This window comes from Salvelinus namaycush, chromosome 8 (genome assembly GCF_016432855.1).
Source record: "Salvelinus namaycush isolate Seneca chromosome 8, SaNama_1.0, whole genome shotgun sequence".
In the NCBI taxonomy this organism is placed as follows: domain Eukaryota; kingdom Metazoa; phylum Chordata; class Actinopteri; order Salmoniformes; family Salmonidae; genus Salvelinus; species Salvelinus namaycush.
The window spans coordinates 44,025,216-44,165,102 of record NC_052314.1 but is presented as its reverse complement, the minus strand read 5'-3'; the positions used below and the strand labels follow the sequence as shown (position 1 = coordinate 44,165,102).

General features: G+C 42.1%; 8 protein-coding genes and 1 pseudogene across 12 annotated transcripts in view; all 9 read right to left on the bottom strand.

The window, feature by feature from the left end:
* Positions 1 to 25,348: 25,348 nt before the first annotated feature.
* LOC120052700 (vitellogenin-like) lies at positions 25,349 to 35,785 on the bottom strand. Of its 2 annotated transcripts, none has more exons than XM_038999762.1 (34): positions 35,677 to 35,785; positions 35,491 to 35,511; positions 35,197 to 35,348; positions 34,854 to 35,105; positions 34,603 to 34,764; positions 34,364 to 34,512; positions 34,122 to 34,272; positions 33,857 to 34,014; positions 33,613 to 33,778; positions 31,823 to 31,948; positions 31,340 to 31,558; positions 31,028 to 31,245; positions 30,836 to 30,933; positions 30,580 to 30,704; positions 30,385 to 30,486; positions 30,156 to 30,275; positions 29,874 to 30,060; positions 29,685 to 29,778; positions 29,415 to 29,600; positions 29,134 to 29,293; positions 28,816 to 29,014; positions 28,466 to 28,731; positions 28,266 to 28,322; positions 28,083 to 28,157; positions 27,766 to 27,972; positions 27,473 to 27,624; positions 27,228 to 27,375; positions 26,993 to 27,119; positions 26,699 to 26,882; positions 26,476 to 26,606; positions 26,251 to 26,345; positions 25,953 to 26,118; positions 25,707 to 25,868; positions 25,349 to 25,598 (listed from the first exon to the last, which is right to left on the bottom strand). In XM_038999762.1, the coding sequence occupies exons 1-34, from the start codon at positions 35,714 to 35,716 to the stop codon at positions 25,486 to 25,488; spliced, it is 4,968 nt and encodes a 1,655-aa protein (XP_038855690.1). In that variant the 5' UTR covers positions 35,717 to 35,785; the 3' UTR covers positions 25,349 to 25,485. The 2 variants fall into 2 exon arrangements, with proteins under 2 accessions (XP_038855690.1, XP_038855691.1); XM_038999763.1 differs by having other exon boundaries at positions 28,466 to 28,728.
* An 8,418-nt stretch (positions 35,786 to 44,203) lies between these two features.
* Positions 44,204 to 56,048, bottom strand: LOC120052699 (vitellogenin-like). Of its 2 annotated transcripts, none has more exons than XM_038999760.1 (34): positions 56,009 to 56,048; positions 55,823 to 55,843; positions 55,537 to 55,688; positions 55,194 to 55,445; positions 54,943 to 55,104; positions 54,704 to 54,852; positions 54,462 to 54,612; positions 54,197 to 54,354; positions 53,952 to 54,117; positions 50,660 to 50,785; positions 50,177 to 50,395; positions 49,865 to 50,082; positions 49,673 to 49,770; positions 49,418 to 49,542; positions 49,223 to 49,324; positions 48,994 to 49,113; positions 48,712 to 48,898; positions 48,523 to 48,616; positions 48,252 to 48,437; positions 47,971 to 48,130; positions 47,653 to 47,851; positions 47,303 to 47,568; positions 47,103 to 47,159; positions 46,920 to 46,994; positions 46,603 to 46,809; positions 46,310 to 46,461; positions 46,065 to 46,212; positions 45,830 to 45,956; positions 45,536 to 45,719; positions 45,313 to 45,443; positions 45,088 to 45,182; positions 44,793 to 44,958; positions 44,547 to 44,708; positions 44,204 to 44,438 (listed from the first exon to the last, which is right to left on the bottom strand). In XM_038999760.1, the coding sequence occupies exons 1-34, from the start codon at positions 56,046 to 56,048 to the stop codon at positions 44,326 to 44,328; spliced, it is 4,968 nt and encodes a 1,655-aa protein (XP_038855688.1). In that variant the 3' UTR covers positions 44,204 to 44,325. The 2 variants fall into 2 exon arrangements, with proteins under 2 accessions (XP_038855688.1, XP_038855689.1); XM_038999761.1 differs by having other exon boundaries at positions 47,303 to 47,565.
* A 5,611-nt stretch (positions 56,049 to 61,659) lies between these two features.
* LOC120052141 (vitellogenin-like) lies at positions 61,660 to 70,200 on the bottom strand. The gene is made up of 27 exons (XM_038998980.1): positions 70,139 to 70,200; positions 69,895 to 70,078; positions 68,103 to 68,228; positions 67,620 to 67,838; positions 67,308 to 67,525; positions 67,116 to 67,213; positions 66,861 to 66,985; positions 66,666 to 66,767; positions 66,437 to 66,556; positions 66,155 to 66,341; positions 65,966 to 66,059; positions 65,696 to 65,881; positions 65,415 to 65,574; positions 65,097 to 65,295; positions 64,747 to 65,012; positions 64,547 to 64,603; positions 64,364 to 64,438; positions 64,047 to 64,253; positions 63,756 to 63,907; positions 63,511 to 63,658; positions 63,276 to 63,402; positions 62,982 to 63,165; positions 62,795 to 62,889; positions 62,557 to 62,651; positions 62,262 to 62,427; positions 62,016 to 62,177; positions 61,660 to 61,907 (listed from the first exon to the last, which is right to left on the bottom strand). Exons 1-27 carry the CDS (start codon positions 70,198 to 70,200, stop codon positions 61,795 to 61,797), a joined length of 3,927 nt encoding a protein of 1,308 aa, XP_038854908.1. The 3' UTR covers positions 61,660 to 61,794.
* Positions 70,201 to 71,972: 1,772 nt separating this feature from the next.
* LOC120052140 (vitellogenin-like) lies at positions 71,973 to 73,463 on the bottom strand. The gene is made up of 7 exons (XM_038998979.1): positions 73,459 to 73,463; positions 73,163 to 73,348; positions 72,974 to 73,072; positions 72,736 to 72,830; positions 72,438 to 72,606; positions 72,199 to 72,357; positions 71,973 to 72,085 (listed from the first exon to the last, which is right to left on the bottom strand). Exons 2-7 carry the CDS (start codon positions 73,335 to 73,337, stop codon positions 71,973 to 71,975), a joined length of 810 nt encoding a protein of 269 aa, XP_038854907.1. The 5' UTR covers positions 73,338 to 73,348; positions 73,459 to 73,463.
* A 258-nt stretch (positions 73,464 to 73,721) lies between these two features.
* On the bottom strand, positions 73,722 to 83,663 carry LOC120052698 (annotated as a pseudogene).
* Positions 83,664 to 89,272: 5,609 nt separating this feature from the next.
* Positions 89,273 to 97,813, bottom strand: LOC120052139 (vitellogenin-like). The gene is made up of 27 exons (XM_038998977.1): positions 97,752 to 97,813; positions 97,508 to 97,673; positions 95,716 to 95,841; positions 95,233 to 95,451; positions 94,921 to 95,138; positions 94,729 to 94,826; positions 94,474 to 94,598; positions 94,279 to 94,380; positions 94,050 to 94,169; positions 93,768 to 93,954; positions 93,579 to 93,672; positions 93,309 to 93,494; positions 93,028 to 93,187; positions 92,710 to 92,908; positions 92,360 to 92,625; positions 92,160 to 92,216; positions 91,977 to 92,051; positions 91,660 to 91,866; positions 91,369 to 91,520; positions 91,124 to 91,271; positions 90,889 to 91,015; positions 90,595 to 90,778; positions 90,408 to 90,502; positions 90,170 to 90,264; positions 89,875 to 90,040; positions 89,629 to 89,790; positions 89,273 to 89,520 (listed from the first exon to the last, which is right to left on the bottom strand). Exons 1-27 carry the CDS (start codon positions 97,811 to 97,813, stop codon positions 89,408 to 89,410), a joined length of 3,909 nt encoding a protein of 1,302 aa, XP_038854905.1. The 3' UTR covers positions 89,273 to 89,407.
* A 1,637-nt stretch (positions 97,814 to 99,450) lies between these two features.
* Positions 99,451 to 109,760, bottom strand: LOC120052697 (vitellogenin-like). The gene is made up of 34 exons (XM_038999759.1): positions 109,721 to 109,760; positions 109,535 to 109,555; positions 109,249 to 109,400; positions 108,906 to 109,157; positions 108,655 to 108,816; positions 108,416 to 108,564; positions 108,174 to 108,324; positions 107,909 to 108,066; positions 107,665 to 107,830; positions 105,903 to 106,028; positions 105,420 to 105,638; positions 105,108 to 105,325; positions 104,916 to 105,013; positions 104,661 to 104,785; positions 104,466 to 104,567; positions 104,237 to 104,356; positions 103,955 to 104,141; positions 103,765 to 103,858; positions 103,495 to 103,680; positions 103,214 to 103,373; positions 102,896 to 103,094; positions 102,531 to 102,811; positions 102,331 to 102,387; positions 102,148 to 102,222; positions 101,831 to 102,037; positions 101,537 to 101,688; positions 101,303 to 101,450; positions 101,068 to 101,194; positions 100,774 to 100,957; positions 100,587 to 100,681; positions 100,349 to 100,443; positions 100,054 to 100,219; positions 99,808 to 99,969; positions 99,451 to 99,699 (listed from the first exon to the last, which is right to left on the bottom strand). Exons 1-34 carry the CDS (start codon positions 109,758 to 109,760, stop codon positions 99,587 to 99,589), a joined length of 4,947 nt encoding a protein of 1,648 aa, XP_038855687.1. The 3' UTR covers positions 99,451 to 99,586.
* A 5,715-nt stretch (positions 109,761 to 115,475) lies between these two features.
* LOC120052696 (vitellogenin-like) lies at positions 115,476 to 125,878 on the bottom strand. Of its 2 annotated transcripts, none has more exons than XM_038999756.1 (34): positions 125,770 to 125,878; positions 125,584 to 125,604; positions 125,298 to 125,449; positions 124,955 to 125,206; positions 124,704 to 124,865; positions 124,465 to 124,613; positions 124,223 to 124,373; positions 123,958 to 124,115; positions 123,713 to 123,878; positions 121,923 to 122,048; positions 121,440 to 121,658; positions 121,128 to 121,345; positions 120,936 to 121,033; positions 120,680 to 120,804; positions 120,485 to 120,586; positions 120,256 to 120,375; positions 119,974 to 120,160; positions 119,785 to 119,878; positions 119,515 to 119,700; positions 119,234 to 119,393; positions 118,916 to 119,114; positions 118,566 to 118,831; positions 118,366 to 118,422; positions 118,183 to 118,257; positions 117,866 to 118,072; positions 117,573 to 117,724; positions 117,328 to 117,475; positions 117,093 to 117,219; positions 116,799 to 116,982; positions 116,612 to 116,706; positions 116,374 to 116,468; positions 116,079 to 116,244; positions 115,833 to 115,994; positions 115,476 to 115,724 (listed from the first exon to the last, which is right to left on the bottom strand). In XM_038999756.1, the coding sequence occupies exons 1-34, from the start codon at positions 125,807 to 125,809 to the stop codon at positions 115,612 to 115,614; spliced, it is 4,932 nt and encodes a 1,643-aa protein (XP_038855684.1). In that variant the 5' UTR covers positions 125,810 to 125,878; the 3' UTR covers positions 115,476 to 115,611. The 2 variants fall into 2 exon arrangements, with proteins under 2 accessions (XP_038855684.1, XP_038855685.1); XM_038999757.1 differs by having other exon boundaries at positions 118,566 to 118,828.
* Positions 125,879 to 130,168: 4,290 nt separating this feature from the next.
* The window catches only part of LOC120052694 (vitellogenin), a 10,354-nt gene continuing 635 nt past the window's right edge, over positions 130,169 to 139,887 (bottom strand). The window contains exons 4-34 of one of the 2 annotated variants that reach the window (XM_038999754.1): positions 139,660 to 139,887; positions 139,409 to 139,570; positions 139,170 to 139,318; positions 138,928 to 139,078; positions 138,663 to 138,820; positions 138,418 to 138,583; positions 136,628 to 136,753; positions 136,145 to 136,363; positions 135,833 to 136,050; positions 135,641 to 135,738; positions 135,386 to 135,510; positions 135,191 to 135,292; positions 134,962 to 135,081; positions 134,680 to 134,866; positions 134,490 to 134,583; positions 134,220 to 134,405; positions 133,939 to 134,098; positions 133,621 to 133,819; positions 133,256 to 133,536; positions 133,056 to 133,112; positions 132,873 to 132,947; positions 132,556 to 132,762; positions 132,263 to 132,414; positions 132,018 to 132,165; positions 131,783 to 131,909; positions 131,489 to 131,672; positions 131,296 to 131,390; positions 131,071 to 131,165; positions 130,773 to 130,938; positions 130,527 to 130,688; positions 130,169 to 130,418 (exon numbers count right to left, since the gene is read on the bottom strand). The exon at positions 139,660 to 139,887 is cut by the window's right edge and continues 24 nt beyond it. In XM_038999754.1, the coding sequence (XP_038855682.1) occupies positions 130,306 to 130,418; positions 130,527 to 130,688; positions 130,773 to 130,938; positions 131,071 to 131,165; positions 131,296 to 131,390; positions 131,489 to 131,672; positions 131,783 to 131,909; positions 132,018 to 132,165; positions 132,263 to 132,414; positions 132,556 to 132,762; positions 132,873 to 132,947; positions 133,056 to 133,112; positions 133,256 to 133,536; positions 133,621 to 133,819; positions 133,939 to 134,098; positions 134,220 to 134,405; positions 134,490 to 134,583; positions 134,680 to 134,866; positions 134,962 to 135,081; positions 135,191 to 135,292; positions 135,386 to 135,510; positions 135,641 to 135,738; positions 135,833 to 136,050; positions 136,145 to 136,363; positions 136,628 to 136,753; positions 138,418 to 138,583; positions 138,663 to 138,820; positions 138,928 to 139,078; positions 139,170 to 139,318; positions 139,409 to 139,570; positions 139,660 to 139,887 (4,710 nt within the window). In that variant the 3' untranslated portion in view covers positions 130,169 to 130,305. The remainder of the gene's footprint in view (positions 130,419 to 130,526; positions 130,689 to 130,772; positions 130,939 to 131,070; positions 131,166 to 131,295; positions 131,391 to 131,488; positions 131,673 to 131,782; positions 131,910 to 132,017; positions 132,166 to 132,262; positions 132,415 to 132,555; positions 132,763 to 132,872; positions 132,948 to 133,055; positions 133,113 to 133,255; positions 133,537 to 133,620; positions 133,820 to 133,938; positions 134,099 to 134,219; positions 134,406 to 134,489; positions 134,584 to 134,679; positions 134,867 to 134,961; positions 135,082 to 135,190; positions 135,293 to 135,385; positions 135,511 to 135,640; positions 135,739 to 135,832; positions 136,051 to 136,144; positions 136,364 to 136,627; positions 136,754 to 138,417; positions 138,584 to 138,662; positions 138,821 to 138,927; positions 139,079 to 139,169; positions 139,319 to 139,408; positions 139,571 to 139,659) is intronic. The other variant, XM_038999755.1, reaches the window with a different exon arrangement.

Sequence of the window (139,887 nt, the reverse complement as noted above, 5' to 3'; positions counted from 1 at the left end):
TTCGCTCTCTCGCTCGTTTGCTCTCTCGTTTGCTCTCTCGTTTGCTCTCTCGCTCGTTTGCTCTCTCGCTCGTTCGCTCTCTCGCTCTCTCTCTCGCTCGTTCGCTCTCTCGCTCGTTCGCTCTCTCGCTCGTTCGCTCTCTCGCTCGTTCGCTCTCTCGCTCGTTCGCTCTCTCGCTCTCTCGCTCGTTCGCTCTCTCGCTCGTTCGCTCTCTCGCTCGTTCTCTCGCTCGTTCGCTCTCTCGCTCTCTCGTTCGTTTGCTCTCTCGTTCGCTCTCTCGTTCGCTCTCTCTCTCGCTCGTTTCGCTCTCTCGTTCACTCTCTCTCTCGCTCGTTTGCTCTCTCTCTCGCTCGTTTGCTCTCGTTCGCTCTCTCTCGCTCGTTTGCTCTCTCGTTCGTTTGCTCTCTCGTTCGCTCTCTCGTTCGCTCTCTCTCTCGCTCGTTTCGCTCTCTCGTTCGCTCTCTCTCTCGCTCGTTTGCTCTCTCTCTCGCTCGTTTGCTCTCGTTCGCTCTCTCTCGCTCGTTTGCTCTCTCGTTCGTTTGCTCTCTCGTTCGCTCTCTCGTTCGCTCTCTCGTTCGCTCTCTCGTTCGCTCTCTCGTTCGCTCGTTTGCTCTCTCTCGCTCGTTTGCTCTCTCGTTCGCTCTCTCTCGCTCGTTTGCTCTCGTTCGCTCTCTCTCGCTCGTTTGCTCTCTCGTTTGCTCTCTCGTTTGCTCTCTCTCTCGCTCGCTCGCTCTCTCGTTCGTTCGCTCTCTTGTTCGCTCTCTCTCTCGCTCGCTCTCTTGTTCGCTCTCTCTCTCGCTCGTTCTCTCGCTCGTTCGCTCTCTCGTTCGCTCTCTCTCTCGCTCGTTCGCTCTCTCGCTCGTTCTCTCTCTCGCTCGTTCGCTCTCTCGCTCGTTCTCTCTCTCGCTCGTTCGCTCTCTCGCTCGTTCTCTCGCTCGTTCGCTCTCTCGCTCGTTCTCTCTCTCGCTCGTTCGCTCTCTCGCTCGTTCTCTCGCTCGTTCGCTCTCTCGCTCGTTCTCTCGCTCGTTCGCTCTCTCGCTCGTTCTCTCGCTCGTTCGCTCTCTCGTTCGCTCTCGCTCGTTCGCTCTCTCGTTCGCTCTCGCTCGTTCGCTCTCTCGTTCGCTCTCGCTCGTTCGCTCTCTCGTTCGCTCTCGCTCGTTCGCTCTCTCTCTCGCTCGTTTGCTCTCTCTCTCGCTCGTTTGCTCTCTCTCTCGCTCGTTCGCTCTCTCGCTCGTTCTCTCGCTCGTTCTCTCGCTCGTTCGCTCTCTCGCTCTCTCGCTCGTTCTCTCGCTCGTTCGCTCTCTCGTTCGCTCTCGCTCGTTCGCTCTCTCTCTCGCTCGTTTGCTCTCTCTCTCGCTCGTTTGCTCTCTCTCTCGCTCGTTTGCTCTCGTTCGCTCTCTCTCGCTCGTTTGCTCTCTCTCGCTCGTTTGCTCTCTCGTTCGTTTGCTCTCTCGTTCGCTCTCTCGTTCGCTCGTTTGCTCTCTCTCTCGCTCGTTTGCTCTCTCGTTCGCTCTCTCGTTCGCTCGTTTGCTCTCTCTCTCGCTCGTTTGCTCTCTCGTTCGCTCTCTCTCGCTCGTTTGCTCTCTCTCTCGCTCGTTTGCTCTCTCGTTCGCTCTCTCTCGCTCGTTTGCTCTCGTTCGCTCTCTCGCTCTCTCGTTCGCTCTCTCTCGCTCGTTTGCTCTCGTTCGCTCTCTCTCGCTCGTTTGCTCTCGTTCGCTCTCTCTCGCTCGTTTGCTCTCTCGTTCGCTCTCTCGTTTGCTCTCTCGTTTGCTCTCTCGTTTGCTCTCTCGTTTGCTCTCTCTCTCGCTCGCTCGCTCTCTCGTTCGCTCTCTTGTTCGCTCTCTCGCTCGTTTGCTCTCTCGTTCGCTCTCTCTCGTTCGCTCTCTCTCGTTCGCTCTCTCTCGTTCGCTCTCTCTCGTTCGCTCTCTCTCGTTCGCTCTCTCTCGTTCGCTCTCTCGTTCGCTCTCTCTCGTTCGCTCTCTCTCGTTCGCTCTCTCGTTCGCTCTCTCTCGTTCGCTCTCTCTCGTTCGCTCTCTCTCGTTCGCTCTCTCTCGCTCGCTCTCGTTCGCTCTCTCTCGCTCGCTCTCGTTCGCTCTCTCTCGCTCGCTCTCTCTCGCTCGCTCTCGTTCGCTCTCTCTCGCTCGCTCTCTCTCGTTCGCTCTCTCTCGCTCGTTTGCTCTCTCGTTCGCTCTCTCTCGCTCGTTTGCTCTCTCGTTCGCTCTCTCTCGCTCGTTTACTCTCTCGTTCGCTCTCTCGCTCGCTCGCTCTCTCGTTCGTTTGCTCTCTCGTTCACTCTCTCTCTCGCTCGTTCGCTCTCTCGTTCGTTTGCTCTCTCGTTCACTCTCTCTCTCGCTCGTTCGCTCTCTCGTTCGCTCTCTCGTTTGCTCTCTCTCTCGCTCGCTCGCTCTCTCGTTCGTTCGCTCTCTCGTTCGCTCTCTCTCTCGCTCGTTCGCTCTCTCGTTCGCTCTCTCTCTCGCTCGTTCGCTCTCTCGTTCGCTCTCTCTCTCGCTCGTTTGCTCTCTCGTTCGCTCTCTCTCTCGCTCGTTTGCTCTCTCGTTCGCTCTCTCTCGTTCGCTCTCTCTCGTTCGCTCTCTCTCGTTCGCTCTCTCTCGTTCGCTCTCTCTCGTTCGCTCTCTCTCGTTCGCTCTCTCTCGCTCGTTTGCTCTCTCGTTCGTTTGCTCTCTTGTTCGTTCGCTCTCTCGTTCGTTTGCTCTCTCGTTCGCTCTCTCGTTCGCTCTCTCGTTCGCTCTCTCGTTTGCTCTCTCGTTTGCTCTCTCTCTCGCTCGCTCTCTCTCTCGCTCGCTCTCTCGTTTGCTCTCTCTTGGCTGATTTCTTTTGATTTTCCCATGATGTCAAGCAAAGAGGCACTGAGTTTGAAGGTAGGCTTTGAAATAATTCCACAGGTACACCTCCAATTGACTCAAATGATGTCAATTAGCCTATCAGAAACTTCTAAAGTCATGAAATAATTTTCGGGAATTTTCCAAGCTATTTAAAGGCACAGTCAACTTAGTGTATGTACACTTCAGTGAGTAATTTGTCAATTGCTGGAAAAATGACTTGTGTCATGCACAAAGTAGATGTCCTAACTGACTTGCCAAAACTATAGTTTGTTAACAAGAAATGTGTGGAGTGGTTGAAAAATGAGTTTTAATTACTCCAACCTAAGTGTTTGTAAACTTCCGACTTCAACTGTACCAAAACTACTGACCACTACTACTGACCACAACTACTCACCACATCTACTCACTACAACCACACAACTATTGACACCACAACTACTGAACCAAACATCTTACAACCTAAACCACAAAACTACTGACCACAACTAATGACTTCTACTGAGCAAAACTACTAAACCACAACTACTGACCACAACCACAAAAAATACTGACCACAACTACTGACTGCAACCACACAACTACTAACCACAACTAATGAACCAAACAACTACTTACCAAAGCTACTGCCGAAAACAACTGATCACAACCACACAACTACTGACCACAACTTCTGACCAAAACCACACAACTACTGACAAAAACCACACAACTAATGACCACAACCACACATAATGACCACAACTACTACTAATAATAAAATGATGCTCTGCTTTTTTGACATCACACTCCAAAAAGCAAGTCCTGCAGGCTCTAGTTTTGTGTTATCTTGATTATTTTGTTGTGATGTGGTTAAGTGCTGCAAATAAATACCTGGTTAAGCTGCAGCTGGCCCAGAACAGAGCAGCACGTCTTGCTCTTCATTATAATCAAAGTGTCAGAGTCGTGTGTATAGGTGGCAGGGAAGTCAGGCGCAGGAGAGTCAAACGGAGTGTAAAATGGAGTCTTTTAATGAATGTCCAAGTAACATGCTCCATAACACTAATAAGAAAAGAACATAAACAAATATGGGTACGAAGACCTGTCGCGCACCTATACACATAAACACAACACTGACAATAAACAATCTCTGACAAAGACGTGAGGGGAAACAGAGGGTTAAATACACAATATTTAATGGATGGGATTGAAAACAGGTGTGTGGGAAGACAAGACAAAACCAATGGAAAATGGAAAATGGATCAATGATGGCTAGAAGACCGGTGACGTCGACCGCCGAGCACCGCCCGAACAAGGAGAGGCAACGACTTCGGCAGAAGTCGTTACACAAAGGGCTAATATAAATACTATGCATGCCAGCCTCTCTTGATTAAGAGTTGAGGAGAGACTGAATGCATCACTACTTTTTTTATAAGAAATATTAATGTGATGAAAATTCCAAATTGTTTGAATAGTCAATTTACACACAACTCTGACGCCACCAGACATGCCACCAGGGGTCTTCCCACATTCCCCAAATCCAGAAAAAAATCTAGAAAACGTACAGTATTATATTGAGTCATTATTGCATGGAACTCCCTTCCATCTCATATTGCTCAAATGAACAGCAAACCTGGTTGAAAAAAAACAGATAAAGCTACACCTCACGGCACAACGCCTCTCCCCTATTTGACCTAGATATTGTATGTGTATGTATTGATATGTAGGCTGTGTTTCTAAATGAATGTAGTTCTGTCCTTGATATGTAGGCTGTGTTTCTAAATTAATGTAGAGCTGTTCTTGTCTATTAATGTTCTGTATTATGTTATGTTTCATGTTTTATGAGGACCGTAGGAAGAGTAGCTGCTGCTTTCGCAACAGCTAATGAGGATCCTAATAAAACACCAGTACCAACTATTGAACCACACAACTTCTTAACAAAGCTACTGATCAAAACCACACAACTACTGACCAATACACCACAACTACTGACCAGAACTACTGACCACTACAACTGAACACCACTCCTGACCACAACCACACAACTACTGACCACATCTACTGAACCATACACATACTAAAAAACTACTGACCGCAACTACTGACCAAGACTACTGACCATAACACCACGACTATTGACCAAATAACTTCTGACCACAATTACTGAGCACTACAACGACTGACCACAACTACTGATCACATCCACAACTACTGACCACAAAACTACTGAACCACACACCTACTTAACAAAACTACTGACCACTACTACGCACCACCACCACACACCTACTAACCACAACTAATGACACCACAACTACTGACCAAAACCACACAACTACTGACCACAACTACTGACCACAACCACACATACTGACCACAACTACTGACCAGATCCACACAACTACTGACCTTAAACAACCAAATATTGACCACACATCTACTGATCAAAACTACTAACCCCAACCACACGACTACTGACCACAGCCACACAGCTACTGACCACAAGTACTGGCCAGACAACTACTGAACCACTACTGAACCACACAACGAATGACCACAACTAACCAACCAATTCCGTAAAGTCAGTGTGGAAGAGGTGAAAAGATTATTGTTGTCTATCAATGACAAGCCACCAGGGTCTGACAATATGGATGGAAAATGACTGAGGAAAATAGCGGATGATATTGCCACTCCTATCTGCCACATCCTCAATTTAAGCCTACTAAAAAGTGTGTGCCCTCAGTATCCCGACTCAGGATATGACCCAGATGCAGACACTGGAGGCGAATAGTACAGTTCTCAGATTATGTATTAGAAACACGGGGCAGGCAAAGGGCAGGTCGAGAGCAGGCAGAGGTTCGTGATCAGGTGAGAGTCAGGCAGGTACAGGACGGCAGGCAGGCTCTGGGTCAGGGCAGGCAGAGGTTTGTAATCAGATCAGAGTCAGGCAGGTACAGGACAGCAGGCAGGCTCGCGGGTTAGGGCAGGCAGTAGGGTCAGAACCGGGAAAAACTACAAAACAGACACAGAAAGGCACAGAAAAACAGACACAGAAAGGCAGGAAAGAATGCTGGTAAGACAAGGTGAACTGGCAACAGACAAACAGAGAACACAGGTATAAATACACCGGTGATAATGGGAAGATGGGCGACACCTGGAGGTGGGTAGAGACAAGGACAAAAACAGGTGAAACAGATCAGGGTGTGACACTCAGGCCTGGAGGGAAGCTAAAGTCATTCAGCTACCCAAGAATAGTAAAGCCCCCTTTACTGGCTCAAATAGCCGGCCAATCAGCCTGTTACCAACCCTTAGTAAACTTCTGGAAAAAATTGTATTTGACCAGATACAATGCTATTTCACAGTAAACAAATTGACAACAGACTTTTAGCACACTTATAGGGAAGGACACTCAACAATCACAGCACTTACACAAATGACTGAGATAAATTGATGATAAAATGATTCTGGGGCCTGTCTTGTTAGACTTCAGTGCAGATTTTGACATTATCGATCATAGTCTGCTGCTGGAAAAATATATGTGTTATGGCTTTACACCCCCTGCTATAATGTGGATAAAGAGTTACTTGTCCAATAGAACACAGAGGGTGTGGAAGCCTCTCAACATAATCCAGGTAGAATCAGGAATTCACAGGGTAGCTGTTTAGGCCCCTTGCGTTTTTCAATCTTTACTAACAACATGCCACTGGCTTTGAGTAAGGCCAGTGTGTCTATGTATGCGGGTGACTCAACGCTATACACATCAGATACTACAGCGACTACTAAAATGACTACAACACTTAACAAAGAGCTTCAGTTAGTTTCGGAATGGGTAGCAAGGAATAAGCTAGTCCTAAATATTTCCAAAACTAAAAGCATTGTATTTGGGACAAATCATTAAAAAAACTCTAAACCTCAACTATGTCTCGTAATGAATAATGTGGAAATTGAGCATGTTGTGGTGACTAAACTGCTTGGAGTAACCCTGGATTGTAAATTGTCATTGTCAAAACAAATTGATACAACAGTAGCTATAATGGGGAGAAGTCTGTCCATAATAAAGCGTCGCTCTACCTTCTTAATAACAATATCAACAAGGCAGGTCCTACAGGCCCTAGTTTTGTCACACCTAGACTACTGTTCAGTAGTATGGTCAGGTGCCACAAAGAGGGACTTGGGAAATTGCAGTTGGCTCAGAACAGGGCAGCACGGCTGGCCCTTAAAAGTACGCGGAGAGCTGACATTAATGACATGCATGTCAATCTCTCATGGCTCAAAGTGGAAGAGAGATTGACTTCATTATTACTTGTTTTTGTAAGTGGTGTTGACAAGCTGAATGTACCGAGCTGTGTGTTTAAAATACTTGTACACAGTTTGGACAATCATGTATATCCCACAAGACATGCCACCAGAGGTCTCTTCACAGTCCCCAAGTCTAGAACAGACTATGGGAGGTGCAAGGTACTACATAGAGCCATGACTACATGGAACTCTATTCCACATCAGGTAACTGATGCAAGCAGTTTTTTAAAAAACAGGTAAAAAATACACCTTATGGAACAACAGGGACTGTGAAGAGACACACACAATGGTACAGACACATTCATAAGCACACATTGTGATATTGTTGTATTCAACATTTTGTGTTGTGGATATGTGGTGGTGTAGGGATGTTATATGATGTACTGTTTTATCTTTAGCTCATTCAGTACCAACATAGTTTACTGTTTTATATTTTGTTTTATATGTAATGTGGATGCTTTGGGGTGTTTGGACCCCAGGAGGAGTAGCTGCTGCCTTGGCAGCAGCTAATGGGGATCCCTAATAAATACAAAATACAAATACGCTAAACTAACGTTCACATGTTACAGGCTATCCTATCCTATGAACCAACCAACCAATCAATCAATCAATATTTTAATCTACCTACTTTTTCAACTATAACCAGTCACCACCATTACTACTGCAGACACAACCACTACTATAATGTCACGCCCTGACCTTAGAGAGCGGTTTTATTTCTCTATTTGGTTAGGTCGGTGTGATGTGGGGTGGGCATTCTATGTTTTGTACTTCTATGTTTTCTGTTTCTTTGTGTTTGGCCCGAGTGTGGTTCCCAATCAGAGGCAGCTGTCGATCGTTGTCTCTGATTGAGAATCATACTTAGGCAGCCTGTTTTTTCACCTTAGTTGTGGGTAGTTGTTTTCTGTATAGTTTATGCACCTTACAGAACTGTTTCGGTTTCTTCACGTTGTTATTTTGTTCAAGTGTTTTGGTGAATAAAAAATCATGAAAACTTACCACCCTGCGTTTGGTCCGATCCTCATTACGACGAGAGCCGTGACATATAACTTGTTTCAAAACCATGCATAAATCAAGCTAGCTATGAAAAAACATGTTTACATTACCAAGCACATTAACGTGGTAAACTTACTCTAAAAGTATGTATTAGGCTGTTTGAGAGAAGGTTTGAATCCTAATCAACCCATCCAAAGTGATTGCATCTGTTGTTGAAGTACAGTAGATCAATAAAGCTACAGTACTCTAGCAATAGTCAAGCTGCTTATGCTGAAAAGCCTTGTTGGTGCAAAGGTCAAGCTGCTTATGTTGAAAAGCCTTGTTGGTGCTAAAGTCAAGCTGCTTATGTTGAAAAGCCTTGTTAGTGCAAAGGCCAAACTAGCTTTTGAAATTCCTGTCTTTTTAGGCATTAGACAAAATCGTTTTTTGGATTAATTTCCAGGGGGTTTTCCCGGAAGTTCTAATAATAGCTCAAGACTTGCCACCAAGCATTATTACTGTGCATTATTAACTATTTGAAATTGCATAAAACAACATGACTGTCAATGGTTGGTTTTCAAAATAGTACAGCTCTTTAACAGTTTAAGCTCCAGACACTAGATCAACTGAATAAGTGAGCTTATAATGTTTTTGCAGAATTTTTATTTTGCAAATTGATCTAATGGACTGAATGAAATGGTCTGATTTGGCCTCCTTTCTTGTATTCGACAACTGCCAACTTGCAAAGTGAGCCGATAATGAGCTGCTGTACAGCGCGGACCCCTTGACTTTTCCACATTTTGTGACGTTACAGCTTTATTCTAAAATGGATAAAATATATTTTTACCTCATCAATCTACACCCAATACTCCACAATGACAAAAAAATAACTGGTTTTTAGACGTTTTTGCTAATTTATTTTTAAAAAAAAACAGGCACAGATCTGTGGAAGGGTACCAGCATTGATGGTTCACAACAACACAGTGGCCTCCATCATTCTTAAATGAAAGAAGTTTGGAACCACCAAGACTCTTCCTAGAGCTGGCCACCTGGCCAAACTGAGCAATCGGGGGAAAAGGGCCTTGGTCAAAACGGTGACCAAGAACCCGATGGTCACTCCCACAGAGCTCCAGAGTTCCGCTGTAGAGATGGAAGAACCTTTCCAGAAGGACAACCATTTCCACAGCACTTCACCAATCAGGTCTTTATGGTAGAGTGGCCAGATGGAAGCAACTCCTCAGTAAAAGGCACATGACAGCCCGCTTGGAGTTTGCAAAAAGGCACCTAAAGGACTCTCAGACCATGAGAAACAAGATTCTCTCTTTGGCCTGAATGCCAAGCGTCAAGCCTGGAGGAAACCTGGCACCATCCCTAAGGTGAACCATGGTGGTGGCAGCATCATGCTGTGGGGATGTTTTTCAGCGGCAGGAACTTGGAGACTAGTCAGGATTGAGGGAAAGATGAACAGAGCAAAGTACAGAGAGATCCTTGATGAAAATCATCTCCAGAGCGCTCAGGATCTCAGCAAAAATGTCTAAAAACCTGTTTTTACTTTGTCATTATGGGGTATTGTGTGTAGATTGAATCCATTTTAGAATAAGGCTATAACGTAACAAAATGTGAAAAAGTCAATTTCTCTATTTTCTTTCACTCGATGTTCTTTTTTTTCATTTGTTTTGTTATGTGGCGAATTCCTAAAGAGGATGCTCCTCTCGTAGTCATGCCATAGGCTTATAGTGTGTTTGGCTGGGCGCTTGAGGGGTGGCAGCATTGAAACAGGTTCAAGGGACAGTCTCCATTTCTTACATGGGCCAAGCCAATCGCGTTTGAAGGTGTGTTTAACCTGGGCCACGGCAATCGGTGGTTGAAGGTGTATTTTAGAACACTTAAGGTGCATTACGGGTACGGAGGTGGTATGATAATATCAGGGAACCACCCCCTTCTGGGATGGTAGGAGGCTTTTGCGGGAAGGATATTGGAAGACAATTAGAGGTTTAGCAGTACATATATGGTACAGCTACATGGATAGATGTCAGACATTGATTCTGACAAGATGGTGCCAACAGACATGGCAGCTCTGCTTCTAGCTCCTAAGCAACTTTGCAGTAGTATTTTTTTTTGTGTGTGTTATTTCTTACATTATTAGCCCAGAAAGTTGTTTGTGTTATTACATACAGTGGGGAGAACAAGTATTTGATACACTGCCGATTTTGCAGGTTTTCCTACTTACCAAGCATGTAGAGCTCTGTAATTTTTTATCATAGGTACACTTCAACTGTGACAGACGGAATCTAAAACAAAAATCCAGAAAATCACATTGTACACTGCTCAAAAAAATAAAGGGAACACTTAAACAACACAATGTAACTCCAAGTCAATCACACTTCTGTGAAATCAAACTGTCCACTTAGGAAGCAACACTGATTGACAATACATTTCACATGCTGTTGTGCAAATGGAATAGACAAAAGGTGGAAATTATAGGCAATTAGCAAGACACCCCCAATAAAGGAGTGATTCTGCAGGTGGTGACCACAGACCACTTCTCAGTTCCTATGCTTCCTGGCTGGTGTTTTGGTCACTTTTGAATGCTGGCGGTGCTCTCACTCTAGTGGTAGCATGAGACGGAGTCTACAACCCACACAAGTGGCTCAGGTTGTGCAGCTCATCCAGGATGGCACATCAATGCGAGCTGTGGCAAGAAGGTTTGCTGTGTCTGTCAGCGTAGTGTCCAGAGCATGGAGGCGCTACCAGGAGACAGGCCAGAACATCAGGAGACGTGGAGGAGGCCGTAGGAGGGCAACAACCCAGCAGCAGGACCGCTACCTCCGCCTTTGTGCTAGGAGTAGCACTGCCAGAGCCCTGCAAAATGACCTCCAGCAGGCCACAAATGTGCATGTGTCAGCATATGGTCTCACAAGGGCTCTGAGGATCTCATCTCGGTACCTAATGGCAGTCAGGCTACCTCTGGCGAGCACATGGAGGGCTGTGCGGCCCCACAAAGAAATGCCACCCCACACCATGACTGACCCACCGCCAAACTGGTCATGCTGGAGGATGTTGCAGGCAGCAGAACGTTCTCCACGGCGTCTCCAGACTCTGTCACGTCTGTCACATGTGCTCATGTGCTCAGTGTGAACCTGCTTTCATCTGTGAAGAGCACAGGGCGCCAGTGGCGAATTTGCCAATCTTGGTGTTCTCTGGCAAATGCCAAACGTCCTGCACAGTGTTGGGCTGTAAGCACAACCCCCACCTGTGGACGTCGGGCCCTCATACCACCCTCATGGAGTCTGTTTCTGACCGTTTGAGCAGACACATGCACATTTGTGGCCTGCTGGAGGTCATTTTGCAGGGCTCTGGCAGTGCACCTCCTTGCACAAAGGTGGAGGTAGCGGTCCTGCTGCTGGCTTGTTGCCCTCCTACGGCCTCCTCCACGTCTCCTGATGTTCTGGCCTGTCTCCTGGTAGCGCCTCCATGCTCTGGACACTACGCTGACAGACACAGCAAACCTTCTTGCCACAGCTCGCATTGATGTGCCATCCTGGATGAGCTGCACAACCTGAGCCACTTGTGTGGGTTGTAGACTCCGTCTCATGCTACCACTAGAGTGAAAGCACCGCCAGCATTCAAAAGTGACCAAAACATCAGCCAGGAAGCATAGGAACTGAGAAGTGGTCTGTGGTCACCACCTGCAGAATCACTCCTTTATTGGGGGTGTCTTGCTAATTGCCTATAATTTCCACCTTTTGTCTATTCCATTTGCACAACAGCATGTGAAATGTATTGTCAATCAGTGTTGCTTCCTAAGTGGACAGTTTGATTTCACAGAAGTGTGATTGACTTGGAGTTACATTGTGTTGTTTAAGTGTTCCCTTTATTTTTTTGAGCAGTGTATGATTTTGAAGTAATTAATTTGCATTTTATTGCATGCCATAAGTATTTGATCACCTACCAACCAGTAAGAATTCCGGCTCTCACAGACCTGTTAATTTTTCTTTAACTTCTTCTTAATAGGGGGCGCCATTTTCACTTTGGGATAAAATAGTGCCCAAATTAAACGGCCTCGTACTCTGTTCTAGATCATATGATATGCATATTATTATTACTATTGGATAGAAAACACTCTGAAGTTTCTAAAACTGTTTGAATTATATCTGTGAGTAAAACAGAACTCATTTGGCAGGCAAACCTCCAAACAGGAAGTGAAAATTCTGAAATGGGTCTCTGTGAAAGGCATTGCCTATTCAATTGTCTTTTATTTATGGATCTGTATGCACTTCATACGCCTTACACTAGATGTCAACAGGCAGTAGAACGTGGAATGAAGTCTCTAGCTTTTTCTGGGACCGGATGGGACTCGTTGGAGTGAGAGGTCAGCCATATTGGTAGTACCTGGCTACGCACTAGGGTTTGTCACATCGTTTTCTGCAATGCGTTAGGTAGACACGAAGAAATGCTCCGTCTGGGACGTTATTGGATTGATTTCTGAAAAACATCCTAAAGATGGATTATCAACTGAGTTTGACCAGTTTATTCGACTATTATAATGACTTTTTGAATTTTTGGTTCATGCGTAAAATCTTCATGGACACGTGAGCTCCACTATGCTAGACAAAGTTGCAAATTCGACAGAAGAAATGGACATTCTAAAACAAAACAACGATTTATTGTGGAACTAGGACTCCTTGCATTGCATTCTGATGAAAGATCATCAAAGGTAAGGGAATATTTATGATGTTATTTCGTATTTTTGTGGACTCTTTGGACTCCAACATGGCGGAGAATGGCTGAGCGCTGTCTCAGATTATTGCATGCTGTGCTTTGTACTAAAGTTATTTTTTTAAATCTAACACAGCGGTTGCATTAAGAACCAGTGTATCTTTAATTATATATGCAACTTGTATTTTTCAGCAAAGTTTATGATGAGTTTTTCTGTTAGATTACGTGGCTGTCTAAAATTTCTCTGGACATTTTGGGGCTATTTGTGACCATAGCTGCGTTGTAAAACCCAGATTTGTAGCTATAAATATGCACATTTTCGAACAAAACATAAATGTATTGTATAACATGATGTCATAAGACTGTCATCTGATGAAGTTATTCATAGGTTAGTGATTAATTTTATCTCTATTTGTGGGTTTTGTGAAAGCTATCTTTGCGGTGAAAAAATGGCGTTGTGTGTTGCGCTATTGTGATGAGCTAACATAAATATATGTTGTGTTTTCGCTGTAAAACATTTTAAAAATCGGACATGTTGGCTGGATTCACAAGATGTTTATCTTTCATTTGCTGTATTGGACTTGTGATTTCATGAAATTATATTATATGATATTCCCTGTGGCGCTAGGCTAGGCTATGCTAGTCAGCGTTTCTGATGAGGAGGATCCCGGATCCGGGAGGGGGGGTCGGTAGAGGTTTTAAGAAGCCCTCCTGTTCTCCACTCATTACCTGTATTAACTGCACCTGTTTGAACTCGTTACCTGTATAAAAGACACCTGTCCACACACTCAATCAAACAGACTCCAACCTCTCCACAATGGCCAAGACCAGAGAGCTGTGTAAGGACATCAGTGATAAAATTGTAGACCTGCACAATGCTGGGATGGGCTACAGGACAATAGGCAAGCAGCTTGGTGATAAGTCAACAACTGTTGACGCAATTATTAGAAAATGGAAGAAGTTCAAGATTACGGTCAATCACCCTCGGTCTGGGGCTCCATGCAAGATCTCACCTCGTGGGGCATCAATGATCATGAGGAAGGTGAGGGATCAGCCCAGAACTACACGGCAGGACCTGGTCAATGGCCTGAAGAGAGCTGGGTCCACAGTCTCAAAGAAAACCATTAGTAACACACTACGCCGTCATGGATTAAAATCCTGCAGCGCACGCAAGGTCCCCCTGCTCAAGCCAGCGCAAATCCAGGCCTGTCTGAAGTTTGCCAATGACCATCTGGATGATCCAGAGGAGGAATGGGAGAAGGTCATGTGGTCTGATGAGACAAAAATAGAGCTTTTTGGTCTAAACTCCACTCGCAGTGTTTGGGGGAAGAAGAAGGATGAGTACAACCCCAAGAACACCATCCCAACCGTGAAGCGTGGAGGTGGAAACATCATTCTTTGGGGATGCTTTTCTGCAAAGGGGACAGGACGACTGCACCGTATTGAGGGGAGGATGGATGGGGCCATGTATCGCGAGATCTTGGCCAACAACCTCCTTCCCTCAGTAAGAGCATTGAGGATGGGTCGTGGCTGGGTCTTCCAGCATGACAACGACCCGAAACACACAGCCAGGGCAACTAAGGAGTGGCTCCGTAAGAAGCATCTCAAGGTCCTGGAGTGGCCTAGCCAGTCTCCAGACCTGAACCCAATAGAAAATCTTTGGAGGGAGCTGAAAGTCCGTATTGCCCAGCGACAGCCCCCCTGAAGGATCTGGAGAAGGTCTGTATGGAGGAGTGGGCCAAAATCCCTGCTGCAGTGTGTGCAAACCTGGTCAAGAACTACAGGAAACGTATGATCTCTGTAATTGCAAACAAAGGTTTCTGTACCAAATATTAAGTTCTACTTTTCTGATGTATCAAATACTTATGTCATGCAATAAAATGCAAATTAATTACTTAAAGATCATAAAATGTGATTTTCTGGATTTTGAAGTGTACCTATGATAAAAATTACAGACCTCTACATGCTTTGTAAGTAGGAAAACCTGCAAAATCGGCAGTGTATCAAATACTTGTTCTCCCCACTGTACATCCGGAAAGAACTTTAGGATATCAAAGCAGCGGTAACTCACCAGCATTATGACCAGCAATACGACTTTCCCAAATTGGATCCTTTGTTCCTATCCCCCAGAGCAAATGAACTTATCCCAGACGCTGCTCTAAGACGCCACCGCGTCTTAGAGAGGTATTCGGAGTGGACTTCTAGTCCGACTCAGGAGGCGTGCACACCATCCACCACTTCCTGAGTATATTACTCGCTAATGTTTAGTCTCTGGACAAAGTAGATAAGCTCAGGGACAAGATCTCCTTCCAGAGAGACATCAGGGACTGTAACATACTCTATTTCACAGAATCGGGGGTGTATGTTTCATGATTAACTACTCATGGTGTGATTGTGATAATGTACAGGAACTCAAGTCCTTTTGTTGACCCAACTTAGAATACCTCACAATCAAATGCCGACCATCTTACCTCCCAGTCTTACGTCCCAAGATTATTCTCTTCGGTTATAGTCACAGCCGTGTATAATCTAGAGAACTTCCAGGACCTAAGAAAAAACCTGACTTGGAAAAACAAGATATTTACAGGTTCGACACTACTTTTTAAAATAAATAAAAGTGATTGACCCTTGGGCACCCCAGAAATGGCATTGAGGAGTATACATCCTCAGTCATCGGCTTCATCAATATATGCATTGACGATGTCGTCCCCACAGTGAGCGTACGTACATATCCCAACCAGAAGCCATGGATTACAGGCAACATCCGCATTGAGCTAAAGGCTAGAGCTGCCACTTTCAAGGAGCGGGACACTAATCTGGATGCTTATAAGAAATCCCGCTATGCCCTCAGACAAACCATCAAACAAGCAAAGCGATTAAGATTGAATCCTACTACACTGTGTCTGACACTCGTCGGATGTGGCAGGGCTCGGAAACTATTACGGACTACAAAGGGAAACCCAGCCGTGAGCTAAATGCTTTGAGGCAAGCAACACTGAAGCATGCATGAGAGCACCAGCGGTTCTGGACGACTGCGTGATAACTCTCTCGGTAGCCGATGTGAGCAAGACATTTAAACATGTCAACATTCACAAAGCCGCAAGGCCAGATGGATTACCAGGACGTGTACCCAAAGCATGTGTGGACAAACTGGCAAGTGTCCTTACTGACATTTTCAACCTCTCCCTCACTCTGTAATACCTACATGTTTCAAGCAGACCACCATTGTCCCTGTGCCCAAGGAAGCGAAAGTAACCTGCCTAAATGATCACCGCCATCTAGCACTCACGTTGGTAGCCATGAAATGCTTTCAAAGGCTGGTCATGGCTCACATCAACAGCATCCTCCCGGATATCCTAGACCCACTCCAATTTGCATACCGCCCCAACATATCCACAGATGACGCAATCTCAATCGCACTCCACACTGCCCTTTCCCACCTCCCACAAAAGGAACACCTATGTGAGAATGCTGTTCATTGACTATAGCTCAGTGTTCAACACCATAGTGCCCACAAAGCTCATCACTAAGCTAAGGACCACGGGACTAAACACCTCCCTCTGCAACTGGATCCTGGACTTCCTGACGGGTCGCCCCCAGGTGGTAAGGGTAGGCAACAACATGTCTGCTACTCTGATCTTCAATACTGGGTCCCTCAGGGGTGTATGGTTAGCCCCCTCCTGTACTCCCTGTCCACCCATGACTGCATGGCCAAACACGACTCCAACACCACCGTTAAGTTTGCTGACAACACAACAATGGTTGGCCTGATCACCGACAATGATGAGACAGCCTATAGGGAGGAGGTCAGAGACCTGGCAGTGTTGTGCCTTGACAACAACCTCTACCTCAATGTGAGTTAGACAAAGGAGCTGATCGTGGAATACAGGAAAAGGCGGGCCGAACAGGCTCCCATTAACATTGATGGGGCTGTAGTGGAGCGGGTCGAGAGTTTCAAGTTCCTTGGTGTCCACATCACCAACAAACTATCATGGTCCAAACACACCAAGACAGTCGTGAAGAGTGCACGACAACACCTTTTCCTCCTCAGGAGACTGAAAAGATTTGGCATGGATCCCCAGATCCTCAAAAAGTTCTACAACTGCACCATTGAGAGTATCCTGAACGGTTGCATCACCGCCTGGTATGGTAACTCCTCGGCATCTGACTGTAAGGCGCTACAGAGAGTAGTGCATACGGCACAGTACATCACTGGGGTCAAGCTTCCTGCCATGCAGGTCCTATATACTAGGCGGTGTCAGAGGAAAGCCCAAAATATTCTCAAAGACTCCAGTCACCCAAGTCATAGACTGTTTTCTCTGCTACCGCACGGCCAGCGGTACCGAAGCAAAAAATCTAGGACCAAAAGGCTCCTTAATAGCTTCTACCCCCAAGCCATAAGACTGCTGAAAAATGTATCAAATGGCCACTATTTACATTGACACCCCCCCCCATTTGTTTTTACACTGCTGCTACTCGCTATGCATAGTCACTTCACCCCTACCTACATCTACAAATTACCTCAACTAACCTGTACCACCACACATTGACTTGGTACCAACCTCTGTATATAGCCTCATTGTTATTTTATTGTGTTACTTTTTTATTATTTTTTACTTTAGTGTAGTTGGTAAATATTTTCTTAACTCTTTCTTGAACTGCACTGTTGGTTAAGGGCTTGTAAGTAATCATTTCATGGTAAGGTCTACCCATGTGGTATCCGGTGCATGTGACAAATATAGTTTGATTTGATTTGATCAACAATGAAAGGTAGGCTGCACCTGCAGTCAGACTGTTACTAGTAGGGTGTGTGTGGATGTGGGTGGTCTCTCACTGATCATTTCTGTCATGCCCTGATCTCTCATCACCCCAGCCCTTTTCCCCTCCCCTTTCTATTTTTCTCTATCCCCCTTTTCCCCCTCTCTCCTTCTCTCTCCCAGTGTGAAGGCTGTGTATAACGAGATCTACAACATTCTCATGGCCATCAATGAGCAGGATAAACTTACATGGTGAAAGAACACCCACAGACCGGGCATTCCCACTGATTGACCTCAGTCACAGGTGCAACACACACACTCAGCGGGTTAATGGAAGTTAATGAGGCCTAATGGAGTGTACTGTAATATGGGATGATGTAGACTTCAGTCCCTTTGAAAACACTTTGAAGTTTGTAGAAATGTTAAGATAATGTATGAAACTATAACACAATTGATATGGTAGGAGAAACTCCAAAGAAAAACCAACCGGATTCTTTTTTGGGGGGAGATCCCATGCTCTTACAATGGAAAGCTATGGGGCATATGCAATTCCAGCTCCCAGATTGCAATTCCTATGGCTTCCACTAGATGTCAACAGTCTTTGTTCAAGGTTTCATTTAGTACTGGGAGTCAGAGTTGGAGATCCGTTTGTGCGCGCAACGAAAAGGACGCGCACCTGCTAAATTTTCTTTCCTATTAAACATACTTCGTTCTGTATGAAATATTATAGTTTAATTACATTTTAGGGTACCTGAGGATTAAATAGAAACGTATTTTGACTTGTTTTAATAAAGTTTAGCGGTAGCTTTTTGAATTCTTTTCTCTGCATGTTGAACGAGTGGATTACTCAAATCGATGGCGCCAACTAAACTGACGTATTGGGATATAAAGAAGGATTTTATCTAACAAAACAACCACGTATGTTTTAGCTGGGACACTTTGGATTGCAAATCATAGGAAGATTTTCAAAAAGTAAGTGAATATTTAATCGCTACTTGTGATTTTATGAAGCCTGTGCTGGTTGAAAAATATTTTGATGTGGGGCGCTGTCCTCAAACAATTGCATGGCATGCTTTCGCTGTAAAGCCTATTGTAAATCGGACAATGCAGTTAGATGAAAAACACTTTAAGCTTTTAACCAATATATATAACACACTTGTATGAACCTAAATGTTTAATATCCATAAAAATTGTAGAAACTCCACAAGTCTGGTTCATCCTTGGGAGCAATTTACAAATGCTGAAGGTACCAGGTTTATCTGTACAAACAATAGTACGCAAGTATAAATACCATGGGACTACGCAACCATCATACCGCTCAGGAAGGAGACGCGTTCTGTCTCCTAGAGATGAACGTACTTTGGTGCGAAAAGTGCAAATCAATCCCAGAACAACAGCAAAGGACCTTATGAAGATGCTGGAGGAACAGGTACAACATTATCTATACCCGCAGTAAAACGAGTCCTATTTCAACATAACCTGAAAGGCCGCTCAGCAAGGAAGAAGCCACTGCTCCAAAACCACCATAAAAAAGCCAGACTAAGGTTTCCAACTGCACATGGGGACAAAGATTGTACTTTTTGGAGAAATGTCCTCTGGTCTGATGAAATAAACATAGAACTGTTTGGTCATAATGACCATCGTTATGTTTGGAGGAAAAAGGGGGATGCTTGCAAGCCGAAGAACACCATCCCAACCATGAAGCACGGGGGTGGCAGCATCGTGCTGTGGTGGTGCTTTGCTGCAGGAGGGACTGGTGCACTTAAAAAATAGATGGCATCATGTGGCAGGAAAATGATGTGGATATATTGAAGCAACATCTCAAGACATCAGTCAGGAAGTTGAAGCATGGTCGCAAATGGGTCTTCCAAATGGACAATAACCCCAAGCATGCTTCCAAAGTTGTGGCAAACAAAGCCCTGACCTCAATCCTATAGAACATGTGTGGGCAGAACTGAAAAAGCGTGTGTGAGCAAGGAGGCCTACAAACCTGACTCAGTTACACCAGCTCTGTGAGGAGGAATTGGCCAAAATTCACCCAACTTATTGAGGGAAGCTTGTGGAAGGCTACCCAAAACATTTGACCCAAGTTAAACAATTTAAAGGCAATGCCAATCAAATACTAATTGAGGGTATGTAAACTTCTGACCCACTGGGAATGTGATGAAAGAAATAAAAGCTGAAATAAATCATTCTCTCTACTATTATTCTGACATTTCACATTCTTATAATAAAGTGGTGATCCTAACTGACCTAAGACAGGGAATTTGTACAATGATTAAATGTCAGGAATTGTGAAAACTGAGTTTAAATGTATTTGGCTAAGGTGTATGTAAATTTCCGACTTCAACTGTATCAAATCTGATTATTGTTTTGACACAGCCAGATCAACAGTCCGGACAGTAGTATACATAATAGTATAATTCGCATATAGTTGAACATTTTTAACAGATTGGCCAATGGTGTTTATAAGAATAGTGAAGAGAACAGGTCCCAAAATCAACCTTTATGTACTTCAAAAAATTCATACTTAACCCCATCAATCATGATGGCCTGAGTTCTGTCACTAAGATAATCATGAAACAGGCGTCAGAGCTCAGGACTATCAAGGACAATTTATTCAATAAATAACATAATCAACAGTATCAAATGCTTTTTACAGGTCCACAAAGAAAGCAACACATTTAATTTTAGTGTCTAAAGCATTGACAAGATCATTATCAACTAAAGTTTTAATTTAAAAAAAAAATATATATTTATTTCACCTTTATTTAACCAGGTAGGGTAGTTGAGAACAAGTTTTCATTTGCAACTGCGACCTGGCCAAGATAAAGCAAAGCAGTTCGACACATACAACAACACAGTTACACATAGAATAAACAAACATACAATCAATAATACAGTAGAAAAAGTCTATATACAGCATGTGCAAATGAGGTAGGATAAGGGAGGTAAGGCAATAAATAGGCCATGGTGGCGAAGTAATTACAATACACCAATTAAACACTGGAACGGTAGAATGTGCAGACGATGAATGTGCAAGAGGATTTACTGGGGTGCAAAGAAGCAAGATAAATATAGAAATACAGTGTGGGGATGAGGTAGTTGGATGGGCTATTTACAGATGGGCTATGTACAGGTGCAGTGATCTGTGAGCTGCTCTGACAGCTGGTGCTTAAAGCTAGTGAGGGTGATAAGAGTCTCCAGCTTTAGTGATTTTGGCAGTTTGTTCCAGTCATTGGCAGAAGAGAACTGGAAGGAAAGGCGGCCAATGGAAGAATTGGCTTTGGGGGTGACCAGTGAGATATACCTGCTGGAGCGTGTGAGTGTGGGAGTGGGTGCTGCTATGGTGACCAGTGGGCTGAGATAAGGCAGTGCTTTACCTAGCAAAGACTTGTAGAGGACCTGGAGCCAGTGGGTTTGGCGACGAGTATGAAGCAAGGGCCAGCCAACGAGAGCGTACAGGTCGCAGTGGTGGGTAGTATATGGGGCTTTGGTGACAAAACGGATGGCACTGTGATAGACTGCATCCAATTTGTTGAGTAGAGTGTTGGAGGCTATTTTGTAAATGACATCGCCGAAGTCGAGGATCGGTAGGATGGTCAATTTTACGAGGGTGTGTTTGGCAGCATGAGTGAAGGATGCTTAGTTGTGAAATAGGAAGCCGATTCTAGATTTAATTTTGGATTGGAGATGTTTAATGTGAGTCTGGAAGGAGAGTATTTGTAGTTGTCCACATATTCTAAGTCAGAACCGTCCAGAGTAGTGATGCTGGATGGGCGGGCGGGCTGGTGCGGGCAGTGATCGGTTGAAGAGCATGCATTTAGTTTTACTTGCGTTTAAGAGCAGTTGAAGGCCACGGAAGGAGAGTTGTATGGCATTGAAGCTCGTCTGGAGGTTAGTTAACACAGTGTCCAAAGAAGGGCCAGAGGTGTACAGAATGGTGTCGTCTGCGTAGAGGTGGATCAAAGAATCACCAGTTGCAAGAGCGACATCATTGATGTATAGAGAGAAGAGAGTCGGCCCGAGAATTGAACCCTGTGGCACCCCCATAGAGACTGCCAGAGGTCCGGACAACAAGCCCTCCAATTTGACACACTGAACTCTATCAGAGTTGAGAAACCAAGGCTGTTGAGTCTGCCAATAAGAATGTTGTGATTGACAGAGTCGAAAGCCTTAGCCAGGTCGATGAATACGGCTGCACAGTAATGTCTCTTAAGCAGCCCGGGATCCAAGTGGTTCCCCCCTGTGTTGTCTATTGCTAGCAAAGCATCCAGGACTTTTTTGTTGTTGTAAATAGCCATAAAGAAAAGCTTTGACTATAATTTCTCTGATCATTCAGCAAGTTTCCCCTATCAGCATTCAGCCTAATATCATTGTGAATAGGCTTAGAAGTTCTTTCAAAGAGAGCCCGCTGAAATAAAATGGTGATTAAATGCATCAATGAAGAAATTTTTATCCGTAATGAGGCCAGTGTCTAAATTAATTTGTTGTGGCAGACAGGAGGAAGTAGATCTCTTTAGGGATTTGACAGTTTTCCAAATTGATACACAATGATTCCTCAGTTGCTTAAAAGCTTGCCAGTCTGGGCCTAAGCCTCTGTTCCTGGCCTTGGCCCAAGCATCATCTCTTTTATGAATGACTTCTAATAATTTTGGAATGTACCAGGCATTCAATCTACCTTTAACCCTTTTTTTTTAAGGTAGCAGGATTGTCCACAATAGTAAGACACCTGCAAAAAGGCTCAAAGCTAAATCAGGTTCAGGGATAGCTGAAATGCAATAAAGGTCAATCATATAAAGATCACGTAAAAAAGCCTGTTCACTGAAACTTTTTAAGGCCCTCTTTGTGATGACACAAGTCTTAGTTTTGTATTCTCACATCTCTCACATAAACAACTGGGCAATGGTCACTGTCTTGACACCAGTTGAACTAAGTAACTCCTCGAGTTCAGAAAGGTTAGCCGAGGGAGGACGATAGACCCCTATAACAGTTATGGATACATTTTTCACCAGACAAAGGCTTAAAGACAGTAGCTCACATTTTTGGGCAAGGGAAATGGATTTCAGTAAAGAGACAGAGAAAATATTGTTTTATAAGAATGGCCACTCCACTACCTCAACCTGTCTGTCAGCTCTGAACACATTATAACCCTCAATATGTATATCAGAGTCCAGAATGTTTCAGTCAATACCAGCATGCCCATATTTGTCTGCATAGCCCATATCTTGATGTAATCCAGTTTAGGAAGTAAGCTCCTACTGTCCAGATGCATCAACCCAAGTCCTTTACAATTTTTACATTTTTAAAGTCACATGGAGTCTACAACTCAAACAAGCTATGCTCAATAGGCAGTTGCAGGTCCGGTCTGATGGTTGATGTTCATACAGTTGGTATGGCTATAAGCTTGGTATACCTGTATTTGAGGAGTTTCTCCCATTCTTCTCTGCAGATCCTCTCAAGCTCTGTCAGGTTGGCTGCACAGCTATTTTCAGCTTTCTCCAGAGATGTTTTATTGGGTTCAAGTCTGGGCTCTGGCTGGGCCACTCGAGGACATTAAGAAACTTGTCCCGAAGCCACTCCTGCGTTGTCTTGGCTGTGTGCTTAGGGTTGATGAACCTTCAACGCCAGTCTGAGGTCCTGAGTGCTCTGGAGCAGATTTTCATCAAGGATCTCTCTGTACTTTGCTCTGTTCATCTTTCCCTCAATCCTGAATAGTCTCCCATTCCCTACTGCTTAAAAACATTCCCACAGCATGATGCTTCCACCACCATGCTTCCCCGTAGGGATGGTGCCAGGTTTCCTCCAGATGTGACACTTGCCATTCAGGCCAAAAAGTTCAATGTTGGTTTCATCAGACACGATAATCTTGTTCTCATGGTCTGAGAGTCCTTTAGGTGCCTTTTGGCAAACTCCAAGTGGGCTGTCATGTGCCTGATTGGTGGAGTGCTGCAGAGATGGTTGTTCTCCTGGAAGGTTCTCCTATCTCCACAGAGGAACTCTGGAGCTCTTTCAGAGTGACCAACGGGTTCTTGGTCACATCCCTGAGCAAGGCCCTCCTCCCCCGATTGCTCGAATCTTGGTTGTTCCAAACTTCTTCCATTTAAGAATGATGGAGGCCACTTTGTTCTTGGGTACCTTCAATGCTGCAGAAATGTTTTGGTACCCTTCCCCATATCTGTGTTTTGACATAATCCTGTCTCGGAGCTCTACTGACAATTCCTTCAACCTCATGGCTTGTTTTTTGCTCTGACATACGCTGTCAACTGTGGGACCTTATATAGACAGGTATGTGCCTTTCCAAATCATGTCCAATCAATTGAATTTACCACAGGTGGACTACAATCAAGTTGTAGAAACATCTCAAGTATGATCAATGGAAACAGGACGCACCTGAGCTCAATTTTGAGTCTCATAACAAACCATCTGAATCCACATGTTTTGATTGGGGAAGCAGCGAACCTTCACTGTGGGGACAACGTCGTCGATGCATTTCCTAATGAAGCCGGTAACGGAGAAAGGTTAGCTCATCAATGCTATTGGCTTAGTCCCGGAATATATTCTAGTCAGCACTAGCAAAGCTGTCCTGTAGCATAGCCTCCGATTCAGAGGACCATTTCTCAATGCAACGCATCATGGGTACTTCCCCTTTGAGCTTCTGCTTGTAGACAGGAAGCAGGAGTATAGAGTCATGATCTGATTTGCCGAAAGGGTGATGAGGGAAGGCCTTGTATGCTTGCTTGTGGCTAGAGTAGCATTGGTCTTTATTGCCTCTTGTGGCGTAGGAGTTGTGTTGATGGAAGTTGGGCATTATGTGTCTTAATGACAAGGAACTAAAATCACCGGCAACAAGAAAAGCAGCCTCTGGGTGCCTGGTTTCCTGCCTGTTTTTCTTGTCCTGAGATTGAACATATACAGCAATCACGATAACAGCTGAAAACTCTCTCGGGGGTAGAAAGTTTGGCATTTGTCCATCAAGTATTCCAAGATGGGTGAGCAATGGGTAGAGACTTCCAATGGGTAGAGTCAGGACACCATTTAGTGTTGATGAAGAGGCAGACCCCTCCCCCTGTCAATTTTCCTGAATCCAATGTCCTGTCCGCTCGGTGAATGGAGAATCCATCGAGTTGGATTGCCATGGGGGCAAGGCCAAGTCTTTTTGGGACGGACAAGGCCCCTGACTGTGTTTTGATAGAGCCATTATATTTTGACTGATGAGTGACAGAGGGACAAATTAGTGTGGTTTTTAAGGTAATGTTTTTGTTTGTAGATGTCATTTGTATAGATTTCATGCCAAAAGTATTTTAATTGTATTACCTTTTTGTTAAGGTCATGTAGTTTTATACATTTGAATGTCAGACAGCGTAATGTATTTGTTATCATAGTCAACATAGTTTTTTCCTTAAATATTGGATATAATTTTAGAATGTACTTTTAGTGAAATGTTGCTGATACACCAACACCAAATGTGAAAAGAGATATAGTTTTTTACATTGATTTATGAAATTGACAAACTGTCTTTCACCTTCAATTGATTGTGATGACAACAAAAAAATATTGGTCTAAGCTATTGTATTTGTTGTAGATGCAGTGCAATGGAAATGGTATACTGAACAGTCATAGCAAGTTGGATGTGTTTACAATATAACTCCTCTGTCAAGCTGAAGGTTCTTTTTTTTTATATATCTTTTTTTATTTCATAATTCACCATGAAAAGTGATTGCCATTAAATTTCTCTTATTAGAGGGCTCTTTTTGCAAATGGAAAACGTGGAAAAATGTATCAGAGACCATCTTTGAATGCACAGTTGGATTTATTACAATTTGAGTGTTCAATAATGTTGTAGGTTACATCTCAGTGATGTGAAATGACATATTTTCTGTTATAAAAGTTACAGTATCTGCTCCACCAGAGCACTAAATGCACTGCTCAGAGCAGCGACAGGCCACATGGGCTTCTGTCTTCTCGCTCAGGTCCACACTCTTCTCATAGATGCTGCTCAGACCTTCAGAACGGTTCAGGTTGGAATCTGTAATAGGAAAGAAAGTAAGAAATTAGGAACTGCAGATCAGTATTTATTGTATACATCAGAACAGTATGGTGTCTTCAGTAAAACAGTTGTCCATTATAGACTCACCGACGGGCAGGCAGTGGAAACCGATGGTGATGGGGGTGGTTCTCACTGGGAGGCATCCAGGCAGACAGCGCAGCACAGGCTCAACAGAGTAGCATTTGGACTCCTCGGCATCAACAATCACCTGCTTCTCCAGCTTCACAGACTCGAACGTCATGAGGCATTCTGAGATAGAGAGGTACAGTAATAATATGTTAACTAAATGAACGGACATTTGTAATGCAGCATAAGCGGTAGACTAAGACTTACCAGACTCATCACGGCAGCTCTCAGAAGGAAGCACCCAGGAATGGGCAAAGCTGACTGAGCTCTTGGTCAGGCGGCCACTGGGTGTACGGTACTCCTGTCTGTCTTCGCCATCAGCCCTTCCACAGAGTCCACAGGTCTGTCCCTTCATCCAGTCCACAACTTTAATCTGAGTGCCAAAATCATACAACAACTTAGAACGACTGTAGCTTATGTTTCAGTACCCTTTAAACAAGTAATATGCTATTCATAAATTGAATGATACAGTATTATTGATATTATGACATAAGATTCCAAACACCTTCCATGAGTCCTTATCAAAGTAGACTTCTTGGAGACCGTGGCTTGGGGCATAGAGAGACACGCCTTCACCCTTCCGTTTGATCTTGATAGAACCTTAGGCAAGAAAATAAACAATGTTGTGGTTTATGGATGAGGCCATTTTCTATTATCTTATTACTGCAGTACATTAGATTATTCTAGTTATTGTGATGTTGATAAATAAAGTTGAAGGAGCATGAGAAACCTGAGGGGTCCTGGTATGGGAGGTTGTCGTTGGAAATTTCCATTCCATTGACCTTCACTATCACATCATTGTCCTCATCATTGTCCTCATCATTGTCCTCATCATTGTCCTCAGTGTACAGGTCGATATCACTGGAAGTGTCAAAGATAACATTTCATACATTATGTTATTGATGGAACTAAGAAATATATTTGTGTCAAAAGCAATTGTTTTCTATACTCACATGTCAGAGATTTTCACATTGATGTGGTTTTGTTCAGATGCGTGATCCTTCTTCAGCAGGACCATGAATTTGAGCTCTATGGTGCAATCCTGAGCCAAAACTTGGTAGCAAGAGAGAGGCATCTTGGTCTTGTACGTCCTGTTGTTAAATGTGGTCAATGTGTCTCTGACCATGCTACATTGAACTGGAAAACAATAGTGTTAATTTATACCTTCCTTGCCTTTTTTAATGTTGTAACTTTCAATTTTCTGTTACATTGTTTTGTTTTTTTGTTTTTTTATTGTTTCTGCTTACCTGCGTTGACATCAGAAAACAAGTAGTGGATTTTGTTAACAATGTTGTCATCAAAGGGAGTAAGATCAGTCTCAGACCCAATGGGCAGAGAACAGGGGAGGGTCACGCCCAGTGTATACAGTGTCATCTGTGATTTAGATACACAAATCCTCATCAGAAACAGTCAACCAAGAAGAGAAGTCTGGGGAAATAAAACAGCAGAAAATGCTATTGTGGGAAAAACAATGTTCCTCACCTTGGGTGCTTTCAGAATGACATCCAGGGTCGTTTTAGATGTTGCAATCATAGTTAATTGAATCTGTTTCTCACTATTTTTGTTTTTTTGCATTGGAACCAATTCAGCCAGGTAAGATGGGATGTACGCAGGGATGTATTCAGACACGCTAGAAGAGAAAAGGTTACACAAATCAGAAGTTGTTCTTGATTTGTTCTGTAACATTATTCAGCTATCACTAGTAAATTACAAATGAGTAACCGTACATCCTAACATAGTGCCAAACAGCCTTGGGAACCTTGGGGAGTCTGTCCCAAGACAACCTCAGACGAACTGCAGGGCTTGGACCAACAAGACCAGTCTCAGCAGTGATAAAGGTGTTATATTCCTTGCACTCTGCACCCCAAGCAATCTTGGCCTAATTAGGAGAACAAAATAAAGTGTACTTTTTTTTTAGTATACAATAGTGATTATTGCTACCCACAGTACAACCTAAACAATAAAAAAAACGATCAGAAAACTTATATTGTAGCACTATTTACAAGATATTTGATCTTACAGTGACTTTGTGTTTGCTGAGCACAACACCATCAGCACACAGTTTCCAGTTGTCGTTCTCATCAAGGGCAGCCAGAATGATCTGCAGTCTGGAAGTAGCTTTGTTCAAGTAAGCAGTAACCTGGTATCCCTCATTCTTATCGTCAGCTCTCACTAAACGGAAGAGGATGGTCACCTTAGGGGCGAGAGTATTGCCAAGGAATTTGGCCTGAGAAGAGAAACACATTTTAAAGCTTAATTCATCTCTGCGCTCACTCCCAATGGCACACAATGAAAGAGATGATTATCTTGACTCAAGTTATGATGGTGAAGTGTCACCTGCTTGTAGATGGCATGGAAGCTAGAGGCACTGCTCTTGCTTCTGGAGATTATATTGGAGGTGGCTTGAGAGTCCTGCAAACAAACAGCAAAACAAATCATCAGGGTATTTACGGAAATACTTTTCTACAAACATGTATTTTTGTAAACCATACCGTAGATGAAAATTCCTCAATATTGTACCTTGTGATACCTGTTGAATTTGCGGTCGTTGGGGTTGTCGTCGTTGGGGCCGTAAGGCTATTTGGGTAAAAATACCATTACATTCAATACATTCTCTTCACATTTTTAACATCTATGTATGTTTGCAACAAGTGTGTGCCTTGTTTGTCACCTCCATAAATATCTGACTCAAAGAGTTTTGTGAGAAACAGTAGCCTTACCTTGGAGAGGCGAGCGCTGGAGGAGCTGGAAGAGCTGCTGCTAGAGCGGGAACTACTAGAGCGAGAGCTGCTGGAACGAGAGCTGCTGGAACTGGAGGAATTCTTCAGATCAGGCACCAGAATTTTCTTGAGCTTCAACAGTACAGTTTTTCCCTCTGGAGCTTCGTCCTCTTCGTTCATGGTGATGACTTTGATAATCTTTTCTGCAGCCTTGGGTCCAACTTGCACTTCAAACTCCAGCCTCTCGATGGCGGGTTCAGATGCTGCTAAAAATGGAATGCATTAGAAATAGCTAAACAAATTGTTGCAAGTATATGCTGAATTTTGCTTATTACCAAATTAATGCTTACATGGTTTCGCAGAAATAAGGACTGAATGCTTTCCAATCATTTTGTAGAAAAGAGTGTTTCTGATGAAGGCAGCATTCTCAGAGGCAAATTCAAAGCATGCATTGACTCCAAGCCTTTCGACACAGATTGTCTGCTCAATCCGTGTGATGGGCTTGAACTTGGATGGCGAATCAGAATAGATGATCTCGGAAGATCTTGACTGAAAAAATTATATAAATTCACAAAATGTATCAAATGTCTGGGGTCTGTGGTTAATAATTTCTGATTGGCAATTCTTGTGTGAATTTAGTTTTGAACAAGTATTTCATACAAACTCACCAAACTTCCAGCAAAAGAGGCAGCAGAGGCTGCAATCATAGATGTAAACTTCTCCCTGGACTGCTGTGCGCTTCTTGCTACTCCTTGGGCAGGAATCATGGGAGTTATTCTCTCAGCTGGGACATCCTCCACATTTCTTGCCACAGCAAAGGTCTCAATGCTGTTTGAAGGAACATAGATCTCAAGAAAACTGTAGTGCGGCAGCCGTGTTAAAAAAATATGAACTTAATGTAAACAGCTATTACATCCTCTTTTCTGACCAAGAAAAAGATTGCCCTTACTGTGTGGCAACAATATACTCAGGAGCGGAAACAGGTAAAGCTTCAATCTTGAAGTTGCCATGAGCGATGTCAAGCTCTGCTGACAATTTTGCAGGGACAATTGTGTGGACCTTAGCTCTTGCAATAATAGCAGCCTGGATGAATGCAGTGTTCACTCCCATCACAGCAAATGTATGCATGACAATGCTACAGGAAGAGGAGACATTTGTTAAATTTACCAAGATTTGTGGTACTAATGATGTCATCAGAAAATATTGGTCTTATACTTACCTTGGTCTAACTTCGGCATGTAGCTGAATGTTTGTTTTCAATAGCTGGGCAACATGGAAGGTTTCAGGCAGAGCAGGTTTCAGAGTGGCACGGACTATGTACATAAAGATAAAGCACATTCATATGGGAGATCAGAGATCCAGGGAAGAACTACTAATTACTTAGCAAGAACTATTATGATATAGTTACCATTGAGGTCTGCTTTAGCGACAGCAGCAGTGTAGAAACTTAGCTCCATGGGCAAACCAAGAACGGTGGGGAAGATGCGACGCACCTCTGCAGCCAGCAGGGGCTTAGCATACTGGAAAGTTGCTCCAGCCAACAGTGCCTTCAAGGCCTTTTTTCCCAAAGTGTGTGCAGAAGGACTGTTGGCAAGCTGTGGGATAATATTAGGTTTAGCTGTTTTGTCCCTCAACTGTGAATGTTTTATGAATACTTTTGGAGACTATTAAGTTATATCATTTGTTGTACCTGAAGTGCCTGATCGATGAAGGACTTGTCGATGTTGGCAAAGGCAATTTCCTGTCCAAAGAACTTCACATATATGGAGGCTAGGGGCTTGCTTGTGGTTAGGGACCTCCAGTCAGACAGCTGTGGATAGACGAGTAAAGCAAACCTGATTGATCAATTTAATTTTAAAATCTACAGGGATTGAAGCAATTTAAGATAAATGTGTAACGTAGTGATCGTTGATACTTACAGCCTTAATGACACGCTTCATCTTGGTGATCCTGTCAACATTTTCAGGATCTGTGGGGATTTTCAGAAGAGCCTCCTGGATTCCCACAGATCTCACTCCAACCTAAGGGGCAGACATTAAGCTTGAACAGTTAAAAAGTGTTTTAAATGTACTCAATCATTATCATTTCAACGAACTTTGAAAAAACGCCATTACCTCAAGAACATCAGCAGCTGCTCCAGCAATGTAGGTGCGAGCTTTGCCCACGACGGTTCTGGGGAAAATGGTGGCAGCATCGTTGATGTAGAAAGCACTGGCAGCAGCACCAATCCTCTGGGGACCTTTAAGATGGGGAAAAATGACTGTTAATGATTGACTTTGTTGATATTTAGTGAATGATGCTATGGGTCAGTCATTGCAAGCCAAGGAAGATATATGGAGGCTAGGGGCTTGCTTGTGGACAGTTCCTTACTGCTATAGGCATCCAGGTGGAGGGCTTTACTGAAGTGGCAGCTCAATCTTCTAAATTTGTTGCTGAGCATCTTGACAGCAACATTGCAGGCAGCAGCACTAAAATGAAGGAATAGTACCTATGTTATTCAACCTGATTCCATAGAAATTGAGAGAGATTTAATGACATGTAAAGGTGAAAGAGTGCTCTTACACTGAGGCAAAGTCAGGGACAGTGCTCCTGGTCAAGGACTTCATGTGAGAGTAGGTGAAGCTAGCCACCTGCAGATTTTCCTCTGTTTTCAGAATGTTAGCTAAAGTAATCACCAGGCCCATTGGGGGCTTTGTCTCAAACAGAACAATGCAGGCAAGCATGCGGAGCTCTGGGTGGAGAGCCTTGTCCATGAACAACTGCACAGCAACTTCCTGGACCTAATTCACAACAATAATGCAGAGATTTGAATGGACTTCGCCAATGAGAATGATGATGTTGTCATTTGCAATTTAATGGAGGGACTGTACTCACCATTCTAGGCTCCCTCTTAGCAATGTTCCTCAGGGCCAAGACTGCATCAGCCTGGACTCTCAGGGGCAGAGCAGCAGCTGCAGTTCCAAACACGGGCAGGAGCTTTGTGATTGGTTTAATGCTAGCAGGATGGCCAGCATTACCCAGAACTTTAAGAAGCATGGAGAGTTCCTCAAATTTCCTATTAGCAACAGCCTCAACAGCAAGTTCGTGGATGGGCTGTGGGAAGACATGTACAGTAGATATGTTTGAATAACCTCAATCAGTAGATCATCATATACGTGAGATGACATCTTTCGAAAATGTCTGAAACCCTACCTCTTTGAAGAGTATCCCACTAGCACTGACTTTGCTGATAAATCTTTTTGAGGGAAAATGTACTTGATACGATTGTGATATGTTGTTATCTCACCTAGCTATCGTAAGAGCATCTGCTAAGTGACTCAAATGTAAATTGATTATAGGAAAATACATCCAGTTTACCTTCACAAGTTCAGCATGGCAGTTGGGATATTCAACACAGTATTTGGAAACCATGGTACCATAACCAAGCATGGTGATCTCACGTAGAACTGGGTGTGTCTGAATCTTGTGGTTTAAAGCTAGGCTCTGGTGGTGAAAAAGATATTGTTTTGAGTCATCTTTATATCATTTCTTACAAAATATTGAAGAGATAGGACAGTGTAGAAGGAGTAAAGTGGGTCCAGGATTCGCAACCAGACGGTCACAAGCACATATGTGACCAGCTTCAAAAAGCTAGGCGTATGTCGCACGTCACTACTTCACAGGAGAGGCATTTGCATTTTTTTCTTTCAGAAATGCCTCCTGGAACATGTGAACTGTCATGTGCCTTCATAACAAACTTGTATGCCATCTGTAAATATGAATACAATTGTTAAATTAGGAGCCTAGTTGGTTTAGCCATGGAAAAATATCTTCCCGCTAGCCATGATTGGCTGAGATAATGAATGGGCTAATGAATGGGCTGTACATGCCGAGAGATGAGTTTGTGTTGGTCTGATATGTAGCACACTTCTGTCTATAACATGAGCTGCTCGGTATGTGTCAATAATCCTTGCTACAGTGGCTTTTTTGAAAGATATAATGCTAGCCATGGAGATCTGCAAATGTGTTGCTACTGCGCTCAACAACATTGTTGCCCAGAAATTATTAGGTGCTATTGACAAAGATTAGTGGGGAAAGGTTGTGATGGACTACTTTCTGCACACAGTCAGTGTGAACCGAAGTGACTTGACACAACAACGGGCCAAACAAGCTGTAGCTTGCTACAAACCAAACAGAAAAGACACGCTGCCATGAAGTATTCATCCATGTATACTGGTAATAGTGTAGCTACATTCTCAGATATTATTCGTTTCAAATTTTGTCAGAAAGTCATATTCATTGCAAGTTAAAGCGTACTGTTAGCTAGCTAGCAAATGTTAGCTTGCTGGCTTGCTAGCTAACGGCACGTGTATGATCTCTGTAGTAATATTATTTGCATCTCAGAAAGCCACTTGCAATTGCTGATTACGGCTATCGATTGTATTTCATGAACATGTGTACATATCCAGACAATAGTAACCATCCACTTAGCTACATGTGGCTGGGGGTGGTTATAGAATTTATTTCACATGACCCATCAGTTTTGGACAAGTGTCTGGGTAAGCATAATGTATAATTATAAAATATTTATAAAATATTTTTATCCGGACACTTTCAAAGTCAGATTAGGATATAGGCCAAGGACTAGATAAAGTGTATTTTTACCTGGAGCGTTTCCCTATTTTAGGCTACTACTTTCACCACTTTTAGTCTTGAAATCTTTGGTTGTTTACTACACTACCATACTCACTCTGTTTAGCTCATGGTCTCACATGTGAATCCTTAAAGAGATGGGTGGGGCTAAGGCTTAAGAGGGTGCTAACGATGCTGAATAGGTTTAAACGCAGAAGATCTCCAGTAGGTGTAGGAAAAATATTCAAGAGACATTTTCTCATAAGTGGGGTTACAAGTTAACCAACTTTCAAAGCAGAATTACTTTCCCATTGTTCCTCAACTGTGGTGTATGATATACCGTTTTGTAGATCTGAGTATCTACTTTTTTTTTTTAAACACCAAATGTTGCTACATAAGACTGAATCGAGGCAGTGGGTCACATATGTGTTGAAGGTAGTGGTGTTAACCACTAGACCACCTCATGCCACCATTTTTAGTCATCTTAATGAGGAAATCTATAAGAATGCATAAACATCATTTAAAGGTTTACTTACTTCAAAAAGCTTGACAGTGTCCAGATCAGCAGCCACCATATGCACAGCGGCAACCACAGCCTGAACAGCCTCAAAAATAGTGATGTCACCAGCCAAAAACTTCTCCTTGATGAATCTCACAGACACTGAACTTCCAATGTAGGGGACAGCATCCAGGATCCAGTGTCTGAAAAAAAAAGTATTTCTGTCATTGTGTCTTTGTTTGAGCAATTGTCCCAGAAAAAAAAATATTTTGAAAAATTACCTGTAAGCTGGTTTGTCCTTGAACTCAGCCCAGATGGCATCAATAGTCTCGGATTTTGCCATGCGCAGGAGCTGAATAAACTGCACAAACTTAAGAGGAGCATCTTCATGGAGCTCTGCCGTGTTGTATGTGACCAGATGATTCAGGATCTTCACAGCCTAAACAATTCAAATGAAGTGTTTGTATTAAACCTTTGTCATCTTTGGCTTTACATATTGTCAGGCTTATGTATCAAATAATAGATAGAGTCATTGAGTCACTGTACCTGAGCACGTACGTTGCTGATCTTAAGGAGCTGAATAGGCATCTGGAGAATCTCAGTGGCAAACTCATACCGGATGAATCCACGGTGAACATAATTACCACCGGGGAGAATAATTGGATCCTTCTTGATCTCAACGAAGGTCAACATTTGTCTGTGAAAGGTAGTTCATGGGAAACTTTTAAACCTATAAGCTTAATAAAATGAAAATGTTTTCCTTTTGTACCACAAATCAGTCAACATACTTTGCTTCCATTTGGGCAGCTCCTGACATCTCATTGAATGGTGTGAACTGATGGAGCTCAGTAACAGTGGCCTCCAAGATCAGAGCACCACTGGCAGCGGGCTTCATGATGTAGTTGTAAGTGGCAGCTCCCATCAGGGCCTCCCCTCTCTGTTTAGACAAAACACAGAGTTGTATTGTCATGTGAAGTGTTTCTGGTTATGTTTTTCCAACCCCCAAAATAGATACTTATGCTCATACCTGCTGGCACTCTACACACTTCTCTGTGTAAGCCAGACCAAAGTCCTTCCTGATTCTCTCCTGGCAGTTATTGAGATCCTTGCTCTTGGTCAAATGGATGCGCTGTGCCTTGGCATCTTCACTGATCACATAGTGGGTCTTGCACACTCCCTGAACTCCAGACTAACACAAAAGAGAGCATGAGTGAGGAACTCAAACATTGCTTACTGAAACATGTTTTGCATCTACATATGAACATATACAAGTTGTACCTCCTGCAACTCATAGACGTTTTGTGTCTTCTTGATGTTGAGCTGAAGAATGTTCAGGATACCTCTATGGACATTCAGCACTGTTTCAGAGACAGCAGTGGGGGCAAATACCTTACCCACAACACCCTTGGCATACTCAAACTTGATGGGAATCGAGAACTGAGCAGCCAGGACTGAAGTGAGTTTTGCAGCTGGGACGAAAGGATCTTTGGGCCACACACCACTGTACTCAAAGATCTCAGGGTTCACAAGCTACAAGGAGATATCAATTGATGTATTAGTCAATGTAATGGACATCACATTAAGATATTGTTTGTGTGTGAACTTCATGTATAACAAATACCTTCAGCAAGTAGGTATTCTCTGCAACTGCACTGATAAGAACTTTGCTGATTACTTTTACTCCAGCTCTAGCCAGACCCTCCTCAGGCAGACCACCCAGGAGCAGTGCCTCATACTTGTACACATAGGTCTTACTGGCAGCAAAATCAGGGGCTGTAATAACAATCAAAACATATTTGATGATCTTGTGATCTGAGAACTGGTTTTACTTAATTTATTCAACTAGAAAAAAAATGCAGAAGTGAAACTACCAAATAAACATAAGTAAAAATCCATAAAAATAATATGTACTTACCAAAGTTAACAGATTGACTCGCTACAAGATAAAACAAAAATTATTGTCACAATATGTTACTGAATGTTTTTCAAAAGATGTCATAGATACAGAATTGTACATTTCAATATTTACATAACTTAGTTATATTTACATGAAGTTAGTTATAATATCCGCACTAGAATAAGACAGAAAAACTGTACTTACCCACAAGGGCTAGAGTCAGTGCAAGTACTACTGCTCTCATGACCAGTGTGATGTGAGGAACAACAGTCCCAGACCGCCTTTTAAAGAAATTTTCTGTCGACAAAACAATCGTAATAAAATATATAATTAACTAACGTTACATAAGCTGAGATCAGTATGTGCTCATAATAAAGCCTGTTGAGTGGGTTATCACGAGTTCTGAGGTGGCCACATACACCCATAGGTTAGGTTAACCTGCCCCACTGCCATTTAGCCCTTTACAGATCAATGTCCATCTAAGTCAGTTTTTTAATGAAAACTATCTGGAGAATCACGTGTTGTTTTATCCAACAACTTATGCATACTACGACCTTCATTTTTCTTCAAATACTACATGAGTTATTTTTCTCTATTTATCTAACCACAAAATAAAAATGTACACAAAGGCTCTTGTACTTTAGAAGTAGAACCCAGTAGAGATCAGTAGACAGTTGGTGCCTAAAATAATGATGCAACACAATGCTAAATAAAATATATTGTCTAGGTTTGAATCAGTACATTTATGATCAATTCTAATATGTTAGAGAATGTGATAAATTAGAATACTACTAATGTCAAAACCCGACGAGTTTTGGCACTTGAACATGGACCAGCCATTGGTCCAAGCTAGTCCTCAACACTATTGAAGTCCTTGAACAAGTATTTGTTATTCAGATGAACCAACCATGTGTCAACAATGGTCAGCTTGACCAAGAGATAAGACTATGCCAGCTTGTCAGTCAATGACACTGAATATGCAGGCCTACAACAGGTTTGTTGTTCGATCCTGATGTTAAATTCGACTGAAATATTAATGTGTCAATTTTATAAAAAAATTTGGACAGTGAGACTTTTGTTGTTGTTTTGGCTCTGTACTCCAGCAATTTTGATTTGAAATGATACCATGACGGAGGTTAAAGTGCAGACTGTCAGCTTAAATCTGAGGGTATTTTCATCCATATTGAGTAAACCGTTTAGAAATTTGAGTAAACCATTTAGAAATTACAGCACTTTTTCACATACCACCCCCTAACGCATCAAATTTGGCCTTCATTAGTTAGGGTTAGATTTAAAATCTATTTTCAAGAAGAGTAATTGTGGAAATGGGCAGGGTTTAGCCATAATTATGACTTTGTGGCAGCGTTAACTAGTGACGACCAGGGAAGGAATGATGGCAAATTCTTTACTCAGTAAGGTCACTCCCATAGAATTCTATGGTCACTCCAACTAAGGCTAACAATGAATGGCTGATATCCCAGGCTGATATGTGCTGTGTTCGGGACAACTTTACACCAAGAAACACTTACCCTGATGAAAGCCCCCAACATAAGGAAATTGAAAGTGGCTTTTACTGGAACCAAGTTACATGTTCCTCAGTACACAAACCCACACACAACAACATAACGAGCCATACCGTGCAGTGCTGGGCCCAGTCAGGTCTTTGACACATTCACTCACTCCCCCGCTGAAAGATCAGACACAAAATGTTGGCACCGTTGTAACAGGTTGTGAACAAGCCCTGGTCTCCAGCATGGGAACAGAAAAGGAATACCTGGTGAGGTAGTCTCAGGTTGGACTACTCCAAATCATCTTGGCTCTGACACACACACCCAAACACAAGCTTTGGAGGTCCATCTCTCCATTTAAATATCTCTCACACCCTACAATAACCTGTGGATCATGAGAGAACCTTCATAAATTAGCAGAATATTAAAAACAATTTATTGACACTTCATGTAGTGTCCCGTAATACTTTGTTTGAAGTGAGACACCTTCAGTCATTCATAACACATCCATAAATACCCTATCTGTCACACCCTGATCTGGTTCTCCTGTCTTTGTGCTTGTCTCCACCCCCTTCCAGGTGTCGCCCATCTTCCCTAATTATCCCTGGTGCATTTATACCTGTGTTCTCTGTTTGTCCGTTGCCAGTTCGTCTTGTCTCGTCAAGCCTAGCAGCGGTTTTCACGTACTCCTGTTTTCACGGTTTTGACCATTCTGACTGCCTTGACCCTGAGCCTGCCTGCCTGCCATTCTGTACCTCTCGGACTCTGCTCTGGATTACTGACCTCTGCCTGCCCTGGACCTGTCGTTTGCCTGCCCCCCCCCCCCCCCCCCCCCCCCCAGGTTCAAGTGGTATTGGGATTATCTTGGCTCCAGTGACACAATCACCTCATCGACTGGACTGGTGGTGCCATCATGGGCTGGAGCCCATTCTGCCATGCCCCACCGCCTGAAGTCGGCGCAGCCTGCCCCGCGACGTCTTCCTGTGGGCTTGGAAGTTGCCTCGGACCTTTCCGCCATTCCCACAGAGTACCAGGACCTCCGGGAAGTTTTCATTAAGGCTCGGGCCATTTGCTTCCTCCGCATCGGTTTCCCGTGCACTGACTACCGGGACCTCAATAACATCACGGTTAAGAACTGCTACCCGGCCTCGGCCTTCGAGCCGCTCCAGGGGGCCTGCGGAACGCCTACCACCTGGTGCACATGTGGGAAGGGGACGAGTGGAAGTCTGCCTTCAACACGGCCAGCGGTCACTACGAATATCTGGTCATGCCATTTGGTCTAACCAACGCTCCTGTTGTGTTCCAGGCCTTGGTTAATGACGTTCTCTGCGACATAGAGACTTCCAATGGGTAGAGTCAGGACACCATTTACTGTTGATGAAGAGGCATACCCCTCCCCCTGTCAATTTTCCTGAATCCAATGTCCTGTCTGCTCGGTGAATGGAGAATCCATCGAGTTGGATTGCCATGGGGGCAAGGCCAAGTGTTTTTGGGATGGACAAGGCCCCTGACTGTGTTTTGATAGAGCCATAATATTTTGACTGATGAGTGACAGAGGGACAAATTAGTGTGATTTTTAAGGTAATGTTTTTGTCTGTAGATGTCATTTGTATAGATTTCATGCCAAAAGTATTTTTATTGTATTACCTTTTTGTTAAAACTTCTCTAGGATAGGGGGCAGCATTTTCACTTTTGTATAAATAGCGTGCCCAATTTCAACTTCCTTCTACTCATCCCCAGAATATAAGATATGCATATTATTAGTAGATTTGGATAGAAAACACTCTGAAGTTTCACTCTGAAACTGTTTAACCTGTTATGGCTGCAAGGGGCAGTATTGAGTAGCCAGTTATATCGTGCCCATTTCAAACGGCCTCGTACTCAATTCTTGCTCGTACAATATGCATATTATTATTACTATTGGATAGAAAACACTCTCTAGTTTCTAAAACCGTTTGAATTATTTCTCTGAGTGAAACAGAACTCATTCTGCAGCACTTTTCCTGACCAGGAAGTGGAACGTCTGAAATCGATGCTCTGTTCTACTTCATGCCTATACATGGGCACAAGACCTATTAGTATACATACACGTCATACACCTTCCTCTGGTTGTCAAGAGGCTGTGAGAGAAGAAATGAGGTGATTATCTCGATCTGAGTTGGAACACATCATCTTGGAATCTCGTGTCCACCATTTTCGGTACTCTGAATAGCGTGAGCTGGACAGTGTGATTGCCTTTTGTTTAGCTTCCGTTATAGGCGACTACAATCTCCGGCTTTGATTTTATTTGATACATGTCACCATATCATCGTAAAGTATTTTTTCAATATGGTTTCATCAGATTATTGAAATTTTTTCGGGAGTTTTGCTGTGTTCCGTTCTCTTCCGTTTGTTGACATGGAGAGTGTCGTGGCACCCGGCTAGCGCGCTTGCTAAATGAAGAGGGAAAGTGTCCGTTCTGAATCCAAACAACGACTGTTCTGGACAAAGGACACCTTGTCCAACATTCTGATGAAAGATTAGCAAAAGTAAGACCCATTTTATGATGTTATTTCATATATCTGCCGTAGTCGCCGGCGCCCAAGTGTTTCTGGCTATTGTGCTAAGCTAATATAACGCTACATTTTGTTTTCGCTGTAAAACACTTGATAAATCGGAAATATTGTCTGGAATCACAAGATGCCTGTCTTTCAATTGCTGTACACTATGTATTTTTCAGAAATGTTTTATGATGAGTATTTAGTTATTTGGCGTTGGTGTCTGTAATTTTTCTGTCTGCTTTCGGTGCAATTTCTGACTGTAGCTGCAATGTAAACTATGATTTATACCTGAAATATGCACATTTTTCTAACAAAACATATGCTATACAATAAATATGTTATCAGACTGTCATCTGATGAATTTGTTTCTTGGTTAGTGGCTATTTATATCTTTATTTGGTCGAATTTGTGATAGCTACTGATGGAGTAAATAACTGGTGGAGTAATGAAAAATGGTGTCTTTTGCTAACGTGGTTAGCTAATAGATTTACATATTGTGTCTTCCCTGTAAAACATTTAAAAAATCGGACATGTTGGCTTGATTCACAAGATGTGTACCTTTCATCTGGTGTCTTGGACTTGTTAATGTGTGAAAGTTAAATATTTAAAAAAAATATCTTTTGAATTTCGCGCCCTGCACTTTGAGCTGGCTGTTGTCATAAGTCTACCGACGTCGGGCTTGCACGCCAAACAGGTTAAATCATGTCTGTGAGTATCACAGAACTTATGTAGCTGTCACGTTCCTGACCTGTTTTCTGTTTCTATGTTGGTTTTGGGTTGCCTGGTATGGCTCTCAATTAGAGGCAGGTGTTTGACGTTTCCTCTGATTGAGAGTCATATTAAGGTAGGTTGTTCTCACTGTTTGTTTGTGGGTGGTTGTCTTCCGTGTCAGTACATGTTACCACACGGGACTGTTTCGGTTTGTCTGTTCCTGTTCGTGTGTTCTTCGTTTCATGTAAGTTCGTAAGTTTAGGTCTGTTTAGTTCGTTTTGTTATTTTGTATTTCTAAAGTGTTATTTCGTGTTTCGTCGTTTTTTGTCTAATAAATCATTATGTCCACATACCTCGCTGCGTGTTGGTCTGATCCATGCTCCTCCTCATCCGAGGAGGAGGAATATGACGACGATCGTTACAGAACCACCCACCAAACCCAGATCAAGCAGCGGGTTAACGGACAGCAACGACAGCAGCAGTGGGTCAAGGAGGATTGGACATGGGAAGAGATTCTGGACGGAGAAGGACCCTGGGCAGAGCCAGAGGAGTGTCGCCGTCCCAAGGCGGAGCTGGAGGCATCTAAAGCGGAGAGGCGACGATATGAGGAGGCAGCACGGAAGCAAGGCTGGAAGCCCGCAAGTACAACCCAAAAATTTCTTGGGGGGGGGCTAAAGGGTAGTGTGGCGAAGTCAGGTAGGAGACCTGCGCCAACTTCCCGGGCTTACCGTGGAGAGCGAGAGTACGGGCAGACACCGTGTTACGCAGTAGAGCGCATGGTGTCTCCTGTACGTGTTCATAACCCGGTGTGGGTTATTCCACCTCCCCGTACTAGCCGGGCTAGAGTGAGCATTGAGCCAAGTGCCATGAAGCCGGCTCAACATATCTGGCCTCCAGTACGTCTCCTCGGGCCGGTGTACATGGCACCAGCCTTACGCATGGTGTCCCCGGTTCGCCAACACAGCCCAGTGCGGGTTATTCCACCTCCCCGCACTGGACGGGCTACGGGGAGCATGCAACCAGGTAAGGTTGGGCAGGCTCAGTGCTCAAAGGAGCCAGTACGCTTGCACGGTCCGGTATATCCGGCGCCACCTTCCCGCCCCAGCTCAGTACCACCAGTGCCTACACCACGCACCAGGCTTCCAGTGCGTCTCCAGAGCCCTGGTCCTCCTCCACGCACTCTCCCTGTGGTGCGTGTCTCAAGCTCAGTGCCTCCAGTTTCGGCACCACGCACCAGGCCTACTGTGCGCCTCAGCAGGTCAGAGTCGGCTGTCTGCCCAACGCCGCCTGCACTGTTAGTCTGCCCAGCACCGTCTGAGCCATCTGTCTGCCCAGCACCGTCTGAGCCATCTGTCTGCCCAGCACCGTCTGAGCCATCTGTCTGCCCAGCGCCGTCTGAGCCATCCGTCTGGCCAGAGCCGCCAGCCAGTCAGGAGCTGCCAGAGCCGCCAGCCAGTCAGGAGCTGCCAGAGCCGCCAGCCAGTCATGAGCTGCCCTACAGTCATGAGCTGCCCTACAGTCATGAGCTGCCCTACAGTCATGAGCTGCCCTTCAGTCATGAGCTGCCCTTCAGTCATGAGCTGCCCTCCAGTCATGAGCTGCCCTCCAGTCATGAGCTGCCCTCCAGTCATGAGCTGCCCTCCAGTCATGAGCTGCCCTCCAGTCATGAGCTGCCACTCAGTCCTGAGCTGCCACTCAGTCCTGAGCTGCCACTCAGTCATGAGCTGCCACTCAGTCATGAGCTGCCACTCAGTCCGGAGCTGCCATTCAGTCCGGAGCTGCCACCCAGTCCGGAGCTGCCACCCAGTCCGGAGCTGCCACTCAGTCCGGAGCTGCCATTAGTACAGAGTTGTCCCTCTGTCCTAAGCTACCTCTCTGTCCGGAGCTACCTCTCTGTCCGGAGCTACCTCTCTGTCCTGAGCTACCTCTCTGTCCTGAGCTACCTCTCTGTCCTGAGCTACCTCTCTGTCCTGAGCTACCTCTCTGTCCTGAGCTGTCTCCTCTATGTAGGAGGGGCCTTAGTGAAGGTTCCTGGACCATGGTCGGGGGCGAGGGTCGCCACTCAAAGGACGCTAAGGAGGGGGACAAAGACAGTGGTGGAGTGGTGTCCTCGTCCACCGCCGGAGCCGCCACCGCGGACAGATGCCCACCCAGACCCTCCCCTTGAGTTGTAGGGGTGCGCCCGGAGTTCGCACCTTGAGGGGGGGGTTCTGTCACGTTCCTGACCTGTTTTCTGTTGTTTGGTATGTGTTTATTGGTCAGGGCGTGAGTTTTGGGTGGGCAGTCTATGTTTTCTGTTTCTATGTTGGTTTTGGGTTGCCTGGTATGGCTCTCAATTAGAGGCAGGTGTTTGACGTTTCCTCTGATTGAGAGTCATATTAAGGTAGGTTGTTCTCACTGTTTGTTTGTGGGTGGTTGTCTTCCGTGTCAGTACATGTTACCACACGGGACTGTTTCGGTTTGTCTGTTCCTGTTCGCGTGTTCTTCGTTTCATGTAAGTTCGTAAGTTTAGGTCTGTTTAGTTCGTTTTGTTATTTTGTATTTCTAAAGTGTTATTTCGTGTTTCGTCGTTTTTTGTCTAATAAATCATTATGTCCACATACCTTGCTGCGTGTTGGTCTGATCCATGCTCCTCCTCATCCGAGGAGGAGGAATATGACGACGATCGTTACAGTAGCAGGCAAAACCCCGAGGACTAACCATTCAGATTTTTATTTTGAGGTCACCGTCTGTTCAATGGGTTTTCATTGGGATACTAGATTTCTAATCAACCTGTTTGCAGTTCCTACCGCTTCCACTTGATGTCACCAGTCTTTGAAAATAGGTTGAGGTTATTCCTTTGTGCAATGAAGAAGAACGGCCATCTGGAATCAGTGTAACGTTATGTGTACTGTTTGAGAGTTGCGCAAGACTAGAAAAGTAGCGTTAGTTTGTTGACCTCCTGTATTGAAAACAGATAGACCCGTCTTCAATTTGATCGATTATTAACGTTTACAAATACCTTAAGTTGTATTACAAAAGTAGTTTGAAATGTTTTGGCAAAGTTTAGAGGTAATTTTTTAGATATTTTGTAGTGACGTTGCGCAAATTGGAAGCTGTTTTTTTTTCTGGATCAAACGCGCCAAATAAATGGACATTTTGGACATATATGGACGGAATTAATCGAACAAAAGGACCATTTGTGATGTTTATGGGACATATTGGAGTGCCAACAAAAGAAATTTGTCAAAGGTAAGGCATGATTTATATTTTATTTCTGCATTTTGTGTTGTGCCTGCAGGGTTGAAATATGCTACACTCTCTTTGTTTACTGTTGTGCTATCATCAGATAATAGCATCTTATGCTTTCACCGAAAAGCCTTTTTGAAATCTGACATGTTGGCTGGATTCACAACGAGTGTAGCTTTAATTTGGTATCTTATATGTGTGATTTAATGATTGTTTGATTTTATATCTTTTTTTATTTTTTTTATTTTGCTCTCTACATTTTCCCTGGCTATTGGCCAAGTGGGACGCAAGCGTCCCACATATCCCAGAGAGGTTTTAAGGTCATGTAGTTTTATATATTTGAATGTCAGACAGCGTAACGTATTTGTTATCATAGTCAACATAGTTTTTTCCTTAAATATTGGATATAATTTTAGAATGTACTTTTAGTGAAATGTTGCTGATACAACAACACCAAATGTGAAAAGAGATATAGTTCTTTACATTGATTTATGAAATTGACAAACTGTCTTTCCCTTCAATTGATTGTGATGACAACAACAAAATATTGGTCTAAGCTATTGTATTTGTTGTAGATGCAGTGCAATGGAAATGGTATACTGAACAGTCATAGCACTGATGTCTTCTTTTTTTTTTATATCTTTTTTTATTTCATAATTCACCATGAAAAGTGATTGCCATTAAATTTCTCTTATTAGAGGGCTCTTTTTGCAAATGGAAAACGTGGAAAAATCAGAGACCATCTTTGAATGCACAGTTAGATTTATTACAATTTGAGTGTTCAATAATGTTGTAGGTTACATCTCAGTGATGTGAAATGACATATTTTCTGTTATAAAAGTTACAGTATCTGCTCCACCAGAGCACTAAATGGACTGCTCAGAGCAGCGACAGGCCACATGGGCTTCTGTCTTCTCGCTCAGGTCCACACTCTTCTCATAGATGCTGCTCAGACCTTCAGAGCGGTTCAGGTTGGAATCTGTAATAGGAAAGAAAGTAAGAAATTAGGAACTGCAGATCAGTATTTATTGTATACATCAGAACAGTATGGTGTCTTCAGTAAAACAGTTGTCCATTATAGACTCACCGACGGGCAGGCAGTGGAAACCGATGGTGATGGGGGTGGTTCTCACTGGGAGGCATCCAGGCAGACAGCGCAGCACAGGCTCAACAGAGTAGCATTTGGACTCCTCGGCATCAACAATCACCTGCTTCTCCAGCTTCACAGACTCGAACGTCATGAGGCATTCTGAGATAGAGAGGTACAGTAATAATATGTTAACTAAATTAACGGACATTTGTAATGCAGCATAAGCGGTAGACTAAGACTTACCAGACTCATCACGACAGCTCTCAGAAGGAAGCACCCAGGAATGGGCAAAGCTGACTGAGCTCTTGGTCAGGCGGCCACTGGGTGTACGGTACTCCTGTCTGTCTTCGCCATCAGCCCTTCCACAGAGTCCACAGGTCTGTCCCTTCATCCAGTCCACAACTTTAATCTGAGTGCCAAAATCATACAACTTAGAACGACTGTAGCTTATGTTTCAGTACCCTTTAAACAAGTAATATGCTATTCATAAATTGAATGATACAGTATTATTGATATTATGACATAAGATTCCAAACACCTTCCATGAGTCCTTATCAAAGTAGACTTCTTGGAGACCGTGGCTTGGGGCATAGAGAGACACGCCTTCACCCTTCCGTTTGATCTTGATAGAACCTTAGGCAAGAAAATAAACAATGTTGTGGTTTATGGATGAGGCCATTTTCTATTATCTTATTACTGCAGTACATTAGATTATTCTAGTTATTGTGATGTTGATAAATAAAGTTGAAGGAGCATGAGAAACCTGAGGGGTCCTGGTATGGGAGGTTGTCGTTGGAAATTTCCATTCCATTGACCTTCACTATCACATCATTGTCCTCATCATTGTCCTCATCATTGTCCTCATCATTGTCCTCAGTGTACAGGTCGATATCACTGGAAGTGTCAAAGATAACATTTCATACATTATGTTATTGATGGAACTAAGAAATATATTTGTGTCAAAAGCAATTGTTTTCTATACTCACATGTCAGAGATTTTCACATTGATGTGGTTTTGTTCAGATGCGTGATCCTTCTTCAGCAGGACCATGAATTTGAGCTCTATGGTGCAATCCTGAGCCAAAACTTGGTAGCAAGAGAGAGGCATCTTGGTCTTGTACGTCCTGTTGTTAAATGTGGTCAATGTGTCTCTGACCATGCTACATTGAACTGGAAAACAATAGTGTTAATTTATACCTTCCTTGCCTTTTTTAATGTTGTAACTTTCCATTTTCTGTGACATTGTTTTGTTTTTTAGTTTTTTTATTGTTTCTGCTTACCTGCGTTGACTTCAGAAAACAAGTAGTGGATTTTGTTAACAATGTTGTCATCAAAGGGAGTAAGATCAGTCTCAGACCCAATGGGCAGAGAACAGGGGAGGGTCACACCCAGTGTATACAGTGTCATCTGTGATTTAGATACACAAATCCTCATCAGAAACAGTCAACCAAGAAGAGAAGTCTGGGGAAATAAAACAGCAGAAAATGCTATTGTGGGAAAAACAATGTTCCTCACCTTGGGTGCTTTCAGAATGACATCCAGGGTTGTTTTAGATGTTGCAATCATAGTTAATTGAATCTGTTTCTCACTATTTTTGTTTTTTTGCATTGGAACCAATTCAGCCAGGTAAGATGGGATGTACGCAGGGATGTATTCAGACACGCTAGAAGAGAAAAGGTTACACAAATCAGAAGTTGTTCTTGATTTGTTCTGTAACATTATTCAGCTATCACTAGTAAATTACAAATGAGTAACCGTACATCCTAACACAGTGCCAAACAGCCTTGGGAACCTTGGGGAGTCTGTCCCAAGACAACCTCAGACGAACTGCAGGGCTTGGACCAACAAGACCAGTCTCAGCAGTGATAAAGGTGTTATATTCCTTACACTCTGCACCCCAAGCAATCTTGGCCTAATTAGGAGAACAAAATAAAGTGTACTTTTTTTTTAGTATACAATAGTGATTATTGCTACCCACAGTACAACCTAAACAATAAAAAAAACGATCAGAAAACTTATATTGTAGCACTATTTACAAGATATTTGATCTTACAGTGACTTTGTGTTTGCTGAGCACAACACCATCAGCACACAGTTTCCAGTTGTCGTTCTCATCAAGGGCAGCCAGAATGATCTGCAGTCTGGAAGTAGCTTTGTTCAAGTAAGCAGTAACCTGGTATCCCTCATTCTTATTGTCAGCTCTCACTAAACGGAAGAGGATGGTCACCTTAGGGGCGAGAGTATTGCCAAGGAATTTGGCCTGAGAAGAGAAACACATTTTAAAGCTTAATTCATCTCTGCGCTCACTCCCAATGGCACACAATGAAAGAGATGATTATCTTGACTCAAGTTATGATGGTGAAGTGTCACCTGCTTGTAGATGGCATGGAAGCTAGAGGCACTGCTCTTGCTTCTGGAGATTATATTGGAGGTGGCTTGAGAGTCCTGCAAACAAACAGCAAAACAAATCATCAGGGTATTTACGGAAATACTTTTCTACAAAAATGTATTTTTGTAAACCATACCGTAGATGAAAATTCCTCAATATTGTACCTTGTGATACCTGTTGAATTTGCGGTCGTTGGGGTTGTCGTCGTTGGGGCCGTAAGGCTATTTGGGTAAAAATACCATTACATTCAATACATTCTCTTCACATTTTTAACATCTATGTATGTTTGCAACAAGTGTGTGCCTTGTTTGTCACCTCCATAAATATCTGACTCAAAGAGTTTTGTGAGAAACAGTAGCCTTACCTTGGAGAGGCGAGCGCTGGAGGAGCTGGAAGAGCTGCTGCTAGAGCGGAAACTACTAGAACGAGAGCTGCTGGAACGAGAGCTGCTGGAACTGGAAGAATTCTTCAGATCAGGCACCAGAATTTTCTTGAGCTTCAACAGTACAGTTTTTCCCTCTGGAGCTTCGTCCTCTTCGTTCATGGTGATGACTTTGATAATCTTTTCTGCAGCCTTGGGTCCAACTTGCACTTCAAACTCCAGCCTCTCGATGGCGGGTTCAGATGCTGCTAAAAATGGAATGCATTAGAAATAGCTAAACAAATTGTTGCAAGTATATGCTGAATTTTGCTTATTACCAAATTAATGCTTACATGGTTTCGCAGAAATAAGGACTGAATGCTTTCCAATCATTTTGTAGAAAAGAGTGTTTCTGATGAAGGCAGCATTCTCAGAATCAAATTCAAAGCATGCATTGACTCCAAGCCTTTCGACACAGATTGTCTCCTCAATCCGTGTGATGGGCTTGAACTTGGATGGCGAATCAGAATAGATGATCTCGGAAGATCTTGACTGAAAAAATTATATAAATTCACAAAATGTATCAAATGTCTGGGGTCTGTGGTTAATAATTTCTGATTGGCAATTCTTGTGTGAATTTAGTTTAGAACAAGTATTTCATGCAAACTCACCAAACTTCCAGCAAAAGAGGCAGCAGAGGCTGCAATCATAGATGTAAACTTCTCCCTGGACTGCTGTGCGCTTCTTGCTACTCCTTGGGCAGGAATCATGGGAGTTATTCTCTCAGCTGGGACATCCTCCACATTTCTTGCCACAGCAAAGGTCTCAATGCTGTTTGAAGGAACATAGATCTCAAGAAAACTGTAGTGCGGCAGCCGTGTTAAAAAAATATGAACTTAATGTAAACAGCTATTACATCCTCTTTTCTGACCAAGAAAAAGATTGCCCTTACTGTGTGGCAACAATATACTCAGGAGCGGAAACAGGTAAAACTTCAATCTTGAAGTTGCCATGAGCGATGTCAAGCTCTGCTGACAATTTTGCAGGGACAATTGTGTGGACCTTAGCTCTTGCAATAATAGCAGCCTGGATGAATGCAGTGTTCACTCCCATCACAGCAAATGTATTCATGACAATGCTACAGGAAGAGGAGACATTTGTTAAATTTACCAAGATTTGTGGTACTAATGATGTCATCAGAAAATATTGGTCTTATTACTTACCTTGGTCTAACTTCGGCATGTAGCTGAATGTTTGTTTTCAATAGCTGGGCAACATGGAAGGTTTCAGGCAGAGCAGGTTTCAGAGTGGCACGGACTATGTACATAAAGATAAAGCACATTCATATGGGAGATCAGAGATCCAGGGAAGAACTACTAATTACTTAGCAAGAACTATTATGATATAGTTACCATTGAGGTCTGCTTTAGCGACAGCAGCAGTGTAGAAACTGAGCTCCATGGGCAAACCAAGAGCGGTGGGGAAGATGCGACGCACCTCTGCAGCCAGCAGGGGCTTAGCATACTGGAAAGTTGCTCCAGCCAACAGTGCCTTCAAGGCCTTTTTTCCCAAAGCGTGTGCAGAAGGACTGTTGGCAAGCTGTGGGATAATATTAGGTTAAGCTGTTTTGTCCCTCAACTGTGAATGTTTTATGAATACTTTTGGAGACTATTAAGTTATATAATTTGTTGTACCTGAAGTGCCTGATCGATGAAGGACTTGTCGATGTTGGCAAAGGCAATTTCCTGTCCAAAGAACTTCACATATATGGAGGCTAGGGGCTTGCTTGTGGTTAGGGACCTCCAGTCAGACAGCTGTGGATAGACGAGTAAAACAAACCTGATTGATCAATTTAATTTTAAAATCTACAGGGATTGAAGCAATTTAAGATAAATGTGTAACGTAGTGATCGTTGATACTTACAGCCTTAATGACACGCTTCATCTTGGTGATCCTGTCAACATTTTCAGGATCTGTGGGGATTTTCAGAAGAGCCTCCTGGATTCCCTCAGTTCGCACTCCAACCTAAGGGGCAGACATTAAGCTTTAACAGTTAAAAAGTGTTTTAAATGTACTCAATCATTATCATTTCAACGAACTTTGAAAAAACGCCTTTACCTCAAGAACATCAGCAGCTGCTCCAGCAAAGTAGGTGCGAGCTTTGCCCACGACGGTTCTGGGGAAAATGGTGGCAGCATCGTTGATGTAGAAAGCACTGGCAGCAGCACCAATCCTCTGGGGACCTTTAAGATGGGAAAAATGACTGTTAATGATTGACTTTGTTGATATTTAGTAAATGATGCTATGGGTCAGTCATTGCAAGCCAAGGAAGATATATGGAGGCTAGGGGCTTGCTTGTGGACAGTTCCTTACTGCTATAGGCATCCAGGTGGAGGGCTTTACTGAAGTGGCAGCTCAATCTTCTAAATTTGTTGCTGAGCATCTTGACAGCAACATTGCAGGCAGCAGCACTAAAATGAAGGAATAGTACCTATGTTATTCAACCTGATTCCATAGAAATTGAGAGAGATTTAATGACATGTAAAGGTGAAAGAGTGCTCTTACACTGAGGCAAAGTCAGGGACAGTGCTCCTGGTCAAGGACTTCATGTGAGAGTAGGTGAAGCTAGCCACCTGCAGATTTTCCTCTGTTTTCAGAATGTTAGCTAAAGTAATCACCAGGCCCATTGGGGGCTTTGTCTCAAACAGAACAATGCAGGCAAGCATGCGGAGCTCTGGGTGGAGAGCCTTGTCCATGAACAACTGCACAGCAACTTCCTGGACCTAATTCACAACAATAATGCAGAGATTTGAATGGACTTCGCCAATGAGAATGATGATGTTGTCATTTGCAATTTAATGGAGGGACTGTACTCACCATTCTAGGCTCCCTCTTAGCAATGTTCCTCAGGGCCAAGACTGCATCAGCCTGGACTCTCAGGGGCAGAGCAGCAGCTGCAGTTCCAAACACGGGCAGGAGCTTTGTGATTGGTTTAATGCTAGCAGGATGGCCAGCATTACCCAGAACTTTAAGAAGCATGGAGAGTTCCTCAAATTTCCTATTAGCAACAGCCTCAACAGCAAGTTCGTGGATGGGCTGTGGGAAGACATGTACAGTAGATATGTTTGAATAACCTCAATCAGTAGATCATCATATACGTGAGATGACATCTTTCGAAAATGTCTGAAACCCTACCTCTTTGAAGAGTATCCCACTAGCACTGACTTTGCTGATAAATCTTTTTGAGGGAAAATGTACTTGATACGATTGTGATATGTTGTTATCTCACCTAGCTATCGTAAGAGCATCTGCTAAGTGACTCAAATGTAAATTGATTATAGGAAAATACATCCAGTTTACCTTCACAAGTTCAGCATGGCAGTTGGGATATTCAACACAGTATTTGGAAACCATGGTACCATAACCAAGCATGGTGATCTCACGTAGAACTGGGTGTGTCTGAATCTTGTGGTTTAAAGCTAGGCTCTGGTGGTGAAAAAGATATTGTTTTGAGTCATCTTTATATAATTTCTTACAAAATATTGAAGAGATAGGACAGTGTAGAAGGAGTAAAGTGGGTCCAGGATTCGCAACCAGACGGTCACAAGCACATATGTGACCAGCTTCAAAAAGCTAGGCGTATGTCGCACGTCACTACTTCACAGGAGAGGCATTTGCATTTTTATCTTTCAGAAATGCCTCCTGGAACATGTGAACTGTCATGTGCCTTCATAACAAACTTGTATGCCATCTGTAAATATGAATACAATTGTTAAATTAGGAGCCTAGTTGGTTTAGCCATGGAAAAATATCTTCCCGCAAGCCATGATTGGCTGAGATAATGAATGGGCTAATGAATGGGCTGTACATGCCGAGAGATGAGTTTGTGTTGGTCTGATATGTAGCACACTTCTGTCTATAACATGAGCTGCTCGGTATGTGTCAATAATCCTTGCTACAGTGGCTTTTTTGAAAGATATAATGCTAGCCATGGAGATCTGCAAATGTGTTGCTACTGCGCTCAACAACATTGTTGCCCAGAAATTATTAGGTGCTATTGACAAAGATTAGTGGGGAAAGGTTGTGATGGACTACTTTCTGCACACAGTCAGTGTGAACCGAAGTGACTTGACACAACAACGGGCCAAACAAGCTGTAGCTTGCTACAAACCAAACAGAAAAGACACGCTGCCATGAAGTATTCATCCATGTATACTGGTAATAGTGTAGCTACATTCTCAGATATTATTCGTTTCAAATTTTGTCAGAAAGTCATATTCATTGCAAGTTAAAGCGTACTGTTAGCTAGCTAGCAAATGTTAGCTTGCTGGCTTGCTAGCTAACGGCACGTGTATGATCTCTGTAGTAATATTATTTGCATCTCAGAAAGCCACTTGCAATTGCTGATTACGGCCATCGATTGTATTTCATGAACATGTGTACATATCCAGACAATAGTAACCATCCACTTAGCTACATGTGGCTGGGGGTGGTTATAGAATTTATTTCACATGACCCATCAGTTTTGGACAAGTGTCTGGGTAAGCATAATGTATAATTATAAAATATTTATAAAATATTTTTATCCGGACACTTTCAAAGTCAGATTAGGATATAGGCCAAGGACTAGATAAAGTGTATTTTTACCTGGAGCGTTTCCCTATTTTAGGCTACTACTTTCACCACTTTTAGTCTTGAAATCTTTGGTTGTTTACTACACTACCATACTCACTCTGTTTAGCTCATGGTCTCACATGTGAATCCTTAAAGAGATGGGTGGGGCTAAGGCTTAAGAGGGTGCTAACGATGCTGAATAGGTTTAAACGCAGAAGATCTCCAGTAGGTGTAGGAAAAATATTCAAGAGACATTTTCTCATAAGTGGGGTTACAAGTTAACCAACTTTCAAAGCAGAATTACTTTCCCATTGTTCCTCAACTGTGGTGTATGATATACCGTTTTGTAGATCTGAGTATCTACTTTTTTTTTTTAAACACCAAATGTTGCTACATAAGACTGAATCGAGGCAGTGGGTCACATATGTGTTGAAGGTAGTGGTGTTAAAACCTGTTAGGGCTGCAAGCCCGATATCGGTACACCTCTGACAACATCCAGCTCAAGTGCAGGGCGCGAAATTCAAAATCTATTTTTTTAAAATATTTAACTTTCACACATTAACAAGTCCAATACAGCATTTGAAAGATAAACATCTTGTCAATCCAGCCAACATGTCCGATTTTTTAAATGTTTTACAGAGAAAACACCACATATTTATGTTAGCTCACCACCAAATACAAAAGTGGACAGACACGTATGAATATGATTATGATGTATGAATTATGATTCAAGTAGCATGCACAAGCCAACCGAAATAAACTAAAACCAACCTAAAGAACCCAGAAAAAACTACCTCAGATGACAGTCATATAACATGTTACACAATAAATCTATGTTTTGTTCATAAAAAGTGCATATTTTAGCTATAAATCAGTTTTACATTGATGCTACCATAAATGCTACCACATAGCTACAGCCTGAATCCAGACGGGAGTAGCCAGAGAAAATACATACACCAACGTCGACTACTAATTACACCTCATAAAACATTTCAGAAAAACATATGGTGGATAGCTAATGAAAGACATATCGTGTGAATAAAGCCAATATTTCCGATTTTTGAAGTGTTTTACAGCGAAAACACAATATATCGTTATATTAGCTAACAACATAAGCTAGCATAAGGCAGCACTAGCATAAGTCAAGCGCTAGCCTAGCACAGTTAGCAGAGTTAGCATAGCACAGTTCGACAGATATATGAAAAAGCATCCCAAATTGGGTCCTTATCTTTGTTGATATTCCATCAGAATGTTGTAACGGGGTCCAATGTCCAGTAGAGTCTTTAGTTGGGTTCCAGAACGAACTATTTCCCTCTTTGGTTAGCAAGCACAATAGCATTGCGGCGCTAACCTCTCCTTCTTCAAAAAATTCTTCCAAAACATCACGTCTAAAGTCCAGAATAAATTGCAATAATATAATTAAAGTATATTGAAAAAACATACTTTAGGATGATTTTGTGACATGTATCAAATAATATCGCAGTCAGAGATCATATTCACCGTTATCGACCTTCTTCCAGAAGCCGAGACCAAATTATGCTTCGCGCCCGGAAATTTTTTTTAACTGCGCAGGTCTTACAAGAAGGTGTGTTATTCAGTCCATGGACGAGATATTCGACTGCTTTCAATTCTCACTTCCGCATTACAGCCTGATGAAGGCGTGTGACGTGTTTCTACGGTCCTAAGTGTAATGACCTTTTATAGACAAGGTCTTAAAGAGACACATCGCATTTTGGAAATCTCAATTCGGCTGGGAAAATGGCTGTAAAAATATTTCTGTTCGACTTAGAGAAACAATTCAAACCTTTTTAGAAACTATAGACTGTTATCTATCCAACAGTAGTAAATATATGCATATTGTAAAATAAAAAGTTTCTTAGGAGGCCGTTTGAAAATGTGCACATATTTTCCAGTTTTTTCAATATTCAGCTTGCAGCCCAAACAGGTTAACCACTAGACCACCTCATGCCACCATTTTTAGTCATCTTAATGAGGAAATCTATAAGAATGCATAAACATCATTTAAAGGTTTACTTACTTCAAAAAGCTTGACAGTGTCCAGATCAGCAGCCACCATATGCACAGCGGCAACCACAGCCTGAACAGCCTCAAAAATAGTGATGTCACCAGCCAAAAACTTCTCCTTGATGAATCTCACAGACACTGAACTTCCAATGTAGGGGACAGCATCCAGGATCCAGTGTCTGAAAAAAAAAAGTATTTCTGTCATTGTGTCTTTGTTTGAGCAATTGTCCCAGAAAAAAAAATATTTTGAAAAATTACCTGTAAGCTGGTTTGTCCTTGAACTCAGCCCAGATGGCATCAATAGTCTCGGATTTTGCCATGCGCAGGAGCTGAATAAACTGCACAAACTTAAGAGGAGCATCTTCATGGAGCTCTGCCGTGTTGTATGTGACCAGATGATTCAGGATCTTCACAGCCTAAACAATTCAAATGAAGTGTTTGTATTAAACCTTTGTCATCTTTGGCTTTACATATTGTCAGGCTTATGTATCAAATAATAGATAGAGTCATTGAGTCACTGTACCTGAGCACGTACGTTGCTGATCTTAAGGAGCTGAATAGGCATCTGGAGAATCTCAGTGGCAAACTCATACCGGATGAATCCACGGTGAACATAATTACCACCGGGGAGAATAATTGGATCCTTCTTGATCTCAACGAAGGTCAACATTTGTCTGTGAAAGGTAGTTCATGGGAAACTTTTAAACCTATAAGCATAATAAAATGAAAATGTTTTCCTTTTGTACCACAAATCAGTCAACATACTTTGCTTCCATTTGGGCAGCTCCTGACATCTCATTGAATGGTGTGAACTGATGGAGCTCAGTAACAGTGGCCTCCAAGATCAGAGCACCACTGGCAGCGGGCTTCATGATGTAGTTGTAAGTGGCAGCTCCCATCAGGGCCTCCCCTCTCTGTTTAGACAAAACACAGAGTTGTATTGTCATGTGAAGTGTTTCTGGTTATGTTTTTCCAACCCCCAAAATAGATACTTATGCTCATACCTGCTGGCACTCTACACACTTCTCTGTGTAAGCCAGACCAAAGTCCTTCCTGATTCTCTCCTGGCAGTTATTGAGATCCTTGCTCTTGGTCAAATGGATGCGCTGTGCCTTGGCATCTTCACTGATCACATAGTGGGTCTTGCACACTCCCTGAACTCCAGACTAACACAAAAGAGAGCATGAGTGAGGAACTCAAACATTGCTTACTGAAACATGTTTTGCATCTACATATGAACATATACAAGTTGTACCTCCTGCAACTCATAGACGTTTTGTGTCTTCTTGATGTTGAGCTGAAGAATGTTCAGGATACCTCTATGGACATTCAGCACTGTTTCAGAGACAGCAGTGGGGGCAAATACCTTACCCACAACACCCTTGGCATACTCAAACTTGATGGGAATCGAGAACTGAGCAGCCAGGACTGAAGTGAGTTTTGCAGCTGGGACGAAAGGATCTTTGGGCCACACACCACTGTACTCAAAGATCTCAGGGTTCACAAGCTACAAGGAGATATCAATTGATGTATTAGTCAATGTAATGGACATCACATTAAGATATTGTTTGTGTGTGAACTTCATGTATAACAAATACCTTCAGCAAGTAGGTATTCTCTGCAACTGCACTGATAAGAACTTTGCTGATTACTTTTACTCCAGCTCTAGCCAGACCCTCCTCAGGCAGACCACCCAGGAGCAGTGCCTCATACTTGTACACATAGGTCTTACTGGCAGCAAAATCAGGGGCTGTAATAACAATCAAAACATATTTGATGATCTTGTGATCTGAGAACTGGTTTTACTTAATTTAGAAAAAAAACGCAGAAGTGAAACTACCAAATAAACATAAGTAAAAAACCATAAAAATAATATGTACTTACCAAAGTTAACAGATTGACTCGCTACAAGATAAAACAAAAATTATTGTCACAATATGTTACTGAATGTTTTTCAAAAGATGTCATAGATACAGAATTGTACATTTCAATATTTACATAACTTAGTTATATTTACATGAAGTTAGTTATAATATCCGCACTAGAATAAGACAGAAAAACAGTACTTACCCACAAGGGCTAGAGTCAGTGCAAGTACTACTGCTCTCATGGCCAGTGTGATGTGAGGAACAACAGTCCCAGACCGCCTTTTAAAGAAATTTTCTGTCGACAAAACAATCGTAATAAAATATATAATTAACTAACGTTACATAAGTTGAGATCAGTATGTGCTCATAATAAAGCCTGTTGAGTGGGTTATCACGAGTTCTGAGGTGGCCACATACACCCATAGGTTAGGTTAACCTGCCCCACTGCCATTTAGCCCTTTACAGATCAATGTCCATCTAAGTCAGTTTTTTAATGAAAACTATCTGGAGAATCACGTATTGTTTTATCCAACAACTTATGTATACTACGACCTTCATTTTTCTTCAAATACTACATGAGTTATTTTTCTCTATTTATCTAACCACAAAATAAAAATGTACACAAAGGCTCTTGTACTTTAGAAGTAGAACCCAGTAGAGATCAGTAGACAGTTGGTGCCTAAAATAATGATGCAACACAATGCTAAATAAAATATATTGTCTAGGTTTGGATCAGTACATTTATGATCAATTCTAATATGTTAGAGAATGTGATAAATTAGAATACTACTAATGTCAAAACCCGACGAGTTTTGGCACTTGAACATGGACCAGCCATTGGTCCAAGCTAGTCCTCAACACTATTGAAGTCCTTGAACAAGTATTTGTTATTCAGATGAACCAACCATGTGTCAACAATGGTCAGCTTGACCAAGAGATAAGACTATAAAAAAATTTGGACAGTGAGACTTTTGTTGTTGTTTTGGCTCTGTACTCCAGCAATTTTGATTTGAAATGATACCATGACGGAGGTTAAAGTGCAGACTGTCAGCTTAAATCTGAGGGTATTTTCATCCATATTGAGTAAACCGTTTAGAAATTTGAGTAAACCATTTAGAAATTACAGCACTTTTTCACATACCACCCCCCAACGCATCAAATTTGGCCTTCATTAGTTAGGGTTGGATTTAAAATCTATTTTCAAGAAGAGTAATTGTGGAAATGGCCAGGGTTTAGCCATAATTATGACTTTGTGGCAGCGTTAACTAGTGACGACCAGGGAAGGAATGATGGCAAATTCTTTACTCAGTAAGGTCACTCCCATAGAATTCTATGGTCACTCCAACTAAGGCTAACAATGAATGGCTGATATCCCAGGCTGATATGTGCTGTGTTCGGGACACCTTTATACCAAGAAACACTTACCCTGATGAAAGCCCCCAACATAAGGAAATTGAAAGTGGCTTTTACTGGAACCAAGTTACATGTTCCTCAGTACACAAACCCACACACAACAACATAACGAGCCATACCGTGCAGTGCTGGGCCCAGTCAGGTCTTTGACACATTCACTCACTCCCCCGCTGAAAGATCAGACACAAAATGTTGGCACCGTTGTAACAGGTTGTGAACAAGCCCTGGTCTCCAGCATGGGAACAGAAAAGGAATACCTGGGGAGGTAGTCTCAGGTTGGACTACTCCAAATCATCTTGGCTCTGACACACACACCCAAACACAAGCTTTGGAGGTCCATCTCTCCATTTAAATATCTCTCACACCCTACAATAACCTGTGGATCATGAGAGAACCTTCATAAATTAGCAGAATATTAAAAACAATTTATTGACACTTCATGTAGTGTCCCGTAATACTTTGTTTGAAGTGAGACACCTTCAGTCATTCATAACACATCCATAAATACCCTATCTCTCACACCCTGATCTGTTTCTCCTGTCTTTGTGCTTGTCTCCACCCCCTTCCAGGTGTCGCCCATCTTCCCTAATTATCCCTGGTGCATTTATACCTGTGTTCTCTGTTTGTCCGTTGCCAGTTCGTCTTGTCTCGTCAAGCCTAGCAGCGGTTTTCACGTACTCCTGTTTTCACGGTTTTGACCATTCTGACTAACTTGACCCTGAGCCTGCCTGCAATTCTGTACCTCTCGGACTCTGCTCTGGATTACTGACCTCTGGCTGACCTGGACCTGTCGTTTGCCTGCCCCCCCCCCCTTTTGTAAATAAACGTTTGATATTTTGAACTGTCTCCATCTGGGTCTTATCCTGAGTCGTGATAGTACAAACTGGCCATGACGGACCCAGCAGACTTGGTCCAGCTCCACAACGCCGTCTCCTCGAAAAGGAGCCACCACTGGAAGGCACGAGGAGTTGCTTCGTGGTCTTATGGAAGGTTCTGCATTGGATACATTGCTGGAGCAATTCCGCGGGTTGTCTGTTAGGCAGCCTACCACGAAAGTAACCTCCCAGCCCCTCAGTAACCCGACTGTCAGCAGCGCGTCTCTCCCAGCCACCCCGGCTACCTGAGAACCCCGCTTACCCCCTCTGGAACGCTTCGCTGGAGAGTCGGGAACCTGTCAGGCGTTTCTTGCTCAGTGTTCCCTCATCTTCGAGCTGCAGCCCTCCTCCTTCCCCTCAGACTGCGCACCTCACCATGCTGATGTCCGGTAGGGCTCTCGCCTGGGCTACGGCAGTGTGGGAACAACAGTATGCCGTATGCTTCAGTCTGGAGCAGTTCGTGGTTAAGGAAGATTTTCAATTCTCCATTGCCCGGGAGAGAGCCTGTCCGGAAGTTACTCCAGCTTCGGCAAGACTCCCACAGTGTGGCAGACTATGCGGTGGATTTCCGTACATTGGCGGCTGAGGTTGCCTGGAACCCGGAATCGCTGTTCGACACGTTCCTGCACGGATTATCGGAGGACGTTAAAGACAAGCTAGCAGCCCGGGAACTACCAACAGATCTCGACTTGCTCATCACCTTGACCATCTGGATCGATGGGTGGCTATGGGAACGTAGGAAGGAGAGGTCTGATTCTACCTCGCCTCCGAGGCATCCCGGAAATCTCCGACGTCTCCGTATCCTAGAGAATCCGAGGACACCCGAGATTTCCAGAGAGTCTCCGAAGTCTGACGAATTGGCTCTTCCCGAGCCGATGCAACTAGGCAGAGCTAGGTTGTCTCCAGCCGAATGTTTACGCAGGCTTAAGACGAAGAGTTGCCTGTATTGCGGGACTACTGGTCATTTCCCTGTCCTCATGTCCACTAAAAGACCAGGCTCACCGGTAGGGCTGAGTACTCTGGTGGGCCACACGGAGAACTTTCCCTCTCCCCTTACTCGTACCCCTCTCCATGCCATTCTGCTGGGGAACTAGTCGAAATCTCTTTGGGTACTCATCGACTCTGGGGCCGATGAGAGTTTTATGGCCGCCACCTTGGCGTCCGAGCTGGGTATCCCCACTCAGCCCCTTTCCATTCCCAAGGACGTTAGAGAGCTGGACGGGCGCTCAATAGGCAGGGTCACCCACAATACCACTCCCATCAACCTACGAGTGTCAGGGAATCACAGCGAGGCTATCCAATTCATGCTTATTAAGTCTCCACAGGTTCCCGTGGTATTGGGATTCTCTTGGCTCCAGTGACACAATCACCTCATCGACTGGACTGCTGGTGCCATCATCATGGGCTGAAGTCGGCGCAGCCTGCCCCGCGACGTCTTCCTGTGGGCTTGGAAGTTGCCCCGGACCTTTCCGCCATTCCCACAGAGTACCAGGACCTCCGGGAAGTTTTCATTAAGGCTCGGGCCATTTGCTTCCTCCGCATCGATTTCCCGTGCATTGACTACCGGGACCTCAATGACATCACGGTTAAGAACTGCTACCCGCTACCGCTCATCGCCTCGGCCTTCGAGCCGCTCCAGGGGGCCTGCGGAACGCCTACCACCTGGTGCACATATGGGAAGGGGACGAGTGGAAGTCTGCCTTCAACACGGCCAGCGGTCACTACGAATATCTGGTCATGCCATTTGGTCTAACCAACGCTCCTGTTGTGTTCCAGGCCTTGGTTAATGACGTTCTCTGCGACATAGAGACTTCCAATGGGTAGAGTCAGGACACAATTTACTGTTGATGAAGAGGCATACCCCTCCCCCTGTCAATTTTCCTGAATCCAATGTCCTGTCTGCTCGGTGAATGGAGAATCCATCGAGTTGGATTGCCATGGTGGCAAGGCCAAGTGTTTTTGGGACGGACAAGGCCCCTGACTGTGTTTTGATAGAGCCATAATATTTTGACTGATGAGGGACAAATTAGTGTGGTTTTTAAGGTAATGTTTTTGTTTGTAGATGTCATTTGTATAGATTTCATGCCAAAAGTATTTTTATTGTATTACCGTTTTGTTAATAACTTCTCTTGGATAGGGGGCAGCATTTTCACTTTTGGATAAATAGCGTGCCCAATTTCAACTTCCTTCTACTCATCCCCAGAATATAAGATATGCATATTATTAGTAGATTTGGATAGAAAACACTCTGAAGTTTCTAAAACTGTTTGAATCATGTCTGTGAGTATCACAGAACTTATGTAGCAGGCAAAACCCTGAGGACTAACCATTCAGATTTTCTTTTTTTTGAGGTCACCGTCTGTTCAATGAGTTTTCATTGGGATACTAGATTTCTAATCAACTTGTTTGCAGTTCTTACCGCTTCCACTGGATGTCACCAGTCTTTGAAAATAGGTTGAGGTTATTCCTTTGTGCAATGAAGAAGAACGGCCATCTGGAATCAGTGTAACGTTATGTGTACTGTTTGAGAGTTGCGCAAGACTAGAAAAGTAGCGTTAGTTTGTTGACCTCCTGTATTGAAAACAGATAGACCCGTCTTCAATTTGATCGATTATTAACGTTTACAAATACCTTAAGGTGTATTACAAAAGTAGTTTGAAATGTTTTGGCAAAGTTTAGAGGTAATTTTTGAGATATTTTGTAGTGACGTTGCGCAAATTGGAAGCTGTTTTTTTCTGGATCAAACGCGCCAAATAAATGGACATTTTGGACATATATGGACGGAATTAATCGAACAAAAGGACCATTTGTGATGTTTATGGGACATATTGGAGTGCCAACAAAAGAAATTCGTCAAAGGTAAGGCATGATTTATATTTTATTTCTGCGTTTTGTGTTGCGCCTGCATGGTTGAAATATGCTACACTCTCTTTGTTTACTGTTGTGCTATCATCAGATAATAGCATCTTATGCTTTCGCCGAGAAGCCTTTTGAAATCTGACATGTTGGCTGGATTCACAACGAGGGTAGCTTTAATTTGGTATCTTATATGTGTGATTTAATGAAAGTTTGATTTTATATCATTTTTTTGAATTTGGGGCTCTACATTTTCCCTGGCTATTGGCCAAGTGGGACGCAAGCATCCCACATATCCCAGAGAGGTTTTAAGGTCATGTAGTTTTATACATTTGAATGTCAGGCAGCGTAATGTGTCTGTTATCATAGTCAACATAGTTTTTCCTTAAATATTGAATGTACTTTTAGTGAAATGTTGCTGATACACCAACACCAAATGTGAAAAGAGATATAGTTCTTTACATTGATTTATGAAATTGACAAACTGTCTTTCCCTTCAATTGATTGTGATGACAACAAAAAAATATTGGTCTAGGCTATTGTATTTGTTGTAGATGTAGTGCAATGGAAATGGTATACTGAACAGTCATAGCACTGATGTCTTTTTTAATATCTTTTTTTTATTTCATAATTCACCATGAAAAGTGATTGCCATTAAATTTCTCTTATTAGAGGGCTCTTTTTGCAAATGGAAAACGTGGAAAAATGTATCAGAGACCATCTTTGAATGCACAGTTGGATTTATTACAATTTGAGTGTTCAATAATGTTGTAGGTTACATCTCAGTGATGTGAAATGACATATTTTCTGTTATAAAAGTTACAGTATCTGCTCCACCAGAGCACTAAATGCACTGCTCAGAGCAGCGACAGGCCACATGGGCTTCTGTCTTCTCGCTCAGGTCCACACTCTTCTCATAGATGCTGCTCAGACCTTCAGAGCGGTTCAGGTTGGAATCTGTAATAGGAAAGAAAGTAAGAAATTAGGAACTGCAGATCAGTATTTATTGTATACATCAGAACAGTATGGTGTCTTCAGTAAAACAGTTGTCTATTATAGACTCACCGACGGGCAGGCAGTGGAAACCGATGGTGATGGGGGTGGTTCTCACTGGGAGGCATCCAGGCAGACAGCGCAGCACAGGCTCAACAGAGTAGCATTTGGACTCCTGGGCATCAACAATCACCTGCTTCTCCAGCTTCACAGACTCGAACGTCATGAGGCATTCTGAGATAGAGAGGTACAGTAATAATATGTTAACTAAATGAACGGACATTTGTAATACAGCATAAGCGGTAGGCTAAGACTTACCAGACTCATCACGACAGCTCTCAGAAGGAAGCACCCAGGAATGGGCAAAGCTGACTGAGCTCTTGGTCAGGCGGCCACTGGGTGTACGGTACTCCTGTCTGTCTTCGCCATCAGCCCTTCCACAGAGTCCACAGGTCTGTCCCTTCATCCAGTCCACAACTTTAATCTGAGTGCCAAAATCATACAACTTAGAACGACTGTAGCTTATGTTTCAGTACCCTTTAAACAAGTAATATGCTATTCATAAATTGAATGATACAGTATTATTGATATTATGACATAAGATTCCAAACACCTTCCATGAGTCCTTATCAAAGTAGACTTCTTGGAGACCGTGGCTTGGGGCATAGAGAGACACGCCTTCACCCTTCCGTTTGATCTTGATAGAACCTTAGGCAAGAAAATAAACAATGTTGTGGTTTATGGATGAGGCCATTTTCTATTATCTTATTACTTAGATTAGATTACTTATTACATTAGATTATTCTAGTTATTGTGATGTTGATAAATAAAGTTGAAGGAGCATGAGAAACCTGAGGGGTCCTGGTATGGGAGGTTGTCGTTGGAAATTTCCATTCCATTGACCTTCACTATCACATCATTGTCCTCAGTGTACAGGTCGATATCACTGGAAGTGTCAAAGATAACATTTCATACATTATGTTATTGATGGAACTAAGAAATATATTTGTGTCAAAAGCAATTGTTTTCTATACTCACATGTCAGAGATTTTCACATTGATGTGGTTTTGTTCAGATGCGTGATCCTTCTTCAGCAGGACCATGAATTTGAGCTCTATGGTGCAATCCTGAGCCAAAACTTGGTAGCAAGAGAGAGGCATCTTGGTCTTGTACTTCCTGTTGTTAAATGTGGTCAATGTGTCTCTGACCATGCTACATTGAACTGGAAAACAATAGTGTTAATTTATACCTTCCTTGCCTTTTTTAATGTTGTAACTTTCCATTTTCTGTGACATTGTTTTGTTTTTCAGTTTTTTTATTGTTTCTGCTTACCTGCGTTGACATCAGAAAACAAGTAGTGGATTTTGTTAACAATGTTGTCATCAAAGGGAGTAAGATCAGTCTCAGACCCAATGGGCAGAGAACAGGGGAGGGTCACACCCAGTGTATACAGTGTCATCTGTGATTTAGATACACAAATCCTCATCAGAAACAGTCAACCAAGAAGAGAAGTCTGGGGAAATAAAACAGCAGAAAATGCTATTGTGGGAAAAACAATGTTCCTCACCTTGGGTGCTTTCAGAATGACATCCAGGGTCGTTTTAGATGTTGCAATCATAGTTAATTGAATCTGTTTCTCACTATTTTTGTTTTTTTGCATTGGAACCAATTCAGCCAGGTAAGATGGGATGTACGCAGGGATGTATTCAGACACGCTAGAAGAGAAAAGGTTACACAAATCAGAAGTTGTTCTTGATTTGTTCTGTAACATTATTCAGCTATCACTAGTAAATTACAAATGAGTAACCGTACATCCTAACACAGTGCCAAACAGCCTTGGGAACCTTGGGGAGTCTGTCCCAAGACAACCTCAGACGAACTGCAGGGCTTGGACCAACAAGACCAGTCTCAGCAGTGATAAAGGTGTTATATTCCTTGCACTCTGCACCCCAAGCAATCTTGGCCTAATTAGGAGAACAAAATAGTGTACTTTTTTTTTAGTATACAATAGTGATTATTGCTACCCACAGTACAACCTAAACAATAAAAAAAACGATCAGAAAACTTATATTGTAGCACTATTTACAAGATATTTGATCTTACAGTGACTTTGTGTTTGCTGAGCACAACACCATCAGCACACAGTTTCCAGTTGTCGTTCTCATCAAGGGCAGCCAGAATGATCTGCAGTCTGGAAGTAGCTTTGTTCAAGTAAGCAGTAACCTGGTATCCCTCATTCTTATCGTCAGCTCTCACTAAACGGAAGAGGATGGTCACCTTAGGGGCGAGAGTATTGCCAAGGAATTTGGCCTGAGAAGAGAAACACATTTTAAAGCTTAATTCATCTCTGCGCTCTCTCCCAATGGCACACAATGAAAGAGATGATTATCTTGACTCAAGTTATGATGGTGAAGTGTCACCTGCTTGTAGATGGCATGGAAGCTAGAGGCACTGCTCTTGCTTCTGGAGATTATATTGGAGGTGGCTTGAGAGTCCTGCAAACAAACAGCAAAACAAATCATCAGGGTATTTACGGAAATACTTTTCTACAAACATTTATTTTTGTAAACCATACCGTAGATGAAAATTCCTCAATATTGTACCTTGTGATACCTGTTGAATTTGCGGTCGTTGGGGTTGTCGTCGTTGGGGTCGTAAGGCTATTTGGGTAAAAATACCATTACATTCAATAAATTCTCTTCACATTTTTAACATCTATGTATGTTTGCAACAAGTGTGTGCCTTGTTTGTCACCTCCATAAATATCTGACTCAAAGAGTTTTGTGAGAAACAGTAGCCTTACCTTGGAGAGGCGAGTGCTGGAGGAGCTGGAAGAGCTGCTGCTAGAGCGGGAACTACTAGAGCGAGAGCTGCTGGAACGAGAGCTGCTGGAACTGGAGGAATTCTTCAGATCAGGCACCAGAATTTTCTTGAGCTTCAACAGTACAGTTTTTCCCTCTGGAGCTTCGTCCTCTTCGTTCATGGTGATGACTTTGATAATCTTTTCTGCAGCCTTGGGTCCAACTTGCACTTCAAACTCCAGCCTCTCGATGGCGGGTTCAGATGCTGCTAAAAATGGAACGCATTAGAAATAGCTAAACAAATTGTTGCAAGTATATGCTGAATTTTGCTTATTATCAAATTAATGCTTACATGGTTTCGCAGAAATAAGGACTGAATGCTTTCCAATCATTTTGTAGAAAAGAGTGTTTCTGATGAAGGCAGCATTCTCAGAATCAAATTCAAAGCATGCATTGACTCCAAGCCTTTCGACACAGATTGTCTCCTCAATCCGTGTGATGGGCTTGAACTTGGATGGCGAATCAGAATAGATGATCTCGGAAGATCTTGACTGAAAAAATTATATAAATTCACAAAATGTATCAAATGTCTGGGGTCTGTGGTTAATAATTTCTGATTGGCAATTCTTGTGTGAATTTAGTTTTGAACAAGTATTTCATACAAACTCACCAAACTTCCAGCAAAAGAGGCAGCAGAGGCTGCAATCATAGATGTAAACTTCTCCCTGGACTGCTGTGCGCTTCTTGCTACTCCTTGGGCAGGAATCATGGGAGTTATTCTCTCAGCTGGGAAATCCTCCACATTTCTTGCCACAGCAAAGGTCTCAATGCTGTTTGAAGGAACATAGATCTCAAGAAAACTGTAGTGCGGCAGCCGTGTTAAAAAAATATGAACTTAATGTAAACAGCTATTACATCCTCTTTTCTGACCAAGAAAAAGATTGCCCTTACTGTGTGGCAACAATATATTTAGGAGCGGAAACAGGTAAAGCTTCAATCTTGAAGTTGCCATGAGCGATGTCAAGCTCTGCTGACAATTTTGCAGGGACAATTGTGTGGACCTTAGCTCTTGCAATAATAGCAGTCTGGATGAATGCAGTGTTCACTCCCATCACAGCAAATGTATGCATGACAATGCTACAGGAAGAGGAGACATTTGTTAAATTTACCAAGATTTGTGGTACTAATGATGTCATCAGAAAATATTGGTCTTATACTTACCTTGGCCTAACTTCGGCATGTAGCTGAATGTTTGTTTTCAATAGCTGGGCAACATGGAAGGTTTCAGGCAGAGCAGGTTTCAGAGTGGCACGGAATATGTACATAAAGATAAAGCACATTCATATGGGAGATCAGAGATCCAGGGAAGAACTACTAATTACTTAGCAAGAACTATTATGATATAGTTACCATTGAGGTCTGCTTTAGCGACAGCAGCAGTGTAGAAACTTAGCTCCATGGGCAAACCAAGAACGGTGGGGAAGATGCGACGCACCTCTGCAGCCAGCAGGGGCTTAGCATACTGGAAAGTTGCTCCAGCCAACAGTGCCTTCAAGGCCTTTTTTCCCAAAGCGTGTGCAGAAGGACTGTTGGCAAGCTGTGGGATAATATTAGGTTTAGCTGTTTTGTCCCTCAACTGTGAATGTTTTATGAATACTTTTGGAGACTATTAAGTTATATAATTTGTTGTACCTGAAGTGCCTGATCGATGAAGGACTTGTCGATGTTGGCAAAGGCAATTTCCTGTCCAAAGAACTTCACATATATGGAGGCTAGGGGCTTGCTTGTGGTTAGGGACCTCCAGTCAGACAGCTGTGGATAGACGAGTAAAGCAAACCTGATTGATCAATTTAATTTAAAAATCTACAGGGATTGAAGCAATTTAAGATAAATGTGTAACGTAGTGATCGTTGATACTTACAGCCTTAATGACACGCTTCATCTTGGTGATCCTGTCAACATTTTCAGGATCTGTGGGGATTTTCAGAAGAGCCTCCTGGATGCCCTCAGTTCGCACTCCAACCTAAGGGGCAGACATTAAGCTTGAACAGTTAAAAAGTGTTTTAAATGTACTCAATCATTATCATTTCAACGAACTTTGAAAAAACACCTTCACCTCAAGAACATCAGCAGCTGCTCCAGCAAAGTAGGTGCGAGCTTTGCCCACGACGGTTCTGGGGAAAATGGTGGCAGCATCGTTGATGTAGAAAGCACTGGCAGCAGCACCAATCCTCTGGGGACCTTTAAGATGGGAAAAATGACTGTTAATGATTGACTTTGTTGATATTTAGTGAATGATGCTATGGGTCAGTCATTGCAAGCCAAGGAAGATATATGGAGGCTAGGGGCTTGCTTGTGGACAGTTCCTTACTGCTATAGGCATCCAGGTGGAGGGCTTTACTGAAGTGGCAGCTCAATCTTCTAAATTTGTTGCTGAGCATCTTGACAGCAACATTGCAGGCAGCAGCACTAAAATGAAGGAATAGTACCTATGTTATTCAACCTGATTCTATAGAAATTGAGAGAGATTTAATGACATGTAAAGGTGAAAGAGTGCTCTTACACTGAGGCAAAGTCAGGGACAGTGCTCCTGGTCAGGGACTTCATGTGAGAGTAGGTGAAGCTAGCCACCTGCAGATTTTCCTCTGTTTTCAGAATGTTAGCTAAAGTAATCACCAGGCCCATTGGGGGCTTTGTCTCAAACAGAACAATGCAGGCAAGCATGCGGAGCTCTGGGTGGAGAGCCTTGTCCATGAACAACTGCACAGCAACTTCCTGGACCTAATTCACAACAATAATGCAGAGATTTGAATGGACTTCGCCAATGAGAATGATGATGTTGTCATTTGCAATTTAATGGAGGGACTGTACTCACCATTCTAGGCTCCCTCTTAGCAATGTTCCTCAGGGCCAAGACTGCATCAGCCTGGACTCTCAGGGGCAGAGCAGCAGCTGCAGTTCCAAACACGGGCAGGAGCTTTGTGATTGGTTTAATGCTAGCAGGATGGCCAGCATTACCCAGAACTTTAAGAAGCATGGAGAGTTCCTCAAATTTCCTATTAGCAACAGCCTCAACAGCAAGTTCGTGGATGGGCTGTGGGAAGACATGTACAGTAGATATGTTTGAATAACCTCAATCAGTAGATCATCATATACGTGAGATGACATCTTTCGAAAATGTCTGAAACCCTACCTCTTTGAAGAGTATCCCACTAGCACTGACTTTGCTGATAAATCTTTTTGAGGGAAAATGTACTTGATACGATTGTGATATGTTGTTATCTCACCTAGCTATCGTAAGAGCATCTGCTAAGTGACTCAAATGTAAATTGATTATAGGAAAATACATCCAGTTTACCTTCACAAGTTCAGCATGGCAGTTGGGATATTCAACACAGTATTTGGAAACCATGGTACCATAACCAAGCATGGTGATCTCACGTAGAACTGGGTGTGTCTGAATCTTGTGGTTTAAAGCTAGGCTCTGGTGGTGAAAAAGATATTGTTTTGAGTCATCTTTATATCATTTCTTACAAATTATTGAAGAGATAGGACAGTGTAGAAGGAGTAAAGTGGGTCCAGGATTCGCAACCAGACGGTCACGAGCACATATGTGACCAGCTTCAAAAAGCTAGGTGTATGTCGCACGTCACTACTTCACAGGAGAGGCATTTGCATTTTTTTCTTTCAGAAATGCCTCCTGGAACATGTGAACTGTCATGTGCCTTCATAACAAACTTGTATGCCATCTGTAAATATGAATACAATTGTTAAATTAGGAGCCTAGTTGGTTTAGCCATGGAAAAATATCTTCCCGCTAGCCATGATTGGCTGAGATAATGAATGGGCTAATGAATGGGCTGTACATGCCGAGAGATGAGTTTGTGTTGGTCTGATATGTAGCACACTTCTGTCTATAACATGAGCTGCTCGGTATGTGTCAATAATCCTTGCTACAGTGGCTTTTTTGAAAGATATAATGCTAGCCATGGAGATCTGCAAATGTGTTGCTACTGCGCTCAACAACATTGTTGCCCAGAAATTATTAGGTGCTATTGACAAAGATTAGTGGGGAAAAGTTGTGATGGACTACTTTCTGCACACAGTCAGTGTGAACCGAAGTGACTTGACACAACAACGGGCCAAACAAGCTGTAGCTTGCTACAAACCAAACAGAAAAGACACGCTGCCATGAAGTATTCATCCATGTATACTGGTAATAGTGTAGCTACATTCTCAGATATTATTCGTTTCAAATTTTGTCAGAAAGTCATATTCATTGCAAGTTAAAGCGTACTGTTAGCTAGCTAGCAAATGTTAGCTTGCTGGCTTGCTAGCTAACGGCACGTGTATGATCTCTGTAGTAATATTATTTGCATCTCAGAAAGCCACTTGCAATTGCTGATTACGGCTATCGATTGTATTTCATGAACATGTGTACATATCCAGACAATAGTAACCATCCACTTAGCTACATGTGGCTGGGGGTGGTTATAGAATTTATTTCACATGACCCATCAGTTTTGGACAAGTGTCTGGGTAAGCATAATGTATAATTATAAAATATTTATAAAATATTTTTATCCGGACACTTTCAAAGTCAGATTAGGATATAGGCCAAGGACTAGATAAAGTGTATTTTTACCTGGAGCTTTTCCCTATTTTAGGCTACTACTTTCACCACTTTTAGTCTTGAAATCTTTGGTTGTTTACTACACTACCATACTCACTCTGTTTAGCTCATGGTCTCACATGTGAATCCTTAAAGAGATGGGTGGGGCTAAGGCTTAAGAGGGTGCTAACGATGCTGAATAGGTTTAAACGCAGAAGATCTCCAGTAGGTGTAGGAAAAATATTCAAGAGACATTTTCTCATAAGTGGGGTTACAAGTTAACCAACTTTCAAAGCAGAATTACTTTCCCATTGTTCCTCAACTGTGGTGTATGATATACCGTTTTGTAGATCTGAGTATCAACTTTTTTTTTTTTTAAACACCAAATGTTGCTACATAAGACTGAATCGAGGCAGTGGGTCACATATGTGTTGAAGGTAGTGGTGTTAACCACTAGACCACCTCATGCCACCATTTTTAGTCATCTTAATGAGGAAATCTATAAGAATGCTTAAACATCATTTAAAGGTTTACTTACTTCAAAAAGCTTGACAGTGTCCAGATCAGCAGCCACCATATGCACAGCGGCAACCACAGCCTGAACAGCCTCAAAAATAGTGATGTCACCAGCCAAAAACTTCTCCTTGATGAATCTCACAGACACTGAACTTCCGATGTAGGGGACAGCATCCAGGATCCAGTGTCTGAAAAAAAAAGTATTTCTGTCATTGTGTCTTTGTTTGAGCAATTGTCCCAGAAAAAAAAATATTTTGAAAAATTACCTGTAAGCTGGTTTGTCCTTGAACTCAGCCCAGATGGCATCAATAGTCTCAGACTTTGCCATTTGGTCTAACCAACGCTCCTGTTGTGTTCCAGGCCTTGGTTAATGACGTTCTCTGCGACATAGAGACTTCCAATGGGTAGAGTCAGGACACCATTTACTGTTGATGAAGAGGCATACCCCTCCCCCTGTCAATTTTCCTGAATCCAATGTCCTGTCCGCTCGGTGAATGGAGAATCCATCGAGTTGGATTGCCATGGTGGCAAGGCCAAGTGTTTTTGGGACGGACAAGGCCCCTGACTGTGTTTTGATAGAGCCATAATATTTTGACTGATGAGTGACAGAGGGACAAATTAGTGTGGTTTTTAAGGTAATGTTTTTGTTTGTAGATGTCATTTGTATAGATTTCATGCCAAAAGTATTTTTATTGTATTACCGTTTTGTTAATAACTTCTCTTGGATAGGGGGCAGCATTTTCACTTTTGGATAAATAGCGTGCCCAATTTCAACTTCCTTCTACTCATCCCCAGAATATAAGATATGCATAGTATTAGTAGATTTGGATAGAAAACACTCTGAAGTTTCTAAAACTGTTTGAATCATGTCTGTGAGTATCACAGAACTTATGTAGCAGGCAAAACCCTGAGGACTAACCATTCAGATTTTCTTTTTTTGAGGTCACCGTCTGTTCAATGAGTTTTCATTGGGATACTAGATTTCTAATCAACCTGTTTGCAGTTCCTACCGCTTCCACTGGATGTCACCAGTCTTTGAAAATAGGTTGAGGTTATTCCTTTGTGCAATGAAGAAGAACTGCCATCTGGAATCAGTGTAACGTTATGTGTACTGTTTGAGAGTTGCGCAAGACTAGAAAAGTAGCGTTAGTTTGTTGACCTCCTGTATTGAAAACAGATAGACCCGTCTTCAATTTGATCGATTATTAACGTTTACAAATACCTTAAGGTGTATTACAAAAGTAGTTTGAAATGTTTTGGCAAAGTTTAGAGGTAATTTTGAGATATTTTGTAGTGACGTTGCGCAAATTGGAAGCTGTTTTTTTCTGGATCAAACGCGCCAAATAAATGGACATTTTGGACATATATGGATGGAATTAATCGAACAAAAGGACCATTTGTGATGTTTATGGGACATATTGGAGTGCCAACAAAAGAAATTCGTCAAAGGTAAGGCATGATTTATATTTTATTTCTGCGTTTTGTGTTGCACCTGCATGGTTTGAAATATGCTACACTCTCTTTGTTTACTGTTGTGCTATCATCAGATAATAGCATCTTATGCTTTCGCCGAGAAGCCTTTTGAAATCTGACATGTTGGCTGGATTCACAACGAGTGTAGCTTTAATTTGGTATCTTATATGTGTGATTTAATGAAAGTTTGATTTTATATATATATTTTTTTTTGATACACCAACACCAAATGTGAAGAGATATAGTTCTTTACATTGATTTATGAAATTGACAAACTGTCTTTCCCTTCAATTGATTGTGATGACAACAACAAAATATTGGTCTAAGCTATTGTATTTGTTGTAGATGCAGTGCAATGGAAATGGTATACTGAACAGTCATAGCACTGATGTCTTCTCTTTTTTTTTTTCATAATTCACCATGAAAAGTGATTGCCATTAAATTTCTCTTATTAGAGGGCTCTTTTTGCAAATGGAAAACGTGGAAAAATGTATCAGAGACCATCTTTGAATGCACAGTTGGATTTATTACAATTTGAGTGTTCAATAATGTTGTAGGTTACATCTCAGTGATGTGAAATGACATATTTTCTGTTATAAAAGTTACAGTATCTGCTCCACCAGAGCACTAAATGCACTGCTCAGAGCAGCGACAGGCCACATGGGCTTCTGTCTTCTCGCTCAGGTCCACACTCTTCTCATAGATGCTGCTCAGACCTTCAGAGCGGTTCAGGTTGGAATCTGTAATAGGAAAGAAAGTAAGAAATTAGGAACTGCAGATCAGTAATTTATTGTATACATCAGAACAGTATGGTGTCTTCAGTAAAACAGTTGTCTATTATAGACTCACCGACGGGCAGGCCAGTGGAAACCGATGGTGATGGGGGTGGTTCTCACTGGGAGGCATCCAGGCAGACAGCGCAGCACAGGCTCAACAGAGTAGCATTTGGACTCCTGGGCATCAACAATCACCTGCTTCTCCAGCTTCACAGACTCGAACGTCATGAGGCATTCTGAGATAGAGAGGTACAGTAATAATATGTTAACTAAATGAACGGACATTTGTAATACAGCATAAGCGGTAGGCTAAGACTTACAGACTCATCACGACAGCTCTCAGAAGGAAGCACCCAGGAATGGGCAAAGCTGACTGAGCTCTTGGTCAGGCGGCCACTGGGTGTACGGTACTCCTGTCTGTCTTCGCCATCAGCCCTTCCACAGAGTCCACAGGTCTGTCCCTTCATCCAGTCCACAACTTTAATCTGAGTGCCAAAATCATACAACTTAGAACGACTGTAGCTTATGTTTTAGTACCCTTTAAACAAGTAATATGCTATTCATAAATTGAATGATACAGTATTATTGATATTATGACATAAGATTCCAAACACCTTCCATGAGTCCTTATCAAAGTAGACTTCTTGGAGACCGTGGCTTGGGGCATAGAGAGACACGCCTTCACCCTTCCGTTTGATCTTGATAGAACCTTAGGCAAGAAAATAAACAATGTTGTGGTTTATGGATGAGGCCATTTTCTATTATCTTATTACTTAGATTAGATTACTTATTACATTAGATTATTCTAGTTATTGTGATGTTGATAAATAAAGTTGAAGGAGCATGAGAAACCTGAGGGGTCCATTCCATTGACCTTCACTATCACATCATTGTCCTCATCATTGTCCTCATCATTGTCCTCATCATTGTCCTCAGTGTACAGGGATATCACTGGAAGTGTCAAAGATAACATTTCATACATTATGTTATTGATGGAACTAAGAAATATATTTGTGTCAAAAGCAATTGTTTTCTATACTCACATGTCAGAGATTTTCACATTGATGTGGTTTTGTTCAGATGCGTGATCCTTCTTCAGCAGGACCATGAATTTGAGCTCTATGGTGCAATCCTGAGCCAAAACTTGGTAGCAAGAGAGAGGCATCTTGGTCTTGTACGTCCTGTTGTTAAATGTGGTCAATGTGTCTCTGACCATGCTACATTGAACTGGAAAACAATAGTGTTAATTTATACCTTCCTTGCCTTTTTTAATGTTGTAACTTTCCATTTTCTGTGACATTGTTTTGTTTTTTAGTTTTTTTATTGTTTCTGCTTACCTGCGTTGACTCAGAAAACAAGTAGTGGATTTTGTTAACAATGTTGTCATCAAAGGGAGTAAGATCAGTCTCAGACCCAATGGGCAGAGAACAGGGGAGGGTCACACCCAGTGTATACAGTGTCATCTGTGATTTAGATACACAAATCCTCATCAGAAACAGTCAACCAAGAAGAGAAGTCTGGGGAAATAAAACAGCAGAAAATGCTATTGTGGGAAAAACAATGTTCCTCACCTTGGGTGCTTTCAGAATGACATCCAGGGTTGTTTTAGATGTTGCAATCATAGTTAATTGAATCTGTTTCTCACTATTTTTGTTTTTTTGCATTGGAACCAATTCAGCCAGGTAAGATGGGATGTACGCAGGGATGTATTCAGACACGCTAGAAGAGAAAAGGTTACACAAATCAGAAGTTGTTCTTGATTTGTTCTGTAACATTATTCAGCTATCACTAGTAAATTACAAATGAGTAACCGTACATCCTAACACAGTGCCAAACAGCCTTGGGAACCTTGGGGAGTCTGTCCCAAGACAACCTCAGACGAACTGCAGGGCTTGGACCAACAAGACCAGTCTCAGCAGTGATAAAGGTGTTATATTCCTTGCACTCTGCACCCCAAGCAATCTTGGCCTAATTAGGAGAACAAAATAAAGTGTACTTTTTTTTTAGTATACAATAGTGATTATTGCTACCCACAGTACAACCTAAACAATAAAAAAAACGATCAGAAAACTTATATTGTAGCACTATTTACAAGATATTTGATCTTACAGTGACTTTGTGTTTGCTGAGCACAACACCATCAGCACACAGTTTCCAGTTGTCGTTCTCATCAAGGGCAGCCAGAATGATCTGCAGTCTGGAAGTAGCTTTGTTCAAGTAAGCAGTAACCTGGTATCCCTCATTCTTATTGTCAGCTCTCACTAAACGGAAGAGGATGGTCACCTTAGGGGCGAGAGTATTGCCAAGGAATTTGGCCTGAGAAGAGAAACACATTTTAAAGCTTAATTCATCTCTGCGCTCACTCCCAATGGCACACAATGAAAGAGATGATTATCTTGACTCAAGTTATGATGGTGAAGTGTCACCTGCTTGTAGATGGCATGGAAGCTAGAGGCACTGCTCTTGCTTCTGGAGATTATATTGGAGGTGGCTTGAGAGTCCTGCAAACAAACAGCAAAACAAATCATCAGGGTATTTACGGAAATACTTTTCTACAAAATGTATTTTTGTAAACCATACCGTAGATGAAAATTCCTCAATATTGTACCTTGTGATACCTGTTGAATTTGCGGTCGTTGGGGTTGTCGTCGTTGGGGCCGTAAGGCTATTTGGGTAAAAATACCATTACATTCAATACATTCTCTTCACATTTTTAACATCTATGTATGTTTGCAACAAGTGTGTGCCTTGTTTGTCACCTCCATAAATATCTGACTCAAAGAGTTTTGTGAGAAACAGTAGCCTTACCTTGGAGAGGCGAGCGCTGGAGGAGCTGGAAGAGCTGCTGCTAGAGCGGGAACTACTAGAGCGAGAGCTGCTGGAACGAGAGCTGCTGGAACTGGAGGAATTCTTCAGATCAGGCACCAGAATTTTCTTGAGCTTCAACAGTACAGTTTTTCCCTCTGGAGCTTCGTCCTCTTCGTTCATGGTGATGACTTTGATAATCTTTTCTGCAGCCTTGGGTCCAACTTGCACTTCAAACTCCAGCCTCTCGATGGCGGGTTCAGATGCTGCTAAAAATGGAATGCATTAGAAATAGCTAAACAAATTGTTGCAAGTATATGCTGAATTTTGCTTATTACCAAATTAATGCTTACATGGTTTCGCAGAAATAAGGACTGAATGCTTTCCAATCATTTTGTAGAAAAGAGTGTTTCTGATGAAGGCAGCATTCTCAGAATCAAATTCAAAGCATGCATTGACTCCAAGCCTTTCGACACAGATTGTCTCTCAATCCGTGTGATGGGCTTGAACTTGGATGGCGAATCAGAATAGATGATCTCGGAAGATCTTGACTGAAAAAATTATATAAATTCACAAAATGTATCAAATGTCTGGGGTCTGTGGTTAATAATTTCTGATTGGCAATTCTTGTGTGAATTTAGTTTTGAACAAGTATTTCATACAAACTCACCAAACTTCCAGCAAAAGAGGCAGCAGAGGCTGCAATCATAGATGTAAACTTCTCCCTGGACTGCTGTGCGCTTCTTGCTACTCCTTGGGCAGGAATCATGGGAGTTATTCTCTCAGCTGGGACATCCTCCACATTTCTTGCCACAGCAAAGGTCTCAATGCTGTTTGAAGGAACATAGATCTCAAGAAAACTGTAGTGCGGCAGCCGTGTTAAAAAAATATGAACTTAATGTAAACAGCTATTACATCCTCTTTTCTGACCAAGAAAAAGATTGCCCTTACTGTGTGGCAACAATATACTCAGGAGCGGAAACAGGTAAAGCTTCAATCTTGAAGTTGCCATGAGCGATGTCAAGCTCTGCTGACAATTTTGCAGGGACAATTGTGTGGACCTTAGCTCTTGCAATAATAGCAGCCTGGATGAATGCAGTGTTCACTCCCATCACAGCAAATGTATGCATGACAATGCTACAGGAAGAGGAGACATTTGTTAAATTTACCAAGATTTGTGGTACTAATGATGTCATCAGAAAATATTGGTCTTATACTTACCTTGGTCTAACTTCGGCATGTAGCTGAATGTTTGTTTTCAATAGCTGGGCAACATGGAAGGTTTCAGGCAGAGCAGGTTTCAGAGTGGCACGGACTATGTACATAAAGATAAAGCACATTCATATGGGAGATCAGAGATCCAGGGAAGAACTACTAATTACTTAGCAAGAACTATTATGATATAGTTACCATTGAGGTCTGCTTTAGCGACAGCAGCAGTGTAGAAACTGAGCTCCATGGGCAAACCAAGAACGGTGGGGAAGATGCGACGCACCTCTGCAGCCAGCAGGGGCTTAGCATACTGGAAAGTTGCTCCAGCCAACAGTGCCTTCAAGGCCTTTTTTCCCAAAGCGTGTGCAGAAGGACTGTTGGCAAGCTGTGGGATAATATTAGGTTTAGCTGTTTTGTCCCTCAACTGTGAATGTTTTATGAATACTTTTGGAGACTATTAAGTTATATTTGTTGTACCTGAAGTGCCTGATCGATGAAGGACTTGTCGATGTTGGCAAAGGCAATTTCCTGTCCAAAGAACTTCACATATATGGAGGCTAGGGGCTTGCTTGTGGTTAGGGACCTCCAGTCAGACAGCTGTGGATAGACGAGTAAAACAAACCTGATTGATCAATTTAATTTTAAAATCTACAGGGATTGAAGCAATTTAAGATAAATGTGTAACGTAGTGATCGTTGATACTTACAGCCTTAATGACACGCTTCATCTTGGTGATCCTGTCAACATTTTCAGGATCTGTGGGGATTTTCAGAAGAGCCTCCTGGATTCCCTCAGTTCGCACTCCAACCTAAGGGGCAGACATTAAGCTTGAACAGTTAAAAAGTGTTTTAAATGTACTCAATCATTATCATTTCAACGAACTTTGAAAAAACGCCTTACCTCAAGAACATCAGCAGCTGCTCCAGCAAAGTAGGTGCGAGCTTTGCCCACGACGGTTCTGGGGAAAATGGTGGCAGCATCGTTGATGTAGAAAGCACTGGCAGCAGCACCAATCCTCTGGGGACCTTTAAGATGGGAAAAATGACTGTTAATGATTGACTTTGTTGATATTTAGTGAATGATGCTATGGGTCAGTCATTGCAAGCCAAGGAAGATATATGGAGGCTAGGGGCTTGCTTGTGGACAGTTCCTTACTGCTATAGGCATCCAGGTGGAGGGCTTTACTGAAGTGGCAGCTCAATCTTCTAAATTTGTTGCTGAGCATCTTGACAGCAACATTGCAGGCAGCAGCACTAAAATGAAGGAATAGTACCTATGTTATTCAACCTGATTCCATAGAAATTGAGAGAGATTTAATGACATGTAAAGGTGAAAGAGTGCTCTTACACTGAGGCAAAGTCAGGGACAGTGCTCCTGGTCAAGGACTTCATGTGAGAGTAGGTGAAGCTAGCCACCTGCAGATTTTCCTCTGTTTTCAGAATGTTAGCTAAAGTAATCACCAGGCCCATTGGGGGCTTTGTCTCAAACAGAACAATGCAGGCAAGCATGCGGAGCTCTGGGTGGAGAGCCTTGTCCATGAACAACTGCACAGCAACTTCCTGGACCTAATTCACAACAATAATGCAGAGATTTGAATGGACTTCGCCAATGAGAATGATGATGTTGTCATTTGCAATTTAATGGAGGGACTGTACTCACCATTCTAGGCTCCCTCTTAGCAATGTTCCTCAGGGCCAAGACTGCATCAGCCTGGACTCTCAGGGGCAGAGCAGCAGCTGCAGTTCCAAACACGGGCAGGAGCTTTGTGATTGGTTTAATGCTAGCAGGATGGCCAGCATTACCCAGAACTTTAAGAAGCATGGAGAGTTCCTCAAATTTCCTATTAGCAACAGCCTCAACAGCAAGTTCGTGGATGGGCTGTGGGAAGACATGTACAGTAGATATGTTTGAATAACCTCAATCAGTAGATCATCATATACGTGAGATGACATCTTTCGAAAATGTCTGAAACCCTACCTCTTTGAAGAGTATCCCACTAGCACTGACTTTGCTGATAAATCTTTTTGAGGGAAAATGTACTTGATACGATTGTGATATGTTGTTATCTCACCTAGCTATCGTAAGAGCATCTGCTAAGTGACTCAAATGTAAATTGATTATAGGAAAATACATCCAGTTTACCTTCACAAGTTCAGCATGGCAGTTGGGATATTCAACACAGTATTTGGAAACCATGGTACCATAACCAAGCATGGTGATCTCACGTAGAACTGGGTGTGTCTGAATCTTGTGGTTTAAAGCTAGGCTCTGGTGGTGAAAAAGATATTGTTTTGAGTCATCTTTATATCATTTCTTACAAAATATTGAAGAGATAGGACAGTGTAGAAGGAGTAAAGTGGGTCCAGGATTCGCAACCAGACGGTCACAAGCACATATGTGACCAGCTTCAAAAAGCTAGGCGTATGTCGCACGTCACTACTTCACAGGAGAGGCATTTGCATTTTTCTTTCAGAAATGCCTCCTGGAACATGTGAACTGTCATGTGCCTTCATAACAAACTTGTATGCCATCTGTAAATATGAATACAATTGTTAAATTAGGAGCCTAGTTGGTTTAGCCATGGAAAAATATCTTCCCGCAGCCATGATTGGCTGAGATAATGAATGGGCTAATGAATGGGCTGTACATGCCGAGAGATGAGTTTGTGTTGGTCTGATATGTAGCACACTTCTGTCTATAACATGAGCTGCTCGGTATGTGTCAATAATCCTTGCTACAGTGGCTTTTTTGAAAGATATAATGCTAGCCATGGAGATCTGCAAATGTGTTGCTACTGCGCTCAACAACATTGTTGCCCAGAAATTATTAGGTGCTATTGACAAAGATTATTGGGGAAAGGTTGTGATGGACTACTTTCTGCACACAGTCAGTGTGAACCGAAGTGACTTGACACAACAACGGGCCAAACAAGCTGTAGCTTGCTACAAACCAAACAGAAAAGACACGCTGCCATGAAGTATTCATCCATGTATACTGGTAATAGTGTAGCTACATTCTCAGGATATTATTCGTTTCAAATTTTGTCAGAAAGTCATATTCATTGCAAGTTAAAGCGTACTGTTAGCTAGCTAGCAAATGTTAGCTTGCTGGCTTGCTAGCTACGGCACGTGTATGATCTCTGTAGTAATATTATTTGCATCTCAGAAAGCCACTTGCAATTGCTGATTACGGCCATCGATTGTATTTCATGAACATGTGTACATATCCAGACAATAGTAACCATCCACTTAGCTACATGTGGCTGGGGGTGGTTATAGAATTTATTTCACATGACCCATCAGTTTTGGACAAGTGTCTGGGTAAGCATAATGTATAATTATAAAATATTTATAAAATATTTTTATCCGGACACTTTCAAAGTCAGATTAGGATATAGGCCAAGGACTAGATAAAGTGTATTTTTACCTGGAGCGTTTCCCTATTTTAGGCTACTACTTTCACCACTTTTAGTCTTGAAATCTTTGGTTGTTTACTACACTACCATACTCACTCTGTTTAGCTCATGGTCTCACATGTGAATCCTTAAAGAGATGGGTGGGGCTAAGGCTTAAGAGGGTGCTAACGATGCTGAATAGGTTTAAACGCAGAAGATCTCCAGTAGGTGTAGGAAAAATATTCAAGAGACATTTTCTCATAAGTGGGGTTACAAGTTAACCAACTTTCAAAGCAGAATTACTTTCCCATTGTTCCTCAACTGTGGTGTATGATATACCGTTTTGTAGATCTGAGTATCTACTTTTTTTTTTTAAACACCAATGTTGCTACATAAGACTGAATCGAGGCAGTGGGTCACATATGTGTTGAAGGTAGTGGTGTTAAAACCTGTTAGGGCTGCAAGCCCGATATCGGTACACCTCTGACAACATCCAGCTCAAGTGCAGGGCGCGAAATTCAAAATCTATTTTTTTAAAATATTTAACTTTCACACATTAACAAGTCCAATTACAGCATTTGAAAGATAAACATCTTGTCAATCCAGCCAACATGTCCGATTTTTTAAATGTTTTACAGAGAAAACACCACATATTTATGTTAGCTCACCACCAAATACAAAAGTGGACAGACACGTATGAATATGATTATGATGTATGAATTATGATTCAAGTAGCATGCACAAGCCAACCGAAATAAACTAAAACCAACCTAAAGAACCCAGAAAAAACTACCTCAGATGACAGTCATATAACATGTTACACAATAAATCTATGTTTTGTTCATAAAAGTGCATATTTTAGCTATAAATCAGTTTTACATTGATGCTACCATAAATGCTACCACATAGCTACAGCCTGAATCCAGACGGGAGTAGCCAGAGAAAATACATACACCAACGTCGACTACTAATTACACCCTCATAAAACATTTCAGAAAAACATATGGTGGATAGCTAATGAAAGACATATCGTGTGAATAAAGCCAATATTTCCGATTTTGAAGTGTTTTACAGCGAAAACACAATATATCGTTATATTAGCTAACAACATAAGCTAGCATAAGGCAGCACTAGCATAAGTCAAGCGCTAGCCTAGCACAGTTAGCAGAGTTAGCATAGCACAGTTCGACAGATATATGAAAAAGCATCCCAAATTGGGTCCTTATCTTTGTTGATATTCCATCAGAATGTTGTAACGGGGTCCAATGTCCAGTAGAGTCTTTAGTTGGGTTCCAGAACGAACTATTTCCCTCTTTGGTTAGCAAGCACAATAGCATTGCGGCGCTAACCTCTCCTTCTTCAAAAAATTCTTCCAAAACATCACGTCTAAAGTCCAGAATAAATTGCAATAATATAATTAAAGTATATTGAAAAAACATACTTTAGGATGATTTTGTGACATGTATCAAATAATATCGCAGTCAGAGATCATATTTCACCGTTATCGACCTTCTTCCAGAAGCCGAGACCAAATTATGCTTCGCGCCCGGAAATTTTTTTTAACTGCGCAGGTCTTACAAGAAGGTGTGTTATTCAGTCCATGGACGAGATATTCGACTGCTTTCAATTCTCACTTCCGCATTACAGCCTGATGAAGGGCGTGTGACGTGTTTCTACGGTCCTAAGTGTAATGACCTTTTATAGACAAGGTCTTAAAGAGACACATCGCATTTTGGAAATCTCAATTCGGCTGGGAAAATGGCTGTAAAAATATTTCTGTTCGACTTAGAGAAACAATTCAAACCTTTTTAGAAACTATAGACTGTTATCTATCCAACAGTAGTAAATATATGCATATTGTAAAATAAAAAGTTTCTTAGGAGGCCGTTTGAAAATGTGCACATATTTTCCAGTTTTTTCAATATTCAGCTTGCAGCCCAAACAGGTTAACCACTAGACCACCTCATGCCACCATTTTTAGTCATCTTAATGAGGAAATCTATAAGAATGCATAAACATCATTTAAAGGTTTACTTACTTCAAAAAGCTTGACAGTGTCCAGATCAGCAGCCACCATATGCACAGCGGCAACCACAGCCTGAACAGCCTCAAAAATAGTGATGTCACCAGCCAAAAACTTCTCCTTGATGAATCTCACAGACACTGAACTTCCAATGTAGGGGACAGCATCCAGGATCCAGTGTCTGAAAAAAAAAAGTATTTCTGTCATTGTGTCTTTGTTTGAGCAATTGTCCCAGAAAAAAAAATATTTTGAAAAATTACCTGTAAGCTGGTTTGTCCTTGAACTCAGCCCAGATGGCATCAATAGTCTCGGATTTTGCCATGCGCAGGAGCTGAATAAACTGCACAAACTTAAGAGGAGCATCTTCATGGAGCTCTGCCGTGTTGTATGTGACCAGATGATTCAGGATCTTCACAGCCTAAACAATTCAAATGAAGTGTTTGTATTAAACCTTTGTCATCTTTGGCTTTACATATTGTCAGGCTTATGTATCAAATAATAGATAGAGTCATTGAGTCACTGTACCTGAGCACGTACGTTGCTGATCTTAAGGAGCTGAATAGGCATCTGGAGAATCTCAGTGGCAAACTCATACCGGATGAATCCACGGTGAACATAATTACCACCGGGGAGAATAATTGGATCCTTCTTGATCTCAACGAAGGTCAACATTTGTCTGTGAAAGGTAGTTCATGGGAAACTTTTAAACCTATAAGCATATAAAATGAAAATGTTTTCCTTTTGTACCACAAATCAGTCAACATACTTTGCTTCCATTTGGGCAGCTCCTGACATCTCATTGAATGGTGTGAACTGATGGAGCTCAGTAACAGTGGCCTCCAAGATCAGAGCACCACTGGCAGCGGGCTTCATGATGTAGTTGTAAGTGGCAGCTCCCATCAGGGCCTCCCCTCTCTGTTTAGACAAAACACAGAGTTGTATTGTCATGTGAAGGTTTTGGTTATGTTTTTCAACCCCCAAAATAGATACTTATGCTCATACCTGCTGGCACTCTACACACTTCTCTGTGTAAGCCAGACCAAAGTCCTTCCTGATTCTCTCCTGGCAGTTATTGAGATCCTTGCTCTTGGTCAAATGGATGCGCTGTGCCTTGGCATCTTCACTGATCACATAGTGGGTCTTGCACACTCCCTGAACTCCAGACTAACACAAAAGAGAGCATGAGTGAGGAACTCAAACATTGCTTACTGAAACATGTTTTGCATCTACATATGAACATATACAAGTTGTACCTCCTGCAACTCATAGACGTTTTGTGTCTTCTTGATGTTGAGCTGAAGAATGTTCAGGATACCTCTATGGACATTCAGCACTGTTTCAGAGACAGCAGTGGGGGCAAATACCTTACCCACAACACCCTTGGCATACTCAAACTTGATGGGAATCGAGAACTGAGCAGCCAGGACTGAAGTGAGTTTTGCAGCTGGGACGAAAGGATCTTTGGGCCACACACCACTGTACTCAAAGATCTCAGGGTTCACAAGCTACAAGGAGATATCAATTGATGTATTAGTCAATGTAATGGACATCACATTAAGATATTGTTTGTGTGTGAACTTCATGTATAACAAATACCTTCAGCAAGTAGGTATTCTCTGCAACTGCACTGATAAGAACTTTGCTGATTACTTTTACTCCAGCTCTAGCCAGACCCTCCTCAGGCAGACCACCCAGGAGCAGTGCCTCATACTTGTACACATAGGTCTTACTGGCAGCAAAATCAGGGGCTGTAATAACAATCAAAACATATTTGATGATCTTGTGATCTGAGAACTGGTTTTACTTAATTTAGAAAAAAAAACGCAGAAGTGAAACTACCAAATAAACATAAGTAAAAAACCATAAAATAATATGTACTTACCAAAGTTAACAGATTGACTCGCTACAAGATAAAACAAAAATTATTGTCACAATATGTTACTGAATGTTTTCAAAAGATGTCATAGATACAGAATTGTACATTTCAATATTTACATAACTTAGTTATATTTACATGAAGTTAGTTATAATATCCGCACTAGAATAAGACAGAAAAAACAGTACTTACCCACAAGGGCTAGAGTCAGTGCAAGTACTACTGCTCTCATGGCCAGTGTGATGTGAGGAACAACAGTCCCAGACCGCCTTTTAAAGAAATTTTCTGTCGACAAAACAATCGTAATAAAATATATAATTAACTAACGTTACATAAGTTGAGATCAGTATGTGCTCATAATAAAGCCTGTTGAGTGGGTTATCACGAGTTCTGAGGTGGCCACATACACCCATAGGTTAGGTTAACCTGCCCCACTGCCATTTAGCCCTTTACAGATCAATGTCCATCTAAGTCAGTTTTTTAATGAAAACTATCTGGAGAATCACGTATTGTTTTATCCAACAACTTATGTATACTACGACCTTCATTTTTCTTCAAATACTACATGAGTTATTTTTCTCTATTTATCTAACCACAAAATAAAAATGTACACAAAGGCTCTTGTACTTTAGAAGTAGAACCCAGTAGAGATCAGTAGACAGTTGGTGCCTAAAATAATGATGCAACACAATGCTAAATAAAATATATTGTCTAGGTTTGGATCAGTACATTTATGATCAATTCTAATATGTTAGAGAATGTGATAAATTAGAATACTACTAATGTCAAAACCCGACGAGTTTTGGCACTTGAACATGGACCAGCCATTGGTCCAAGCTAGTCCTCAACACTATTGAAGTCCTTGAACAAGTATTTGTTATTCAGATGAACCAACCATGTGTCAACAATGGTCAGCTTGACCAAGAGATAAGACTATAAAAAAATTTGGACAGTGAGACTTTTGTTGTTGTTTTGGCTCTGTACTCCAGCAATTTTGATTTGAAATGATACCATGACGGAGGTTAAAGTGCAGACTGTCAGCTTAAATCTGAGGGTATTTTCATCCATATTGAGTAAACCGTTTAGAAATTTGAGTAAACCATTTAGAAATTACAGCACTTTTTCACATACCACCCCCCAACGCATCAAATTTGGCCTTCATTAGTTAGGGTTGGATTTAAATCTATTTTCAAGAAGAGTAATTGTGGAAATGGCCAGGGTTTAGCCATAATTATGACTTTGTGGCAGCGTTAACTAGTGACGACCAGGGAAGGAATGATGGCAAATTCTTTACTCAGTAAGGTCACTCCCATAGAATTCTATGGTCACTCCAACTAAGGCTAACAATGAATGGCTGATATCCCAGGCTGATATGTGCTGTGTTCGGGACACCTTTATACCAAGAAACACTTACCCTGATGAAAGCCCCCAACATAAGGAAATTGAAAGTGGCTTTTACTGGAACCAAGTTACATGTTCCTCAGTACACAAACCCACACACAACAACATAACGAGCCATACCGTGCAGTGCTGGGCCCAGTCAGGTCTTTGACACATTCACTCACTCCCCCGCTGAAAGATCAGACACAAATGTTGGCACCGTTGTAACAGGTTGTGAACAAGCCCTGGTCTCCAGCATGGGAACAGAAAAGGAATACCTGGGGAGGTAGTCTCAGGTTGGACTACTCCAAATCATCTTGGCTCTGACACACACACCCAAACACAAGCTTTGGAGGTCCATCTCTCCATTTAAATATCTCTCACACCCTACAATAACCTGTGGATCATGAGAGAACCTTCATAAATTAGCAGAATATTAAAAACAATTTATTGACACTTCATGTAGTGTCCCGTAATACTTTGTTTGAAGTGAGACACCTTCAGTCATTCATAACACATCCATAAATACCCTATCTCTCACACCCTGATCTGTTTCTCCTGTCTTTGTGCTTGTCTCCACCCCCTTCCAGGTGTCGCCCATCTTCCCTAATTATCCCTGGTGCATTTATACCTGTGTTCTCTGTTTGTCCGTTGCCAGTTCGTCTTGTCTCGTCAAGCCTAGCAGCGGTTTTCACGTACTCCTGTTTTCACGGTTTTGACCATTCTGACTAACTTGACCCTGAGCCTGCCTGCAATTCTGTACCTCTCGGACTCTGCTCTGGATTACTGACCTCTGGCTGACCTGGACCTGTCGTTTGCCTGCCCCCCCCCCCTTTTGTAAATAAACGTTTGATATTTTGAACTGTCTCCATCTGGGTCTTATCCTGAGTCGTGATAGTACAAACTGGCCATGACGGACCCAGCAGACTTGGTCCAGCTCCACAACGCCGTCTCCTCGAAAAGGAGCCACCACTGGAAGGCACGAGGAGTTGCTTCGTGGTCTTATGGAAGGTTCTGCATTGGATACATTGCTGGAGCAATTCCGCGGGTTGTCTGTTAGGCAGCCTACCACGAAAGTAACCTCCCAGCCCCTCAGTAACCCGACTGTCAGCAGCGCGTCTCTCCCAGCCACCCCGGCTACCTGAGAACCCCGCTTACCCCCTCTGGAACGCTTCGCTGGAGAGTCGGGAACCTGTCAGGCGTTTCTTGCTCAGTGTTCCCTCATCTTCGAGCTGCAGCCCTCCTCCTTCCCCTCAGACTGCGCACCTCACCATGCTGATGTCCGGTAGGGCTCTCGCCTGGGCTACGGCAGTGTGGGAACAACAGTATGCCGTATGCTTCAGTCTGGAGCAGTTCGTGGTTAAGGAAGATTTTCAATTCTCCATTGCCCGGGAGAGAGCCTGTCCGGAAGTTACTCCAGCTTCGGCAAGACTCCCACAGTGTGGCAGACTATGCGGTGGATTTCCGTACATTGGCGGCTGAGGTTGCCTGGAACCCGGAATCGCTGTTCGACACGTTCCTGCACGGATTATCGGAGGACGTTAAAGACAAGCTAGCAGCCCGGGAACTACCAACAGATCTCGACTTGCTCATCACCTTGACCATCTGGATCGATGGGTGGCTATGGGAACGTAGGAAGGAGAGGTCTGATTCTACCTCGCCTCCGAGGCATCCCGGAAATCTCCGACGTCTCCGTATCCTAGAGAATCCGAGGACACCCGAGATTTCCAGAGAGTCTCCGAAGTCTGACGAATTGGCTCTTCCCGAGCCGATGCAACTAGGCAGAGCTAGGTTGTCTCCAGCCGAATGTTTACGCAGGCTTAAGACGAAGAGTTGCCTGTATTGCGGGACTACTGGTCATTTCCCTGTCCTCATGTCCACTAAAAGACCAGGCTCACCGGTAGGGCTGAGTACTCTGGTGGGCCACACGGAGAACTTTCCCTCTCCCCTTACTCGTACCCCTCTCCATGCCATTCTGCTGGGGAACTAGTCGAAATCTCTTTGGGTACTCATCGACTCTGGGGCCGATGAGAGTTTTATGGCCGCCACCTTGGCGTCCGAGCTGGGTATCCCCACTCAGCCCCTTTCCATTCCCAAGGACGTTAGAGAGCTGGACGGGCGCTCAATAGGCAGGGTCACCCACAATACCACTCCCATCAACCTACGAGTGTCAGGGAATCACAGCGAGGCTATCCAATTCATGCTTATTAAGTCTCCACAGGTTCCCGTGGTATTGGGATTCTCTTGGCTCCAGTGACACAATCACCTCATCGACTGGACTGCTGGTGCCATCATCATGGGCTGAAGTCGGCGCAGCCTGCCCCGCGACGTCTTCCTGTGGGCTTGGAAGTTGCCCCGGACCTTTCCGCCATTCCCACAGAGTACCAGGACCTCCGGGAAGTTTTCATTAAGGCTCGGGCCATTTGCTTCCTCCGCATCGATTTCCCGTGCATTGACTACCGGGACCTCAATGACATCACGGTTAAGAACTGCTACCCGCTACCGCTCATCGCCTCGGCCTTCGAGCCGCTCCAGGGGGCCTGCGGAACGCCTACCACCTGGTGCACATATGGGAAGGGGACGAGTGGAAGTCTGCCTTCAACACGGCCAGCGGTCACTACGAATATCTGGTCATGCCATTTGGTCTAACCAACGCTCCTGTTGTGTTCCAGGCCTTGGTTAATGACGTTCTCTGCGACATAGAGACTTCCAATGGGTAGAGTCAGGACACAATTTACTGTTGATGAAGAGGCATACCCCTCCCCCTGTCAATTTTCCTGAATCCAATGTCCTGTCTGCTCGGTGAATGGAGAATCCATCGAGTTGGATTGCCATGGTGGCAAGGCCAAGTGTTTTTGGGACGGACAAGGCCCCTGACTGTGTTTTGATAGAGCCATAATATTTTGACTGATGAGGGACAAATTAGTGTGGTTTTTAAGGTAATGTTTTTGTTTGTAGATGTCATTTGTATAGATTTCATGCCAAAAGTATTTTTATTGTATTACCGTTTTGTTAATAACTTCTCTTGGATAGGGGGCAGCATTTTCACTTTTGGATAAATAGCGTGCCCAATTTCAACTTCCTTCTACTCATCCCCAGAATATAAGATATGCATATTATTAGTAGATTTGGATAGAAAACACTCTGAAGTTTCTAAAACTGTTTGAATCATGTCTGTGAGTATCACAGAACTTATGTAGCAGGCAAAACCCTGAGGACTAACCATTCAGATTTTCTTTTTTTTGAGGTCACCGTCTGTTCAATGAGTTTTCATTGGGATACTAGATTTCTAATCAACTTGTTTGCAGTTCTTACCGCTTCCACTGGATGTCACCAGTCTTTGAAAATAGGTTGAGGTTATTCCTTTGTGCAATGAAGAAGAACGGCCATCTGGAATCAGTGTAACGTTATGTGTACTGTTTGAGAGTTGCGCAAGACTAGAAAAGTAGCGTTAGTTTGTTGACCTCCTGTATTGAAAACAGATAGACCCGTCTTCAATTTGATCGATTATTAACGTTTACAAATACCTTAAGGTGTATTACAAAAGTAGTTTGAAATGTTTTGGCAAAGTTTAGAGGTAATTTTTGAGATATTTTGTAGTGACGTTGCGCAAATTGGAAGCTGTTTTTTTCTGGATCAAACGCGCCAAATAAATGGACATTTTGGACATATATGGACGGAATTAATCGAACAAAAGGACCATTTGTGATGTTTATGGGACATATTGGAGTGCCAACAAAAGAAATTCGTCAAAGGTAAGGCATGATTTATATTTTATTTCTGCGTTTTGTGTTGCGCCTGCATGGTTGAAATATGCTACACTCTCTTTGTTTACTGTTGTGCTATCATCAGATAATAGCATCTTATGCTTTCGCCGAGAAGCCTTTTGAAATCTGACATGTTGGCTGGATTCACAACGAGGGTAGCTTTAATTTGGTATCTTATATGTGTGATTTAATGAAAGTTTGATTTTATATCATTTTTTTGAATTTGGGGCTCTACATTTTCCCTGGCTATTGGCCAAGTGGGACGCAAGCATCCCACATATCCCAGAGAGGTTTTAAGGTCATGTAGTTTTATACATTTGAATGTCAGGCAGCGTAATGTGTCTGTTATCATAGTCAACATAGTTTTTCCTTAAATATTGAATGTACTTTTAGTGAAATGTTGCTGATACACCAACACCAAATGTGAAAAGAGATATAGTTCTTTACATTGATTTATGAAATTGACAAACTGTCTTTCCCTTCAATTGATTGTGATGACAACAAAAAAATATTGGTCTAGGCTATTGTATTTGTTGTAGATGTAGTGCAATGGAAATGGTATACTGAACAGTCATAGCACTGATGTCTTTTTTAATATCTTTTTTTTATTTCATAATTCACCATGAAAAGTGATTGCCATTAAATTTCTCTTATTAGAGGGCTCTTTTTGCAAATGGAAAACGTGGAAAAATGTATCAGAGACCATCTTTGAATGCACAGTTGGATTTATTACAATTTGAGTGTTCAATAATGTTGTAGGTTACATCTCAGTGATGTGAAATGACATATTTTCTGTTATAAAAGTTACAGTATCTGCTCCACCAGAGCACTAAATGCACTGCTCAGAGCAGCGACAGGCCACATGGGCTTCTGTCTTCTCGCTCAGGTCCACACTCTTCTCATAGATGCTGCTCAGACCTTCAGAGCGGTTCAGGTTGGAATCTGTAATAGGAAAGAAAGTAAGAAATTAGGAACTGCAGATCAGTATTTATTGTATACATCAGAACAGTATGGTGTCTTCAGTAAAACAGTTGTCTATTATAGACTCACCGACGGGCAGGCAGTGGAAACCGATGGTGATGGGGGTGGTTCTCACTGGGAGGCATCCAGGCAGACAGCGCAGCACAGGCTCAACAGAGTAGCATTTGGACTCCTGGGCATCAACAATCACCTGCTTCTCCAGCTTCACAGACTCGAACGTCATGAGGCATTCTGAGATAGAGAGGTACAGTAATAATATGTTAACTAAATGAACGGACATTTGTAATACAGCATAAGCGGTAGGCTAAGACTTACCAGACTCATCACGACAGCTCTCAGAAGGAAGCACCCAGGAATGGGCAAAGCTGACTGAGCTCTTGGTCAGGCGGCCACTGGGTGTACGGTACTCCTGTCTGTCTTCGCCATCAGCCCTTCCACAGAGTCCACAGGTCTGTCCCTTCATCCAGTCCACAACTTTAATCTGAGTGCCAAAATCATACAACTTAGAACGACTGTAGCTTATGTTTCAGTACCCTTTAAACAAGTAATATGCTATTCATAAATTGAATGATACAGTATTATTGATATTATGACATAAGATTCCAAACACCTTCCATGAGTCCTTATCAAAGTAGACTTCTTGGAGACCGTGGCTTGGGGCATAGAGAGACACGCCTTCACCCTTCCGTTTGATCTTGATAGAACCTTAGGCAAGAAAATAAACAATGTTGTGGTTTATGGATGAGGCCATTTTCTATTATCTTATTACTTAGATTAGATTACTTATTACATTAGATTATTCTAGTTATTGTGATGTTGATAAATAAAGTTGAAGGAGCATGAGAAACCTGAGGGGTCCTGGTATGGGAGGTTGTCGTTGGAAATTTCCATTCCATTGACCTTCACTATCACATCATTGTCCTCAGTGTACAGGTCGATATCACTGGAAGTGTCAAAGATAACATTTCATACATTATGTTATTGATGGAACTAAGAAATATATTTGTGTCAAAAGCAATTGTTTTCTATACTCACATGTCAGAGATTTTCACATTGATGTGGTTTTGTTCAGATGCGTGATCCTTCTTCAGCAGGACCATGAATTTGAGCTCTATGGTGCAATCCTGAGCCAAAACTTGGTAGCAAGAGAGAGGCATCTTGGTCTTGTACTTCCTGTTGTTAAATGTGGTCAATGTGTCTCTGACCATGCTACATTGAACTGGAAAACAATAGTGTTAATTTATACCTTCCTTGCCTTTTTTAATGTTGTAACTTTCCATTTTCTGTGACATTGTTTTGTTTTTCAGTTTTTTTATTGTTTCTGCTTACCTGCGTTGACATCAGAAAACAAGTAGTGGATTTTGTTAACAATGTTGTCATCAAAGGGAGTAAGATCAGTCTCAGACCCAATGGGCAGAGAACAGGGGAGGGTCACACCCAGTGTATACAGTGTCATCTGTGATTTAGATACACAAATCCTCATCAGAAACAGTCAACCAAGAAGAGAAGTCTGGGGAAATAAAACAGCAGAAAATGCTATTGTGGGAAAAACAATGTTCCTCACCTTGGGTGCTTTCAGAATGACATCCAGGGTCGTTTTAGATGTTGCAATCATAGTTAATTGAATCTGTTTCTCACTATTTTTGTTTTTTTGCATTGGAACCAATTCAGCCAGGTAAGATGGGATGTACGCAGGGATGTATTCAGACACGCTAGAAGAGAAAAGGTTACACAAATCAGAAGTTGTTCTTGATTTGTTCTGTAACATTATTCAGCTATCACTAGTAAATTACAAATGAGTAACCGTACATCCTAACACAGTGCCAAACAGCCTTGGGAACCTTGGGGAGTCTGTCCCAAGACAACCTCAGACGAACTGCAGGGCTTGGACCAACAAGACCAGTCTCAGCAGTGATAAAGGTGTTATATTCCTTGCACTCTGCACCCCAAGCAATCTTGGCCTAATTAGGAGAACAAAATAGTGTACTTTTTTTTTAGTATACAATAGTGATTATTGCTACCCACAGTACAACCTAAACAATAAAAAAAACGATCAGAAAACTTATATTGTAGCACTATTTACAAGATATTTGATCTTACAGTGACTTTGTGTTTGCTGAGCACAACACCATCAGCACACAGTTTCCAGTTGTCGTTCTCATCAAGGGCAGCCAGAATGATCTGCAGTCTGGAAGTAGCTTTGTTCAAGTAAGCAGTAACCTGGTATCCCTCATTCTTATCGTCAGCTCTCACTAAACGGAAGAGGATGGTCACCTTAGGGGCGAGAGTATTGCCAAGGAATTTGGCCTGAGAAGAGAAACACATTTTAAAGCTTAATTCATCTCTGCGCTCTCTCCCAATGGCACACAATGAAAGAGATGATTATCTTGACTCAAGTTATGATGGTGAAGTGTCACCTGCTTGTAGATGGCATGGAAGCTAGAGGCACTGCTCTTGCTTCTGGAGATTATATTGGAGGTGGCTTGAGAGTCCTGCAAACAAACAGCAAAACAAATCATCAGGGTATTTACGGAAATACTTTTCTACAAACATTTATTTTTGTAAACCATACCGTAGATGAAAATTCCTCAATATTGTACCTTGTGATACCTGTTGAATTTGCGGTCGTTGGGGTTGTCGTCGTTGGGGTCGTAAGGCTATTTGGGTAAAAATACCATTACATTCAATAAATTCTCTTCACATTTTTAACATCTATGTATGTTTGCAACAAGTGTGTGCCTTGTTTGTCACCTCCATAAATATCTGACTCAAAGAGTTTTGTGAGAAACAGTAGCCTTACCTTGGAGAGGCGAGTGCTGGAGGAGCTGGAAGAGCTGCTGCTAGAGCGGGAACTACTAGAGCGAGAGCTGCTGGAACGAGAGCTGCTGGAACTGGAGGAATTCTTCAGATCAGGCACCAGAATTTTCTTGAGCTTCAACAGTACAGTTTTTCCCTCTGGAGCTTCGTCCTCTTCGTTCATGGTGATGACTTTGATAATCTTTTCTGCAGCCTTGGGTCCAACTTGCACTTCAAACTCCAGCCTCTCGATGGCGGGTTCAGATGCTGCTAAAAATGGAACGCATTAGAAATAGCTAAACAAATTGTTGCAAGTATATGCTGAATTTTGCTTATTATCAAATTAATGCTTACATGGTTTCGCAGAAATAAGGACTGAATGCTTTCCAATCATTTTGTAGAAAAGAGTGTTTCTGATGAAGGCAGCATTCTCAGAATCAAATTCAAAGCATGCATTGACTCCAAGCCTTTCGACACAGATTGTCTCCTCAATCCGTGTGATGGGCTTGAACTTGGATGGCGAATCAGAATAGATGATCTCGGAAGATCTTGACTGAAAAAATTATATAAATTCACAAAATGTATCAAATGTCTGGGGTCTGTGGTTAATAATTTCTGATTGGCAATTCTTGTGTGAATTTAGTTTTGAACAAGTATTTCATACAAACTCACCAAACTTCCAGCAAAAGAGGCAGCAGAGGCTGCAATCATAGATGTAAACTTCTCCCTGGACTGCTGTGCGCTTCTTGCTACTCCTTGGGCAGGAATCATGGGAGTTATTCTCTCAGCTGGGAAATCCTCCACATTTCTTGCCACAGCAAAGGTCTCAATGCTGTTTGAAGGAACATAGATCTCAAGAAAACTGTAGTGCGGCAGCCGTGTTAAAAAAATATGAACTTAATGTAAACAGCTATTACATCCTCTTTTCTGACCAAGAAAAAGATTGCCCTTACTGTGTGGCAACAATATATTTAGGAGCGGAAACAGGTAAAGCTTCAATCTTGAAGTTGCCATGAGCGATGTCAAGCTCTGCTGACAATTTTGCAGGGACAATTGTGTGGACCTTAGCTCTTGCAATAATAGCAGTCTGGATGAATGCAGTGTTCACTCCCATCACAGCAAATGTATGCATGACAATGCTACAGGAAGAGGAGACATTTGTTAAATTTACCAAGATTTGTGGTACTAATGATGTCATCAGAAAATATTGGTCTTATACTTACCTTGGCCTAACTTCGGCATGTAGCTGAATGTTTGTTTTCAATAGCTGGGCAACATGGAAGGTTTCAGGCAGAGCAGGTTTCAGAGTGGCACGGACTATGTACATAAAGATAAAGCACATTCATATGGGAGATCAGAGATCCAGGGAAGAACTACTAATTACTTAGCAAGAACTATTATGATATAGTTACCATTGAGGTCTGCTTTAGCGACAGCAGCAGTGTAGAAACTTAGCTCCATGGGCAAACCAAGAACGGTGGGGAAGATGCGACGCACCTCTGCAGCCAGCAGGGGCTTAGCATACTGGAAAGTTGCTCCAGCCAACAGTGCCTTCAAGGCCTTTTTTCCCAAAGCGTGTGCAGAAGGACTGTTGGCAAGCTGTGGGATAATATTAGGTTTAGCTGTTTTGTCCCTCAACTGTGAATGTTTTATGAATACTTTTGGAGACTATTAAGTTATATAATTTGTTGTACCTGAAGTGCCTGATCGATGAAGGACTTGTCGATGTTGGCAAAGGCAATTTCCTGTCCAAAGAACTTCACATATATGGAGGCTAGGGGCTTGCTTGTGGTTAGGGACCTCCAGTCAGACAGCTGTGGATAGACGAGTAAAGCAAACCTGATTGATCAATTTAATTTAAAAATCTACAGGGATTGAAGCAATTTAAGATAAATGTGTAACGTAGTGATCGTTGATACTTACAGCCTTAATGACACGCTTCATCTTGGTGATCCTGTCAACATTTTCAGGATCTGTGGGGATTTTCAGAAGAGCCTCCTGGATGCCCTCAGTTCGCACTCCAACCTAAGGGGCAGACATTAAGCTTGAACAGTTAAAAAGTGTTTTAAATGTACTCAATCATTATCATTTCAACGAACTTTGAAAAAACACCTTCACCTCAAGAACATCAGCAGCTGCTCCAGCAAAGTAGGTGCGAGCTTTGCCCACGACGGTTCTGGGGAAAATGGTGGCAGCATCGTTGATGTAGAAAGCACTGGCAGCAGCACCAATCCTCTGGGGACCTTTAAGATGGGAAAAATGACTGTTAATGATTGACTTTGTTGATATTTAGTGAATGATGCTATGGGTCAGTCATTGCAAGCCAAGGAAGATATATGGAGGCTAGGGGCTTGCTTGTGGACAGTTCCTTACTGCTATAGGCATCCAGGTGGAGGGCTTTACTGAAGTGGCAGCTCAATCTTCTAAATTTGTTGCTGAGCATCTTGACAGCAACATTGCAGGCAGCAGCACTAAAATGAAGGAATAGTACCTATGTTATTCAACCTGATTCTATAGAAATTGAGAGAGATTTAATGACATGTAAAGGTGAAAGAGTGCTCTTACACTGAGGCAAAGTCAGGGACAGTGCTCCTGGTCAGGGACTTCATGTGAGAGTAGGTGAAGCTAGCCACCTGCAGATTTTCCTCTGTTTTCAGAATGTTAGCTAAAGTAATCACCAGGCCCATTGGGGGCTTTGTCTCAAACAGAACAATGCAGGCAAGCATGCGGAGCTCTGGGTGGAGAGCCTTGTCCATGAACAACTGCACAGCAACTTCCTGGACCTAATTCACAACAATAATGCAGAGATTTGAATGGACTTCGCCAATGAGAATGATGATGTTGTCATTTGCAATTTAATGGAGGGACTGTACTCACCATTCTAGGCTCCCTCTTAGCAATGTTCCTCAGGGCCAAGACTGCATCAGCCTGGACTCTCAGGGGCAGAGCAGCAGCTGCAGTTCCAAACACGGGCAGGAGCTTTGTGATTGGTTTAATGCTAGCAGGATGGCCAGCATTACCCAGAACTTTAAGAAGCATGGAGAGTTCCTCAAATTTCCTATTAGCAACAGCCTCAACAGCAAGTTCGTGGATGGGCTGTGGGAAGACATGTACAGTAGATATGTTTGAATAACCTCAATCAGTAGATCATCATATACGTGAGATGACATCTTTCGAAAATGTCTGAAACCCTACCTCTTTGAAGAGTATCCCACTAGCACTGACTTTGCTGATAAATCTTTTTGAGGGAAAATGTACTTGATACGATTGTGATATGTTGTTATCTCACCTAGCTATCGTAAGAGCATCTGCTAAGTGACTCAAATGTAAATTGATTATAGGAAAATACATCCAGTTTACCTTCACAAGTTCAGCATGGCAGTTGGGATATTCAACACAGTATTTGGAAACCATGGTACCATAACCAAGCATGGTGATCTCACGTAGAACTGGGTGTGTCTGAATCTTGTGGTTTAAAGCTAGGCTCTGGTGGTGAAAAAGATATTGTTTTGAGTCATCTTTATATCATTTCTTACAAATTATTGAAGAGATAGGACAGTGTAGAAGGAGTAAAGTGGGTCCAGGATTCGCAACCAGACGGTCACGAGCACATATGTGACCAGCTTCAAAAAGCTAGGTGTATGTCGCACGTCACTACTTCACAGGAGAGGCATTTGCATTTTTTTCTTTCAGAAATGCCTCCTGGAACATGTGAACTGTCATGTGCCTTCATAACAAACTTGTATGCCATCTGTAAATATGAATACAATTGTTAAATTAGGAGCCTAGTTGGTTTAGCCATGGAAAAATATCTTCCCGCTAGCCATGATTGGCTGAGATAATGAATGGGCTAATGAATGGGCTGTACATGCCGAGAGATGAGTTTGTGTTGGTCTGATATGTAGCACACTTCTGTCTATAACATGAGCTGCTCGGTATGTGTCAATAATCCTTGCTACAGTGGCTTTTTTGAAAGATATAATGCTAGCCATGGAGATCTGCAAATGTGTTGCTACTGCGCTCAACAACATTGTTGCCCAGAAATTATTAGGTGCTATTGACAAAGATTAGTGGGGAAAAGTTGTGATGGACTACTTTCTGCACACAGTCAGTGTGAACCGAAGTGACTTGACACAACAACGGGCCAAACAAGCTGTAGCTTGCTACAAACCAAACAGAAAAGACACGCTGCCATGAAGTATTCATCCATGTATACTGGTAATAGTGTAGCTACATTCTCAGATATTATTCGTTTCAAATTTTGTCAGAAAGTCATATTCATTGCAAGTTAAAGCGTACTGTTAGCTAGCTAGCAAATGTTAGCTTGCTGGCTTGCTAGCTAACGGCACGTGTATGATCTCTGTAGTAATATTATTTGCATCTCAGAAAGCCACTTGCAATTGCTGATTACGGCTATCGATTGTATTTCATGAACATGTGTACATATCCAGACAATAGTAACCATCCACTTAGCTACATGTGGCTGGGGGTGGTTATAGAATTTATTTCACATGACCCATCAGTTTTGGACAAGTGTCTGGGTAAGCATAATGTATAATTATAAAATATTTATAAAATATTTTTATCCGGACACTTTCAAAGTCAGATTAGGATATAGGCCAAGGACTAGATAAAGTGTATTTTTACCTGGAGCTTTTCCCTATTTTAGGCTACTACTTTCACCACTTTTAGTCTTGAAATCTTTGGTTGTTTACTACACTACCATACTCACTCTGTTTAGCTCATGGTCTCACATGTGAATCCTTAAAGAGATGGGTGGGGCTAAGGCTTAAGAGGGTGCTAACGATGCTGAATAGGTTTAAACGCAGAAGATCTCCAGTAGGTGTAGGAAAAATATTCAAGAGACATTTTCTCATAAGTGGGGTTACAAGTTAACCAACTTTCAAAGCAGAATTACTTTCCCATTGTTCCTCAACTGTGGTGTATGATATACCGTTTTGTAGGTCTGAGTATCAACTTTTTTTTTTTTTAAACACCAAATGTTGCTACATAAGACTGAATCGAGGCAGTGGGTCACATATGTGTTGAAGGTAGTGGTGTTAACCACTAGACCACCTCATGCCACCATTTTTAGTCATCTTAATGAGGAAATCTATAAGAATGCTTAAACATCATTTAAAGGTTTACTTACTTCAAAAAGCTTGACAGTGTCCAGATCAGCAGCCACCATATGCACAGCGGCAACCACAGCCTGAACAGCCTCAAAAATAGTGATGTCACCAGCCAAAAACTTCTCCTTGATGAATCTCACAGACACTGAACTTCCGATGTAGGGGACAGCATCCAGGATCCAGTGTCTGAAAAAAAAAGTATTTCTGTCATTGTGTCTTTGTTTGAGCAATTGTCCCAGAAAAAAAAATATTTTGAAAAATTACCTGTAAGCTGGTTTGTCCTTGAACTCAGCCCAGATGGCATCAATAGTCTCAGACTTTGCCATTTGGTCTAACCAACGCTCCTGTTGTGTTCCAGGCCTTGGTTAATGACGTTCTCTGCGACATAGAGACTTCCAATGGGTAGAGTCAGGACACCATTTACTGTTGATGAAGAGGCATACCCCTCCCCCTGTCAATTTTCCTGAATCCAATGTCCTGTCCGCTCGGTGAATGGAGAATCCATCGAGTTGGATTGCCATGGTGGCAAGGCCAAGTGTTTTTGGGACGGACAAGGCCCCTGACTGTGTTTTGATAGAGCCATAATATTTTGACTGATGAGTGACAGAGGGACAAATTAGTGTGGTTTTTAAGGTAATGTTTTTGTTTGTAGATGTCATTTGTATAGATTTCATGCCAAAAGTATTTTTATTGTATTACCGTTTTGTTAATAACTTCTCTTGGATAGGGGGCAGCATTTTCACTTTTGGATAAATAGCGTGCCCAATTTCAACTTCCTTCTACTCATCCCCAGAATATAAGATATGCATAGTATTAGTAGATTTGGATAGAAAACACTCTGAAGTTTCTAAAACTGTTTGAATCATGTCTGTGAGTATCACAGAACTTATGTAGCAGGCAAAACCCTGAGGACTAACCATTCAGATTTTCTTTTTTTTGAGGTCACCGTCTGTTCAATGAGTTTTCATTGGGATACTAGATTTCTAATCAACCTGTTTGCAGTTCCTACCGCTTCCACTGGATGTCACCAGTCTTTGAAAATAGGTTGAGGTTATTCCTTTGTGCAATGAAGAAGAACTGCCATCTGGAATCAGTGTAACGTTATGTGTACTGTTTGAGAGTTGCGCAAGACTAGAAAAGTAGCGTTAGTTTGTTGACCTCCTGTATTGAAAACAGATAGACCCGTCTTCAATTTGATCGATTATTAACGTTTACAAATACCTTAAGGTGTATTACAAAAGTAGTTTGAAATGTTTTGGCAAAGTTTAGAGGTAATTTTTGAGATATTTTGTAGTGACGTTGCGCAAATTGGAAGCTGTTTTTTTCTGGATCAAACGCGCCAAATAAATGGACATTTTGGACATATATGGATGGAATTAATCGAACAAAAGGACCATTTGTGATGTTTATGGGACATATTGGAGTGCCAACAAAAGAAATTCGTCAAAGGTAAGGCATGATTTATATTTTATTTCTGCGTTTTGTGTTGCACCTGCATGGTTGAAATATGCTACACTCTCTTTGTTTACTGTTGTGCTATCATCAGATAATAGCATCTTATGCTTTCGCCGAGAAGCCTTTTGAAATCTGACATGTTGGCTGGATTCACAACGAGTGTAGCTTTAATTTGGTATCTTATATGTGTGATTTAATGAAAGTTTGATTTTATATATATATTTTTTTTTGATACACCAACACCAAATGTGAAGAGATATAGTTCTTTACATTGATTTATGAAATTGACAAACTGTCTTTCCCTTCAATTGATTGTGATGACAACAACAAAATATTGGTCTAAGCTATTGTATTTGTTGTAGATGCAGTGCAATGGAAATGGTATACTGAACAGTCATAGCACTGATGTCTTCTCTTTTTTTTTTTCATAATTCACCATGAAAAGTGATTGCCATTAAATTTCTCTTATTAGAGGGCTCTTTTTGCAAATGGAAAACGTGGAAAAATGTATCAGAGACCATCTTTGAATGCACAGTTGGATTTATTACAATTTGAGTGTTCAATAATGTTGTAGGTTACATCTCAGTGATGTGAAATGACATATTTTCTGTTATAAAAGTTACAGTATCTGCTCCACCAGAGCACTAAATGCACTGCTCAGAGCAGCGACAGGCCACATGGGCTTCTGTCTTCTCGCTCAGGTCCACACTCTTCTCATAGATGCTGCTCAGACCTTCAGAGCGGTTCAGGTTGGAATCTGTAATAGGAAAGAAAGTAAGAAATTAGGAACTGCAGATCAGTATTTATTGTATACATCAGAACAGTATGGTGTCTTCAGTAAAACAGTTGTCTATTATAGACTCACCGACGGGCAGGCAGTGGAAACCGATGGTGATGGGGGTGGTTCTCACTGGGAGGCATCCAGGCAGACAGCGCAGCACAGGCTCAACAGAGTAGCATTTGGACTCCTGGGCATCAACAATCACCTGCTTCTCCAGCTTCACAGACTCGAACGTCATGAGGCATTCTGAGATAGAGAGGTACAGTAATAATATGTTAACTAAATGAACGGACATTTGTAATACAGCATAAGCGGTAGGCTAAGACTTACCAGACTCATCACGACAGCTCTCAGAAGGAAGCACCCAGGAATGGGCAAAGCTGACTGAGCTCTTGGTCAGGCGGCCACTGGGTGTACGGTACTCCTGTCTGTCTTCGCCATCAGCCCTTCCACAGAGTCCACAGGTCTGTCCCTTCATCCAGTCCACAACTTTAATCTGAGTGCCAAAATCATACAACTTAGAACGACTGTAGCTTATGTTTTAGTACCCTTTAAACAAGTAATATGCTATTCATAAATTGAATGATACAGTATTATTGATATTATGACATAAGATTCCAAACACCTTCCATGAGTCCTTATCAAAGTAGACTTCTTGGAGACCGTGGCTTGGGGCATAGAGAGACACGCCTTCACCCTTCCGTTTGATCTTGATAGAACCTTAGGCAAGAAAATAAACAATGTTGTGGTTTATGGATGAGGCCATTTTCTATTATCTTATTACTTAGATTAGATTACTTATTACATTAGATTATTCTAGTTATTGTGATGTTGATAAATAAAGTTGAAGGAGCATGAGAAACCTGAGGGGTCCTGGTATGGGAGGTTGTCGTTGGAAATTTCCATTCCATTGACCTTCACTATCACATCATTGTCCTCAGTGTACAGGTCGATATCACTGGAAGTGTCAAAGATAACATTTCATACATTATGTTATTGATGGAACTAAGAAATATATTTGTGTCAAAAGCAATTGTTTTCTATACTCACATGTCAGAGATTTTCACATTGATGTGGTTTTGTTCAGATGCGTGATCCTTCTTCAGCAGAACCATGAATTTGAGGTCTATGGTGCAATCCTGAGCCAAAACTTGGTAGCAAGAGAGAGGCATCTTGGTCTTGTACTTCCTGTTGTTAAATGTGGTCAATGTGTCTCTGACCATGCTACATTGAACTGGAAAACAATAGTGTTAATTTATACCTTCCTTGCCTTTTTTAATGTTGTAACTTTCCATTTTCTGTGACATTGTTTTGTTTTTTAGTTTTTTTATTGTTTCTGCTTACCTGCGTTGACTTCAGAAAACAAGTAGTGGATTTTGTTAACAATGTTGTCATCAAAGGGAGTAAGATCAGTCTCAGACCCAATGGGCAGAGAACAGGGGAGGGTCACACCCAGTGTATACAGTGTCATCTGTGATTTAGATACACAAATCCTCATCAGAAACAGTCAACCAAGAAGAGAAGTCTAGGGAAATAAAACAGCAGAAAATGCTATTGTGGGAAAAACAATGTTCCTCACCTTGGGTGCTTTCAGAATGACATCCAGGGTCGTTTTAGATGTTGCAATCATAGTCAATTGAATCTGTTTCTCACTATTTTTGTTTTTTTGCATTGGAACCAATTCAGCCAGGTAAGATGGGATGTACGCAGGGATGTATTCAGACACGCTAGAAGAGAAAAGGTTACACAAATCAGAAGTTGTTCTGTAACATTATTCAGCTATCACTAGTAAATTACAAATGAGTAACCGTACATCCTAACACAGTGCCAAACAGCCTTGGGAACCTTGGGGAGTCTGTCCCAAGACAACCTCAGACGAACTGCAGGGCTTGGACCAACAAGACCAGTCTCAGCAGTGATAAAGGTGTTATATTCCTTGCACTCTGCACCCCAAGCAATCTTGGCCTAATTAGGAGAACAAAATAAAGTGTACATTTTTTTTAGTATACAATAGTGATTATTGCTACCCACAGTACAACCTAAACAATAAAAAAAAACGATCAGAAAACTTATACTGTAGCACTATTTACAAGATATTTGATCTTACAGTAACTTTGTGTTTGCTGAGCAGAACACCATCAGCACACAGTTTCCAGTTGTCGTTCTCATCAAGGGCAGCCAGAATGATCTGCAGTCTGGAAGTAGCTTTGTTCAAGTAAGCAGTAACCTGGTATCCCTCATTCTTATTGTCAGCTCTCACTAAACGGAAGAGGATGGTCACCTTAGGGGCGAGAGTATTGCCAAGGAATTTGGCCTGAGAAGAGAAACACATTTTAAAGCTTAATTCATCTCTGCGCTCACTCCCAATGGCACACAATGAAAGAGATGATTATCTTGACTCAAGTTATGATGGTGAAGTGTCACCTGCTTGTAGATGGCATGGAAGCTAGAGGCACTGCTCTTGCTTCTGGAGATTATATTGGAGGTGGCTTGAGAGTCCTGCAAACAAACAGCAAAACAAATCATCAGGGTATTTACGGAAATACTTTTCTACAAACATTTATTTTTGTAAACCATACCGTAGATGAAAATTCCTCAATATTGTACCTTGTGATACCTGTTGAATTTGCGGTCGTTGGGGTTGTCGTCGTTGGGGTCGTAAGGCTATTTGGGTAAAAATACCATTACATTCAATAAATTCTCTTCACATTTTTAACATCTATGTATGTTTGCAACAAGTGTGTGCCTTGTTTGTCACCTCCATAAATATCTGACTCAAAGAGCTTTGTGAGAAACAGTAGCCTTACATGGGAGAGGCGAGTGCTGGAGGAGCTGGACTTAGAGGAGCTGGAAGAGCTGCTGCTAGAGCGGGAACTACTAGAGCGAGAGCTGCTGGAACGAGAGCTGCTGGAACTGGAGGAATTCTTCAGATCAGGCACCAGAATTTTCTTGAGCTTCAACAGTACAGTTTTTCCCTCTGGAGCTTCGTCCTCTTCGTTCATGGTGATGACTTTAATAATCTTTTCTGCAGCCTTGGGTCCAACTTGCACTTCAAACTCCAGCCTCTCGATGGCGGGTTCAGATGCTGCTAAAAATGGAATGCATTAGAAATAGCTAAACAAATTGTTGCAAGTATATGCTGAATTTTGCTTATTACCAAATTAATGCTTACATGGTTTCGCAGAAATAAGGACTGAATGCTTTCCAATCATTTTGTAGAAAAGAGTGTTTCTGATGAAGGCAGCATTCTCAGAATCAAATTCAAAGCATGCATTGACTCCAAGCCTTTCGACACAGATTGTCTCCTCAATCCGTGTGATGGGCTTGAACTTGGATGGCGAATCAGAATAGATGATCTCGGAAGATCTTGACTGAAAAAATTATATAAATTCACAAAATGTATCAAATGTCTGGGGTCTGTGGTTAATAATTTCTGATTGGCAATTCTTGTGTGAATTTAGTTTTGAACAAGTATTTCATACAAACTCACCAAACTTCCAGCAAAAGAGGCAGCAGAGGCTGCAATCATAGATGTAAACTTCTCCCTGGACTGCTGTGCGCTTCTTGCTACTCCTTGGGCAGGAATCATGGGGGTTATTCTCTCAGCTGGGAAATCCTCCACATTTCTTGCCACAGCAAAGGTCTCAATGCTGTTTGAAGGAACATAGATCTCAAGAAAACTGTAGTGCGGCAGCCGTGTAAAAAAAATATGAACTTAATGTAAACAGCTATTACATCCTCTTTTCTGACCAAGAAAAAGATTGCCCTTACTGTGTGGCAACAATATACTCAGGAGCGGAAACAGGTAAAGCTTCAATCTTGAAGTTGCCATGAGCGATGTCAAGCTCTGCTGACAATTTTGCAGGGACAATTGTGTGGACCTTAGCTCTTGCAATAATAGCAGACTGGATGAATGCAGTGTTCACTCCCATCACAGCAAATGTATTCATGACAATGCTACAGGAAGAGGAGACATTTGTTAAATTTACCAAGATTTGTGGTACTAATGATGTCATCAGAAAATATTGGTCTTATACTTACCTTGGTCTAACTTCGGCATGTAGCTGAATGTTTGTTTTCAATAGCTGGGCAACATGGAAGGTTTCAGGCAGAGCAGGTTTCAGAGAGGCACGGACTATGAACATAAAGATAAAAGCACATTCATATGGGAGATCAAAGATCCAGGGAAGAACTACTAATTACTTAGCAAGAACTATTATGATATAGTTACCATTGAGGTCTGCTTTAGCGACAGCAGCAGTGTAGAAACTGAGCTCCATGGGCAAACCAAGAACGGTGGGGAAGATGCGACGCACCTCTGCAGCCAGCAGGGGCTTAGCATACTGGAAAGTTGCTCCAGCCAACAGTGCCTTCAAGGCCTTTTTTCCCAAAGCGTGTGCAGAAGGACTGTTGGCAAGCTGTGGGATAATATTAGGTTTAGCTGTTTTGTCCCTCAACTGTGAATGTTTTATGAATACTTTTGGAGACTATTAAGTTATATAATTTGTTGTACCTGAAGTGCCTGATCGATGAAGGACTTGTCGATGTTGGCAAAGGCAATTTCCTGTCCAAAGAACTTCACATATATGGAGGCTAGGGGCTTGCTTGTGGTTAGGGACCTCCAGTCAGACAGCTGTGGATAGACGAGTAAAACGAACCTGATTGATCAATTTAATTTTTAAATCTACAGGGATTGAAGCAATTTAAGATAAATGTGTAACGTAGTGATCGTTGATACTTACAGCCTTAATGACACGCTTCATCTTGGTGATCCTGTCAACATTTTCAGGATCTGTGGGGATTTTCAGAAGAGCCTCCTGGATTCCCTCAGTTCGCACTCCAACCTAAGGGGCAGACATTAAGCTTGAACAGTTAAAAAGTGTTTTAAATGTACTCAATCATTATCATTTCAACGAACTTTGAAAAAACGCCTTTACCTCAAGAACATCAGCAGCTGCTCCAGCAAAGTAGGTGCGAGCTTTGCCCACGACGGTTCTGGGGAAAATGGTGGCAGCATCGTTGATGTAGAAAGCACTGGCAGCAGCACCAATCCTCTGGGGACCTTTAAGATGGGAAAAATGACTGTTAATGATTGACTTTGTTGATATTTAGTGAATGATGCTATGGGTCTGTCATTGCAAGCCAAGGAAGATATATGGAGGCTAGGGGCTTGCTTGTGGACAGTTCCTTACTGCTATAGGCATCCAGGTGGAGGGCTTTACTGAAGTGGCAGCTCAATCTTCTAAATTTGTTGCTGAGCATCTTGACAGCAACATTGCAGGCAGCAGCACTAAAATAAAGGAATAGTACCTATGTTATTCAACCTGATTCCATAGAAATTGAGAGCGATATAATGACATGTAAAGGTGAAAGAGTGCTCTTACACTGAGGCAAAGTCAGGGACAGTGCTCCTGGTCAGGGACTTCATGTGAGAGTAGGTGAAGCTAGCCACCTGCAGATTTTCCTCTGTTTTCAGAATGTTAGCTAAAGTAATCACCAGGCCCATTGGGGGCTTTGTCTCAAACAGAACAATGCAGGCAAGCATGCGGAGCTCTGGGTGGAGAGCCTTGTCCATGAACAACTGCACAGCAACTTCCTGGACCTAATTCACAACAATAATGCAGAGATTTGAATGGACTTCGCCAATGAGAATGATGATGTTGTCATTTGCAATTTAATGGAGGGACTGTACTCACCATTCTAGGCTCCCTCTTAGCAATGTTCCTCAGGGCCAAGACTGCATCAGCCTGGACTCTCAGGGGCAGAGCAGCAGCTGCAGTTCCAAACACGGGCAGGAGCTTTGTGATTGGTTTAATGCTAGCAGGATGGCCAGCATTACCCAGAACTTTAAGAAGCATGGAGAGTTCCTCAAATTTCCTATTAGCAACAGCCTCAACAGCAAGTTCGTGGATGGGCTGTGGGAAGACATGTACAGTAGATATGTTTGAATAACCTCAATCAGTAGATCATCATATACGTGAGATGACATCTTTCGAAAATGTCTGAAACCCTACCTCTTTGAAGAGTATCCCACTAGCACTGACTTTGCTGATAAATCTTTTTGAGGGAAAATGTACTTGATACGATTGTGATATGTTGTTATCTCACCTAGCTATCGTAAGAGCATCTGCTAAGTGACTCAAATGTAAATTGATTATAGGAAAATACATCCAGTTTACCTTCACAAGTTCAGCATGGCAGTTGGGATATTCAACACAGTATTTGGAAACCATGGTACCATAACCAAGCATGGTGATCTCACGTAGAACTGGGTGTGTCTGAATCTTGTGGTTTAAAGCTAGGCTCTGGTGGTGAAAAAGATATTGTTTTGAGTCATCTTTATATCATTTCTTACAAAATATTGAAGAGATAGGACAGTGTAGAAGGAGTAAAGTGGGTCCAGGATTCGCAACCAGACGGTCACGAGCACATATGTGACCAGCTTCAAAAAGCTAGGCGTATGTCGCACGTCACTACTTCACAGGAGAGGCATTTGCATTTTTTTCTTTCAGAAATGCCTCCTGGAACATGTGAACTGTCATGTGCCTTCATAACAAACTTGTATGCCATCTGTAAATATGAATACAATTGTTAAATTAGGAGCCTAGTTGGTTTAGCCATGGAAAAATATCTTCCCGCTAGCCATGATTGGCTGAGATAATGAATGGGCTAATGAATGGGCTGTACATGCCGAGAGATGAGTTTGTGTTGGTCTGATATGTAGCACACTTCTGTCTATAACATGAGCTGCTCGGTATGTGTCAATAATCCTTGCTACAGTGGCTTTTTTGAAAGATATAATGCTAGCCATGGAGATCTGCAAATGTGTTGCTACTGCGCTCAACAACATTGTTGCCCAGAAATTATTAGGTGCTATTGACAAAGATTAGTGGGGAAAAGTTGTGATGGACTACTTTCTGCACAACAACGGGCCAAACAAGCTGTAGCTTGCTACAAACCAAACAGAAAAGACACGCTGCCATGAAGTATTCATCCATGTATACTGGTAAGAGTGTAGCTACATTCTCAGATATTATTTGTTTCAAATTTTGTCAGAAAGTCATATTCATTGCAAGTTAAAGCGTACTGTTAGCTAGCTAGCAAATGTTAGCTTGCTGGCTTGCTAGCTAACGGCACGTGTATGATCTCTGTAGTAATATTATTTGCATCTCAGAAAGCCACTTGCAATTGCTGATTTACGGCTATCGATTGTATTTCATGAACATGTGTACATATCCAGACAATAGTAACCATCCACTTAGCTACATGTGGCTGGGGGTGGTTATAGAATTTATTTCACATGACCCATCAGTTTTGGACAAGTGTCTGGGTAAGCATAATGTATAATTATAAAATATTTATAAAATATTTTTATCCGGACATTTTCAAAGTCAGATTAGGATATAGGCCAAGGACTAGATAAAGTGTATTTTTACCTGGAGCTTTTCCCTATTTTAGGCTACTACTTTCACCACTTTTAGTCTTGAAATCTTTGGTTGTTTACTACACTACCATACTCACTCTGTTTAGCTCATGGTCTCACATGTGAATCCTTAAGGAGATGGGTGGGGCTAAGGCTTAAGAAGGTGTGAACGATGCTGAATAGGTTTAAACGCAGAAGCTCTCCAGTAGGTGTAGGAAAAATATTCAAGAGACATTTTCTCATAAGTGGGGTTACAAGTTAACCAACTTTCAAAGCAGAATTACTTTCCCATTGTTCCTCAACTGTGGTGTATGATATACCGTTTTGTAGATCTGAGTATCAACTTTATTATTTTTTTAACACCAAATGTTGCTACATAAGACTGAATCAAGGCAGTGGGTCACATATGTGTTGAAGGTAGTGGTGTTAACCACTAGACCACCTCATGCCACCATTTTTAGTCATCTTAATGAGGAAATCTATAAGAATGCATAAACATCATTTAAAGGTTTACTTACTTCAAAAAGCTTGACAGTGTCCAGATCAGCAGCCACCATATGCACAGCGGCAACCACAGCCTGAACAGCCTCAAAAATAGTGATGTCACCAGCCAAAAACTTCTCCTTGATGAATCTCACAGACACTGAACTTCCGATGTAGGGGACAGCATCCAGGATCCAGTGTCTGAAAAAAAAAGTATTTCTGTCATTGTGTCTTTGTTTGAGCAATTGTCCCAGAAAAAAAAATATTTTGAAAAATTACCTGTAAGCTGGTTTGTCCTTGAACTCAGCCCAGATGGCATCAATAGTCTCAGACTTTGCCATGCGCAGGAGCTGAATAAACTGCACAAACTTAAGAGGAGCATCTTCATGGAGCTCTGCCGTGTTGTATGTGACCAGATGATTCAGGATCTTCACAGCCTAAACAATTCAAATGAAGTGTTTGTATTAAACCTTTGTCATCTTTGGCTTTACATATTGTCAGGCTTATGTATCAAATAATAGATAGAGTCATTGAGTCACTGTACCTGAGCACGTACGTTGCTGATCTTAAGGAGCTGAATAGGCATCTGGAGAATCTCAGTGGCCATCTCATACCGGATGAATCCACGGTGAACATAATTACCACCGGGGAGAATAATTGGATCCTTCTTGATCTCAACGAAGGTCAACATTTGTCTGTGAAAGGTAGTTCATGGGAAACTTTTAAACCTATAAGCTTAATAAAATGAAAATGTTTTCCTTTTGTACCACAAATCAGTCAACATACTTTGCTTCCATTTGGGCAGCTCCTGACATCTCATTGAATGGTGTGAACTGATGGAGCTCAGTAACAGTGGCCTCCAAGATCAGAGCACCACTGGCAGCGGGCTTCATGATGTAGTTGTAAGTGGCAGCTCCCATCAGGGCCTCCCCTCTCTGTTTAGACAAAACACAGAGTTGTATTGTCATGTGAAGTGTTTCTGGTTATGTTTTTCCAACCCCCAAAATAGATACTTATGCTCATACCTGCTGGCACTCTACACACTTCTCTGTGTAAGCCAGACCAAAGTCCTTCCTGATTCTCTCCTGGCAGTTATTGAGATCCTTGCTCTTGGTCAAATGGATGCGCTGTGCCTTGGCATCTTCACTGATCACATAGTGGGTCTTGCACACTCCCTGAACTCCAGACTAACACAAAAGAGAGCATGAGTGAGGAACTCAAACATTGCTTACTGAAACATGTTTTGCATCTACATATGAACATATACAAGTTGTACCTCCTGCAACTCATAGACGTTTTGTGTCTTCTTGATGTTGAGCTGAAGAATGTTCAGGATACCTCTATGGACATTCAGCACTGTTTCAGAGACAGCAGTGGGGGCAAATACCTTACCCACAACACCCTTGGCATACTCAAACTTGATGGGAATCGAGAACTGAGCAGCCAGGACTGAAGTGAGTTTTGCAGCTGGGACGAAAGGATCTTTGGGCCACACACCACTGTACTCAAAGATCTCAGGGTTCACAAGCTACAAGGAGATATCAATTGATGTATTAGTCAATGTAATGGACATCACATTAAGATATTGTTTGTGTGTGAACTTCATGTATAACAAATACCTTCAGCAAGTAGGTATTCTCTGCAACTGCACTGATAAGAACTTTGCTGATTACTTTTACTCCAGCTCTAGCCAGACCCTCCTCAGGCAGACCACCCAGGAGCAGTGCCTCATACTTGTACACATAGGTCTTACTGGCAGCAAAATCAGGGGCTGTAATAACAATCAAAACATATTTGATGATCTTGTGATCTGAGAACTGGTTTTACTTAATTTAGAAAAAAAACGCAGAAGTGAAACTACCAAATAAACATAAGTAAAAATCTATAAAAATAATATGTACTTACCAAAGTTAACAGATTGACTCGCTACAAGATAAAACAAAAATTATTGTCACAATATGTTACTGAATGTTTTTCAAAAGATGTCATAGATACAGAATTGTACATTTCAATATTTACATAACTTAGTTATATTTACATGAAGTTAGTTATAATATCCGCACTAGAATAAGACAGAAAAACTGTACTTACCCACAAGGGCTAGAGTCAGTGCAAGTACTACTGCTCTCATGGCCAGTGTGATGTGAGGAACAACAGTCCCAGACCGCCTTTTAAAGAAATTTTCTGTCGACAAAACAATCGTAATAAAATATATAATTAACTAACGTTACATAAGTTGAGATCAGTATGTGCTCATAATAAAGCCTGTTGAGTGGGTTATCACGAGTTCTGAGGTGGCCACATACACCCATAGGTTAGGTTAACCTGCCCCACTGCCATTTAGCCCTTTACAGATCAATGTCCATCTAAGTCAGTTTTTTAATGAAAACTATCTGGAGAATCACGTATTGTTTTATCCAACAACTTATGTATACTACGACCTTCATTTTTCTTCAAATACTACATGAGTTATTTTTCTCTATTTATCTAACCACAAAATAAAAATGTACACAAAGGCTCTTGTACTTTAGAAGTAGAACCCAGTAGAGATCAGTAGACAGTTGGTGCCTAAAATAATGATGCAACACAATGCTAAATAAAATATATTGTCTAGGTTTGGATCAGTACATTTATGATCAATTCTAATATGTTAGAGAATGTGATAAATTAGAATACTACTAATGTCAAAACCCGACGAGTTTTGGCACTTGAACATGGACCAGCCATTGGTCCAAGCTAGTCCTCAACACTATTGAAGTCCTTGAACAAGTATTTGTTATTCAGATGAACCAACCATGTGTCAACAATGGTCAGCTTGACCAAGAGATAAGACTATGCCAGCTTGTCAGTCAATGACACTGAATATGCAGGCCTACAACAGGTTTGTTGTTCGATCCTGATGTTAAATTCGACTGAAATATTAATGTCAATTTTATAAAAAAATTTGGACAGTGAGACTTTTGTTGTTGTTTTGGCTCTGTACTCCAGCAATTTTGATTTGAAATGATACCATGACGGAGGTTAAAGTGCAGACTGTCAGCTTAAATCTGAGGGTATTTTCATCCATATTGAGTAAACCGTTTAGAAATTTGAGTAAACCATTTAGAAATTACAGCACTTTTTCACATACCACCCCCCAACGCATCAAATTTGGCCTTCATTAGTTAGGGTTGGATTTAAAATCTATTTTCAAGAAGAGTAATTGTGGAAATGGGCAGGGTTTAGCCATAATTATGACTTTGTGGCAGCGTTAACTAGTGACGACCAGGGAAGGAATGATGGCAAATTCTTTACTCAGTAAGGTCACTCCCATAGAATTCTATGGTCACTCCAACTAAGGCTAACAATGAATGGCTGATATCCCAGGCTGATATGTGCTGTGTTCGGGACAACTTTATACCAAGAAACACTTACCCTGATGAAAGCCCCCAACATAAGGAAATTGAAAGTGGATTTTACTGGAACCAAGTTACATGTTCCTCAGTACACAAACCCACACACAACAACATAACGAGCCATACCGTGCAGTGCTGGGCCCAGTCAGGTCTTTGACACATTCACTCACTCCCCCGCTGAAAGATCAGACACAAAATGTTGGCACCGTTGTAACAGGTTGTGAACAAGCCCTGGTCTCCAGCATGGGAACAGAAAAGGAATACCTGGGGAGGTAGTCTCAGGTTGGACTACTCCAAATCATCTTGGCTCTGACACACACACCCAAACACAAGCTTTGGAGGTCCATCTCTCCATTTAAATATCTCTCACACCCTACAATAACCTGTGGATCATGAGAGAACCTTCATAAATTAGCAGAATATTAAAAACAATTTATTGACACTTCATGTAGTGTCCCGTAATACTTTGTTTGAAGTGAGACACCTTCAGTCATTCATAACACATCCATAAATACCCTATCTCTCACACCCTGATCTGTTTCTCCTGTCTTTGTGCTTGTCTCCACCCCCTTCCAGGTGTCGCCCATCTTCCCTAATTATCCCTGGTGCATTTATACCTGTGTTCTCTGTTTGTCCGTTGCTAGTTCGTCTTGTCTCGTCAAGCCTAGCAGCGGTTTTCACGTACTCCTGTTTTCACGGTTTTGACCATTCTGACTAACTTGACCCTGAGCCTGCCTGCAATTCTGTACCTCTCGGACTCTGCTCTGGATTACTGACCTCTGGCTGACCTGGACCTGTCGTTTGCCTGCCCCCCCCCCCCCCCCTTTTGTAAATAAACGTTTGATATTTTGAACTGTCTCCATCTGGGTCTTATCCTGAGTCGTGATAGTACAAACTGGCCATGACGGACCCAGCAGACTTGGTCCAGCTCCACAACGCCGTCTCCTCGAAAAGGAGCCACCACTGGAAGGCACGAGGAGTTGCTTCGTGGTCTTATGGAAGGTTCTGCATTGGATACATTGCTGGAGCAATTCCGCGGGTTGTCTGTTAGGCAGCCTACCACGAAAGTAACCTCCCAGCCCCTCAGTAACCCGACTGTCAGCAGCGCGTCTCTCCCAGCCACCCCGGCTACCTGAGAACCCCGCTTACCCCCTCTGGAACGCTTCGCTGGAGAGTCGGGAACCTGTCAGGCGTTTCTTGCTCAGTGTTCCCTCATCTTCGAGCTGCAGCCCTCCTCCTTCCCCTCAGACTGCGCACCTCACCATGCTGATGTCCGGTAGGGCTCTCGCCTGGGCTACGGCAGTGTGGGAACAACAGTATGCCGTATGCTTCAGTCTGGAGCAGTTCGTGGCTAAGGAAGATTTTCAATTCTCCATTGCCCGGGAGAGAGCCTGTCCGGAAGTTACTCCAGCTTCGGCAAGACTCCCACAGTGTGGCAGACTATGCGGTGGATTTCCGTACATTGGCGGCTGAGGTTGCCTGGAACCCGGAATCGCTGTTCGACACGTTCCTGCACGGATTATCGGAGGACGTTAAAGACAAGCTAGCAGCCCGGGAACTACCAACAGATCTCGACTTGCTCATCACCTTGACCATCTGGATCGATGGGTGGCTATGGGAACGTAGGAAGGAGAGGTCTGATTCTACCTCGCCTCCGAGGCATCCCGGAAATCTCCGACGTCTCCGTATCCTAGAGAATCCGAGGACACCCGAGATTTCCAGAGAGTCTCCGAAGTCTGACGAATTGGCTCTTCCCGAGCCGATGCAACTAGGCAGAGCTAGGTTGTCTCCAGCCGAATGTTTACGCAGGCTTAAGACGAAGAGTTGCCTGTATTGCGGGACTACTGGTCATTTCCCTGTCCTCATGTCCACTAAAAGACCAGGCTCACCGGTAGGGCTGAGTACTCTGGTGGGCCACACGGAGAACTTTCCCTCTCCCCTTACTCGTACCCCTCTCCATGCCATTCTGCTGGGGAACTAGTCGAAATCTCTTTGGGTACTCATCGACTCTGGGGCCGATGAGAGTTTTATGGCCGCCACCTTGGCGTCCGAGCTGGGTATCCCCACTCAGCCCCTTTCCATTCCCAAGGACGTTAGAGAGCTGGACGGGCGCTCAATAGGCAGGGTCACCCACAATACCACTCCCATCAACCTACGAGTGTCAGGGAATCACAGCGAGGCTATCCAATTCATGCTTATTAAGTCTCCACAGGTTCCCGTGGTATTGGGATTCTCTTGGCTCCAGTGACACAATCACCTCATCGACTGGACTGCTGGTGCCATCATCATGGGCTGAAGTCGGCGCAGCCTGCCCCGCGACGTCTTCCTGTGGGCTTGGAAGTTGCCCCGGACCTTTCCGCCATTCCCACAGAGTACCAGGACCTCCGGGAAGTTTTCATTAAGGCTCGGGCCATTTGCTTCCTCCGCATCGATTTCCCGTGCATTGACTACCGGGAACTCAATGACATCACGGTTAAGAACTGCTACCCGCTACCGCTCATCGCCTCGGCCTTCGAGCCGCTCCAGGGGGCCTGCGGAACGCCTACCACCTGGTGCACATATGGGAAGGGGACGAGTGGAAGTCTGCCTTCAACACGGCCAGCGGTCACTACGAATATCTGGTCATGCCATTTGGTCTAACCAACGCTCCTGTTGTGTTCCAGGCCTTGGTTAATGACGTTCTCTGCGACATAGAGACTTCCAATGGGTAGAGTCAGGACACAATTTACTGTTGATGAAGAGGCATACCCCTCCCCCTGTCAATTTTCCTGAATCCAATGTCCTGTCTGCTCGGTGAATGGAGAATCCATCGAGTTGGATTGCCATGGTGGCAAGGCCAAGTGTTTTTGGGACGGACAAGGCCCCTGACTGTGTTTTGATAGAGCCATAATATTTTGACTGATGAGGGACAAATTAGTGTGGTTTTTAAGGTAATGTTTTTGTTTGTAGATGTCATTTGTATAGATTTCATGCCAAAAGTATTTTTATTGTATTACCGTTTTGTTAATAACTTCTCTTGGATAGGGGGCAGCATTTTCACTTTTGGATAAATAGCGTGCCCAATTTCAACTTCCTTCTACTCATCCCCAGAATATAAGATATGCATATTATTAGTAGATTTGGATAGAAAACACTCTGAAGTTTCTAAAACTGTTTGAATCATGTCTGTGAGTATCACAGAACTTATGTAGCAGGCAAAACCCTGAGGACTAACCATTCAGATTTTCTTTTTTTTGAGGTCACCGTCTGTTCAATGAGTTTTCATTGGGATACTAGATTTCTAATCAACTTGTTTGCAGTTCTTACCGCTTCCACTGGATGTCACCAGTCTTTGAAAATAGGTTGAGGTTATTCCTTTGTGCAATGAAGAAGAACGGCCATCTGGAATCAGTGTAACGTTATGTGTACTGTTTGAGAGTTGCGCAAGACTAGAAAAGTAGCGTTAGTTTGTTGACCTCCTGTATTGAAAACAGATAGACCCGTCTTCAATTTGATCGATTATTAACGTTTACAAATACCTTAAGGTGTATTACAAAAGTAGTTTGAAATGTTTTGGCAAAGTTTAGAGGTAATTTTTGAGATATTTTGTAGTGACGTTGCGCAAATTGGAAGCTGTTTTTTTCTGGATCAAACGCGCCAAATAAATGGACATTTTGGACATATATGGACGGAATTAATCGAACAAAAGGACCATTTGTGATGTTTATGGGACATATTGGAGTGCCAACAAAAGAAATTCGTCAAAGGTAAGGCATGATTTATATTTTATTTCTGCGTTTTGTGTTGCGCCTGCATGGTTGAAATATGCTACACTCTCTTTGTTTACTGTTGTGCTATCATCAGATAATAGCATCTTATGCTTTCGCCGAGAAGCCTTTTGAAATCTGACATGTTGGCTGGATTCACAACGAGGGTAGCTTTAATTTGGTATCTTATATGTGTGATTTAATGAAAGTTTGATTTTATATCATTTTTTTGAATTTGGGGCTCTACATTTTCCCTGGCTATTGGCCAAGTGGGACGCAAGCATCCCACATATCCCAGAGAGGTTTTAAGGTCATGTAGTTTTATACATTTGAATGTCAGGCAGCGTAATGTGTCTGTTATCATAGTCAACATAGTTTTTCCTTAAATATTGAATGTACTTTTAGTGAAATGTTGCTGATACACCAACACCAAATGTGAAAAGAGATATAGTTCTTTACATTGATTTATGAAATTGACAAACTGTCTTTCCCTTCAATTGATTGTGATGACAACAAAAAAATATTGGTCTAGGCTATTGTATTTGTTGTAGATGTAGTGCAATGGAAATGGTATACTGAACAGTCATAGCACTGATGTCTTTTTTAATATCTTTTTTTTATTTCATAATTCACCATGAAAAGTGATTGCCATTAAATTTCTCTTATTAGAGGGCTCTTTTTGCAAATGGAAAACGTGGAAAAATGTATCAGAGACCATCTTTGAATGCACAGTTGGATTTATTACAATTTGAGTGTTCAATAATGTTGTAGGTTACATCTCAGTGATGTGAAATGACATATTTTCTGTTATAAAAGTTACAGTATCTGCTCCACCAGAGCACTAAATGCACTGCTCAGAGCAGCGACAGGCCACATGGGCTTCTGTCTTCTCGCTCAGGTCCACACTCTTCTCATAGATGCTGCTCAGACCTTCAGAGCGGTTCAGGTTGGAATCTGTAATAGGAAAGAAAGTAAGAAATTAGGAACTGCAGATCAGTATTTATTGTATACATCAGAACAGTATGGTGTCTTCAGTAAAACAGTTGTCTATTATAGACTCACCGACGGGCAGGCAGTGGAAACCGATGGTGATGGGGGTGGTTCTCACTGGGAGGCATCCAGGCAGACAGCGCAGCACAGGCTCAACAGAGTAGCATTTGGACTCCTGGGCATCAACAATCACCTGCTTCTCCAGCTTCACAGACTCGAACGTCATGAGGCATTCTGAGATAGAGAGGTACAGTAATAATATGTTAACTAAATGAACGGACATTTGTAATACAGCATAAGCGGTAGGCTAAGACTTACCAGACTCATCACGACAGCTCTCAGAAGGAAGCACCCAGGAATGGGCAAAGCTGACTGAGCTCTTGGTCAGGCGGCCACTGGGTGTACGGTACTCCTGTCTGTCTTCGCCATCAGCCCTTCCACAGAGTCCACAGGTCTGTCCCTTCATCCAGTCCACAACTTTAATCTGAGTGCCAAAATCATACAACTTAGAACGACTGTAGCTTATGTTTCAGTACCCTTTAAACAAGTAATATGCTATTCATAAATTGAATGATACAGTATTATTGATATTATGACATAAGATTCCAAACACCTTCCATGAGTCCTTATCAAAGTAGACTTCTTGGAGACCGTGGCTTGGGGCATAGAGAGACACGCCTTCACCCTTCCGTTTGATCTTGATAGAACCTTAGGCAAGAAAATAAACAATGTTGTGGTTTATGGATGAGGCCATTTTCTATTATCTTATTACTTAGATTAGATTACTTATTACATTAGATTATTCTAGTTATTGTGATGTTGATAAATAAAGTTGAAGGAGCATGAGAAACCTGAGGGGTCCTGGTATGGGAGGTTGTCGTTGGAAATTTCCATTCCATTGACCTTCACTATCACATCATTGTCCTCAGTGTACAGGTCGATATCACTGGAAGTGTCAAAGATAACATTTCATACATTATGTTATTGATGGAACTAAGAAATATATTTGTGTCAAAAGCAATTGTTTTCTATACTCACATGTCAGAGATTTTCACATTGATGTGGTTTTGTTCAGATGCGTGATCCTTCTTCAGCAGGACCATGAATTTGAGCTCTATGGTGCAATCCTGAGCCAAAACTTGGTAGCAAGAGAGAGGCATCTTGGTCTTGTACTTCCTGTTGTTAAATGTGGTCAATGTGTCTCTGACCATGCTACATTGAACTGGAAAACAATAGTGTTAATTTATACCTTCCTTGCCTTTTTTAATGTTGTAACTTTCCATTTTCTGTGACATTGTTTTGTTTTTCAGTTTTTTTATTGTTTCTGCTTACCTGCGTTGACATCAGAAAACAAGTAGTGGATTTTGTTAACAATGTTGTCATCAAAGGGAGTAAGATCAGTCTCAGACCCAATGGGCAGAGAACAGGGGAGGGTCACACCCAGTGTATACAGTGTCATCTGTGATTTAGATACACAAATCCTCATCAGAAACAGTCAACCAAGAAGAGAAGTCTGGGGAAATAAAACAGCAGAAAATGCTATTGTGGGAAAAACAATGTTCCTCACCTTGGGTGCTTTCAGAATGACATCCAGGGTTGTTTTAGATGTTGCAATCATAGTTAATTGAATCTGTTTCTCACTATTTTTGTTTTTTTGCATTGGAACCAATTCAGCCAGGTAAGATGGGATGTACGCAGGGATGTATTCAGACACGCTAGAAGAGAAAAGGTTACACAAATCAGAAGTTGTTCTTGATTTGTTCTGTAACATTATTCAGCTATCACTAGTAAATTACAAATGAGTAACCGTACATCCTAACACAGTGCCAAACAGCCTTGGGAACCTTGGGGAGTCTGTCCCAAGACAACCTCAGACGAACTGCAGGGCTTGGACCAACAAGACCAGTCTCAGCAGTGATAAAGGTGTTATATTCCTTGCACTCTGCACCCCAAGCAATCTTGGCCTAATTAGGATAACAAAATAAAGTGTACTTTTTTTTTAGTATACAATAGTGATTATTGCTACCCACAGTACAACCTAAACAATAAAAAAAACGATCAGAAAACTTATATTCTAGCACTATTTACAAGATATTTGATCTTACAGTGACTTTGTGTTTGCTGAGCAGAACACCATCAGCACACAGTTTCCAGTTGTCGTTCTCATCAAGGGCAGCCAGAATGATCTGCAGTCTGGAAGTAGCTTTGTTCAAGTAAGCAGTAACCTGGTATCCCTCATTCTTATCGTCAGCTCTCACTAAACGGAAGAGGATGGTCACCTTAGGGGCGAGAGTATTGCCAAGGAATTTGGCCTGAGAAGAGAAACACATTTTAAAGCTTAATTCATCTCTGCGCTCACTCCCAATGGCACACAATGAAAGAGATGATTATCTTGACTCAAGTTATGATGGTGAAGTGTCACCTGCTTGTAGATGGCATGGAAGCTAGAGGCACTGCTCTTGCTTCTGGAGATTATATTGGAGGTGGCTTGAGAGTCCTGCAAACAAACAGCAAAACAAATCATCAGGGTATTTACGGAAATACTTTTCTACAAACATGTATTTTTGTAAACCATACCGTAGATGAAAATTCCTCAATATTGTACCTTGTGATACCTGTTGAATTTGCGGTCGTTGGGGTTGTCGTCGTTGGGGCCGTAAGGCTATTTGGGTAAAAATACCATTACATTCAATACATTCTCTTCACATTTTTAACATCTATGTATGTTTGCAACAAGTGTGTGCCTTGTTTGTCACCTCCATAAATATCTGACTCAAAGAGTTTTGTGAGAAACAGTAGCCTTACCTTGGAGAGGCGAGCGCTGGAGGAGCTGGAAGAGCTGCTGCTAGAGCGGGAACTACTAGAGCGAGAGCTGCTGGAACGAGAGCTGCTGGAACTGGAGGAATTCTTCAGATCAGGCACCAGAATTTTCTTGAGCTTCAACAGTACAGTTTTTCCCTCTGGAGCTTCGTCCTCTTCGTTCATGGTGATGACTTTGATAATCTTTTCTGCAGCCTTGGGTCCAACTTGCACTTCAAACTCCAGCCTCTCGATGGCGGGTTCAGATGCTGCTAAAAATGGAATGCATTAGAAATAGCTAAACAAATTGTTGCAAGTATATGCTGAATTTTGCTTATTACCAAATTAATGCTTACATGGTTTCGCAGAAATAAGGACTGAATGCTTTCCAATCATTTTGTAGAAAAGAGTGTTTCTGATGAAGGCAGCATTCTCAGAGGCAAATTCAAAGCATGCATTGACTCCAAGCCTTTCGACACAGATTGTCTGCTCAATCCGTGTGATGGGCTTGAACTTGGATGGCGAATCAGAATAGATGATCTCGGAAGATCTTGACTGAAAAAATTATATAAATTCACAAAATGTATCAAATGTCTGGGGTCTGTGGTTAATAATTTCTGATTGGCAATTCTTGTGTGAATTTAGTTTTGAACAAGTATTTCATACAAACTCACCAAACTTCCAGCAAAAGAGGCAGCAGAGGCTGCAATCATAGATGTAAACTTCTCCCTGGACTGCTGTGCGCTTCTTGCTACTCCTTGGGCAGGAATCATGGGAGTTATTCTCTCAGCTGGGACATCCTCCACATTTCTTGCCACAGCAAAGGTCTCAATGCTGTTTGAAGGAACATAGATCTCAAGAAAACTGTAGTGCGGCAGCCGTGTTAAAAAAATATGAACTTAATGTAAACAGCTATTACATCCTCTTTTCTGACCAAGAAAAAGATTGCCCTTACTGTGTGGCAACAATATACTCAGGAGCGGAAACAGGTAAAGCTTCAATCTTGAAGTTGCCATGAGCGATGTCAAGCTCTGCTGACAATTTTGCAGGGACAATTGTGTGGACCTTAGCTCTTGCAATAATAGCAGCCTGGATGAATGCAGTGTTCACTCCCATCACAGCAAATGTATGCATGACAATGCTACAGGAAGAGGAGACATTTGTTAAATTTACCAAGATTTGTGGTACTAATGATGTCATCAGAAAATATTGGTCTTATACTTACCTTGGTCTAACTTCGGCATGTAGCTGAATGTTTGTTTTCAATAGCTGGGCAACATGGAAGGTTTCAGGCAGAGCAGGTTTCAGAGTGGCACGGACTATGTACATAAAGATAAAGCACATTCATATGGGAGATCAGAGATCCAGGGAAGAACTACTAATTACTTAGCAAGAACTATTATGATATAGTTACCATTGAGGTCTGCTTTAGCGACAGCAGCAGTGTAGAAACTTAGCTCCATGGGCAAACCAAGAACGGTGGGGAAGATGCGACGCACCTCTGCAGCCAGCAGGGGCTTAGCATACTGGAAAGTTGCTCCAGCCAACAGTGCCTTCAAGGCCTTTTTTCCCAAAGTGTGTGCAGAAGGACTGTTGGCAAGCTGTGGGATAATATTAGGTTTAGCTGTTTTGTCCCTCAACTGTGAATGTTTTATGAATACTTTTGGAGACTATTAAGTTATATCATTTGTTGTACCTGAAGTGCCTGATCGATGAAGGACTTGTCGATGTTGGCAAAGGCAATTTCCTGTCCAAAGAACTTCACATATATGGAGGCTAGGGGCTTGCTTGTGGTTAGGGACCTCCAGTCAGACAGCTGTGGATAGACGAGTAAAGCAAACCTGATTGATCAATTTAATTTTAAAATCTACAGGGATTGAAGCAATTTAAGATAAATGTGTAACGTAGTGATCGTTGATACTTACAGCCTTAATGACACGCTTCATCTTGGTGATCCTGTCAACATTTTCAGGATCTGTGGGGATTTTCAGAAGAGCCTCCTGGATTCCCACAGATCTCACTCCAACCTAAGGGGCAGACATTAAGCTTGAACAGTTAAAAAGTGTTTTAAATGTACTCAATCATTATCATTTCAACGAACTTTGAAAAAACGCCATTACCTCAAGAACATCAGCAGCTGCTCCAGCAATGTAGGTGCGAGCTTTGCCCACGACGGTTCTGGGGAAAATGGTGGCAGCATCGTTGATGTAGAAAGCACTGGCAGCAGCACCAATCCTCTGGGGACCTTTAAGATGGGGAAAAATGACTGTTAATGATTGACTTTGTTGATATTTAGTGAATGATGCTATGGGTCAGTCATTGCAAGCCAAGGAAGATATATGGAGGCTAGGGGCTTGCTTGTGGACAGTTCCTTACTGCTATAGGCATCCAGGTGGAGGGCTTTACTGAAGTGGCAGCTCAATCTTCTAAATTTGTTGCTGAGCATCTTGACAGCAACATTGCAGGCAGCAGCACTAAAATGAAGGAATAGTACCTATGTTATTCAACCTGATTCCATAGAAATTGAGAGAGATTTAATGACATGTAAAGGTGAAAGAGTGCTCTTACACTGAGGCAAAGTCAGGGACAGTGCTCCTGGTCAAGGACTTCATGTGAGAGTAGGTGAAGCTAGCCACCTGCAGATTTTCCTCTGTTTTCAGAATGTTAGCTAAAGTAATCACCAGGCCCATTGGGGGCTTTGTCTCAAACAGAACAATGCAGGCAAGCATGCGGAGCTCTGGGTGGAGAGCCTTGTCCATGAACAACTGCACAGCAACTTCCTGGACCTAATTCACAACAATAATGCAGAGATTTGAATGGACTTCGCCAATGAGAATGATGATGTTGTCATTTGCAATTTAATGGAGGGACTGTACTCACCATTCTAGGCTCCCTCTTAGCAATGTTCCTCAGGGCCAAGACTGCATCAGCCTGGACTCTCAGGGGCAGAGCAGCAGCTGCAGTTCCAAACACGGGCAGGAGCTTTGTGATTGGTTTAATGCTAGCAGGATGGCCAGCATTACCCAGAACTTTAAGAAGCATGGAGAGTTCCTCAAATTTCCTATTAGCAACAGCCTCAACAGCAAGTTCGTGGATGGGCTGTGGGAAGACATGTACAGTAGATATGTTTGAATAACCTCAATCAGTAGATCATCATATACGTGAGATGACATCTTTCGAAAATGTCTGAAACCCTACCTCTTTGAAGAGTATCCCACTAGCACTGACTTTGCTGATAAATCTTTTTGAGGGAAAATGTACTTGATACGATTGTGATATGTTGTTATCTCACCTAGCTATCGTAAGAGCATCTGCTAAGTGACTCAAATGTAAATTGATTATAGGAAAATACATCCAGTTTACCTTCACAAGTTCAGCATGGCAGTTGGGATATTCAACACAGTATTTGGAAACCATGGTACCATAACCAAGCATGGTGATCTCACGTAGAACTGGGTGTGTCTGAATCTTGTGGTTTAAAGCTAGGCTCTGGTGGTGAAAAAGATATTGTTTTGAGTCATCTTTATATCATTTCTTACAAAATATTGAAGAGATAGGACAGTGTAGAAGGAGTAAAGTGGGTCCAGGATTCGCAACCAGACGGTCACAAGCACATATGTGACCAGCTTCAAAAAGCTAGGCGTATGTCGCACGTCACTACTTCACAGGAGAGGCATTTGCATTTTTTTCTTTCAGAAATGCCTCCTGGAACATGTGAACTGTCATGTGCCTTCATAACAAACTTGTATGCCATCTGTAAATATGAATACAATTGTTAAATTAGGAGCCTAGTTGGTTTAGCCATGGAAAAATATCTTCCCGCTAGCCATGATTGGCTGAGATAATGAATGGGCTAATGAATGGGCTGTACATGCCGAGAGATGAGTTTGTGTTGGTCTGATATGTAGCACACTTCTGTCTATAACATGAGCTGCTCGGTATGTGTCAATAATCCTTGCTACAGTGGCTTTTTTGAAAGATATAATGCTAGCCATGGAGATCTGCAAATGTGTTGCTACTGCGCTCAACAACATTGTTGCCCAGAAATTATTAGGTGCTATTGACAAAGATTAGTGGGGAAAGGTTGTGATGGACTACTTTCTGCACACAGTCAGTGTGAACCGAAGTGACTTGACACAACAACGGGCCAAACAAGCTGTAGCTTGCTACAAACCAAACAGAAAAGACACGCTGCCATGAAGTATTCATCCATGTATACTGGTAATAGTGTAGCTACATTCTCAGATATTATTCGTTTCAAATTTTGTCAGAAAGTCATATTCATTGCAAGTTAAAGCGTACTGTTAGCTAGCTAGCAAATGTTAGCTTGCTGGCTTGCTAGCTAACGGCACGTGTATGATCTCTGTAGTAATATTATTTGCATCTCAGAAAGCCACTTGCAATTGCTGATTACGGCTATCGATTGTATTTCATGAACATGTGTACATATCCAGACAATAGTAACCATCCACTTAGCTACATGTGGCTGGGGGTGGTTATAGAATTTATTTCACATGACCCATCAGTTTTGGACAAGTGTCTGGGTAAGCATAATGTATAATTATAAAATATTTATAAAATATTTTTATCCGGACACTTTCAAAGTCAGATTAGGATATAGGCCAAGGACTAGATAAAGTGTATTTTTACCTGGAGCTTTTCCCTATTTTAGGCTACTACTTTCACCACTTTTAGTCTTGAAATCTTTGGTTGTTTACTACACTACCATACTCACTCTGTTTAGCTCATGGTCTCACATGTGAATCCTTAAAGAGATGGGTGGGGCTAAGGCTTAAGAGGGTGCTAACGATGCTGAATAGGTTTAAACGCAGAAGATCTCCAGTAGGTGTAGGAAAAATATTCAAGAGACATTTTCTCATAAGTGGGGTTACAAGTTAACCAACTTTCAAAGCAGAATTACTTTCCCATTGTTCCTCAACTGTGGTGTATGATATACCGTTTTGTAGATCTGAGTATCTACTTTTTTTTTTTAAACACCAAATGTTGCTACATAAGACTGAATCGAGGCAGTGGGTCACATATGTGTTGAAGGTAGTGGTGTTAACCACTAGACCACCTCATGCCACCATTTTTAGTCATCTTAATGAGGAAATCTATAAGAATGCTTAAACATCATTTAAAGGTTTACTTACTTCAAAAAGCTTGACAGTGTCCAGATCAGCAGCCACCATATGCACAGCGGCAACCACAGCCTGAACAGCCTCAAAAATAGTGATGTCACCAGCCAAAAACTTCTCCTTGATGAATCTCACAGACACTGAACTTCCAATGTAGGGGACAGCATCCAGGATCCAGTGTCTGAAAAAAAAAAGTATTTCTGTCATTGTGTCTTTGTTTGAGCAATTGTCCCAGAAAAAAAAATATTTTGAAAAATTACCTGTAAGCTGGTTTGTCCTTGAACTCAGCCCAGATGGCATCAATAGTCTCAGACTTTGCCATGCGCAGGAGCTGAATAAACTGCACAAACTTAAGAGGAGCATCTTCATGGAGCTCTGCCGTGTTGTATGTGACCAGATGATTCAGGATCTTCACAGCCTAAACAATTCAAATGAAGTGTTTGTATTAAACCTTTGTCATCTTTGGCTTTACATATTGTCAGGCTTATGTATCAAATAATAGATAGAGTCATTGAGTCACTGTACCTGAGCACGTACGTTGCTGATCTTAAGGAGCTGAATAGGCATCTGGAGAATCTCAGTGGCCATCTCATACCGGATGAATCCACGGTGAACATAATTACCACCGGGGAGAATAATTGGATCCTTCTTGATCTCAACGAAGGTCAACATTTGTCTGTGAAAGGTAGTTCATGGGAAACTTTTAAACCTATAAGCTTAATAAAATGAAAATGTTTTCCTTTTGTACCACAAATCAGTCAACATACTTTGCTTCCATTTGGGCAGCTCCTGACATCTCATTGAATGGTGTGAACTGATGGAGCTCAGTAACAGTGGCCTCCAAGATCAGAGCACCACTGGCAGCGGGCTTCATGATGTAGTTGTAAGTGGCAGCTCCCATCAGGGCCTCCCCTCTCTGTTTAGACAAAACACAGAGTTGTATTGTCATGTGAAGTGTTTCTGGTTATGTTTTTCCAACCCCCAAAATAGATACTTATGCTCATACCTGCTGGCACTCTACACACTTCTCTGTGTAAGCCAGACCAAAGTCCTTCCTGATTCTCTCCTGGCAGTTATTGAGATCCTTGCTCTTGGTCAAATGGATGCGCTGTGCCTTGGCATCTTCACTGATCACATAGTGGGTCTTGCACACTCCCTGAACTCCAGACTAACACAAAAGAGAGCATGAGTGAGGAACTCAAACATTGCTTACTGAAACATGTTTTGCATCTACATATGAACATATACAAGTTGTACCTCCTGCAACTCATAGACGTTTTGTGTCTTCTTGATGTTGAGCTGAAGAATGTTCAGGATACCTCTATGGACATTCAGCACTGTTTCAGAGACAGCAGTGGGGGCAAATACCTTACCCACAACACCCTTGGCATACTCAAACTTGATGGGAATCGAGAACTGAGCAGCCAGGACTGAAGTGAGTTTTGCAGCTGGGACGAAAGGATCTTTGGGCCACACACCACTGTACTCAAAGATCTCAGGGTTCACAAGCTACAAGGAGATATCAATTGATGTATTAGTCAATGTAATGGACATCACATTAAGATATTGTTTGTGTGTGAACTTCATGTATAACAAATACCTTCAGCAAGTAGGTATTCTCTGCAACTGCACTGATAAGAACTTTGCTGATTACTTTTACTCCAGCTCTAGCCAGACCCTCCTCAGGCAGACCACCCAGGAGCAGTGCCTCATACTTGTACACATAGGTCTTACTGGCAGCAAAATCAGGGGCTGTAATAACAATCAAAACATATTTGATGATCTTGTGATCTGAGAACTGGTTTTACTTAATTTAGAAAAAAAACGCAGAAGTGAAACTACCAAATAAACATAAGTAAAAAACCATAAAAATAATATGTACTTACCAAAGTTAACAGATTGACTCGCTACAAGATAAAACAAAAATTATTGTCACAATATGTTACTGAATGTTTTTCAAAAGATGTCATAGATACAGAATTGTACATTTCAATATTTACATAACTTAGTTATATTTACATGAAGTTAGTTATAATATCCGCACTAGAATAAGACAGAAAAACTGTACTTACCCACAAGGGCTAGAGTCAGTGCAAGTACTACTGCTCTCATGACCAGTGTGATGTGAGGAACAACAGTCCCAGACCGCCTTTTAAAGAAATTTTCTGTCGACAAAACAATCGTAATAAAATATATAATTAACTAACGTTACATAAGCTGAGATCAGTATGTGCTCATAATAAAGCCTGTTGAGTGGGTTATCACGAGTTCTGAGGTGGCCACATACACCCATAGGTTAGGTTAACCTGCCCCACTGCCATTTAGCCCTTTACAGATCAATGTCCATCTAAGTCAGTTTTTTAATGAAAACTATCTGGAGAATCACGTGTTGTTTTATCCAACAACTTATGCATACTACGACCTTCATTTTTCTTCAAATACTACATGAGTTATTTTTCTCTATTTATCTAACCACAAAATAAAAATGTACACAAAGGCTCTTGTACTTTAGAAGTAGAACCCAGTAGAGATCAGTAGACAGTTGGTGCCTAAAATAATGATGCAACACAATGCTAAATAAAATATATTGTCTAGGTTTGAATCAGTACATTTATGATCAATTCTAATATGTTAGAGAATGTGATAAATTAGAATACTACTAATGTCAAAACCCGACGAGTTTTGGCACTTGAACATGGACCAGCCATTGGTCCAAGCTAGTCCTCAACACTATTGAAGTCCTTGAACAAGTATTTGTTATTCAGATGAACCAACCATGTGTCAACAATGGTCAGCTTGACCAAGAGATAAGACTATGCCAGCTTGTCAGTCAATGACACTGAATATGCAGGCCTACAACAGGTTTGTTGTTCGATCCTGATGTTAAATTCGACTGAAATATTAATGTGTCAATTTTATAAAAAAATTTGGACAGTGAGACTTTTGTTGTTGTTTTGGCTCTGTACTCCAGCAATTTTGATTTGAAATGATACCATGACGGAGGTTAAAGTGTAGACTGTCAGCTTAAATCTGAGGGTATTTTCATCCATATTGAGTAAACCGTTTAGAAATTTGAGTAAACCATTTAGAAATTACAGCACTTTTTCACATACCACCCCCCAACGCATCAAATTTGGCCTTCATTAGTTAGGGTTAGATTTAAAATCTATTTTCAAGTAGAGTAATTGTGGAAATGGGCAGGGTTTAGCCATAATTATGACTTTGTGGCAGCGTTAACTAGTGACGACCAGGGAAGGAATGATGGCAAATTCTTTACTCAGTAAGGTCACTCCCATAGAATTCTATGGTCACTCCAACTAAGGCTAACAATGAATGGCTGATATCCCAGGCTGATATGTGCTGTGTTCGGGACAACTTTACACCAAGAAACACTTACCCTGATGAAAGCCCCCAACATAAGGAAATTGAAAGTGGCTTTTACTGGAACCAAGTTACATGTTCCTCAGTACACAAACCCACACACAACAACATAACGAGCCATACCGTGCAGTGCTGGGCCCAGTCAGGTCTTTGACACATTCACTCACTCCCCCGCTGAAAGATCAGACACAAAATGTTGGCACCGTTGTAACAGGTTGTGAACAAGCCCTGGTCTCCAGCATGGGAACAGAAAAGGAATACCTGGTGAGGTAGTCTCAGGTTGGACTACTCCAAATCATCTTGGCTCTGACACACACACCCAAACACAAGCTTTGGAGGTCCATCTCTCCATTTAAATATCTCTCACACCCTACAATAACCTGTGGATCATGAGAGAACCTTCATAAATTAGCAGAATATTAAAAACAATTTATTGACACTTCATGTAGTGTCCCGTAATACTTTGTTTGAAGTGAGACACCTTCAGTCATTCATAACACATCCATAAATACCCTATCTGTCACACCCTGATCTGTTTCTCCTGTCTTTGTGCTTGTCTCCACCCCCTTCCAGGTGTCGCCCATCTTCCCTAATTATCCCTGGTGCATTTATACCTGTGTTCTCTGTTTGTCCGTTGCTAGTTCGTCTTGTCTCGTCAAGCCTAGCAGCGGTTTTCACGTACTCCTGTTTTCACGGTTTTGACCATTCTGACTGCCTTGACCCTGAGCCTGCCTGCCTGCCATTCTGTACCTCTCGGACTCTGCTCTGGATTACTGACCTCTGCCTGCCCTGGACCTGTCGTTTGCCTGCCCCCCCCCCCCCCCCCCCCCCCCCCCCCCAGGTTCAAGTGGTATTGGGATTATCTTGGCTCCAGTGACACAATCACCTCATCGACTGGACTGCTGGTGCCATCATGGGCTGGAGCCCATTCTGCCATGCCCACCGCCTGAAGTCGGCGCAGCCTGCCCCGCGACGTCTTCCTGTGGGCTTGGAAGTTGCCCCGGACCTTTCCGCCATTCCCACAGAGTACCAGGACCTTCGGGAAGTTTTCATTAAGGCTCGGGCCATTTGCTTCCTCCGCATCGGTTTCCCGTGCACTGACTACCGGGACCTCAATAACATCACGGTTAAGAACTGCTACCCGGCCTCGGCCTTCGAGCCGCTGCAGGGGGCCTGCGGAACGCCTACCACCTGGTGCACATATGGGAAGGGGACGAGTGGAAGTCTGCCTTCAACACGGCCAGCGGTCACTACGAATATCTGGTCATGCCATTTGGTCTAACCAACGCTCCTGTTGTGTTCCAGGCCTTGGTTAATGACGTTCTCTGCGACATAGAGACTTCCAATGGGTAGAGTCAGGACACCATTTACTGTTGATGAAGAGGCATACCCCTCCCCCTGTCAATTTTCCTGAATCCAATGTCCTGTCCGCTCGGTGAATGGAGAATCCATCGAGTTGGATTGCCATGGGGGAAAGGCCAAGTGTTTTTGGGATGGACAAGGCCCCTGACTGTGTTTTGATAGAGCCATAATATTTTGACTGATGAGGGACAAATTAGTGTGATTTTTAAGGTAATGTTTTTGTTTGTAGATGTCATTTGTATAGATTTCATGCCAACAGTATTTTTATTGTATTACCTTTTTGTTAAAACTTCTCTAGGATAGGGGGCAGCATTTTCACTTTTGTATAAATAGCGTGCCCAATTTCAACTTCCTTCTACTCATCCCCAGAATATAAGATATGCATAGTATTAGTAGATTTGGATAGAAAACACTCTGAAGTTTCTAAAACTGTTTAAATCATGTCTGTGAGTATCACAGAACGTATGTAGCAGGCAAAACCCCGAGGACTAACCATTCAGATTTTTATTTTTTGAGGTCACCGTCTGTTCAATGAGGTTTCATTGGGATACTAGATTTCTAATCAACCTGTTTGCAGTTCCTACCGCTTCCACTGGATGTCACCAGTCTTTGAAAATAGGTTGAGGTTATTCCTTTGTGCAATGAAGAAGAACGGCCATCTGGAATCAGTGTAACGTTATGTGTACTGTTTGAGAGTTGCGCAAGACTAGAAAAGTAGCGTTAGTTTGTTGACCTCCTGTATTGAAAACAGATAGACCCGTCTTCAATTTGATCGATTATTAACGTTTACAAATACCTTAAGGTGTATTACAAAAGTAGTTTGAAATGTTTTGGCAAAGTTTAGAGGTAATTTTTGAGATATTTTGTAGTGACGTTGCGCAAATTGGAAGCTGTTTTTTCTGGATCAAACGCGCCAAATAAATTGACATTTTGGACATATATGGACGGAATTAATCGAACAAAAGGACCATTTGTGATGTTTATGGGACATATTGGAGTGCCAACAAAAGAAATTCGTCAAAGGAAAGGCATGATTTATATTTTATTTCTGCGTTTTGTGTTGCGCCTGCATGGTTGAAATATGCTACACTCTCTTTGTTTACTGTTGTGCTATCATCAGATAATAGCATCTTATGCTTTCCCCCGAGAAGCCTTTTGAAATCTGACATGTTGGCTGGATTCACAACGAGGGTAGCTTTAATTTGGTATCTTATATGTGTGATTTAATGAAAGTTTGATTTTATATCAATTTTTTGAATTTGGCGCTCTACATTTTCCCTGGCTATTGGCCAAGTGGGACGCAAGCATCCCACATATCCCAGAGAGGTTTTAAGGTCATGTAGTTTTATACATTTGAATGTCAGACAGCGTAATGTATCTGTTATCATAGTCAACATAGTTTTTCCTTAAATATTGAATGTACTTTTAGTGAAATGTTGCTGATACACCAACACCAAATGTGAAAAGAGATATAGTTCTTTACATTGATTTATGAAATTGACAAACTGTCTTTCCCTTCAATTGATTGTGATGACAACAAAAAAATATTGGTCTAGGCTATTGTATTTGTTGTAGATGCAGTGCAATGGAAATGGTATACTGAAAAGTCATAGCACTGATGTCTTTTTTAATATCTTTTTTTTATTTCATAATTCACCATGAAAAGTGATTGCCATTAAATTTCTCTTATTAGAGGGCTCTTTTTGCAAATGGAAAACGTGGAAAAATGTATCAGAGACCATCTTTGAATGCACAGTTGGATTTATTACAATTTGAGTGTTCAATAATGTTGTAGGTTACATCTCAGTGATGTGAAATGACATATTTTCTGTTATAAAAGTTACAGTATCTGCTCCACCAGAGCACTAAATGCACTGCTCAGAGCAGCGACAGGCCACATGGGCTTCTGTCTTCTCGCTCAGGTCCACACTCTTCTCATAGATGCTGCTCAGACCTTCAGAGCGGTTCAGGTTGGAATCTGTAATAGGAAAGAAAGTAAGAAATTAGGAACTGCAGATCAGTATTTATTGTATACATCAGAACAGTATGGTGTCTTCAGTAAAACAGTTGTCTATTATAGACTCACCGACGGGCAGGCAGTGGAAACCGATGGTGATGGGGGTGGTCCTCACTGGGAGGCATCCAGGCAGACAGCGCAGCACAGGCTCAACAGAGTAGCATTTGGACTCCTCGGCATCAACAATCACCTGCTTCTCCAGCTTCACAGACTCGAACGTCATGAGGCATTCTGAGATAGAGAGGTACAGTAATAATATGTTAACTAAATGAACGGACATTTGTAATGCAGCATAAGCGGTAGGCTAAGACTTACCAGACTCATCACGACAGCTCTCAGAAGGAAGCACCCAGGAATGGGCAAAGCTGACTGAGCTCTTGGTCAGGCGGCCACTGGGTGTACGGTACTCCTGTCTGTCTTCGCCATCAGCCCTTCCACAGAGTCCACAGGTCTGTCCCTTCATCCAGTCCACAACTTTAATCTGAGTGCCAAAATCATACAACAACTTAGAACGACTGTAGCTTATGTTTCAGTACCCTTTAAACAAGTAATATGCTATTCATAAATTGAATGATACAGTATTATTGATATTATGACATAAGATTCCAAACACCTTCCATGAGTCCTTATCAAAGTAGACTTCTTGGAGACCGTGGCTTGGGGCATAGAGAGACACGCCTTCACCCTTCCGTTTGACCTTGATAGAACCTTAGGCAAGAAAATAAACAATGTTGTGGTTTATAGATGAGGCCATTTTCTATTATCTTATTACTGCAGTACATTAGATTATTCTAGTTATTGTGATGTTGATAAATAAGGTTGAAGGAGCATGAGAAACCTGAGGGGTCCTGGTATGGGAGGTTGTCGTTGGAAATTTCTATTCCATTGACCTTCACTAGTACATCATTGTCCTCAGTGTACAGGTCGATATCACTGGAAGTGTCAAAGATAACATTTCATACATTATGTTATTGATGGAACTAAGAAATATATTTGTGTCAAAAGCAATTGTTTTCTAAAACAATACTCACATGTCAGAGATTTTCACATTGATGTGGTTTTGTTCAGATGCGTGATCCTTCTTCAGCAGAACCATGAATTTGAGCTCTATGGTGCAATCCTGAGCCAAAACTTGGTAGCAAGAGAGAGGCATCTCGGTCTTGTACTTCCTGTTGTTAAATGTGGTCAATGTGTCTCTGACCATGCTACATTGAACTGGAAAACAATAGTGTTAATTTATACCTTCCTTGCCTTTTTTAATGTTGTAACTTTCCATTTACTGTGACATTGTTTTGTTTTTCAGTTTTTTTATTGTTTCTGCTTACCTGCGTTGACTTCAGAAAACAAGTAGTGGATTTTGTTAACAATGTTGTCATCAAAGGGAGTAAGATCAGTCACAGACCCAATGGGCAGAGAACAGGGGAGGGTCACACCCAGTGTATACAGTGTCATCTGTGATTTAGATACACAAATCCTCATCAGAAACAGTCAACCAAGAAGAGAAGTCTAGGGAAATAAAACAGCAGAAAATGCTATTGTGGGAAAAACAATGTTCCTCACCTTGGGTGCTTTCAGAATGACATCCAGGGTCGTTTTAGATGTTGCAATCATAGTCAATTGAATCTGTTTCTCACTATTTTTGTTTTTTTGCATTGGAACCAATTCAGCCAGGTAAGATGGGATGTACGCAGGGATGTATTCAGACACGCTAGAAGAGAAAAGGTTACACAAATCAGAAGTTGTTCTTGATTTGTTCTGTAACATTATTCAGCTATCACTAGTAAATTACAAATGAGTAACCGTACATCCTAACATAGTGCCAAACAGCCTTGGGAACCTTGGGGAGTCTGTCCCAAGACAACCTCAGACGAACTGCAGGGCTTGGACCAACAAGACCAGTCTCAGCAGTGATAAAGGTGTTATATTCCTTGCACTCTGCACCCCAAGCAATCTTGGCCTAATTAGGAGAACAAAATAAAGTGTACATTTTTTTTAGTATACAATAGTGATTATTGCTACCCACAGTACAACCTAAACAATAAAAAAAACGATCAGAAAACTTATACTGTAGCACTATTTACAAGATATTTGATCTTACAGTAACTTTGTGTTTGCTGAGCAGAACACCATCAGCACACAGTTTCCAGTTGTCGTTCTCATCAAGGGCAGCCAGAATGATCTGCAGTCTGGAAGTAGCTTTGTTCAAGTAAGCAGTAACCTGGTATCCCTCATTCTTATTGTCAGCTCTCACTAAACGGAAGAGGATGGTCACCTTAGGGGCGAGAGTATTGCCAAGGAATTTGGCCTGAGAAGAGAAACACATTTTAAAGCTTAATTCATCTCTGCGCTCACTCCCAATGGCACACAATGAAAGAGATGATTATCTTGACTCAAGTTATGATGGTGAAGTGTCACCTGCTTGTAGATGGCATGGAAGCTAGAGGCACTGCTCTTGCTTCTGGAGATTATATTGGAGGTGGCTTGAGAGTCCTGCAAACAAACAGCAAAACAAATCATCAGGGTATTTACGGAAATACTTTTCTACAAACATTTATTTTTGTAAACCATACCGTAGATGAAAATTCCTCAATATTGTACCTTGTGATACCTGTTGAATTTGCGGTCGTTGGGGTTGTCGTCGTTGGGGCCGTAAGGCTATTTGGGTAAAAATACCATTACATTCAATAAATTCTCTTCACATTTTTAACATCTATGTATGTTTGCAACAAGTGTGTGCCTTGTTTGTCACCTCCATAAATATCTGACTCAAAGAGCTTTGTGAGAAACAGTAGCCTTACATGGGAGAGGCGAGTGCTGGAGGAGCTGGACTTAGAGGAGCTGGAAGAGCTGCTGCTAGAGCGGGAACTACTAGAGCGAGAGCTGCTGGAACGAGAGCTGCTGGAACTGGAGGAATTCTTCAGATCAGGCACCAGAATTTTCTTGAGCTTCAACAGTACAGTTTTTCCCTCTGGAGCTTCGTCCTCTTCGTTCATGGTGATGACTTTGATAATCTTTTCTGCAGCCTTGGGTCCAACTTGCACTTCAAACTCCAGCCTCTCGATGGCGGGTTCAGATGCTGCTAAAAATGGAATGCATTAGAAATAGCTAAACAAATTGTTGCAAGTATATGCTGAATTTTGCTTATTACCAAATTAATGCTTACATGGTTTCGCAGAAATAAGGACTGAATGCTTTCCAATCATTTTGTAGAAAAGAGTGTTTCTGATGAAGGCAGCATTCTCAGAATCAAATTCAAAGCATGCATTGACTCCAAGCCTTTCGACACAGATTGTCTCCTCAATCCGTGTGATGGGCTTGAACTTGGATGGCGAATCAGAATAGATGATCTCGGAAGATCTTGACTGAAAAAATTATATAAATTCACAAAATGTATCAAATGTCTGGGGTCTGTGGTTAATAATTTCTGATTGGCAATTCTTGTGTGAATTTAGTTTTGAACAAGTATTTCATACAAACTCACCAAACTTCCAGCAAAAGAGGCAGCAGAGGCTGCAATCATAGATGTAAACTTCTCCCTGGACTGCTGTGCGCTTCTTGCTACTCCTTGGGCAGGAATCATGGGAGTTATTCTCTCAGCTGGGACATCCTCCACATTTCTTGCCACAGCAAAGGTCTCAATGCTGTTTGAAGGAACATAGATCTCAAGAAAACTGTAGTGCGGCAGCCGTGTAAAGAAAATATGAACTTAATGTAAACAGCTATTACATCCTCTTTTCTGACCAAGAAAAAGATTGCCCTTACTGTGTGGCAACAATATACTCAGGAGCGGAAACAGGTAAAGCTTCAATCTTGAAGTTGCCATGAGCGATGTCAAGCTCTGCTGACAATTTTGCAGGGACAATTGTGTGGACCTTAGCTCTTGCAATAATAGCAGACTGGATGAATGCAGTGTTCACTCCCATCACAGCAAATGTATTCATGACAATGCTACAGGAAGAGGAGACATTTGTTAAATTTACCAAGATTTGTGGTACTAATGATGTCATCAGAAAATATTGGTCTTATACTTACCTTGGTCTAACTTCGGCATGTAGCTGAATGTTTGTTTTCAATAGCTGGGCAACATGGAAGGTTTCAGGCAGAGCAGGTTTCAGAGAGGCACGGACTATGAACATAAAGATAAAAGCACATTCATATGGGAGATCAGAGATCCAGGGAAGAACTACTAATTACTTAGCAAGAACTATTATGATATAGTTACCATTGAGGTCTGCTTTAGCGACAGCAGCAGTGTAGAAACTGAGCTCCATGGGCAAACCAAGAACGGTGGGGAAGATGCGACGCACCTCTGCAGCCAGCAGGGGCTTAGCATACTGGAAAGTTGCTCCAGCCAACAGTGCCTTCAAGGCCTTTTTTCCCAAAGCGTGTGCAGAAGGACTGTTGGCAAGCTGTGGGATAATATTAGGTTTAGCTGTTTTGTCCCTCAACTGTGAATGTTTTATGAATACTTTTGGAGACTATTAAGTTATATAATTTGTTGTACCTGAAGTGCCTGATCGATGAAGGACTTGTCGATGTTGGCAAAGGCAATTTCCTGTCCAAAGAACTTCACATATATGGAGGCTAGGGGCTTGCTTGTGGTTAGGGACCTCCAGTCAGACAGCTGTGGATAGACGAGTAAAACAAACCTGATTGATCAATTTAATTTTAAAATCTACAGGGATTGAAGCAATTTAAGATAAATGTGTAACGTAGTGATCGTTGATACTTACAGCCTTAATGACACGCTTCATCTTGGTGATCCTGTCAACATTTTCAGGATCTGTGGGGATTTTCAGAAGAGCCTCCTGGATTCCCTCAGTTCGCACTCCAACCTAAGGGGCAGACATTAAGCTTGAACAGTTAAAAAGTGTTTTAAATGTACTCAATCATTATCATTTCAACGAACTTTGAAAAAACGCCTTTACCTCAAGAACATCAGCAGCTGCTCCAGCAAAGTAGGTGCGAGCTTTGCCCACGACGGTTCTGGGGAAAATGGTGGCAGCATCGTTGATGTAGAAAGCACTGGCAGCAGCACCAATCCTCTGGGGACCTTTAAGATGGGAAAAATGACTGTTAATGATTGACTTTGTTGATATTTAGTGAATGATGCTATGGGTCTGTCATTGCAAGCCAAGGAAGATATATGGAGGCTAGGGGCTTGCTTGTGGACAGTTCCTTACTGCTATAGGCATCCAGGTGGAGGGCTTTACTGAAGTGGCAGCTCAATCTTCTAAATTTGTTGCTGAGCATCTTGACAGCAACATTGCAGGCAGCAGCACTAAAATAAAGGAATAGTACCTATGTTATTCAACCTGATTCCATAGAAATTGAGAGCGATATAATGACATGTAAAGGTGAAAGAGTGCTCTTACACTGAGGCAAAGTCAGGGACAGTGCTCCTGGTCAGGGACTTCATGTGAGAGTAGGTGAAGCTAGCCACCTGCAGATTTTCCTCTGTTTTCAGAATGTTAGCTAAAGTAATCACCAGGCCCATTGGGGGCTTTGTCTCAAACAGAACAATGCAGGCAAGCATGCGGAGCTCTGGGTGGAGAGCCTTGTCCATGAACAACTGCACAGCAACTTCCTGGACCTAATTCACAACAATAATGCAGAGATTTGAATGGACTTCGCCAATGAGAATGATGATGTTGTCATTTGCAATTTAATGGAGGGACTGTACTCACCATTCTAGGCTCCCTCTTAGCAATGTTCCTCAGGGCCAAGACTGCATCAGCCTGGACTCTCAGGGGCAGAGCAGCAGCTGCAGTTCCAAACACGGGCAGGAGCTTTGTGATTGGTTTAATGCTAGCAGGATGGCCAGCATTACCCAGAACTTTAAGAAGCATGGAGAGTTCCTCAAATTTCCTATTAGCAACAGCCTCAACAGCAAGTTCGTGGATGGGCTGTGGGAAGACATGTACAGTAGATATGTTTGAATAACCTCAATCAGTAGATCATCATATACGTGAGATGACATCTTTCGAAAATGTCTGAAACCCTACCTCTTTGAAGAGTATCCCACTAGCACTGACTTTGCTGATAAATCTTTTTGAGGGAAAATGTACTTGATACGATTGTGATATGTTGTTATCTCACCTAGCTATCGTAAGAGCATCTGCTAAGTGACTCAAATGTAAATTGATTATAGGAAAATACATCCAGTTTACCTTCACAAGTTCAGCATGGCAGTTGGGATATTCAACACAGTATTTGGAAACCATGGTACCATAACCAAGCATGGTGATCTCACGTAGAACTGGGTGTGTCTGAATCTTGTGGTTTAAAGCTAGGCTCTGGTGGTGAAAAAGATATTGTTTTGAGTCATCTTTATATCATTTCTTACAAAATATTGAAGAGATAGGACAGTGTAGAAGGAATAAAGTGGGTCCAGGATTCGCAACCAGACGGTCACAAGCACATATGTGACCAGCTTCAAAAAGCTAGGCGTATGTCGCACGTCACTACTTCACAGGAGAGGCATTTGCATTTTTTTCTTTCAGAAATGCCTCCTGGAACATGTGAACTGTCATGTGCCTTCATAACAAACTTGTATGCCATCTGTAAATATGAATACAATTGTTAAATTAGGAGCCTAGTTGGTTTAGCCATGGACAAATATCTTCCCGCTAGCCATGATTGGCTGAGATAATGAATGGGCTAATGAATGGGCTGTACATGCCGAGAGATGAGTTTGTGTTGGTCTGATATGTAGCACACTTCTGTCTATAACATGAGCTGCTCGGTATGTGTCAATAATCCTTGCTACAGTGGCTTTTTTGAAAGATATAATGCTAGCCATGGAGATCTGCAAATGTGTTGCTACTGCGCTCAACAACATTGTTGCCCAGAAATTATTAGGTGCTATTGACAAAGATTAGTGGGGAAAGGTTGTGATGGACTACTTTCTGCACACAGTCAGTGTGAACCGAAGTGACTTGACACAACAACGGGCCAAACAAGCTGTAGCTTGCTACAAACCAAACAGAAAAGACACGCTGCCATGAAGTATTCATCCATGTATACTGGTAATAGTGTAGCTACATTCTCAGATATTATTCGTTTCAAATTTTGTCAGAAAGTCATATTCATTGCAAGTTAAAGCGTACTGTTAGCTAGCTAGCAAATGTTAGCTTGCTGGCTTGCTAGCTAACGGCACGTGTATGATCTCTGTAGTAATATTATTTGCATCTCAGAAAGCCACTTGCAATTGCTGATTACGGCTATCGATTGTATTTCATGAACATGTGTACATATCCAGACAATAGTAACCATCCACTTAGCTACATGTGGCTGGGGGTGGTTATAGAATTTATTTCACATGACCCATCAGTTTTGGACAAGTGTCTGGGTAAGCATAATGTATAATTATAAAATATTTATAAAATATTTTTATCCGGACACTTTCAAAGTCAGATTAGGATATAGGCCAAGGACTAGATAAAGTGTATTTTTACCTGGAGCTTTTCCCTGTTTTAGGCTACTACTTTCACCACTTTTAGTCTTGAAATCTTTGGTTGTTTACTACACTACCATACTCACTCTGTTTAGCTCATGGTCTCACATGTGAATCCTTAAAGAGATGGGTGGGGCTAAGGCTTAAGAGGGTGCTAACGATGCTGAATAGGTTTAAACGCAGAAGATCTCCAGTAGGTGTAGGAAAAATATTCAAGAGACATTTTCTCATAAGTGGGGTTACAAGTTAACCAACTTTCAAAGCAGAATTACTTTCCCATTGTTCCTCAACTGTGGTGTATGATATACCGTTTTGTAGATCTGAGTATCTACTTTTTTTTTTTAAACACCAAATGTTGCTACATAAGACTGAATCGAGGCAGTGGGTCACATATGTGTTGAAGGTAGTGGTGTTAACCACTAGACCACCTCATGCCACCATTTTTAGTCATCTTAATGAGGAAATCTATAAGAATGCTTAAACATCATTTAAAGGTTTACTTACTTCAAAAAGCTTGACAGTGTCCAGATCAGCAGCCACCATATGCACAGCGGCAACCACAGCCTGAACAGCCTCAAAAATAGTGATGTCACCAGCCAAAAACTTCTCCTTGATGAATCTCACAGACACTGAACTTCCAATGTAGGGGACAGCATCCAGGATCCAGTGTCTGAAAAAAAAAAGTATTTCTGTCATTGTGTCTTTGTTTGAGCAATTGTCCCAGAAAAAAAAATATTTTGAAAAATTACCTGTAAGCTGGTTTGTCCTTGAACTCAGCCCAGATGGCATCAATAGTCTCAGACTTTGCCATGCGCAGGAGCTGAATAAACTGCACAAACTTAAGAGGAGCATCTTCATGGAGCTCTGCCGTGTTGTATGTGACCAGATGATTCAGGATCTTCACAGCCTAAACAATTCAAATGAAGTGTTTGTATTAAACCTTTGTCATCTTTGGCTTTACATATTGTCAGGCTTATGTATCAAATAATAGATAGAGTCATTGAGTCACTGTACCTGAGCACGTACGTTGCTGATCTTAAGGAGCTGAATAGGCATCTGGAGAATCTCAGTGGCCATCTCATACCGGATGAATCCACGGTGAACATAATTACCACCGGGGAGAATAATTGGATCCTTCTTGATCTCAACGAAGGTCAACATTTGTCTGTGAAAGGTAGTTCATGGGAAACTTTTAAACCTATAAGCTTAATAAAATGAAAATGTTTTCCTTTTGTACCACAAATCAGTCAACATACTTTGCTTCCATTTGGGCAGCTCCTGACATCTCATTGAATGGTGTGAACTGATGGAGCTCAGTAACGGTGGCCTCCAAGATCAGAGCACCACTGGCAGCGGGCTTCATGACGTAGTTGTAAGTGGCAGCTCCCATCAGGGCCTCCCCTCTCTGTTTAGACAAAACACAGAGTTGTATTGTCATGTGAAGTGTTTCTGGTTATGTTTTTCCAACCCCCAAAATAGATACTTATGCTCATACCTGCTGGCACTCTACACACTTCTCTGTGTAAGCCAGACCAAAGTCCTTCCTGATTCTCTCCTGGCAGTTATTGAGATCCTTGCTCTTGGTCAAATGGATGCGCTGTGCCTTGGCATCTTCACTGATCACATAGTGGGTCTTGCACACTCCCTGAACTCCAGACTAACACAAAAGAGAGCATGAGTGAGGAACTCAAACATTGCTTACTGAAACATGTTTTGCATCTACATATGAACATATACAAGTTGTACCTCCTGCAACTCATAGACGTTTTGTGTCTTCTTGATGTTGAGCTGAAGAATGTTCAGGATACCTCTATGGACATTCAGCACTGTTTCAGAGACAGCAGTGGGGGCAAATACCTTACCCACAACACCCTTGGCATACTCAAACTTGATGGGAATCGAGAACTGAGCAGCCAGGACTGAAGTGAGTTTTGCAGCTGGGACGAAAGGATCTTTGGGCCACACACCACTGTA

Excerpts from the sequence above, each read along its gene's own strand:
- LOC120052700 (XM_038999762.1), bottom strand. The coding sequence starts at position 35,716 with ATGAGAGCAGTAGTACTTGCACTGACTCTAGCCCTTGTGG. Across the intron at positions 35,106-35,196 it reads AGAATACCTACTTGCTGAAG|CTTGTGAACCCTGAGATCTT; the intron begins GTATTTGTTATA and ends ATCTCCTTGTAG. Across the intron at positions 34,765-34,853 it reads ACGTCTATGAGTTGCAGGAG|TCTGGAGTTCAGGGAGTGTG; the intron begins GTACAACTTGTA and ends CTTTTGTGTTAG.
- LOC120052699 (XM_038999760.1), bottom strand. The coding sequence starts at position 56,048 with ATGAGAGCAGTAGTACTTGCACTGACTCTAGCCCTTGTGG. Across the intron at positions 45,720-45,829 it reads GTTTTCTGAAGTCAACGCAG|TTCAATGTAGCATGGTCAGA; the intron begins GTAAGCAGAAAC and ends ATTGTTTTCCAG. Across the intron at positions 45,444-45,535 it reads AATGTGAAAATCTCTGACAT|TGATATCGACCTGTACACTG; the intron begins GTGAGTATAGAA and ends TGACACTTCCAG.
- LOC120052141 (XM_038998980.1), bottom strand. The coding sequence starts at position 70,200 with ATGGCAAAGTCTGAGACTATTGATGCCATCTGGGCTGAGTTCAAGGAC. Across the intron at positions 66,768-66,860 it reads CAGCTGCTGATGTTCTTGAG|GTTGGAGTGCGAACTGAGGG; the intron begins GTGAAGGTGTTT and ends TCTGCCCCTTAG. Across the intron at positions 66,342-66,436 it reads TCATCGATCAGGCACTTCAG|CTTGCCAACAGTCCTTCTGC; the intron begins GTACAACAAATT and ends ATTATCCCACAG.
- LOC120052140 (XM_038998979.1), bottom strand. The coding sequence starts at position 73,337 with ATGGTCAGAGACACATTGACCACATTTAACAACAGGACGTACAAGACC. Across the intron at positions 73,073-73,162 it reads TGTGAAAATCTCTGACATGT|TGATATCCCTGTACACTGAG; the intron begins GAGTATAGAAAA and ends TGACACTTCCAG. Across the intron at positions 72,086-72,198 it reads CGGTTTCCACTGGCCTGCCC|ATTCCAACCTGAACCGCTCT; the intron begins GTCGGTGAGTCT and ends TTCCTATTACAG.
- LOC120052139 (XM_038998977.1), bottom strand. The coding sequence starts at position 97,813 with ATGGCAAAGTCTGAGACTATTGATGCCATCTGGGCTGAGTTCAAGGAC. Across the intron at positions 93,673-93,767 it reads CGCTAAAGCAGACCTCAATG|TCCGTGCCACTCTGAAACCT; the intron begins GTAACTATATCA and ends TTATGTACATAG. Across the intron at positions 90,265-90,407 it reads CCCATACCAGGACCCCTCAG|GTTCTATCAAGATCAAACGG; the intron begins GTTTCTCATGCT and ends TTCTTGCCTAAG.
- LOC120052697 (XM_038999759.1), bottom strand. The coding sequence starts at position 109,760 with ATGAGAGCAGTAGTACTTGCACTGACTCTAGCCCTTGTGG. Across the intron at positions 102,038-102,147 it reads TCCATGCCATCTACAAGCAG|GCCAAATTCCTTGGCAATAC; the intron begins GTGACACTTCAC and ends TTCTCTTCTCAG. Across the intron at positions 101,451-101,536 it reads GTTTGGCACTGTGTTAGGAT|CGTGTCTGAATACATCCCTG; the intron begins GTACGGTTACTC and ends TTTCTCTTCTAG.
- LOC120052696 (XM_038999756.1), bottom strand. The coding sequence starts at position 125,809 with ATGAGAGCAGTAGTACTTGCACTGACTCTAGCCCTTGTGG. Across the intron at positions 118,832-118,915 it reads CCTTATTTCTGCGAAACCAT|CAGCATCTGAACCCGCCATC; the intron begins GTAAGCATTAAT and ends TTCCATTTTTAG. Across the intron at positions 116,245-116,373 it reads TTGATAAGGACTCATGGAAG|ATTAAAGTTGTGGACTGGAT; the intron begins GTGTTTGGAATC and ends TTTGGCACTCAG.